This window comes from Crinia signifera, chromosome 5 (genome assembly GCF_055691185.1).
Source record: "Crinia signifera chromosome 5, ASM5569118v1, whole genome shotgun sequence".
Classification (NCBI taxonomy): domain Eukaryota; kingdom Metazoa; phylum Chordata; class Amphibia; order Anura; family Myobatrachidae; genus Crinia; species Crinia signifera.
Window position 1 is genome coordinate 324,055,018 of NC_139221.1, and position 113,199 is coordinate 324,168,216.

The 113,199-nt window shown below is 49.3% G+C and overlaps 2 protein-coding genes across 5 annotated transcripts; one reads left to right on the top strand and one right to left on the bottom strand.

Moving 5' to 3' along the window:
• Positions 1-261: 261 nt before the first annotated feature.
• On the bottom strand, positions 262-45,360 carry TOP1MT (DNA topoisomerase I mitochondrial). 3 transcript variants are annotated; one of them, XR_014444041.1, is made up of 22 exons: positions 45,035-45,360; positions 41,563-41,636; positions 40,494-40,593; positions 39,030-39,085; positions 30,555-30,614; positions 29,038-29,136; positions 28,721-28,784; positions 21,138-22,114; positions 18,747-18,862; positions 17,162-17,283; positions 16,591-16,713; positions 9,184-9,371; positions 6,079-6,223; positions 5,706-5,849; positions 5,180-5,365; positions 4,869-4,937; positions 4,489-4,603; positions 4,023-4,150; positions 2,651-2,745; positions 1,433-1,582; positions 598-1,052; positions 262-510 (listed from the first exon to the last, which is right to left on the bottom strand). XR_014444041.1 is itself a non-coding variant. In XM_083144922.1 (21 exons), exons 2-21 carry the CDS (start codon positions 41,595-41,597, stop codon positions 950-952), a joined length of 3,075 nt encoding a protein of 1,024 aa, XP_083001048.1. In that variant the 5' UTR covers positions 41,598-41,636; positions 45,035-45,360; the 3' UTR covers positions 262-949. The 3 variants fall into 3 exon arrangements, 2 of the variants coding, with proteins under 2 accessions (XP_083001048.1, XP_083001049.1); XM_083144922.1 differs by having other exon boundaries at positions 262-1,052; XM_083144923.1 differs by lacking the exons at positions 21,138-22,114; positions 28,721-28,784; positions 29,038-29,136; ... (3 more) ...; positions 41,563-41,636; positions 45,035-45,360 and adding an exon at positions 19,738-19,908 and having other exon boundaries at positions 262-1,052.
• Positions 45,361-48,725: 3,365 nt separating this feature from the next.
• RHPN1 (rhophilin Rho GTPase binding protein 1) lies at positions 48,726-102,917 on the top strand. Of its 2 annotated transcripts, none has more exons than XM_083144925.1 (16): positions 48,726-48,879; positions 50,973-51,062; positions 64,728-64,843; positions 78,420-78,548; positions 78,776-78,851; positions 86,081-86,158; positions 86,631-86,755; positions 87,001-87,167; positions 87,911-88,098; positions 88,903-89,059; positions 93,604-93,723; positions 96,008-96,202; positions 96,409-96,485; positions 96,968-97,114; positions 99,167-99,325; positions 102,480-102,917. In XM_083144925.1, the coding sequence occupies exons 2-16, from the start codon at positions 50,991-50,993 to the stop codon at positions 102,693-102,695; spliced, it is 2,022 nt and encodes a 673-aa protein (XP_083001051.1). In that variant the 5' UTR covers positions 48,726-48,879; positions 50,973-50,990; the 3' UTR covers positions 102,696-102,917. The 2 variants fall into 2 exon arrangements, with proteins under 2 accessions (XP_083001051.1, XP_083001050.1); XM_083144924.1 differs by having other exon boundaries at positions 48,748-48,917.
• The last annotated feature ends 10,282 nt before the right edge of the window (positions 102,918-113,199 follow it).

The window sequence follows — 113,199 nt, forward strand, 5'->3', positions numbered from 1 at the left end:
AGAATGTTGACCCAAATGCTGCAAAAACCATAATATAACCTAAGAAAGACTACAGGGATCTGTGCGGCTCTGCCCCACATATACGTGAATGGTGGATACTTCCAGGTAATAGAGAATTAGTGCGAGTAGTGGTTTTACATTTGGTTCCAATGATGCAAGAAAAATGTGTAGACTGTAAACTAGGGGCTTGCAGCAGTGTCATCAGGTCACGGCGAGAATCTGAGAATACAAGAAAATGATTCAAGATATCACAAGGGAGAATACACAAATAAATAGGTTTTATTTCAATTTAGATTCCGGATTCAGAAAAATAAACAAAATAAAGTGCAGGTGTCACCATTACGACGAGACAGTCCAAAAAGGAACCACAAAAACTCTTTAAGCTCCCCATAAACCATTATAAAGTCGCCGGAACATATCTGTTTTCTCACAGGTACAATCGTCATTACTTCTGAAAGAAAATCATCCACCTCCTTGTGACCCAACACCCGTGTCACACCGCCTTGTGGCCTAAAACCCGTGTCGCATGACCTCGTGGCCTAACATCTGTGTCACACCACCTCGTGGCCCAACACCAGTGTCACACCACCTTGTGACCCAACACCCGTGTCACAACGCCTTGTGGCCCAACACCCGTGTCGCACATCTTTATGTATAAACAGAAATCAGTCTGCGCGGACGCTCTCTGCATTGCACATCCGACTGATGTGAGGGTTATCGCAGATCATGCACTTCCCGGCACTGAGCAATCTCCTCGGATTATGTGATCAACATTACCCAACAGCAATGCAACCACCCTGCAGACGCAGGATCTAACCCGATAACTGGAAGACATTCCTGGGTGTAGACTTCATGTGCTTGGACCCATTTCTGGACCTTGGGGAACAAGGTTTGTGGAAGACATCTATCATCTCAGACCGAGGTCCTCTTATTTTTAGCGCAAACATGTTTAGAATTCAAAGTCCTCATTAGTCATATCAATAGCCCAGGCGAACTTCTCTCGCTGAGTCTTGTTGTAAATCTTCTCAATCGGCACGCCGTACTTCTTACACCTGTAACACAGTGATAGACTGGTGGTGAACAGTGAGACGCCATGTTTCCCCGGGTACACAGACATGTGTGGGCAGGGGAAACAGCTGCACTCTCCTATAAATGTCCTGGACATTTTGGATTTAATCACCAAGAACCTCAATTCTCTATCATATGATCTAAACAGCTCTAAATACCCCAAATCTCCAACTTCCTTCATTCTCCCTGAAAGAAATGTAAATTCAGTACAAAACTACGGAGTTGTAAATGACACATTTCAGCAAAACATCAATAAACAGAAGAGTGAACACAGACATCATTAATCAGGATATTACTGAAAGGGATCCTAAAGTCTGGTGGTGTTATGGGCACAGGAAGGAGGACAGTAACGTGATGTATTTACCAGGCCACGGTGATCCTGGGGTCCAGGTAATTCAGTTTGGACGTGCCCAGAGCGATCTGCTTGTTCTCCTCTTTGTCAGTGGCTTGTAGCTTCAGCTTCATGAGCTGTTCCTCCAGCCTCTCGCATTGCTTCTTCTTCTTCTCCAGCTCTCTGTACACACAAAGACTTGGCTCAGCCGCTGGACAGGAACCATTTAAGGGCCCCGTATCCCAAACACAGGTAAGACAATGATATCCCAGAGACCCGGCAGGCTGACGGGGTAATGAAGCTGCATGGAATCTAGTCCTCGAGATAGCAGGTAAACTAACTTCTAGATCTGTGCTTTGTTGTGTAGTAAAGCGTGGCGGGGTGTCTGAAGGCCAAACCAGGGGATCCGGAGTTTACCAATCTGGACATACAGTAGCAGGATTGGAAACAAAAAAGCCCGGAATTGGCCCCCCTACATAGCAGGTTACCTGCATATGCACACAGACTACAGTAGGGTGGGTGGGAGGTGCAAGAGTGTAGAAGGACACATCTGTCACTATCACAATGCCCAGACACGTGAGCCGGCACACTGAGCTCAATGTGACGTCTCAGAACATACCCAGAGCATGTACAGTACACGCACTAGATCACATGACAATCTCCCAAATCATTCTGACAATGGATCAAATCAGCCTTTGAAAGCAGATGAAGCGCGGGTCAGATGGAACCACATAGGCCGAGATCTGACCATGTCTGGGGGGCTTTAGCACTAAACAATATGGCGGACTATAGCCCTGCCTGGGAGCGCTGGGTTCAGACGGCTTATGACTATACACACTGTAGCCAGCAGGGGTCACTGTCCTCTCCACTATACAACTCATTCATAAGTAAGCTTATTAGTAAAACCTTTATCTCGTATATAATTTGTTATTGAATACCCCCCCCACATCCCCCCTTTTTACAGTAACCTGCTTGGAATGTACCCCTTTCATTGCCTCTACTAAATACAGGATCCGCCTCTGTACCCTGTATAGTTCACCTGTGTTCTGCTGATACATCGAATGTCACGGCATATTCTAGATATGACCTGTTAGAGACATACACTCCTGTAGTTACAGGGGCTGCTACACTGCAATACAGGATTGCAGTGTCACCTGTCTCCACTATCGGTAGTACAATCATTACCGCAGCCGGGATGCACAAACCGCTCAGTACATAGAGGAACATTGCAGACATAACACAAATCCCTACTTCCTAGTCCGGTCAATGCCCTTTGCTTTGTGATCGGCTTTTGCTTTCTTCAGCTCCTTCTTGGCTTCCTTCACTTGCTCTTCCTTCGCATCAATCTACAGAACAAATCACAGGTACCAGATCAGCAGGAGGCACAGGTACCCACCTGTGTGCCCAGATAACAGGTTGTAAATATACAGTATGTACCCGGCACAGGCACCAGATCAGCAGGAGGCACAGGTACCAGGTTGTAAATATACAGTATGTACCCGGCACCCGATCAGCAGGAGGCACAGGTACCCACCCGTGTCCCCAGGTAACAGGTTGTAAATATACAGTATGTACCCCGGCACAGGCATCCGATCAGCAGGAGGCACACAAACAGGTTACCATCCAAGTACCAAGGTAACAGAGGAGAGATGGATCGATAGATATATATATATATATATATATTACACACACACACACACACACACACACAGTGTACCAGATACAGATACACGATTAGCAGCTCCTACCAGGGGCAAATCTGCCAGTCCATGTGCCCAGGTAACAGGGTCACCAGCCAATCAGCATGGAGTGACAGGTACCAGGGGCTCTATACACCACATGTACCAGGTATAGGTACAGGACAAGCAGCTCACAGCGGAAGCACATGTACCAGTCTGTGCGCTCAGGAAATGGGACCCCCCCCCCACACAGTACAGGTGTGTCCACGTACATATATCCTCCGTGCGCTACAAATCACGTTACACAACATCTGAGCTCCATGTGAGTCGGTAGCACTGAGCACATCGGCGTGTAACTTTTTCTTTGAAAGAGTATTATTTGCAAAAGAAGTGGAACCACAAGCAGCTTCTGCCGATTAAAATGTGACACGCCTATATTCTGTGTGCGACTGCTACGCTGTTGTACTGTTTAGCATTCCTTTGTGAATAAGGAGCACTATAGCTGAAAGATGTTGGGTGGAAAGATGCTCAGCGCTACGAGTCACGCCAATACATGGGGCAACTAGAAGGGCTGTTTAACGGGCAAAGCAGCTAGATGTATGTGGACACATCTGTACTGGCACAGTGTGCTCTCTTCCCCTAGGCCAGGCATTCCCAACCACAGTCCTCAAGGCACACCAACAGTGCAGGTTTTGTAGATATCCAGGCTTGAGCACAGGTGACTTAATTAGTATCTGAGGGATTCTTAAACCATCTGTGCTGAAGCATGGATATCACTAAAACCTGCACTGTTGGTGTGCCTTGAGGACCGTGGTTGGGAATGCCTGCCCTAGGCACTCAGTGAAGCATACATTAGGGGCACACAATTTGAAACTATTTGTGATAGAAAGTACTGAACAAAATGACAACATCCAATAACAGAAAACGCCTAACGCTGACCTCACCTTTGCCTGTAGATTCTGCATGGACTTTTCAAAGGTCTTTGGAGGCGCCCTCTGGTGGTTACAAAGAAGTGCAACAGCTCGGTTTGCACGGTTGTAAGACAGAATTTTTGCTGCCACGTTATCGTCCTCTGTGTGAAAATGGGGACAGTACCGTGGTTTTAGATGCATGTCACGGTGTTACTTAAATATGGAACAAGCGTGACTGGGACCAGTCGCATACAGCCAGTTCTCGAAATAGTCGTCATATGGTCAACCGACGTTACTATGGCTGGTGTGTAGGGATCAAAAATACACCAAGGCCCCCGACACATTCACCTTGGAACAACGACTGATCACCCTCTAGCGAATGCATGCCGTAATGCCCAGGTATCGGGGATCATTGATAGAATGCTGCAGAGGATTCCAGAAAAGCCAAGGGGAAGGCAATAGACCATTCCTGGATCTAGAACAATGTGAACACACTCACCATTGGTCAGCTCCTTCAGCTGCAGTTGCAGGGTAATGGAGGCATTGTATGTTCGGAACACCTTGGCAGACAGCCCGTCCATTAGGTCCTGGAGGTGCTTGTTGAGAATAGTGGTCTGAATGAGAGAAGAAGCTTCATCAGTTGTCTGATAATCCTGCTGTTTACCTGAGGCCCACAACCATCAGGCCACACCTACCCTTAACAGCGATCGGGCCACACCCACCCTTACCTGCGACCAGGCCACACCCACCTCTACCCTTATAGACGTCCCCTTGACTCTCACATCCTATGTTTCACACAAAGGTCGCAGAGGAACGGAGACACTGGATACAGCAGACCCCAGGTAATGTCCCCCTCCAGCTATATCTGTATGTACTCACACTCAGCCTGTCAAACAGATCATCCTCTGGATCTTTATTTTCCATAAACAGCTTCAGGTTCTTGAACACCTGAAACAATAATAGGAATTACCTGGCATCAGTCACAGACGTTACAATGAGCCTCTCCTGGACATAAAGACAACAGCTGTAAGTACAGTAATATCACCTACAGGGATACAATACAGGATGGGTTACATATATGCAGAACACACCTAGGGGCACAAGCCCACTAGACTCAGGAAGAGATAAGGTGCCCCTGCACAGCACAAGCACAATACATGCCCCCATCATCAAGTACCCATCATTATTACCTCCTTCTCCACAGGGAGTTTGTTGTAATATCTGATTGAGTCTTTTCCCAGGAAATCAAACTCCACCACGTACTTCTGCCCATCCAGTTCCGAAAACAGCTTAATGTGTTCCACTCGGAGAGAACAGCAGCCCACCGTGTCCGCGGTCTCACCCTCCTCCTTCTCATTGCCCGCTCGCAACGCCAACTGTCAGGAGGAAGCAACAGCAATGCTATATAAATGGGTCATTTAACGCTCTAGAACAATGGCTCCCAACCTTGGTACTCTTGACCCCCCCCAACACTTCACGTTTTCCAGGTCACCCTGCAGGTGCACTCGTTATTTAGACTTTAAAAAAAATCCACAGGTAGATAATTATTTCACATGTGATTCTGTGTGGGGATCTGGAAAACATGCACTGATGAGGGTACTTGAAGACCAGGGTTGGGAACCACTGCACTAGAACATTGGTTCTCAAACATGGTTTGTCACATTCACCTCTGGCTACTGGAAAGAGATCTTTATGTAAGACGCAGCTGCTCTATACCTTATCGATGAAGTAAAGTGCCACGGCTCTTTGTCTCTTCTTCATTTCTCGGGATTTCCAATCTATTCGATATTGAGTCCGGATCTGATCTACCACACCCTTCAGCCGCCTCGCTGTCTCATACTTCTGCCAGTCCTTCTCCCCCTAGACAGCAGACAAGATAAACATGTGCTGCACTCAACAGGACATCTTACCAAAGTCACCGATGATCGTCACATACATATAACCAACATCGGACACTACTGTAGAATAATATTATTAAATTCATGCTTATATAATGTATATGGTTCTAGTAACAAAACGGCAGCACTGGAAACGAACTGCGCAAACTACTACAACACCCCCAATACCAGAAATACAGCAAGTTCCTCACCTTCAGTTTAGAACTTGGGTTCAGCATAATGTACTTGATTGAGCTCTGGATATTTTCTGTCCAGGAAGCCAGCCAGGTGACTGTGTTGTCACATCGCACTTCCTTCCACTTGCGGCCAGCAGGGGGCTCCGGAACCTTGGAGTCTCTGGTGTAGTAGGTGTTATGGGTTATTCATAGTTGATGAGGTTGCAAACACCATCCAGTACAAATAGGAAGGCATTGAGATGCAGCAGAGTTTGAGAAGATAGGGCAGGCCTGGCGAACCTGTCGCTCTCCAGCTGAGAAACTACAAGTCCCAGCATGCCCTGTCACAGCTTTGCTAGTATGGAATAGTAGAACTGTGGCAAAGCATGCTGGGATGTGTAGTTTTATAATATCTGAAGAGCCATAGGCTGGCCAGGCCTATGCTAGGGCAACTGTAAACTTAAGGTCTAGCAGACTTTGAAATGATTACAGGAAGATTGGTTGCTTTGGGCAACGGCTGCATTTTATCTCTCTCCAAGTCACGATTAATCCCCCCCCCCCCAATAAGGCTGGTCTAGAACATTAGGGACTGGGTGAGAGGTGATCATAGAACACTAAAGACAAATAGGGAGGCCCTTCACCAATCATATAGCGCTAAAGTGAAAATTACTTTCCTGATAGTATTTTTAAGTTTTCAGGTCTTGTTCTTTTAATGATATCTGTAACAAGGAAACAAACACCTTCCCCCTCGTGTAATACTGTTATATCACAGGGATGTGTTGCTCAGGCCTCTAGGACTGTAGCAATATACAGATTTTAAATAAGCAAATATGTTTTTCCGGGGGAACCCCCCTTTCTGGGTACTCACACAGGTTCTGTGAGTGCAAGCGTGTCTCAAGATCTTTTCCACTTTCCACGCAGAGTATGGGACAATACAGATTTCCACTCTGATAGAATTAAAAGTGATCCTTTATTACAGGGGTGGCCAACCAATCAGAGGCAGAGAGCCAAAAAGTACAGTATGTTCTGGTAAGACAAAGAGCCGACACCATGAAAAATGGCCTAGATCCCAAAAGGCTATGCCCAATTTTTAAATGGGTTTTGGCCTAGCTGGCACAAGGCCATATCTCATTTATGTTTTCACACCTTTGGAATGACGTTTGTAGAATGACCTTGTGGGTCAGGCAAGGCACAGGTGGGAGCAGTGGGTCAGGCAAGGCACAGGTGGGAGCAGTGGGTCAGGCAAGGCACAGGTGGGAGCAGTGGGTCAGGCAAGGCACAGGTGGAAGCAGACGGTCAGGCAAGGCATAGGTGGGAGCAGACGGTCAGGCAAGGCATAGGTGGGAGCAGACGGTCAGGCAGGGCACAGGGGTACATACATTGTGACAGTTGATAAGGGAGGGGTACATACTGTATGGGGACAACTAGTCAGGCAGGGCACACATATGGAAGCCATTAGACATGGCATAGGTGTACATGCATGGGGCACTTGGTCAACCAACTGCACAAAGACGTTAGAAGTAGTTGGTTAGGCAGGGCATGGGGCATTTGGTCATGAATGGTACAGGGCGTATTAGTTGATCAAGTAGGTGTACATTGCTGAACGGATGAGGGCAGAAAGTGAAGAAGGGCACATGGATGTGAGCATATGGACCCAATAATGTCTATAAAACATGTTGCTATGTATTGCTCATCTACCCACACTGCTGGAGGCCGCAGCATGAAAAACCCAGCCAGCCAATGCCACACAAGCAGTTTACCTGGCGGTCACAGCTGGCGTCCTCATAACTCCCTCGAGCACAGCAGCACCTTACCGACCGCACTTCCACCCACATTATAGACATCAGTTGCCCAAGTGCTCTATGGACGTGATCACGATCAGTGCGTCCCCTGCGCCATAGCGCGATGCTGTGACGCCACAGCGCTGGTGGTGGGCTGGAGAAGATTGTCTCTACTGTTTCTCTCTGCGCGGCGCGCGCACCATATACCACGTACGCCGGCAAGTAGCCTGCTTCCAAGTGCGGTCGCCAGGGCCTCCATGGTCCTTGCGACTGCCGATATATGCGCCGGGTCACTGCTTATGTGTCCCCGCGGTACTGTGTGCGCCGGAGCCGCCGATCAATGGGAGGAGAGCCGCATGCGGCTCGCGAGCCGCGGGTTGGCCAACCCTGCTTTATTACAATATGTTAAAAAATGTGCAGTTATATAGTGCAATATCTGTACTCATCTGTTAGGTTCAGGAAGTCCAACAGTCAAGGTGTATGATCAGCTAAAAAACGGGGCCCCGTTTTCAGCGTTACTGCGGTCTTCCTTCCTTCCCACCAGATAAGGTCCAAGAAATTGCTGTGGGTTGAGTCCACCAACGCGTTTCGATCGTATCGTGATCTTTTTCAAGGTGACTCCAACCCAGCTACTAGTGGGGTTTAAATAGCCCTCCTAATTACATCATTACGTTCCAGTTTGTAGAATTAATTTCTATGTATAATTCAGACTCAACCCACAGCAATTTCTTGGACCTTATCTGGTGGGAAGGAAGGAAGACTGCAGTAATGCTGAAAACGGGGCCCCGTTTTTTAGCTGATCATACACCTTGACTGTTGGACTTCCTGAACCTAACAGATGAGTACAGATATTGTACTATATAACTGCACATTTAACATATTGTAATAAAGGATCACTTTTAATTCTATCAGAGTGGAAATCTGTATTGTCCCATACTCTGCGTGGAAAGTGGAAAAGATCTTGAGACACGCTTGCACTCACAGAACCTGTGTGAGTACCCAGAAAGGGGGGTTCCCCCGGAAAAACATATGTGCTTATTTAAAATCTGTATATTGCTACAGTCCTAGAGGCTTGAGCAACACATCCCTATGATATAACAGTATTACACAAGGGGGAAGGTGTTTGTGTTTCCTTGTTACAGATATCATTAAAAGAACAAGACCTGAAAACGTAGAAATACTATCAGGAAAGTAATTTTCACTTTAGCGCTATATGATTGGTGAAGGGCCTCCCTATTTGTCTTTATCTTCACTACCAGAGGGGTGGTGTTTCCCTCTTGGCCTCTTTCACCATACATTTCAGCGGCTTGCGCTGTAGGAACCCCATTCACCCTTTAAATTTTGATCATAGAACACTCACTGACTGCAGTTAATGATCACGTCCTCCGGCTCAATCCTCATTTTCAGCATGCCCATCTTTGGGTGATCACCGCGCCCCCGGAAGAGGCCTGGCGGCTCAGTCTTAAAGTTTCCGATCTTTTCCCGATGGCCGTCCAGCATGCAGTAACCATACTCCTCCTGAATCTTACTTGCCTCTTCCTTCAGTTTCTACACAGATATAACAGAACACATGACGGCTACTGCTGATAATCCACCGCAGAGAAAGATCCGGTAATACATGCCAAGTGTCATGTAGCCTAGCCATGCAGTGATGCCCTCGGTAGCTAGCGCATATTACCCTGTACATCACTGCAGTGATGCCCGCTGTACGCCCTCGGTAGCCATATTACTATTTACATCCCTGCAGTGATGCCCCCTGTACGTCCTCTATAGCTAGCGCACATCATCCTGTACAGCCCTGCAGTGATGCCCCTAGTACATCCTCTATAGCTAGCACACATCACCCTGTACATCCCTGCAGTGATGCCCCTAGTACATCCTCTATAGCTAGCGCACATCACCCTGTACATCCCTGCAGTGATGCCCGCTGTACGCCCTCGGTAGCCATATTACCATTTACATCCCTGCAGTGATGCCCCCTGTACATCCTCTATAGCTAGCGCACATCACCCTGTACATCCCTGCAGTGATGCCCCTAGTACATCCTCTATAGCTAGCACACATCACCCTGTACAGCCCTGCAGTGATGCCCCCTGTACATCCTTTATAGCGAGCGCACATCACCCTGTACATCCCTGCAGTGATGCACCTAGTACATCCTCTATAGCTAGCACACATCACCATATACAGCCCTGCAGTGATGCCCCCTGTACATCCTCTATAGCTAGCGCACATCACCCTGAGCGCACATCACCCTGTACAGCCCTGCAGTGATGCCCCCTGTACGTCCTCTATAGCTAGCGCACATCACCCAGTACAGCCCTACAGTGATGCCCCCTGTACATCTATAGCTAGCGCACATCACCCTGTACAGCCCTGCAGTGATGCCCCCTGTACATCCTCTATAGCTAGCACACATCACCCTGTACATTCCTGCAGTGATGCCCCCTGTACATCCTCTATAGCTAGCACACATCACCCTGTACATCCCTGCTGTGATGTCCCCTGTACATCCTCTATAGCTAGCGCACATCACCCTGTACAGCCCTGCAGTGATGCCCCCCTGTACTTCCTCTATAGCTAGCGCACATCACCATATACAGCCCTGCAGTGATGCCCCCTGTACGTCCTCTATAGCTAGCGCACATCACCCAGTACAGCCCTACAGTGATGCCCCTGTACATCGTCTATAGCTAGCGCACATCACCCTGTACAGCCCTGCAGTGATGCCCCTAGTACATCCTCTATAGCTAGCGCACATCACCCAGTACAGCCCTACAGTGATGCCCCTGTACATCCTCTATAGCTAGCGCACATCACCCGGTACAGCCCTACAGTGATGCTCCTAATACGTCCTCTATAGCTAGCACACATCTCCCTGTACAGCCCTGCAGTGATGCCCCTGTACATCCTCTATAGCTAGCACACATCACCCTGTACAGCCCTGCAGTGATGCCCCCTGTACATCCTCTATAGCTAGCGCACATCACCATATACAGCCCTGCAGTGATGCCCCCGGTACATCCCCTATAGCTAGCGCACATCACCCTGTACAGCCCTGCAGTGATGCCCCCTGTACATCCTCTATAGCTAGCACACATCACCCTGTACAGCCCTGCAGTGATGCCCCCTGTACATCCTCTATAGCTAGCGCACATCACCCTGTACAGCCCTGCAGTGATGCCCCCTGTACTTCCTCTATAGCTAGCGCACATCACCATATACAGCCCTGCAGTGATGCCCCCTGTACGTCCTCTATAGCTAGCGCACATCACCCAGTACAGCCCTACAGTGATGCCCCTGTACATCGTCTATAGCTAGCGCACATCACCCTGTACAGCCCTGCAGTGATGCCCCCTGTACATCCTCTATAGCTAGCGCACATCACCCTGTACAGCCCTGCAGTAATGCCCCCTGTACCTCCTCCATAGCTAGCGCACATCACCCTGTACAGCCCTGCAGTGATGCCCCCCTGTACATCCTCTATAGCTAGCGCACATCACCCTGTACAGCCCTGCAGTGATGCCCCCCTGTACATCCTCTATAGCTAGCGCACATCACCCTGTACATCCCTGCAGTGATGCCCCCTGTACATCCTCTATAGCTAGCGCACATCACCATATACAGCCCTGCAGTGATGCCCCCTGTACATCCTCTATAGCTAGCGCACATCACCCAGTACATCCCTGCAGTGATGCCCCCTGTACATCCTCTATAGCTAGCGCACATCACCCTGTACATCCCTGCAGTGATGCCCCCTGTACATCCTCTATAGCTAGCGCACATCACCCTGTACATCCCTGCAGTGATGCCCCCTGTACATCCTCTATAGCTAGCGCACATCACCCTGTACATCCCTGCAGTGATGCCCCCTGTACATCCTCTATAGCTAGCGCACATCACCCTGTACATCCCTGCAGTGATGCCCCCTGTACATCCTCTATAGCTAGCGCACATCACCCTGTACATCCCTGCAGTGATGCCCCCTGTACATCCTCTATAGCTAGCGCACATCACCCTGTACATCCCTGCAGTGATGCCCCCTGTACATCCTCTATAGCTAGCGCACATCACCCTGTACATCCCTGCAGTGATGCCCCCTGTACGTCCTCTATAGCTAGCGCACATCACCCTGTACATCCCTAGAGTGATGCCCCCTGTACGTCCTCTATAGCTAGCGCACATCACCCTGTACAGCCCTGCAGTGATGCCCCCTGTACATCCTCTATAGCTAGCACACATCACCCTGTACATCCCTGCAGTGATGCCCCCTGTACATCCTCTATAGCTAGCGCACATCACCCTGTACATCCCTGCAGTGATGCCCCCTGTACATCCTCTATAGCTAGCACACATCACCCTGTACATCCCTGCAGTGAGGCCCCCTGTACGTCCTCTATAGCTAGCGCACATCACCCTGTACAGCCCTGCAGTGATGCCCCTAGTACATCCTCTATAGCTAGCACACATCACCCTGTACATCCTCTATAGCTAGCGCACATCACCATATACAGCCCTGCAGTGATGCCCCCTGTACGTCCTCTATAGCTAGCGCACATCACCCAGTACAGCCCTACAGTGATGCCCCTGTACATCGTCTATAGCTAGCGCACATCACCCTGTACAGCCCTGCAGTGATGCCCCCTGTACATCCTCTATAGCTAGCGCACATCACCCGGTACAGCACTACAGTGATGCTCCTAATACATCCTCTATAGCTAGCACACATCACCCTGTACAGCCTTGCAGTGATGCCCCCTGTACATCCTCTATAGCTAGCGCACATCACCCTGTACATCCCTGCAGTGATGCCCCCTGTACATCCTCTATAGCTAGCGCACATCACCCTGTACATCCCTGCAGTGATGCCCCTAGTACATCCTCTATAGCTAGCACACATCACCCTGTACATCCCTGCAGTGAGGCCCCCTGTACGTCCTCTATAGCTAGCGCACATCACCCTGTACAGCCCTGCAGTGATGCCCCTAGTACATCCTCTATAGCTAGCACACATCACCCTGTACATCCTCTATAGCTAGCGCACATCACCCTGTACATCCCTGCAGTGATGCCCCCTGTACTTCCTCTATAGCTAGCGCACATCACCCTGTACATCCCTGCAGTGATGCCCCCTGTACATCCCCTATAGCTAGCGCACATAACCCTGTACACATCACTGCAGTGATGTCCCCTGTAGACAGAACACAAAGCAAGGTCCTCTCTGAGCGCAGGAAGCTCAAGGGGCAGATGTACATCACCCTGTACATCCCTGCAGCGATGCACCCTGTACATTTCCTGAAGAGGGAGCGGTAGGTGTACCAGGACCGGCGAGGCCAGTCTGACGCTACCAGGAGAACCGTGTTCTCCTCCCTCCGAATGCGTTGCAGGATTCAAGGCAACAACGGGTAGGGTGGAAAGAGGTAGACAAACTGGTACGGCCAGGGTGATGTCAGAATCCACCCCCACCGGATCGTGAGTTCAAGCACAGTAAAGGGGCAACTGGTGATTGTGTCGGGACACCATCAGGTCTATTTTGGGTGACCCCCAACGACGCACAGGTTTCTGGAAAACCTGAGGATGGAGACACCACTCGCCGGGATGCACATCTCGCCAGCTTAGGAAAGCGGACTCCCAATTTTCCATACCTGGTATGAACGCAGCCGATATGGCTTGATCGTGTGTTTGGACACAAAGCAGAATTCGACAAAGAAGAAGCCTCCTGTGGTGTCCAAAGGGCCTGGAACTGATGGTCTAACAAGGCAGCTCCCCATCCCCAGAGACTGGCGTCCATGGTGAGGAGCGTCAAATACCAAATGCCGAACCTCTTGCCATCTCGGGAGGATGGAGGAGCTGAGCCACCACAGCAAGAGACGTTCCCGAGGAGAAAGAATCACTCGGTGGTGAAGGCTCAGATGAGAGCCGGACCACTAACTGAGTAGACAGAGTTGAAATGGATGAGAGTGGAAGCGACCATATTGCACCTCCTCGAATGCGGCCACCATCTTCCCCAGAAGAGGTCCACCGTCAACCTTTTGGTTTGAAGAACAGACCTGTCTAAAAGCTAAAGGGAGTGTATTTTGCCTTCCGGCAAAAACACTTGCATCTGGACTGTATCTATGATCATCCCCAGGAACATCAACCGCTGTGTGGGTTGAAGGTGAGATTTTGGGAAGTTCAGGATCCACCCATGTTTTGTAAGAGTGGAATGCGTCAGCCGGGAGTTGTCTAACAGAACCTCCTGAGAGGAAGCCTTCAAAAGAGATAAGGTATTATCGTGACCCCCTTGGTCTGTAGCAACTCCATCATGACCTTGGTGAAGATCCTGCGGGCAGAGGAGAGGCCAAATGACAATGCCTGGAATTGCCAATGAAGATCCCGAAGCACAGGTATGCTTGATGCGGGGTCCAAATGGGAACGTCCCCGATATCAAGGGACATCATGAACTCTTTCTGTTCCAGACCGGCAATCACAGATTGCAGGGATTCCATCTTGAACTTTACCAGTTTCAGGTAAGGGTTTAGGTCTTTGGAGTATGGGATGTGCCAAGCTGTCCGGCTTTGGCACTAGGAAAAGACTTGCGTAGAATCCCTGGGACCGGCACCACCACCCCTGCATTCCTGAGATTCTCCATGGCAGCCTTCAAGAGATTACCTTTTTTCTGGAGAAACTGGCAAACTGTTTGTGAAGAACCGGTGAGGTGGAGGTAACCGAAAAAGGATTTTGTAGCCGACCGCTATCAAATACTTGACCCAGGTATCTTGGCAAGACTGCCCCCACACATCTTTGAAGTCCTGTAGACGTGCGCCCACCCTGGGATCCCCCAGATGGGATAGAAGGCTGTCATGCAGAGGGATTGGCGGAGGCTTTAGTCTCATGGTGGGAAGAGGAAGCACCTCTTCCACATCCTCTGGAACCTCTGTGTGTCTGAAAGAAGGGTGCCGGAAAGGTCCAACGAGGGACAGGAGGAGGAGCTGCCGTGGGTAGAAAATTGGGTAGAATGATTTTTCCCCTGGAGCTTGGGAGATCCATTTATCAAGTTCAGGCCCGAACAAGACTTCTCCATTAAACGGGAGTGCCTCCACTGCCCTCTTGGACCTGTAGGGCTATCTGCATCAGGATTAGTGTGCAAATCTGTTAACCTGACCCTCTCTCTAGCAAGTTGGAGAGGTGTTAGGCTATACTCACAGCTACCCAGGCCGGCCGGTGGCGGTATGGCTGGGTGAGGATTGAAACACGTGCCAGTGTCTGTTGCATCTCCAGAGACTGAAGTCTCTGCAGCCGGGGACCAGGGCACAAACCGTACGCAGACATGACCGGGCCCCCCCCCCCCCCGGCAGCTCCAACAGCGGGGTCAGGCAGTGGCAGACGCTGCCTGTCCCATCCTCTTACCTGCTGATTGGAGGTCTATTAACAAAACGTTTCTTCTTAAATGCCTTGCCCCAAGAGAGAAATCTAAGACTGCCAGGGAGCTGGCCACACGGTCTTTTAATTTAAAGTGCCCATGCTCCCTGCAGTTGCCCTTCTGTTCTCCTGTAACTTCAGTGACACCTAGTGGATGAAGGAGAAAGAGTGAAGTTGCCCATGGCAACCAATTCTCTAATACCTAGAATGTTAGAATGCACATAAATATTGCTTCAAAGCGGATTAGTTGCCATGGGCAATTTCTCCACTGGCTAATTTTTCCGTCTTTTCACTGCTTTTACATATCCCCACAAGAAACACCAGCATGTGTCCCCTATATATGCCCTGTACAGACACTGCTGGGTGGCATTAGGTTTCCCATGCACTGCATTCCCATACACTGTGCTATTACAGACACTGCTGATGGCCGGCGTTATGTTCCCCATGCACTGCATTCCCATACACTGTGTTATTACAGACACTGCTGATGGCCGGCGTTATGTTCCCCATGCACTGCATTCCCATACACTGTGCTATTACAGACACTGCTGATGGCCGGCGTTATGTTCCCCATGCACTGCATTCCCATACACTGTGCTATTACAGACACTGCTGATGGCCGGCGTTATGTTCCCCATGCACTGCATTCCCATACACTGTGCTATTACAGACACTGCTGATGGCCGGCGTTAGGTTCCCCATGCACTGCATTCCCATACACTGTGCTATTACAGACACTGCTGATGGCCGGCGTTATGTTCCCCATGCACTGCATTCCCATACACTGTGCTATTACAGACACTGCTGATGGCCGGCGTTATGTTCCCCATGCACTGCATTCCCATACACTGTGCTATTACAGACAAGGCTGATGGCCGGCGTTATGTTCCCCATGCACTGCATTCCCATACACTGTGTTATTACAGACACTGCTGATGGCCGGCGTTATGTTCCTCATGCACTGCATTCCCATACACTGTGTTATTACAGACACTGCTGATGGCCGGCGTTATGTTCCCCATGCACTGCATTCCCATACACTGTGCTATTACAGACACTGCTGGTGGCCGGCGTTATGTTCCCCATGCACTGCATTCCCATACACTGTGCTATTACAGACACTGCTGATGGCCGGCGTTATGTTCCCCATGCACTGCATTCCCATACACTGTGCTATTACAGACACTGCTGATGGCCGGCGTTATGTTCCCCATGCACTGCATTCCCATACACTGTGCTATTACAGACACTGCTGATGGCCGGCGTTATGTTCCCCATGCACTGCATTCCCATACACTGTGCTATTACAGACACGGTACATCAAGTTGCTACAGGCAAAATCACATTGGACACGGGAGCACCTCACCTGCTTCTCTTCCTTGGGCAAAGCCTTGCGAGCCTCGTTCTTCTCAAAAAAATACTTGTGTATCTCGGAGAAGTCACACTTGTACAGGTGCTTTATGGTCTTACTCTCTTCTTTGGTCATTTGCTGGAAGGAACAGCAGGAAGTGGGATCATTAGCCCTATGTGCATGACACAGATTACACCACATGTAATATTACAGGCTGACTGCAACACCTGACCAACATCGCAGGGTATCGGCGCTGGTCACATCTCTCCTGGGGATATTGGGCATTAACTCATTGGAAGGGACAGTCACAAGGGCGCGTGCTTCAGGACAGGAAGGTGCTATACAGAAATACACCCTACTGAAGGGCGCGTGTTCATAAGGGGCACCTATCGTTCCAATTATAGCCCCTAGAGCAAATATATCCGCTTATAAAATATTACCTCATGGACTTGGTGTATTTGTAACGTTATATAATAGACACAAGGGAGATGAGTGGTTTAGGAATAATGATGCAGGATCTTGTCTGTGTGATAACACCAGAGTACATATATACAGTATACACCACACACACCGGCTCCGCACTTACCGATTTCCAGTCTGTGAAGAAATTCTTCTGGAACGCTTCCTTGCTGGTGTATTCATGATCTAACATCTTGCCATAGAAAGTGGCCACTTCTTCTGCTGCCAGGCTGAGCTTCAGTGGTTGTCCTAAACATAAAGCACAGGCCCTCAGTCACCCACAGAGAGGACAGTTCCCTCACCCTGCTTCCAGCCCATCACCCACCTTCCAGCTCTACACCCGCACAGAGCTCAGTCCCCTCGGGTGCCGGACGGCTCCCCGACAGTAGGGATTCCGACAGTCATTACTCCAACGTCGGAATCCCGACTGCTCCCTTGTGGGGGTCCATGACCCCCATAGAGGGAGAATAAAATAGGTCAGTCCCCCTCACCTTCCTTCCAGCCTGTCACCAGCACAGAGCCCAGTCCCCCTCACCTTCCTTCCAGCCTGTCACCCGCACACAGCGCAGTCCCCCTCACCTTCCTTCCAGCCTGTCACCCGCACACAGCGCAGTCCCCCTCACCTTCCTTCCAGCCTGTCACCTGCACAGAGCCCAGTCCCCCTCACCTTCCTCCCAGCCTGTCCCCCGCACCTTCCTTCCAGCCTGTCACCCGCACACAGCGCAGTCCCCCTCACCTTCCTTCCAGCCTGTCACCCGCACACAGCTCAGTCCCCCTCACCTTCCTTCCAGCCTGTCACCTGCACAGAGCCCAGTCCCCCTCACCTTCCTCCCAGCCTGTCCCCCGCACCTTCCTTCCAGCCTGTCACCCGCACACAGCTCAGTCCCCCGCACCTTCCTTCCAGCCTGTCACCCGCACACAGCGCAGTCCCCCTCACCTTCCTTCCAGCCTGTCACCTGTACACAGCTCAGTCCCCTCACCTTCTTTCCAGCCTGTCACCCGCACAGTACTCAGTCCCATCCAGCCTCTAACCTGCAGAGCTCCTCATTCCCCCCACAAATATATCAGTAAAAGAATCTGATAATGCATAACTAAAGCAGATTAATGAGTAGTATCCTGTACCCTACATTTATGGAATGTTTTAAAACAGTAAGCCTGGGCCATGTAGTCCCATATAGGTACAAACCACAGCACATAGGTGAGTGTTGTGGACCACTGTGTGTCAGGGCCGCCTCTAGATTATGTCCATTGTGTCGATTTTCTGTATATTCCTGTGTCCGTACAGCTGGTTACACAGACGGCGAACAGCAGATGCGCCCTCATATACTATTGCTGCAGCGGTACCAGTTTTCCTTAACGTGGCAAATCCCATGCAGCTCAGCTTGTGCCAAGTGTATACTGAGCCAAAAAGTGATAAAGTGGAGAGTAATAAAGAGTGCTAAAGGTACTAGCCAAGCGGCTCCTAACTGTTTGAGAAATGCAAGTTCGGAGCAGATTGGCTGCTACTTTATCACTCTCTAGGACTCTCCACTTTGTCACTTGTTAAAGCTGAATACATTTGGCCCACTAAGCAGTCAGGTGCAGCGGTCTGACGCATCCATATGCGACAGATGCATTTCCAGGTGAGCGCAGAGTTGCATGAATGTTGCTAGGTGTATGAGGATAGATCTGTGACTGAACTGTACCAGTGACTGACAGCAATGGGTCCTCACCATCATAATAGAAGCGCACGTTATCTGGAAGTCGCTCGTATGGAGGAGCGAAAAACGGGCCTCGGTGTTCCAGGAATTTCCATTTGACACCATCTTCATAGTGGTCTTCTTCCCACCTGTAGAACAAAAGCACTGAGTGACTGCACAATGTACACATGAGGCCTTATTCTAGTTCACTCTAATTCCTTCTCAAATGGACAAAACCATGTGCACTGCAGGTGGGGCAGATGTAACATGTGCAGAGAGAATTAGATTTGGGTGGGGTTTTACTTCAAAGGGAGATCTATATTGCAGTGTAAAAATAAAGCAGTCAGTATTTACCCTGCACAGAAACAAAATAACTCACCCAAATCTAATTCTCTCTGCACATGTTACATCTGCCCCACCTGCAGTGCACATGGTTTTGTCCATTGAGAAGGAATTTTCCTCTAAGAGTGAACTAGAATAAGGCCCATGGTCCCAGAGTTTTCAGAAAGAACTATAATTATTTCCTCTCACCGCTCGGTCTAATGTGAACCCTGTAGTTCCAACTAGCACAATAGGTCCCTGTTTTATCCCCTAATGCACAGGTTCTCAAACTCAGTCCCCAGGACCTCAAACATAGCAGGTTTTCCAGGTCTCTTCAAAGAATGGCACGGGAAATAATAAGCTCCATCTGTGGATCCTGTAAAATGTCCGTGAGTAAGGAGTACACCTGTGCTCCTACCTTTACGGGGACTGCGTTTGAGAACCATTGCCCTCATGCACTTTCCCAAACTCTGCCTATACAGTCCAGGTTTTATGGCTATCCATGCTTGAGCACAGGTGGTCATTTACTCCTCTGCCAATTTGATTAAGCATAAGCATATCCTGAACACCTGGACTGTAATGGAAGAGACTGGGAAACTCTGCCCTAATGAGCTGCCAGAAAGATCTGACACAGTCCAGGGTTCAGCTAGCTGGCAGCATTTATAAAGCAATCATACAGAATGTCATCACAGCCAGGGCTTACCAGTGTCGGGCACAAACACTGCTGGCCATTGCTCTGGGTACAGCGATGGACAGGACTCGAGCGCTGCAAATCCTCAGTCTCCAGAGCAGCGTGCAGCCATACATAACCTTCACACACACCACTCACACAGCAAAACCTCCTCATCTCTGCTGGAGCAGCGTGTGCCACTCAATAATGACCTTCCCCCTTATCCAGCCGGCTTCCTGAAAGCCTACCAATCAGCTCGCAGCAGGAAGCATGCTGGGAACTGTAGTTCTAAGACATGGAGAAGAAAAACATGTGATCACTCAGCTGACTGCAAGGCAGAGAGCCAGCCTCAGTATTACTAGTGACTTCCAACGATACAATAAACCAGAAATCTTGTATACATAATATCAGATCTAACCCAGGCAGCTCCCCCACTGTAGAGACTCATTCACATGTGATCAGACAGAAAAATCAATAACACTGCCTACAGTCTGAGACAGACTTGCAGCTTATTCTGTGTAGTGTTTTCCAGCCGGATAGCATCAAGTAGTAGCCGGGTGGGGGCCTGCGATATTAATGTGTTTAAAAATCCTGGCCTTACATTGATTTAAAAATGGAATGCTAAGCAGCTCCATGATGCTGCTCTGGCACCACACAGGTTTTTGGGTTTTTAGAAAAGCTCCCAGAGTATAATATACACACAGACTGGAAATGTGATCACTGCTGCTCAGTCAGATGCAGTTCCTGGTCACCCGGGAGGTGCACTCATTACTCACTGACACCTTTTAAAAGATCCACAGGTGGAGCTATTTATTTTACTTTTGATTCTGTTAGGAGAATTGCAAAACATGCACTCCGTGGGGGCCTGAGGACCGAGTTTTAGAACCTGTGCTTTAATGCATCACCTGTCTTCTGACAGGGTTAGAAACAAGGCTCACATAACCAGACACTGTCTCCGATGCAGAAGGTTTACGTGGCCTTCTCCACTTCATCCACACCCCCATGAGAAGACCAATAGATGAGGCTGACCTACTGCTCGCCCAGACATTGCACACCGTTCTATCAAGTGTCCCACCACTCACATTTCCAATGTTTAAGTACTGTACATAGTGTTTGGCCTGTCAACCCCATTATAACCCCGCCCCGCTAGCACACACCTATCTGCAGAGCAGGGAAGCACTGGGCAGGAGAGACTCTCTCCCTGCTCTGAATCCCTTGCTGCAGCGGCGAGCGGGACACTTGAAAACGGTCTTACAAATTAGTTGTTCCTCACATTCAATATGTATCATACTTCTATGGGACATATACAGAACAGGCCTAGATCTCACACATTGCAGAAGTTGTCCCATTAGCAGGCTTGTATCCCTATACTAATCAGAACGCAGCCACCTGTAAGAGCCGCCATCTACATCACAGCCACATTACACACTTACCACTTCCACTTGGAGTCGGCTTCTTTTTGTTTGTCCTCTTTTATTTTCTTGGCTTTGGCTTCTGACTCATTCTTATTCTTCCTCTTTTTAGAGCCGCTCGTTTTGTCCTTTATGACGTTGCCCTTCCCTTCTTTTTTGCCATTCTCAGGATTCTCCTTGCTCACCGGGCCAGGCTTGGGCTTCTTATGGCCGGCCTCCGATTCCTCCTCCTGGTCCTCCAATTCCCGCTTTGCCCCTTTGTTGCTCTCCTTTTTATGCTCCTCTCTAGTTTTTTTAGTGTCTTTATCCGTCTTTTTACCTTTACTATCTCTATTCTGCTTGGCCTTCTCCTCTGCGTTATCATGGGACTTACCCTTGGCTTTGTCCTTTGCCCTTTGCTTGCGGTCGTCATGGGGTGCAATTTGAAACAGATCTAGGTCCACCAACGTTACTGTATTTCCCTTTAAATCATTGCCGAGCCCTTTAACCAGCAGGGGGACATCTACGGGCTCTTCTTTTATGTGAACTTTGTTGTTTGTTTGACCTTTTTCCGAATGGTTCTTGTACTTGTCCTCACCGATACCTGGGCCTTTGTCCTTAGACTTTGTGTGGTCTTTGGGTCTCTTCTCTGCTTCACCTTTATGTTTGCTGCTTGTGGTGGGTTTCCTTTCCGAGGCTGCTTCTCCTGTCTTGGTGGCTGAGCCCACTACTTGCTTCTCCTTGGAAGACTCTTTGTGTTCACTATGATGACTTTTCCCTCGTTGTTTGTCCTTCTCATGGTCAGTCTTTTTCTCTCTCTTGTCATGACTCCCTTTTATCTTGGTCTCAGTGTCATCTTCCTGCAATTCCTTGTGTTTGTGAGAACTGCCCTTCTCCTTGGCTTTTGGCAGCTGTCCCACATCCTTCTTCGAAGATTTAGTCGTCACATCCTTGTCTTTGGCGTCCCCGACATGGTCACCACTACTTATGGAGGCCTTAGCAGGCTGCTCCTCACACTTCTGTCCAGGAATTTTGAGGAAGAAAAGAGATTGTCAGGAAATTCAATTATAACCAATGAAATAGTTTTGTTTTTTAAAATAATAGTTTATTAAGTCTTGCAAAAATACAAAACAACAGAATCAGTGGGTAAAGAAAGACAATAAAAGGTCAAAATATATCCAGTCAGCACACAATTTGTAATAAAATCAACTAGACCAGGGGTGCTCAAACTATTTTGCTCTGGGACCCCATCAGACAATAAAAATTATTACAGGACCCCAGGAAATTACTACTGAATGGCCGCCACATGTGTGGTCAGTGAAGTGAACTGACCACTATTGTGACAGGGAGGCAGGGGGTAATGAGGGGGGAATGAAAAATGGTGACAGGGGGATGGAAGAGGGAAGCAGTGAGTTATACCCTGTCCCCCCCACAGACACATTAGCCTGATGGTCAGCAACATAGAGTTGTGACCCCATGCTGAGGTGGTCAGGACCCACAGTTTGAGAACCGCTGAACTAGACCATAACTGATTGAGCAAGACTTACATTTTTCTTTTATGCCAATGGTGGTCACTGGGACAGTGGGGTGGAGCTTCAGCTACAGGCACCAAGGAGATTAACAATCTTTGAGTGCAGCCCAGGCTCCTCCTCCACGCCCCTACAGGCTTCAGTTGTTTATTGGTGCCTCAAGGCACAGGTACTAAGGGACAGGTACTAAGGGACAGGACTCCGTGCCCCGTCAGAAAACATTTTTATTTTTACACTTTTACTGTTACTTGGAGACAGCTTGCTCCTAGCAACGCTGCTCCCCTGTGGCTGGCAGCGGTGCGCTGACTTTCATAGCCAGACCCGCTGCTCTCCTCATGACACAGAGGAACGCCGCGCTCCAACCACAAGGTAAGCGGGTCCTCCGGTAAGGGGGGCTTTGCGCCGTTCGCGGCGCATACTGCTAGCGGTTAAGTCGCCTGGGCAGGTGCAGCCCGGGTGACCCTGGCAGTGGCACCCAGTTATCTCTGCGTGGCCACTAGACCACCAGGGCGTCGTACTGTGGAGCGCCATTTTGGCGCAGGGCACTTCTGGTTCCAGGGGAGGCGGGGTCTTGATCCACAGCTCCCCGCCTCCACTCTCACAGTGGCGCAGTCACTGTTTCCCGCCGGAGCTGAGCTTCCCCACACGCGATTACGCGGGACTTCACTGTGGGAGAAGCGCACCAGAATTCCTGCTCCTCTACATGCTACAGGACCAGGTTTTTCAGCTGCCCTCTGTACCGCAGTATTTTACTGTCAGTCAGAGAGTTTAGTGTCTTATCTTTTCATCCATCTGCATACCTTTACTGTTGTCAGAGGGTGTTATTGTGCACTGTGGCCAATTCTTAGCATTAGTGTGTATTGGGCTTATCTGTGTTAAAATGTCACAGAAAAATCCCTAAACTAAGCCTGTCAGGGAATCACCTAAACTGCATTTTTACACATGCACCAATTGTAAGGAGAATTACTCCTTCATACAAGACCAGGCTGTTTTGTGTGAACGCTGTTCTGCACAGGGCTCCCTGGGGGGCCCCTCAGCCCCAACACAAGGGGAACCTAGTTGGGCATCCCCTCTCATCAGCTATGAAAGAATAATGTAGGGTACACACACCAGGACGACCCGCTCACGATGCACATCGTGAGCGGGTCGTCAGTGTCTCGTCCGACCCGCTCACGGTGACGCGGGGGGGGGCACGACCCACTCACGATGTGCACCGTGCGTGGGTCCGATCCGATGGCGACTCGCACCCGGCTGTATGGTCGTCATTGAGATCCTACCTGCAGCAGGTAGGATCTCAATAATGACTGACCGACCCGCGGGACCGCGCATCGGATCGGTATCGGTCCACACCAGGACAGAAAAGGGCCCAATCACCACACAATCTACATCCAAATGGTCGGAATTGGATCTAGATTGAGGGGATCGGGCCCTAGTCGTCCTGGTGTGTACCCAGCATTAGCTACTCAGTTGGCTGCAACCAGGGAGTCTGCTGCGCAGCCATTGCCGGCACAGCCTGCTGCTGTTGCATCTGAGCCTGCCTGGGTGCAGGGTTTTTCCACCTCTATTCAGGATTTAGTCCAGGTGTCGGCTTCATTGCAGTCGGTGTTGAGGGCCCCACCGCCTAAATGCAGAGCACAGGCTCCTTTAGTCACTCATCACTCAGATTCTGGTGACGACTTGGACGACCAGGTGCTTGTCGACACGGATGATGATGTTGACACGGACGAACCTGATAAGGAGGAAAGGATGACCCAGTCCAGACTGGACTCCTTAGTCAAGGCTGTTAGGATGTCCCTTAATATTCAGGACACCCACTCCACAACACCTGACACTCTTCTTTTTAAAAAAAAAAGAAAAAGGAGCTGGCCATTTTTCCCTCCAATTCAGACTTAGCGGAGGTTTTGTCAGAGGCATGGCAACACCCTAACAAAAAGTTTTTGGTGTCCAAACGTCTTATTTCTTTCTTTCCGTTTGCTCAGGCAGACCGTAAGAAATGGGAGGAGCCACCACAGGTTGACGCTCACGTAGCCCGCCTGGTTAGGGCTACTACCCTTCCTATCCCTACAGTGGCGTCTCTTAAGGATCCCACTGACCGGAAGATCGAACACTGCCTTACAGCTGTATTTTCCAATGCAGGAGTGTCAGCAAGACCTGCCATGGCTTCGGCATGGGTGGCTAAGGCAATCGCCTCATGGGCGGACACTCTGCAGGAGCAGATCACTTCATGTACCCGTCGCTCAGAACTACTGTCGACGGTGGATCTTATCAGAGAAGGGGGCCACATATTTAGAAGAGGCCGCAGTGGACGCAGCCGCCCTATCCTCTAAAATATCAGCCTCTTCAGTTGCTGACCGTAGGGATCTTTGGTTGCATACATGGAACGCAGACTCTGATTCAAAGAAGGCCTTAGAGGCATTGCCATTCTCAGGGAATGTGCTGTTCTGCCCTGAGCTGGACAAGATTGTAGCCACAATCGCAATGTCCAAGACAGCATTTTTACACTCGGCTCCTACAAAGCCTAGGTCCCAGTCTTTTCGGCCATTTCGACCACAGGGCAGACCTATAGGTCAGTCCTCCTCGAGGGTTCGTCTTTTACCATATCTAGACGACCTCCTGATATTGGCCCAGTCGACAGACACTCCAGACACATTTGAATCTGACAGTATCTCTTTTACAGAACGATGGCTGGATCATAAACTGGAAAAAGTCCACAACAACCCCATTACAGCGGATGGTGCATCTAGGAGCCTTAATAGACATGAGAACCCAGAGGGTTTACCTGCCAGAGGACAAACGAGTAGCCCCCAGAGACCTTCTAAAGGCCTTCCTAAAGCAACGCAGGGTCTCGGTTCACCTATGCATGAAGGTCCTAGGCAAGATGGTCTCCTGCTTCGACATGGTGGAATTTACACAATTCTATTCCAGACCACTTCAGAAGGAAATGCTGCATCACTGGAACTGCTCCCAAGCATGCTTAAAGTCACAGACCTTTGTTCTATCCAGACAGACCCGTCTGTCACTCACTTGGTGGCTCATTGCTCAGAACCTTCAGAAGGGATGCCAGTTCGTCATCCCACAATAGATCATCTTGACAACAGACGCCAGCCTCCGAGGTTGGGGAGCAGTACTGGCAGAACACTCCTTCCAAGGACGGTAGTCAAAGGAAGAAGCAGTGCTTCCAATAAATATATTGGAGCTAAGGGCCATCCTGCGAGCTCTGCAAACCGCAGGTCCTCTGGTTCACTCCAGACCTGTGAAGATACAATCAGACAACGCCACAGCGGTGGCATGTCAATCACCAGGGGGGGAACCAGGAGCTCGGCCACCATGAGGGAGGTATCCTCAATCCTGCAGTGGGCAGAACGTCACCTGATGGCCTTGTCTGCAGTTCACATCCCAGGAGTCCAGAACTGGGAGGCCGACTTTTTAAGCTGTCAGGACATCCAGTCGGGAGAATGGGCTCTCCATGAAGAAGTGTTCCAGGAACTAATCACCAGATGGGGGCTCCCGCAAATAGACCTAATGGCCTCAAGCGTAAACAAGAAACTGCCCTGTTATGGGGCTTGCTCCAGGGATCCACAAGCCTACTTGGTGGACGCACTCTCAGCCCCATGGCCATTCTCCCTGGTCTACATATTGCCTCCAGTAGCTCTTCTTCCAAGAGTCATCAGACGCCTCAAGCAGGAGAGGACCACAGCAATCCTCCTGGCTCCAGACTGGCCTCGAAAAGCCTGGTATACAGACCTTCAGGAGATGTCTCTGCAGCCTCCTTGGCGGCTGCCAGCTCATCCAGACTTGTTACTACAAGGGCCATGCCTTCACTCGAATCTACACAAGCTAGCTTTGACGGCGTGGCTCTTGAAACTGAGGTTTTGAGAGCAAAAGGTTTTTCTCTACCAGTCATAAAGACCATGATAGCGGCAAGAAAACCGGCCTCATCCAGGATCTATTACCGAATCTGGAATGCCTTCTTCACCTGGTGTGCAGAGAAAAATCTTCCTCCTCGAGAGTTTCGTTTTTCCAGAATCCTAGCCTTTTTACAGACAGGTCTGGATTTGGGCCTAAAGTTGTCCTCTCTAAAGGTCCAAGTTTCAGCCCTTTCAATTCTTTTTCAAAGGAAGCTGGCAATACCAATCTTTTTACAAGGTGTCCTTCACATACAGCCTCCTTTTATACCTCCAATTCAGCCTTGGGATCTGACATTGGTCATCGGTGGTCATCGGCGCTCCAACGCTCGCCGTTTGAGCCCCTGGCATCCTCAGACCTCAGATGGCTAACGTGGAAAACAGCCTCTCTTGGCCATATCCTCAGCTAGGCGAGTCTCAGATCTATCAGTCTTGTCCAATATTTCACCATATCTGGTGTTCCACTCAGACAGGGCAGTTTTGCGAACTCGAAGAGTTCCTGCCAAAAGTTGTTTCCAGGTTTCACATAAACCAGGATATTGTTGTTCCTGCATTTTCACCGTTGGGGGATTCTCCAGAGTTACGTTCTCTAGATGTTGTGAGAACTTTGAAGGTTTACGTTTCTAGAACTCAAACCATCCGTAAGACAGAAGCCTTGTTTGTCTTATATGATGCAAACAAGAGAGGATGGCCTGCAACAAAGCAAACGCTGGCTCGCTGGTTGCGGTTAACTATCAAGCAGGCTTATATGTCTTCCAATAAGCCAGTCCCATCATCTCTTCGGGCCCACTCAACACGTTCGGTAGGGGCCAGTTGGGCGGCTCACCAGGGAGCTTCTGCAGAACAGTTGTGCCGCGCGGCCACCTGGTCTTCTCCACATACCTTTCTAAAATTTTACCAATTCGACACGTTCGCCATGGCAGATTCTGCTTTTGGGCGCCGTGTCCTCAGTGCAGCTCAGGTGCGTTCCCACCCATAAAGGGACAGCTTTGGGACGTCCCACTGTCCCAGTGACCACCATTGGCATGAAAGAAAAAAGGGGATTTTGGTCCTACCTGTAAAATCCTTTTTTTCTGAATCCATGGTGGATACTGGGCGCCGCCCTCACACATTGATCTACATTGAGGGTGACAGTGTACACTTATACTTCCTTCTGGTTGCTTGGTTTCTTTCCTTTTCTCTTCCTGTACCTTGTGGATAAGCTGTTGAACAAACTGAAGCCTGTAGGGGCGTGGAGGAGGAGCCTGGGCTGCACTCAAAGAATTCTATTCTCCTTGGTGCCTTTAGCTGAAGCTCCACCCACACCCCACTGTCCCAGTGTCCACCATGGATTCAGAAAAAAGGATTTTACAGGTAGGACCAAAATCCCCTTTTATCAGATGCAAGGTGGGGAAAGTAGCTCAAGGAAATGAAGGAGGGGGTTACGGGGGGGGGGGGGGGGGGGGTTAAATACATGAATACAGCCTCAATATGTTGTACAGTATAGAGAAGACAAAAAAAGATACCTCATTGAAATATAAAAATATTCCGAAATATGGAATAATGCATTATCCAAAATGCTTCTGGTCCCGAGCATTTTGGATAAGGGATCCTGTACATCATCTGTCACTGGTCAGTTATTCAGCCATTTATCTTTCTAGCAAATGATTGACAGTTACATTTACCTCGGAGCATGGTTGCTGCAGATTCTGTAACTGAGCTAGCATGGGAGTATACCAAGCACAATGCATAGTATGCCTGTGTGGACAGGTGGCCATTCAACTGACATGTTTGGCCTATCTAGCGTTTGGTGCCCACATAAATGGTGATCACCGAGGTAATGACCACATCAACACTACCATTAGCTGGTCTACATAATGCGCGCAGGACCAGGCTGTTCCTGCACCTTACGAGCAGCAGTACCTATCGTACTCGCCTTTCTTACCTGTGCCTCCACAAATTCCTAGCAGTCCCCATCTTTAATGCACAAGAGAAAAGCTTTCACTCTTAGCTAAGTACCGGTGACACTGAAAGAGTGAAGTAGATAACCCTCCCCCCACCAACCCCCTAATAGTCCACAACAGGAAGCGTTCCTCTGGATAGCTGCGGTTAACACAACCCCCCTGCCCCCCCCCCGCGCTCTTCGCTATAACAATGTTACACAGACAACATAATTACTAATCGGTATACAACGAGAAGTGATGTTACACACCGCTTGTGGCTTGGTCACATTCTCTTCGACATCAGTAGCAATGACTGGACTGGAGGACACTGGCCTAGACACAGAAGAACAGGTGTTAATAATGAAGCAAACTTGGACAAGTGGCCAAATAAAGTATCAGTGACACACAGACATGTATGCCGGGTGTGCTCCACTAACACACCGGCAAGTAATAAGCAATCCCTTTACAGATACAATACAGATCATACATCGGTCTTCACTAATTATATTACCATCAAAGCAATACTCTCCTAGATAATAAACATTAAACGTTATGCAACCCAAACTGCATTCGCATAAGAACGCACCGACCACCTTCCTCCGGGCTGGGACACTTCCTAATGCAGTCCGATTTATCGCACAATTCATTGCTGTTCTCATCCAAACTGGAGGCCGCTGCTGGAAGCCTGGAACGACAGCTTAACTATTAATATTTGAACTAATAAATGGAAGAACAGGAAACATGGATGCATGCTTGAATCTAAAATCTAAACCGTTAGGAGGAAAGTGTCTTGGTGGACAGAGGATAACAAGTAGCTGAGTGAGAGGTTCTGCATATAGTGAGCTTATATCTCTTTACTTATCACAAAATATCTCCCATAGCGACCTCTCCGCTCTGCACAAGATCTGCGTCTCTTTTCTACACGGATCACCAGCTCCCATTCACTATTACAGGACTTTCATTGGGCTGCTCTCACCCTATGGAATGCCTTTCCACGCACAATAAGACTCTCCACTAGCCTCCAAACTTTCAAGCGTTCCCTGAAAACTCACCTCTTCAGACAAGCCTATCATATTTATATACTGCACACATAACCCTCTGAGGCACTTATGTATTATATAGCTTCCCTTCTGGACTTGTAACTTGGTGGGACTGCTATGCTATTACTGGTGCCTGTTCTTGTGTTTCCCTCCTATGTCCCTATAGATTGTAAGCTTGTAGCAGGGCCCTCCTACCTCCAAGTCTGTCTGTTGTTACCCAGTTTGTTTATCTCTGTTAACAATTGTAAAGCGCTACGGAATCTGCTGCGCTATATAAGAAACTAACGGAATATTTTTTACGCAAATCGGTCATTCGACATGTCCACCGCCTTCCCCCACTGCCTCAGAGAAGACAGACGTTCGAGATCATATTTGACTTTGAGCGTTTTACAGGTGCTCAGTGTCAGATGCTAGAGGTCAAATATGATCTCTAGTCTCTGTTTCCTCCGAGGCTCCGAGACCCCTTGGCAACGACCATTCACCATTGACCCCTTGGTTCTATGCAGCAGCTGGATTGTATGACAGATCGTGTGCACATTGTGTGTCCAAAAACCACCAATACTGGGAATTGAAGGGAATTCTCGACACAATTGTGATTAAAAAAAGCATTATAGGCTGCGCCATAGCCTCTCATTTGCTGAACATAAACATGACTGGAGCAGGAAACCTTTAGAATACAAGACCAAATAACCTGCTTCTTCCCATAAAACACAGACTGTCCTACAATTTCAGAAAATAATTTTCTGATAAATCGGGACACACAAAGACCCTATAACGATTCCTGTAACAGACCCCTTACAGGTTTCATTTATCCGTCTTTTCTATTACAGCACTTTTACATAATGAAAGAAGAAGGAGAGATGGTCGTTTCCATTGTACAGTAAATTGGGAAACAAAGTAAGAAAAGCAATTTAGGGGTCACTAGTTTTACAGACCAGCAGCATAAAGACTCATATTTATAGATTAAGGAGTCTGCCTTTATAATAATGGGATACAAGCTCTCAATATAAAACAATGTAAGTGATTTATTTCTATGGACACAAGCACGGATACATGTACATACTTTCCTTTTTTTCGGTCTTGTTCCTCCATATTTTCTGGTTCTCCAACACCCTCTGAGGCACTGGGGAGGAAAGTTGAACAGAACGTAGACTTTAAAAAAAAAAAAAAAACCTGTAAATTATACATCAAAAATACAGTTAAAAGAGGGGCCACCAGGTTGGAAAAGGGGATTTTGGTCCTACCTGTAAAATCCTTTTTTCTGAATCCATGGTGGACACTGGGACAGTGGGGTGTGGGTGGAGCTTCAGCTACAGGCACCAAGGAGAATAGAATTCTTTGAGTGCAGTCCAGGCTCCTCCTCCTCCTCCATGCCCCTACAGGCTTCAGTTTGTTCAACAGCTTACCCGCAAGGTACAGGAAGAGGAAGAGAAAAGGAAAGAAACCAAGCAACCAGAAGGAAGTAGAAGTTTCAGGAAGGTGTATACCGTCACCCTTAATGTAGATCAGTGTGTGAGGGCGGGCGCCCAGTGTCCACCATGGATTCAGAAAAAAGGATTTTACAGGTAGGACCAAAATCCCCTTTTTTCTTTCATGCCAATCAATGGTGGTCACTGGGACAGTGGGACGTCCCAAAGCTGTCCCTTTACGGGTGGGAACGCACCTGAGCTGCACTGAGGACACGGCGCCCAAAAGCAGAATCTGCCATGGCGAACGTGACGAATTGGTAAAATTTTAGAAAGGTATGTGGAGAAGACCAGGTGGCCGCGCGGCACAACTGTTCTGCAGAAGCTCCCTGGTGAGCCGCCCAACTGGCCCCTACCGATCGTGTGGAGTGGGCCCGAATAGATGATGGGACTGGCTTATTGGAAGACACACAAGCCGGCTTGATAGTTAACCGCAACCAGCGAGCCAGCGTTTGCTTTGTTGCGGGCCAACCTCTCTTGTTTGCATCATATAAAACAAATAAGGCTTCTGTCTTACGGATGGTTTGAGTTCTAGAAACGTAAACCTTCAAAGTTCTCACAACATCTAGAGAACGTAACTCTGGAGAATCCTCCCATGGAGAAAACGCAGGAACAACAATATCCTGGTTTATGTGAAACCTGGAAACAACTTTTGGCAGGAACTCTTTTCGAGTTCGCAAGACTGCCCTATCCGAGTGGAACACCAGATACGGTGAAATATTGGACAAGGCCGATAGGTCCGAGACTCGCCTAGCTGATGATATGGCCAAGTGAAAAACTGTCTTCCACATTATCCATCTGAGGATTCCAGGGGCTCGAACGGCGAGTGCTGGAGTGCTGAAAGAACCAATGTCAGATCCCAAGGCTGAATTGGTGGTATAAAAAGGAAGCTGTATGTGAAGGACACCTTGTAAAAAGGTTTGTATTGCAATCCTTTTCGCTAGAGCTGAAACTTGGACCTTTAGAGAGGACAACTTTAGGCCCAAATCCAGGCCTGTTTGTAAAAAGGCTAGGATCCTTGATAAACTAAACTCTCCCGTTTTTCCCGGCACACCAGATGAAGAAGGCATTCCAGATTCGATAGATTAGGCCAGTTTTCTTGCCGCGATCATGGTCTTTATGACTGGTAGAGAAAAACCTTTTGCTCTCAAAACTTCCGTTTCAAGAGCCACGCCATCAAAGCTAGCCTGTGTAGACTCGAGTGAAGGCATGGCCCTTGTAGTAGCAAGTCCGGACGTGCTGGCAGCCGCCAAGGGGGCTGCAGAGACATCTCCTGAAGGTCTGTGTACCAGGCTTGTCGAGGCCAGTCTGGAGCTAGGAGGATTGCTGTGTGTCACGTTTCGTGAAGCACCAGCTGGAGTGTAACAGAGGCTGGGTGCTTTGATGTAGGGCTGTTGCATTAACCACATAAGGGAGTGAAGCAATTGAATAAAGTAAACCTTATTTAATGAAGATACTGCAGTACAGAATATGAATGATGACAATAAAACTGTAGTTTCTGATAAATGATAGTCAATAATATACAAAACTTTATGGAAGAGCTTTGGAGATGATTGGTAATTGAATAATTGAATAACTGCAAGATTGGATGATTGAGCGATTGGAAGAAAGATTGGATGATTGGTTAAAGAATTGGATGAGGATTGGATGATTGGTTGAAGAATTGGATGATTGGAAGTAGTGGATGATGGGATGAGGATTGGATGATGAAGTCCGAAGGAATCTGTGCTGAGTAGGATCGTAGCTGCAGAACCAGGGATGACCACAGAGATTAATCGTCAGGAATGAGGGAGAAGATATTACCCCTTTGGGGGGTTAACCTTGTCCTATCCGTATAGGCGGCAGCGGGTTCCGTGATGATATGGTACAGGCAGTGAAACGATCAGCAGGAGACTTGAAAGAGACTTCACCAAAGGCGCAAGAACTGTAGCAGCAACTACAGACAGCCAGGGAGGATCAATGATGCATGCGGGTAGACATCATTGTACTGACTGCCGGTCTAGCCCGGCAAGTCAGTATTTGAAGGGTGAGCTGTGCAGTGATTGGTTGCCACTTGACCTTACTGAAAGGAGCCGCGCCGCATAAGCTGAAGGATCCCAAAAAATGTCCGCCGCCAGTGATGGCGACGGAAAACAGCCGGTGGTGATTGTGCGTGGAGGCGCTGCAGCCGGCGTGTCCAGCCAGGCCTGACCTGACACGGATCCATCATGGCGGCTCATGTCTCACGCTACCCAGAGCCCGCCTGGCACAGGAGCACACACCACCGCTGTCACCCGGAGATGACAGCGCGACAGCATGCACTCCACCAGCATGGGATCCAGCAGCGGAGGTGAGCACCAGGGCAGGAGATGACCTGTCAGAGGTCTTGGGGCTAGGGACAGCACAGAGGAATCGGGTAGCAGACATGGTGGTCGTGACAGCACCCCCAGGACACTCCTTGGGCTTGGTTGGAAATTTCCTATGAAAATCTCGCATCATTTTAGGAGCATGTACCTCAGAAGCATTGGTCCAGGACCTCTCCTCAGGCCCATATCCTTTCCAGTCGATTAAGTACTGTAGTCGTTTGTACCTGATACGAGAGTCCAGAATGCGGGCCACTTCATATTCTACGCCCCTATGAGTAAAAACTTTGGGAGATTTAGGAAGAGCAGCATGACACTTGTTTAAGCAATGAGTTATGAAATGAATTTGGGACCCTTAAATAATGTGGTAATTTTAACTTATACGCAACTGGATTGATGATCTGTGTGATCAGAAAAGGACCGATAAAACGAGGTGCAAATTTAATCGAAGGTACACGAAGACTAAGGTTGCGAGTGGACAGCCATACCTTGTCACCCACCCTCAAAGTGGGAACAGCTCTTCTCCTTCTGTCAGCAAATTTCTTATATTTCTGTGAAGCTTTGGTCAATGATTTCCTGACTTTCCTCCAATGCTGGCGAAGCTGCTGGAGAGTTAACGCTACCGCTGGCACAGATGTTGAAGGTAGCCGCTGGAAGTCAGGGACCCTAGGATGGAAGCCATAATTAATAAAGAAAGGTGTAGAAGAAGATGAATGGTACTGGTTGTTATGACCAAATTCAGCCCATGGCAACACCTCGACCCAGTCATCCTGAGAGGAGGAAACATGCAAACGTAAAAAAGTCTCTACATCCTGATTGACTCTCTCCATCTGGCCGTTAGATTGTGGATGGTAGGCTGTACTGAAATTAAGTTAGATCTTGAGAACTTTGCATAATGCTCGCCAGAATTTTGCGGCGAACTGTACCCCTCGATCCGAGACTATTTCCTCAGGTAGCCCGTTGGTTCTGAAGATCTCTTTGATAAAAAGGTTCGCTAACTTCGGAGCGGAAGGCAATCCCCGAAGCCGTATGAAATGAGCCATTTTAGAAAATCGGTCAATGACGACCCATATGGTGGTATATCCATCAGATGATGTAAGGTCGGTAATAAAGTCCATTGACAAGTGAGTCCACGGCCGCTGTGGAATGGAAAGTGACATCAGTGGACCTACTGGAGGATTTATGTTGGGCACAATGAGGACAAGAAGCAATATATTCCTGAACATCTTTCTTTAGAGCAGGCCACCAGGAGAAAGGAACTCATAGGTCTTCGAGAAAGGAACTCATAGGTCTTCGAGAAAGGAACTCATAGGTCTTCGAGAAAGGAACTCATAGGTCTTCGAGAAAGGAACTCATAGGTCTTCGAGAAAGGAACTCATAGGTCTTCGAGAAAGGAACTTATAGGTCTTCGAGAAAGGAACTCATAGGTCTTCGAGAAAGGAACTCATAGGTCTTCGAGAAAGGAACTCATAGGTCTTCGAGAAAGGAACTCATAGGTCTTCTGAATCCCTGGATGACCGGAGAACTTGGAATCATGAGCCCAACGCAGAATTTGCTTCCTTGAGCTAGGTTTAATAAAGGTTTAACCTGGAGGGACTGACACTTGTACAGTTGTTGCAGCGAAAGCGAGAGGATCAATAATTGGACTTCCTTCATAGGATTTAGACTCCTCCTCAGTCTCCCATGACTGAGACAGAGCATCCGCCTTGCGATTTTTTGCTCCAGGAGAAAAAGACAAATTTAAAATTAAATCTAGAAAAGAACAACGCCCATCTGGCCTGTCGAGGATTGAGACATTAAGCATTTTTCAAATAAAGCAAATTTTTATGATCAGTAATAATATTAATAACATGAACTGCCCCCTCGAGTAGATACCGCCACTCCTCCAAGGCCATTTTGATAGCCAACAGTTCTTGGTCCCCTATAGCGTAGTTCTGTTCCGCCGGGGAAAATTTCTTAGAGAACCACATGGATGCAACTGTCCGTCAGTATTAGTCTGGGAAAGCACAGCCCCTACACCAATGGCAGAGGCGTCGACTTCTAGAGTAAAGGGTAAACTGACATCTGGTTGAGCCAGAACTGGTGCTGAAATGAACTTTTCTTTGAGCAGTGTAAAGGAGTTAGAAGCCTCGGGATCCCAATTGGAGGGCTTGGCACCTTTGCGGGTAAGAGCAGTTATTGGAGCTACAATAGTAGAAAAGCCTTTGATGAACTTTCTATAGTAGTTCTCAAATCCGAGGAATCTTTGGACCCATCGGAGGGTGTGAGGACAAGGCCACGACTGGATTGCTTCCACTTTGGTTGGATCCATTTCCAGACTGGAGCCAGATACAATGTACCCTAAGAAGGGTATGGAGGGGACCTCAAAAATGCACTTTTACAATTTGCAGAAAAGGAGATTCTTTCTGAGGCGAGAGAGCACTTCTCTGACAACTTCTCAATGTTTCTGAAGACTATTGGCAAATATCAGGATATTGTCAAGGTAGACCACAACATGTTTGCACAGAAGATCACGAAAAAGTTCATTCACGTAAGACTGAAAAACCGCTGGTGCATTACTCAGACCGAAAGGCAGAACAAGGTATTCATAATGTCCATCTCTGGTATTAAAAGCAGTCTTCCACTTGTCTCCCTCACGAATGCGAATGAGATTGTAGGCTCCGCGGAGATCTAAATTTGAAAAGATGGTCGCCCCTTTGATTCTGTCAAAAAGTTCTGTGATGAGTGGCAATGGATAACGGTTTTTGATGGTAATTTCGTTTAATCCTCGATAATCGATGCAAGGCCGTAACACTCCATCCTATTTCTTAACAAAAAAGCCAGCTCCAGCAGGAGAAGAGGGACGGATAAACCCTTTGGCTAGGTTTTCCTCTATATACTCGGACATAGCCTGTGTCTCAGGCAAGGACAAAGGGTAAGTGCGACCCCATGGAGGGTTCTTTCCTGGTATTAGATCGATTGAACAGTCCCATGGACGATGAGGAGGTAATTTATCAGTAGCTTTTTTGCAGAAAACATCAGAGAAGTCTTGATATGGGGTAGGTAACCCTTCTGGAATTTTTTTGACGACAGAAGGGAGTGAAGCAATTGAATAAAGTAAACCTTATTTAATAAAGATACTGCGATACAGAATATGAATGATGATAATAAAACTGTAGTTTCTGATAAATGATAAAGTCAATAATATACAAAACTTTATGGAAGAGCTTTGGAGATGATTGGTTATTGAATAACTGCAAGATTGGATGATTGAGCAATTGGAAGAAAGATTGGATAATTGGTTAAAGAATTGGATGAGGATTGGATGATTGGTTGAAGAATTGGATGAGGATTGGATGATTGGTTGAAGAATTGGATGAGGATTGGATGATTGGAAGAAGTGGATGATGGGATGAGGATTGGATGATGAAGTCCGAAGGAATCTGTGCTGAGTAGGATCGTAGCTGCAGAACCAGGGATGACCACAGAGATTAATCGTCAGGAATGAGGGAGAAGATATTACCCCTTTGGGGGGTTAACCTTGTCCTATCCGTATAGGCGGCAGCGGGTTCCGTGATGATATGGTACAGGCAGTGAAACGATCAGCAGGAGACTTGAAAGAGACTTCACCAAAGGCGCAAGAACTGTAGCAGCAACTACAGACAGCCAGGGAGGATCAATGATGCATGCGGGTAGACATCATAGTACTGACTGCCGGTCTAGCCCGGCAAGTCAGTATTTGAAGGGTGAGCTGTGCGGTGATTGGTTGCCACTTGACCTTACTGAAAGGAGCCGCGCAGCATAGGCTGAAGGATCCCAAAAGATGTCCGCCGCCAGCGATGGCGACGGAAACCAGCCGATGGTGATTGTGCGTGGAGGCGCTGCAGCCGGCAGGTCCAGCCAGGCCTGACCTGACACGGATCCATCATGGCGGCTCATGTCTCACGCTACCCAGAGCCCGCCTGGCACAGGAGCACACACCACCGCTGTCAACAGGAGATGACAGCGTGACAGCATGCACTCCACCAGCATGGGAACCAGCAGTGGAGGTGAGCGCCAGGGCAGGAGACGTACATGAGTCTAATGGAACTTTAGCGTTCCCTCTCAGCCGCTTTTGCAGGGTGCCGCACCCTGCCCATTTTTAAAACCTCAAAATGCACCCTGCCCTTTTTGTGTGTGGCACTGTGCGCCCTAACGCTGCCCCCCCCCCCCCCCCCCGCGCTGACATGCCGCTAAGAACTTTCGGTGTGCCATCATGTGTAATGGGTATTACAGTGTATGCCATCATGTGTAATGGGCATTATGGTGTGTGGTATAATGTGTAACAGGTTTTACAGTGTGTGCCTTAATGTGTAATGGTCATTACGACAGAATATGTCATGGGCATTTTTCATTTCTAATGTAAGAAATTTCTAATATAAAATGTGCCCTTCCGATTGAAAAACGTGCCCTGCCCAGTGGTCAGCACCCTGCCCTAAAGAAATCCATAACTTGGCTGGATTGGTCTGTGAAAGTTGGGGTTTCTGGGAGGGAACTGGCAGCACCCACCGTGAGTTACAGGAGTACCAAGGGTGTGTCAGGGAGGTGTACCAAAAGCTCTATGTGTATGGGTAAGGGAAGCCAGTTTCTGATGGACCTCCTGCATCTAGCATGTGCTAATGATGGGTGGGACGGCCAGTGAATGGGTGTTGCGGATTCCCACTACCAGAAGCGCCTACAACCCCATTCGCAGAATGGTATCTTACATTAGAATAATTTGGGCATTTGCTGAAGCCCGATTTACTACAACTTACAGCCACTCAGAATCAGCTCTTAAATTGGGGAGCAGTTGGGAGCCAGAGGTGAAGACTCCAGAGGGAACGCTTCCCATTAGTGCGCTACACTTCTCCAGTTACCATCACAGTGCCATGTTCTACTTATTGTATACGATATTCAGGAGAATGAATCAGACGTTAACACAGCAACAGAAAGTGGAGCTGGAAGGAGGGGACACAGCGAGTACAGGTCCTATACACATTCTGTAAGGTTTGAAAGAACAGGACCAGTCAAAATTTCAGTCCTGATGTGTCCGCTGTCCCTGCATCAAGCTCAAGCTAAATGTTTTTAGAGCTTAACTACTGGAACTCATATCATCCCCAGATGGCGGTGGCCTGGCAAGCCCTGCTCTCGTCTACTGGAAGGAGATACGAAGTGTGAAAAGGGATCCATCCAGAGCCCACCACTTCTTATGGCCCTCGCTGCTTGCATACCGCAAACAAGTGCATGACTGCGCAGTGAAAGTAGGTGTTAGGGAAGGGCTGGGCAACACCGGCCCTCCAGATGTTGATGAACTACACATCCCAGTATGCATTGCATCAGTTTCAGCATGGCCACATAGCAAAACTAATGCAAAGCATCCTGGGATGTGTAGTTCATTAACATCTGGAGGGCCGGTGTTGCCCAGCCCTGTGTTAGGGGGTCACAGGATGAAGTTTCTGTCCTGCAACCTGAGCAATACCAATCCACCACAGCAATTTACTGCAATACATAATTAGACAGATAGCTTTACGTGGGGCCTTTGGATGTTGGTAACGAATAGGCACTTTAGTGACATCACAGTACTATTAAGACAATGAAATCAAAAGGGTATTTTCATGGCGGACGAGCGACTGTCTTTGCAGATTCCCAGGATTGCCAGGTGGTACATACACAGACCTTTAAAAGGTGAAAAGCCGCTCCATACAATGAGGTAAGAGGGATTACTGATCTTACCAGGTAGTCGCCGCATGGTCTTTTACCAGCTTCTCTGTGGAAGTGGAATTATTCATCTTTAACGAAAAAAAAAAAAAAAAAGTTGTGCCATAAATACAACCAATAAGGTAATATAAAATAAAGTTTGGTACTTTTTTAGTTTCACGGCGGCGCTTCCCAGCAGATCGTATGCAAATCGCATCTGATGTTTGCATACGATTTGATCTGCGATGCGATTTAGCACACCCCCACTATCCACGTCAGCCCGAAGCGTAGCAAGCGCAGCGAGCCCCGCCAGGGGACACAGTACGCATCCTCCCGACCTGTTCATACCCCCACTATCCACATCGGCATGGAGTTGATTATATAAAGTATGGCGAGCCCCGCGAGGAGACGGGTAAAACGACCCCAAAGCATGGCGAGCGGACGCGGAAAACGAGGCCGAAGCATGGCGAGCCCCGCGAAAAACAAGCACGAAGCATGGCGATGTGGAATACACATCAAGTAATCAGTGTTCCTCGCGGGGTTTGCTGCGCTTTGGGCTCGTTTTCCGCATCCGCTCGCCATGCTTTGGGGTAGTTTTACTCGTCACCTCGCAGGGCTCGCCACACTTTATAAAATCAACTCCATGCCGATGTTGATAGTGGGTGTATGAACAGGTCGGGAGGACGTGTACTGCATCCGATCGCCACGCTTCGGGCTGATGTGGATAGTGTGGATGTGCTAAATCACATCGCGGATCAAATCGTATGCAAATCGCATCCGATATTTGCATACGATTCAAACTGCTGGGAAGTGCCGCCATGAAACTAAACAAGTACCGAATGTTTAAATGAATGATCATTATGAGAACACATGGAATGAATTAAGCCTGGTTTAATCTCCCCGAGGATTGGAGTATTTACCTGATCCGTGTGCACTCCATATTTCTAACGCCGTGTGTACGTCCCTCAATGGGATGGGGAGGTCGTGCATCTCAATTCTTAAGCAGCTCATAAGATACACCCTCCCGACCAACCGTTGCAGGACCGTTTCAAGACTTTTACATTGGCTAACGCTTCTGTATACTAACCTATTAATAACTGCATATTAGTGCACCCAGCTTAACAATAAATGTTAATGTGCCAGGAAGCGGTCCAGCAAAACAAGTTAGATATAAAGCTGTGGGCTAACCTGTGAACTAGAAGATCATGTGACACAAAAACAGTGTCTATTCCAAGGAAATTACACCTGGGTTATTGCCATCTGAAAGTAGCGTTAGTCAATGGTGACAAACTCCAGAATGACTCCCAAAGATGGAAGAACCGCAACCCATAGCTCCGATATGTACTGTACATCTCATAAATAACTGGAACTGTCAACATTGCATATTCCAGATAAAGTCCCAGGTCATGTTGCTACATAAAGTGGATTCTATGTTCCTCTGTGGGCTAGAATGATGACCGTTAGGAAATTTACTGTTCTTTGCAATATTTATAACCTTACCTCCACACAACCATTCTGAAGATGGAGATGAGATTTAGTTTCAGTGCTTAGATCTTCCTTTAAATGTTCTTCCCTTTTATCTCCATTGAACTTTCTACTCCTAAATACACAAGATAAGATTCAGGCTGCAGACACTCAGAAGATGCAATGACTGTGCAGACAATAACTCCATACGGTGAGGCTGCTGGTTACTTACAGACACAGCACCACCTACAGGCTATAGGGACTATTACATCAATCTGATTATAATCAGCTGACAGATCTCCCTTGTAATAAACAGTGGAATACAGGGAGACAACATAAATAGAGACTCATGTCTCCGGTATGGGTGTATGCAACCCCTATGGCGAGCAGTGACGATTGCTTGCAGGTCAGTATTGACCTGAACCCCTGCACTCGCCATTTCCAGCAAGGTGGAAACGGCGAGTGTGGCCGTAAAAAAGGCGAGGGTTACCACTATATGCAGCAGGCTCACTGCATTAGTGGCGAGCTACCGGGCCCGACGCATAGCAAGTGCAGCGAGTCATGCGAAGGGGATGCGGTGCACCGATACGGTGTATAATGTCGACATTCGAGATAAAAAAAAAAGAAAACATATCGCCCTTTTGAATGTCAGCTGCAGGCTAACTGAAAGCATCCCTGGAATATTATGACGACATGACCCCCCCCCCCACTCCCTACCCCCGATATTGGCAGTATTTATGTTTCTGCACATACAGGGTTCCAAAAGGAGCCTGTGCCTGTGATGCGCTCAGCCTGGTGCCCTGGACACGTGCAGCTAGTGATGTTGGGGTGATTGGGGTGTGTAGCCCACAGCCTGCAATGGTCTACTGTCATCTCAGAATGGCAGTAGCCCCGGGACCTGATGCTATGCTGCCCAATAGTGATACATCGGGCAGTATCACATCCTCGTAGAGACATATAGGGGATGTAGCTGCCAGCGGGCAAGAGGGATCACAGCAGGCATCATTCCTGCTGTGGTTGGGTGTTTCCGGAGAATCGGCCCCTGAATCTCTAGCAGTACAATGCGAGTGATCAGTAGTTGTATTCTCAGTGCCAGCTTCCTTACCTGTGGGGGTCACTGTGTAAGGTTGTGGATACCATGCTGCCACGTATTGGGTCTTATATCAATTTCACGGATCACTTTAATTACAGGATACAGAAAGTTAGTAACAGAAACTTTAAGACATCGGGGAAGGGTTTGCAAGATGTCAGTAGTCAGTAAGTCTCACTTTGTAAACATATCCCAGCTGGCTGTTCCAGGAGCACTGACAGATCACGGCCCCCAGTCACACCAAATTACCATTGTACAATTCAGCAGTGGAAGAGCTTAATTGTGACAATTTCCACTAAGATGATGGGGCTGCAGCACACACACAGCTATTATGTCCTGTAAACCCCCCCCCCCCTTACCTGACACCCCTCTTTCCAGCTCCCTCCCAAAAACCTACCAGCCCCACCTCTCCCTCCCATACACCTGTCACCCCCTTTACCAGACCCCTGCAGCACGCCTGTCACTCACCTCCTAGCTCCCTTCCACACACTGGTCACCCCCTTTAACAGCACCCTCCCAAACATCTGTCACCCCTCTCACCCCCAACCCCTTCCCCCTCTCAGCCAAACCGCCTCACCCCCAACTCCTTCCCCCTCTCAGCCAAACCGCCTCACCCCCAACCCCTTCCCTCGGTCAGCCAAACCGTCTCACCCCCAACTCCTTCCCCCTCTCAGCCAAACCGCCTCTCCCCCAACTCCTTCCCCCTCTCAGCCAAACCGCCTCTCCCCCAACTCCTTCCCCCTCTCAGCCAAACCGCCTCTCCCCCAACTCCTTCCCCCTCTCAGCCAAACCGCCTCACCCCCAACTCCTTCCCCATCAGCCAAACCGCCTCACCCCCAACCCCTTCCCCCTCTCAGCCAAACCGCCTCACCCCCAACTCCTTCCCCCTCTCAGCCAAACCGCCTCACCCCCAACTCCTTCCCCCTCTCAGCCAAACCGCCTCTCCCCCAACTCCTTCCCCCTGTCAGCCAAACCGCCTCACCCCCAACCCCTTCCCTGTCAGCCAAACCGCCTCTCCCCCAACCCCTTCCCCCTCTCAGCCAAACCGCCTCTCCCCCAACTCCTTCCCCGTCAGCCAAACCACCTCACCCCCAACCCCTTCCCCCTGTCAGCCAAACCGCATCACCCCCAACCCCTTCCCCCTGTCAGCCAAACCGCCTCTCCCCCAACTCCTTCCCCCTGTCAGCCAAACCGCCTCTCCCCCAACTCCTTCCCCGTCAGCCAAACCACCTCACCCCCAACTCCTTCCCCGTCAGCCAACCCCCCCCCACCAACTCCTTCCCCCTGTCAGCCAAACCACCTCACCCCCAACTCCTTCCCGCTGTCAGCCAAACCAACTCACCCCCAACTCCTTCCCCCTGTCAGCCAAACCACCTCACCCCCAACTCCTTCCCTCTGTCAGCCAAACCGCCTCACCCCCAACTCCTTCCTCCTGTCAGCCAAACCGCCTCACCCTTAACTCCTTCCCCCTGTCAGCCAAACCGCCTCACCCCCAACTCCTTCCCCCTCTCAGCCAAACCGCCTCACCCCCAACCCCTTCCCTCTGTCAGCCAAACCGCCTCACCCCCAACTCCTTCCCCCTCTCAGCCAAACCGCCTCTCCCCCAACTCCTTCCCCCTCTCAGCCAAACCGCCTCTCCCCCAACTCCTTCCCCCTCTCAGCCAAACCGCCTCTCCCCCAACTCCTTCCCCCTCTCAGCCAAACCGCCTCACCCCCAACTCCTTCCCCGTCAGCCAAACCGCCTCACCCCCAACCCCTTCCCCCTCTCAGCCAAACCGCCTCACCCCCAACTCCTTCCCCCTCTCAGCCAAACCGCCTCTCCCCCAACTCCTTCCCCCTCTCAGCCAAACCGCCTCTCCCCCAACCCCTTCCCCCTGTCAGCCAAACCGCCTCACCCCCAACCCCTTCCCCCTGTCAGCCAAACCGCCTCTCCCCCAACCCCTTCCCCCTGTCAGCCAAACCGCCTCTCCCCCAACTCCTTCCCCGTCAGCCAAACCACCTCACCCCCAACTCCTTCCCCGTCAGCCAACCCCCCCCACCAACTCCTTCCCCCTGTCAGCCAAACCACCTCACCCCCAACTCCTTCCCTCTGTCAGCCAAACCACCTCACCCCCAACTCCTTCCCCCTGTCAGCCAAACCACCTCATCCCCAACTCCTTCCCCCTGTCAGCCAAACCACCTCTCCCCCAACCCCTTCCCCCTGTCAGCCAAACCACCTCTCCCCCAACCCCTTCCCCCTGTCGGCCAAACCACCTCTCCCCCAACCCCTTCCCCCTGTCAGCCAAACCACCTCTCCCCCAACTCCTTCCCCCTGTCAGCCAAACCACCTCTCCCCCAACTCCTTCCCCCTGTCAGCCAAACCACCTCACCCCCAACTCCTTCCCCGTCAGCCAACCCCCCCCCACCAACTCCTTCCCCCTGTCAGCCAAACCGCCTCACCCCCAACTCCTTCCCCCTGTCAGCCAAACCACCTCACCCCCAACTCCTTCCCCGTCAGCCAACCCCCCCCCCACCAACTCCTTCCCCCTGTCAGCCAAACCACCTCTCCCCCAACTCCTTCCCTCTGTCAGCCAAACCACCTCACCCCCAACTCCTTCCTCCTGTCAGCCAAACCGCCTCACCCCCAACTCCTTCCCCCTGTCAGCCAAACCGCCTCACCCCCAACTCCTTCCCCCTGTCAACCAAACCACCTCTCCCCCAACTTCTTCCCCCTGTCAGCCAAACCACCTCACCCCCAACTCCTTCCCCGTCAGCCAACCCCCCCCACCAACTCCTTCCCCCTGTCAGCCAAATCGCCTCACCCCCAACTCCTTCCCCCTGTCAGCCAAACCGCCTCACCCCCAACTCCTTCCCCGTCAGCCAAACCACCTCACCCCCAACTCCTTCCCCCTGTCAGCCAAACCGCCTCACCCCCAACTCCTTCCCCCTGTCAGCCAAACCGCCTCTCCCCCAACTCCTTCCCCCTGTCAGCCAAACCACCTCACCCCCAACTCCTTCCCTCTGTCAGCCAAACCACCTCTCCCCCAACCCCTTCCCCCTGTCAGCCAAACCACCTCACCCCCAACTCCTTCCCCCTGTCAGCCAAACCGCCTCACCCCCAACTCCTTCCCCCTGTCAGCCAAACCGCCTCTCCCCCAACTCCTTCCCCCTGTCAGCCAAACCACCTCACCCCCAACTCCTTCCCTCTGTCAGCCAAACCTCCTCACCCCCAACTCCTTCCCCCTGTCAGCCAAACCGCCTCACCCCCAACTCCTTCCCCCTGTCAGCCAAACCGCCTCACCCCCAACCCCTTCCCCCCGTCAGCCAAACCGCCTCACCCCCAACTCCTTCCCCCCCGTCAGCCAAACCGCCTCTTCCCCAACTCCTTCCCCGTCAGCCAAACCGCCTCACCCCCAACTCCTTCCCCCTGTCAGCCAAACCACCTCACCCCCAACTCCTTCCCTCAGTTATCCCCTTACTCCCGGGTCACCCCCCTCTCGCACAGTACCTCAGATTCCCGGCTCACGGTTTGCGGGCCCGGTCAGTCGGTGTCACACCCGCGGGTGATGATTCGGCTCACGCTACACCACACGTGGAGACAGGAGGCCACACAGACGCCGCCTCCGCGGGCCGGGACACGCGCCGTCACTACGTGTCGACGTCACGCGTTCCCACACCTCACGCACACTTCCGGTCCTGACGTGACGTCACCGACCGGTCCCCAGTACACCATCATGTGACTTTGCTGAGCTCACACGGATCGCAGAATTTGTTATCTCCTCCTGTAATTGGACTAGCATAGCATGCTTTGCCTTGTAGTTCACCAGCAGCTGGAGGGTTGTAGCAGCTGTTCAATCTATTACATGCTCCTTATATATACCCCCTATACATACCTCCCAACTTTTCATGTTAAGAAATAGGGACACTCGCGCGGCGAAGCCGCGCGAGCGCCCGAAAAGGGGGCGTGGCGTATGCAAATGAGGGCGCGGCTTATGCTAATTAGCCGCGACCTCATTTTCATACGAGAATAGACGCTGTGCGCATGCGCACAGCGTCTATTCTACTACATTGGGGGGTCTCCCAACTGCCACCCCCCCGCAGCGGGACAATGCCTGCCGCGGGTGGGACGTCGGGACAGGACCCGAAAATCGGGACTGTCCCGACGGAATCGTGACAGTTGGGAGGTATGCAGGCTATATATACCCAGTCACATACTGTACATCCCCAATTAACCCCTCACATCACCCATATTACCTGTTCTAAGACACCACAATTACCCCCTCACATAAACCCCCAATTAGCCACTCTCGTAGAACTGCATTGGGTCGACCACTGAATGCCGACATAGCTTAGGTCGACATGTGAAATAAGCTGACGTGGCTAAGGTCTACAGGGTTGGAAGGTCAACACAAGCATTATGTTGACAATGGCTAGGTCGAGCGTCAAAAGGGCGACATTAGTTTTTCATGTTTTTTTTTTTTTTGTCCGGATAAACCTAAATTGCGTGTAAGAATAAAGTAGAAAATATTTACCCTGCACAGAAAATAAAAAACTCCCCCAAATCGACAGGTGGGATTGGGCAGGGTCACGCTCCTGGGATTGTTCACCGCGCGCAGGAAGAGAGAGGACAGGCTGCACAGACTCTCTCCCCAGCTCAGCGCTGCAGCATGCAGTGCAGGGGAAGCCTGTCCTCTCTCACTAACTGCCCATCTCCCTGCAATAGGGGAGGGGGGGGAGTCCGGGACCCAAGCCCCTTCATCAGACCTGGGCAAAAAGTACCAGCATCCCCCCCCCCTTCCCATCTTAGCGCCACTGCCCAAATCTAACTCTCTAACTCTCTCTGCAAACTTGCATCTGCCCCACCAGCAGTGCAGCATGGTTTTGTTGGTTTTGTCCATCTGCAAAAATTGCAGCCTTGCTAACAGGTCTGAATTAGACCCCAAGTTCCCTGGTTGCAAATGATTCAAGAAGATAACTAGGGGCCTAATTCAGACATGATAACTGGGCTACTACTTTTCGGAGCCCAGCGATCAGTTACCCTCCGTACCGCCAGAGTAAAAACCTGCACCAGTGATGACATCAGAGCAGGGTTGCCCACTTTACATGTCCTCTCTGGGAGAAAATTCTCTGCAACATTTATGGGGTGGGGCCAAATCTTGATGTCATCAAGCCGCACCCGCATCACAGTAAATGCCACCAGCTCTTTGGGAAGGTGGAGGAGCTAAAATGACGCAATTTGCATAACTTGACTTACCGGAGATTCCCGGCCATTACCGGAGGGTAGGCAACCATGATGTAAACAGGAGGCCGCAGCAGTCATGGGCCGCAGTATAACTGAGCACACTATAACAATAAATATTTAGTATCCCTGGATGTCTGCAAGAGGGACCGCTGCAGATACCTGGATACCCTGGATTACATTTGGAAACCCCCCTCTAAAAATCTTGCGTTTGCCGCTGCATCCCATTACAATGGAAAATGAATCACACATTCTTCGTACGTTGCTAGTAGCGACTGAGCCTCAATATCCCCTGACTGACCGTGCAAGCTACTGCCTCCCCCAGTAGGCTGTCCTGCTCTGGAAAATCTAAATAGGGCAGGGTTGCCTATCCTCCCGGAATGGCAGGGAGGGTCCTGGAAATCGGGTCCCCCTCCCGGCCCCCCAGAAAGGGGGTAAGCGTCCCGGAATGTGGCCAGTCTCCCGCGACCCCCCCCCCCTGGCAGGTGGGTGGAAATTACACGAATCTCATTGCACGGCGGGGGGGGGCATGGCCACAAGGACGCAACAGTGCTGACCACGCCCCCACTCTGGATGCTCCACTGGCTGCTCCTTTCCTGCCCCATTAGTGGCCCCGCCCCCTCTGCCTCATTGAACTGGCTCCTCTCCCGGAGGTGGCAGCCAGAATGTAGGCAGCCCTGATGTAGGGATGACCATGGGCCATCAGTGAGTAATAACCATCGATGGTCCGGCATCTAATGGAAGTAGCTCCACCATCAATGGATGGTCGTTGAGGAGGTCCGACGTTGGGCAATAGTTGCTTTACATGGTTGAACCAATGGATAAAAGCAATGGACTATCAATGATTAACCCCTCACTGGCCATCCCTATGGCATGTAGGGACAGTTACATAACTAATAATTGGTCTATAACTATATGAGGGGGTACGCTGGGCTGCTGCAAGCTTTGACCTCCACACACACATAGGGGGTTATTCTGGTTAAGTCGCTCGGATGCGAATTTGCATCCTTGCGAGTGAACTAGATCCGCCTTGCAGATGGTGGTCTGCTGCCCCACGCCATCCCCCCCCCACCCGAAAGGATGGGTGTGTGCACTCAGCGAACAATTTGTTCCCCGTGGGTGCAGGCACCCAGTGCATACACATGCACAAAGCGCAAACATCGGCCCCGTGCGAATGCACGCAGGCCAACGAACGGAGCAGAATAAGGTTCATGGCCCCATCCAGCTAGCAGCTAAGGAAACGGGCTTTAGTGAATTTCCTGCGTATGGGTCATTGGGTCGACTCCATTTAGGTTGACATGCATTGTTGTGTTGACCACTAAAGGTAGAAAGGGCTTAGGTCGATACTTAAAATAGGCTGACATGACTAAGGTTGACACGGTTAGAAGGTCGACATGGGGAAGGTCAAAAGGCCGACATGAGTTTTTCGCATTTTTTTGCTGCATTTAGCACACTATTATAATCTCCCACCACGCCATAGTAGATGGCAGGATATGAAATACCTCCTGTCGGCACGTCGGCTCAAAAAAGAAAAGGTAAAAAACTTATGCTGACCGTTCAACTATCGACTTTCCCATTGTCGACCTAATGCTTGTATTGACCTCCCAACCCTGTCGACCTTAGCCAGATTGACCTAGTTCATGTGTCAACCTTAGCCCTGTTTACCTTAAGTGGTCGACCCAATGCATGCAGACCTAAATAGGGTCGACCTAGTGACCGTATCCCGAGTTTCCCACGTTGTCTTGTGGACGCAGTTCAATACCAGCGCCACCAGATGTCGACTCGGTATAACATCATTCTCATTCACCCCTGGTCTCATTACGCATGCGCAGCTCCTGGCTCCTCCCCCACCTCGGCGTTCCAATCCTCAAGGTTGCCAGGGAGACCGGGTCCTCTGTAAACCTCGGCGCTGTCTCCTCAGCCCCGCCCCTACGAGGCAGCGATTGGTCCTTGCTCGGTCAGTAGTCTCCATCGATTGGTGAAAAGGAGTGTGAGACGTCACTCAGCAGCTGGTGACCCGCCCCACTCGGTGTGAGTCTCCGTTATCTGCCTCCGGGAGGGACACATGTGGCGGCGACTGGAGGAACGGAGCGACCGGGGATCCCTGGGCACAGGTGAGGGCCGGTGGCTGTCACCTGTACGTTGGGGATGTGTATGTATGAAGTACTACACTATAGGGGGTACACAGGGGATGTACTACACTATAGGTGGTATACAGGGGATGTATGACACTATAGGGGGAATACAGGGGATGTATGACACTATAGGGGGTGTACAAGGGATGTACTACACTATAGGGGGTATACAGGGGGATGTACTACACTATAGGGGGTATATAGGGGATGTACTACACTATAGGGGGTGTACAAGGAATGTACTACACTATAGGGGGTATACAAGGGATGTACTACACTATAGGGGGTATACAAGGGATGTACTAAACTATAGGGGGTATACAGGGGATGTACTACACTATAGGGGGTGTACAAGGGATGTACTACACTATAGGGGGTATACAAGGGATGTACTGCACTATAGGAGGTATATAGGGGATGTATTACACTATAGGGGGTATACAGGGGATGTACTACCCTATAGGGGGTATACAGGGGATGTACTACCATATAGGGGGTATACAGGGGATGTACTACACTATAGGGGGTATACAGGGGATGTACTACACTATAGGGGGTATACAGGGGATGTACTACACTATAGGGGGTATACAGGGGATGGACTACACTATAGGGGATATACAGGGGATGTACTACACTATAGGGGGTATACAGGGGATGTACTACACTATATAGTGGGTATACAGGGGATGTACTCCACTATAGGGGGTACACAGGGGATGTACTCCACTATAGGGGGTACACAGGGGATGTACTCCACTATAGGAGGTATACAAGGGATGTACTCCACTATAGGGGGTATACAAGGGATGTACTCCACTATAGGGGGTATACAAGGGATGTACTCCACTATAGGGGGTATACAAGGGATGTACTACACTATAGGGGGTATACAGGGGATGTACTACACTATAGGGGGTATACAGGGGATGTACTACACTATAGGGGGTATACAGGGGATGTACTACACTATAGGGGGTATACAGGGGATGTACTACACTATAGGGGGTATACAGGGGATGTACTACACTATAGGGGGTATACAGGGGATGTACTACACTATAGGGGGTATTCGAAGGATGTACTACACTATAGGGGGTATACAGGGGATGTACTACACTATAGGGGGTATATAGGGGATGTATTACACTATAGGGGGTATACAGGGGATGTACTACACTATAGGGGGTGTACAAGGGATGTACTACACTATAGGGGGTATACAAGGGATGTACTACACTATAGGGGGTATACAGGGGATGTACTACACTATAGGGGATGTACTACACTATAGGGGGTATACAGGGGATGTATTACACTATAGGGGTATACAAGGGATATACTACACTATAAGGGATATATAGGGGATGTGTGTGCGTGTGTGTATATATTATGGGGGTGGTCTATGAGTAACTACACTAAGTGTATACCGTATAAGGATATATGTGAAGTGTAACACTATAGGGCAGTGGTTCCCAAACTGTGTGCCGTGGCTCCCTGTGGTGCCTCGGGACACTTGCAGGGGTGCCTTGGATTGGTGGTCCAGTGCCAATTGAAATTGTTTATGGTCAATGTAAAAGGCAAAAACATTGCTGGTGGGCTGCCAATAATAAAATATGTGGACAAACAGAAGCTAATCCTGTCCCTCACCCATAAATAAACCGATGTATGACATACAAATCAATTTACAGAATAAAAAACTTTTGGCCTAGGGGGTGCCGTAAAAAAAATTGTGATGCTCTAGGGTGCCGTGATTTAAAAAAGTTTGGGAACCACTGCTATAGTAGATATGTGTGTGTATATAAAAGACAATATAGGAGATCTATGTGATGCACTATAGGGGTATATGTGAGGGGCAGTATAGGGATCTATGCAATGAGTTACACTATAGGGGGTAAATAAGGGTTATATGTGATGTTCTAAGCTATAGTGGTGTATATTTGGTGGCCAGTATAAGGGATATACAATGTACTACATCATATGTTCCCAAACTCAGTCCTCCCGGTGTTATCCATCCTCTAGTATAGGTGACTCAGTAGTTCAGTTTGATTTACCATCCGTGTCGCCCGCAGGATCACCACCAGGGGAAGATGATCATGGAGTCTGTTCCTGCAGACAGTGATGAGCCGCCGCACCACGAGACAGACGACAGCATCCGGAAGGTGAGCGGGTTACATGTCCCTTATATGCCACCAGTATCTGTTCTGTCAGTGCAGCCATGTTTTCTGCAGAGCCCTGTCTAATATTCCCACCTGTTGTATAGTGGAGTGCGCCCCAGGTTAGGTCCCGCGTCTACCCCTCCCTGTGTTCTGCAGTGTCCAGGCCTCATGTACTGCAGGCTTCTGGTGTGTGACAGGGAAGGTGCCTGGTATATTAGGGGCACATGAAGGGAAGGGCATGTGGGAGGGTGCTCCAGCCTAGCAGGAACCTGGGTGCAGATTGATGCCTGTAGGGGTCACACACACATTACCGCATTGATAGGTGACACCCAACAGACAGAATAAACAAAGTGGTTTTGTGCTGATCTGGTCTCTCTGTGGCTTCTTCGTACATGGACACAGAAAGCTGCTGACATCCACTTTGACGCATCAGACACTAATTGAATAACCCTGTTAAAGTATTAGGTAGATTTTCATTTTGTTAAAAGGATTTCGCCTGTAAGATCCGCTATAAGTACCATCACCATGTTCAAGGGAAGTAGAAAAAAATCAATAATCCTCGAATGTGAAACTCTCAGATAACAGCGTGACATCACACTGCTATAATGCACCCCCTCTCCCACCCTACACATGCCGTTACTGATAGGGTAAGTGCACATCATTGGGGCAGTAATGGGATCTGATAGAAGTTAACACGTTGATTAAGTAGGATTTCAGTTTTTGTAACAGTTTGCAAAGCAAGTGTGTCAGTCTGTCAGTCATACTTTGTGTAGTCAGTCTCCCCCTCACATGGCAAACCCAGGGCAGATGAGGGGGTTGGTGCCTGCTGGGCATACCTAGGTATTTATAGACAGTGTAATGTGTATTATTCCGTATACGGTCGTTAGGTTGACGCATAAAAGGTCGACATGTGCCGACAGGTGATATTTCGTGCCCTACCATCCACTAGGGCGTGGAGGAATTGATTAAGTGTAAGGATACACATGACCTAATCTGTATGAATGTTTCTAAGTTGTGACAAGATGCAGAAAACTCATCATTTGGAATGTGTTAGGCTGCATTCGCCTCGGCCAGACCTCCACATAGGAACAGGCGCTAGTCCTTTCTGTCTGCTGGGACTGTCGCATCCTGAGGAGGCGAGATCACACCAACCTGCACAGCCTACCACGGCCACTATTGCTGTGGACGGACTCCTGGTAACCCGAGATCAGAGTCCACGATACAGAATGCTTCAGCTCTTATCGCTCTCCCCAGTGTCCCCCCCCGGAGAGGTAATGGGGTGCATAAAAGGACTTTTACGCTATAATTATTAAGCAAATGGTGACTTTTTTATTTCCTGTCTCTTGTGAGGATGGAGATCATGTATATAACCTACTAGTAAGCCCGCTCGAAGGAAAAGTTTTGAAAGCTAGTCTGCTACCTTCTGTGTTTGTGCATGTGTGAGAAAGAGATGTAGTTTCACTCTCTGCCAGTAGATGGCGGTGTTTCGGAGACTCACGGACACTATACATATATATATATAGATGATCAGTGCGGGCTCTGTAAATGGAGGGAATTATTGTTCTCCCACCGTCATGCATTCTGTGGCTGGGCCACATTGTAGATGTTCCGTATTCGTCGGTTCCTGGGGTGTAGAGTTGTATCCGTTAGGTGCGGCCCAGGAATGATAATTATGCGACTGCTATAACCTAATTACTGTTGTGCTTTACACCCAAAGCCAATTGTATCTTTATTCCAGTGTTCTGTCATTTGGTTCATTATATGTCATGAAGGGCCCCGGTTAGCGTCTGGCATTCTCCAAAACATAGGGCCTAATTCAGGACTGATTTGTTCTCAAAATGGGCAAAACTGGTAAATGTGTCAGTGAGTACACCTGTGCACCTGCCGGATGAACCTGGGAAATGTGTCAGTGAGAAATGAGCACAACTGTGCTCCTGACGGGTGGCCTGGGAAATGTGTCGATGAGTAATGAGTACACCTGTGCACCTGCGATATGTGTCAGTGAGTAGCCTGCCGGGTGACCTGGGAAATGTGTCGGTGAGTAATGAGTACACCTGTGCAGCTGCACCTGGGATTTGTGTCAGTGAGTAGCCTGCCGGGTGACCTGGGAAATGTGTCAGTGAGTATGAGTACAAATGTGCACCTGTCGGGTGACCTGGGAAATGTGTGGGTGAGTAATGAGTACACCTGTGCACCTGCACCTGGGATATGTGTCAGTGAGTATGAGTACACCTGTGCACCTGTCGGGTGACCTGGGAAATGTGTGGGTGAGTAATGAGCACAACTGTGTGACTGCTGGATGACCTGGGAAATGTGTCAGTGAGTAATGAGTGCACCTGGGAATCACTGCCATTTAACTGCATGCTGTGCTGCTTTGCCGCAGCTCTTGTTGGGGGTCTCATGGAGAACAAATCTGTGGTTACTGTTGTCATTGTACAGTACTCCTTGTTGTACCCCATCTGTGTCTATTACTTGCCTCTCCAATACCCCATCCGTGTCTAATACCAAGTTTACACTGCCAAGCAAATTACCAGGTCAAGCATGTCGACCCGGTAATTTGACTTTCAACCCGGGTGAACGGCACAACCCAGGTTTAAATTCCCGGGTCTCCAACCCTGCTTTTTCACCCAGGTTGGAGACCCGGTTATGCTGATCCTGGTTGACCTGTTCACACTGCTAAAGGACCCGTGTCAATAGCCAAATTTCACCCGGTAATTTTCCTAGCATTGAGAATGAGGTCTGGCGCTGCCGTCCCCCGCATTAAAATGCGGGGTAAAAGCCGTGTTGTTCACACTGGTAGTGTGAATGTGGTATAATAGGTTACCTCTCTGTGCATAGCACTTACCTCTCTGTGCATAGCACTTACCTCTCTGTGCATAGCACTTACCTCTCTGTGCATAGCACTTACCTCTCTGTGTACCCCCCACTTTGTGTCCTTCTCCGCTCCATCATTCTGCAAAGTTTATCTCCCTCTGATGAGTATGTACTCCCTTCCCCCCATCTGCCCTGGACCCCCCACCACACACTCCTCTTTCCAGGATCTCAGTCCCTCACTTGTGTCTCCCAGCTGGCCCATCTCTTCTTTCTGATTCTGTGTTTTATGTCCATGATTTAATACCAGCCCCCGCCGCTAATCTCTGTATAATGAGCGCATTGCGTCCAGGTCTGTATTGATTTATTTACAGAGTAAAAGTGTGAATGATAAATTTACTGTTATTACTGTATTTTACATTCAGCCTAAATACTGGACCAGGCGAGCAAAAAGGCTGAGTTATTCCATGTATGGATGTGCTGGACCATAATACACAGGAGCCCCTGTACTGTGCCACCTGTATGTTCTGTACCATGGGCCTAATGCATGTTGTACGCATGTGTGATCCATAGGCTGCGGAGTGGCGACGAATGGAATGAAATAGCAATTTAATATTAAGAGCTATCTTTCCTGTCTTTTTTTTTAAACAGGCCATACCCAAAGTTATACTTCTCACATTGCCATATTAATGTAAACGTGTGTCCCTTGTGAAAATCTTTGGTACTTGTTTCCTAGCAGGGTGCCCACTAAGCAAATTGCGGTACTTATGTATTATCTGGGCTCCCATGTTAAATGCACCCCATTTTTTCATACCCCTACTATCCAACTACGCATGGAGTTGATTTTATATAGTGTGGCGAGCCACCGTGCCTGAAGCGTGGCGAGCCCCGCGAGGGGACCCGGTCTCATAAGAAAAACGGGAGCCCAGATATTACATAAGTACCCAAATTGCGTAGAAGGCTATTCTGCGTAGGAAAATCGCATCTCATCGTTTAGTGCCGTGCGATGCGATTAGATTTTTTTATTTTTTTTTCATGTAATTTATTCACTGCTCTGTATGCCCCAGGGGATCGCACCTCCCGCAAAATTGCATGCGATTTTATAAGGTGTGCAATGCCATGACATTACCTATACAATAATATCATTGTATGACATACAAAGAGGTTTTATGCACCCCCCACTATCCACGCCACCCCGAAGCGTGGCGAGTGGCGGCGAAACGCATCCTCCTACCTTTTCATACTCCCACTATCCACACAGCGAGCCACCGAGTATGAAGCGTGGCGAGCATACGCGGAATACATGTAAAGTAATCCGCGTCCCCTCGCGGGGCTCACTGCGCTCGCCACACTATATAAAATCAACTGCATGCCGACGTGGATAATGGGTGTATGAAAACGTCGGTGGACGCGTTCTGCCGCCCCTTGTGGGACCCGCTGCGCTCCCCACACTTCGGGGTGGCGTGGATAGTGGGGGGTTCGTAAAAAATCATTGTATGTCATACAATGATATTATTGTATAGCTAATGTAATGGCATCGCACACCCTATAGAATCGCAGGCGATTTTGCGGGTGGTGCAATGCAATCCCCTGGGGCATACCGAGCAGTGAATACATTACATTTAAAAATCGCATCGCGCGGCAATAAAATGGCCCATGCGATGCGATTTCACTAAGCCGCTCATCCTATAATGATTCCCCAGTGTGTGCAGTCTGTGCGTAGCCCAGGACTTACTCAGCGGCTGTGATAGAATCAGGCTGATCGGGGGCGGAGCTGACGTCACATGACTTCCCCTCACACACCTGGGCACGCCCCTCACCATATAATGATTCCCCAGTGTGTGCAGTCTGTGCGTAGCCCAGGACTTACTCAGCGGCTACCATAGAATCAGGCTGATTGGGGGCGGAACTGATGTCACATGACTTCCCCTCACACACCTGGGCACGCCCCTCACCATATAATGATTCCCCAGTGTGTGCAGTCTGTGTGTAGCCCTGGACTTACTCAGCGGCTGTGATAGAATCAGGCTGATCGGGGGTGGAGTTGACGTCACATGACTTCCCCTCACACACCTGGGCACGCCCCTCCCCATATAATGATTCCCCAGTGTGGGCAGTCTGTGTGTAGCCCTGGACTTACTCAGCGGCTGTGATAGAATCAGGCTGATCGGGGGCGGAGCTGACGTCACATGACTTCCCCCTTACACACCTAGGCACACCGCTCACTATATAATGATTCCCCAGTGTGTGCAGTTTGTGTGATGATGTCACATGACTTCCCCTCACACACCTGGGCACGCCCCTCACCATATAATGATTCCCCAGTGTGCGCAGTCTGTGTGTGGCCCAAGACTTACTCAGCGGCTGTGATAGAATGGTACTCTTTACCTAGCACGGCGCCCACGATCTTGATCGTGGGCATCGTGAGGTAAAAAATCGCGTCGGTCGCGTCGTATGCGGGCTAAAGATGCCCGGACGCGACGCGACCGACGCGATGTCCACGATTTCCCCATTGAAAACCATGTTAAACATGGACATCGCGTCGGTCGCGTCGCGGCCGGCCATAAATGTGCACACGATGGCCGCGACGCAATGCCCACGATTTGCCATAGGAATCAATGTTAAAAGGCCCGATGGACACGATTTTCATGTTAAATGGCTGAATGGACCCGATTTTACCATAGGAAACAATGTTAAATGGGCCTTAGAGCCCAAATAGTTACCCTGAACTCTGAAATGGCCCCCCCAATTGTTTACGCCACCCCACGATCAACGTCAACCCGAAGCGTGGCGAGCGCAGCGAGCCCGCGAGGGGCGGCGGTACGCGTCCTCCGACCTTTTCATACCCCCACTATCCACGTCGGCGTGGAGTTGAGAATAGAATAGTGTGGCGAGCGGACGCGGATACCTTCACAGCTATACGCGTCCCCTCGCGGGCTTCACAGGTGTCCATGGCGACGCGGACACCTGTGAAGCCCGCGAAGGGACGCGTTTACCTGTGAAGGTATCCGCGTCCCCTCGCGGGGCTCGCTGCGCTCGCCACGCTTCGGGCTCGGTGGCTCGCTGCGCTCGCCACACTATTCTATTCTCAACTCCACGCCGACGTGGATAGTGGGGGTATGAAAAGGTCGGAGGACGCGTACCGCCGCCCCTCGCGGGCTCGCTGCGCTCGCCACGCTTCGGGTTGACGTTGATCGTGGGGTGGCGTAAACAATTGGGGGGGCCATTTCAGAGTTCAGGGTAACTATTTGGGCTCTAAGGCCCATTTAACATTGTTTCCTATGGCCACATCGGGTCCATTGAGGCATTTAACAGTAAAATCGCGTCGGTCGGGCCATTTAACATTGATTGCTATGGGAAATCGGGAGCATCGCGTCGCGGGCATCGCGGGTACATTTATGGCCGGCCGCGACGCGACCGACGCGATTTCCATGTTTAACATGGGTTTCAATGGGAAATCGCGGGCGTCGGTCGCGTCGCGGCCAGACATAAATGTACCCGCGATGGGCGCCGTGATAGGTAAAGAGTACCGATAGAATCAGGCTGATTGGGGGTGGAGTTGACGTCACATGACTTCCCCTCACACCTGGGCACGCCGCTCACCATATAATGATTCCCCAGTGTGTGCAGTTTGTGTGATGATGTCACATGACTTCCCCTCAACCACCTGGATTTTCCCTGACACTCCCATAAAACGGCCGGGTACCACCATCCCCCCTGTCAATCAATTTGCTTGCAGCCATAGAGCAGGATTTTATCACAGGATGGCCTCACGGAAGCGTTCTGCGAGACATACTCCTGTGCAGTCTATAGATAATTGTCTGGCCTGTGAATTTTCAGCCGTGTAATCGGGTCTGAATAACCCCCCCCCATAGACTGCTGTGTTCCCTGCCAGGCGATAGTCATCAGATTTATGACTTTGTTTGTATATGATCCAGAACAAAGCCATTGTCTCCCTCTATCTCTGCAGCACTGACAGCGTACCATGGTGGCGGGGGGTGGGGGGGTGGGGGGGGGGTGCGCCAGACAGTTTGCCTAAAGTCAAAACTTAGACACTCTGGGTCCTGACGGCCGTCGGCTATTCTCCCTTTAGGAGGGAGAATAGAATAGGTGGCGAGCGTAGCTAGCCACCATGCCCGCAGCGTGGCGAGCGTAGCGTGCCCACAAGGGGCTTTGTTGCACTTTCCCCGCTGTCTGAGTCCGGCCAGTCGGGATCCCGACGTCGGGCTAGTGACTGTTGGGACCATATATCACACCCGGTGGCGGGTATTACTCCTGCCAGGCCATGATGGTGCAGCAGCTAGCACTGTCCCCTCTGTACATAGTCTACCGATGAGGTCACTCATTCCTGATACCTCGCATTGTGGGGGCTTCCCCTACCCTGGGTTCTATGAGTTTTGATGTCACTCCAGTGTCTCTGTGGACGCACCACGTTCCCACGCGTCTGTTACCTCAGTCTATTATTATGTGTATTTGGACAGCTATGATGGGTATATACATTGGCGCATCCATATTGCAGCCTACTGCCCATCCATTGATGCCAGGCTTCCAGTAAGAACTCAGAGGGGGCTGCCAAGCTGACGTTCTCCCTTTGAAGTGACAGTTTTGTTTTCAGTTCACAACGACCCCTCTGTCTCTGTTCCCCTCCTACCAGGGAGCACACAATCCCCAAATCTCCGTCCCCTTTCATTCCACACAAAGCCCCCAGCCCACGCCATTCACTTCTGCAGAACTCTCCCAGCCTGCCCAGGGATTTCTTTGTGTTGTGAGCGAGTTTTCTGGGAATTGAAATAGTGACACACACACACACACACACACACACACTATTGGATTACAGACAAACACACACAGTGTGAGATTACTGGATGACACCGAGTGGCGGCGGTATGCGTCTTCCGACCTTTTCATACTCCCACTATCCACGTCGGCGTGGAGTTGATTTTAGATAGTGTGGCGAGCGCACGCCACGCTTGCTGCATTTGCCACGCTTCGGGCGCGGTGGCTCGCTGAGCTCGCCACACTACCTAAAATCAACTCCACGCCGACGTGGATAGTGGGAGTATGAAAAGGTCGGAGGACGTGGGCTCGCTGCGCTCGCCACGCTTCGGCGTTGATAGTGGCGTTGGCGTTGAGAATGGGGGTGCATTTCACATTGTAAGCACCCACCAGGGTGCTTGTACAATTAAAAGTCGCATTGCATGCCGCTATATTGCATATGATGCGATGCTGTACAATGGAAATCAGGGGCGCTGTGCTGGGAAACAAGTACCCTTTTTTTTTTTTAAATAACTGTTCTAGCTTTGATCCCATGGCTAGATATATATTACAATAAACTGTGGTGAAACAGGAACCACTCAGGGACTCCTTATAATCCAACAGGCCAGTAATACTGAGCGGTTTACATGCTGTATTATAGGGATGTGATGTAATATGCTCCTGTATCCCTGTGTTATACCAGCTGGTTACACTGATTACCTGTACAGGTGATGGGCTCTAGGTACAGTATATAGGCTGGTTCTCCCTCTGTATTATAGTGATGTGATGTTATATGCTCCTGTATCCCTGTGTTATACCAGCTGGTTACACTGGTTACCTGTACAAGTGATGGGTACTAGGTACAGTATATAGGCTGGTTCCTCCTCTGTATTATAGGGATGTGATGTTATATGCTCCTGTATCCCTGTGTTATACCAGCTGGTTACACTGATTACCTGTACAGGTGATGGGTTCTAGGTACAGTATATAGACTGGTTCCCCCTCTGTATTATAGGGATGTGATGTTATATGCTCCTGTATCCCTGTGTTATACCAGCTGGTTACACTGATTACCTGTACAGGTGATGGGCTCTAGGTGCAGTATATTGGCTGGTCCCCCCTCTGTATTATAGGGATGTGATGTTATATGCTCCTGTATTCCTGTGTTATACCAGCTGCTTACACTGATTACCTGTACAGGTGATTGGTTCTAGGTACAGTATATAGGCTGGTTCTCCCCCTGTATTATAGGGCTGTGATGTTATATGCTCCTGTATCCCTGTGTTATACCAGCTGGTTACACTGATTACCTGTACAGGTGATGGGATCTAGGTGCAGTATATAGGCTGGTTCTCCCTCTGTATTATAGGGCTGTGATGTTATATGCTCCTGTATCCCTGTGTTATACCAGCTGGTTACACTGATTACCTGTACAGGTGATGGGTTCTAGGTACTGTATATAGGCTGGTTCTCCCTCTGTATTATAGGGATGTGGTGTTATATGCTCCTGTATCCCTGTGTTATACCAGCTGGTTACACTGATTACATGTACAGGTGATGGGTTCTAGGTGCAGTATATAGGCTGGTTCTCCCTCTGTATTATAGTGATGTGATGTTATATGCTCCTGTATCCGTGTGTTATACCAGCTGGTTACACTGATTACCTGTACAGGTGATGGGTTCTAGGTACAGTATATAGGCTGGTTCTCCCACTGTATTATAGGGATGTGATGTTATATGCTCCTGTATCCCTGTGTTATACCAGCTGATTACCTGTACAGGTGATGGGCTCTAGGTACAGTATATAGGCTGGTTCTCCCTCTGTATTCTAGGGATGTGATGTTATATGCTCCTGTATTCCTGTGTTATACCAGCTGGTTACACTGATTACCTGTACAGGTGATGGGTTCTAGGTGCAGTATATAGGCTGGTTCTCCCCTGTATTATAGGGCTGTGATGTTATATGCTCCTGTATTCCTGTGTTATACCAGCTGGTTACACTGATTACCTGTACAGGTGATGGGTTCTAGGTGCAGTATATAGGCTGGTTCTCCCCTGTATTATAGGGCTGTGATGTTATATGCTCCTGTATTCCTGTGTTATACCAGCTGGTTACACTGATTACCTGTACAGGTGATGGGATCTAGGTACAGTATATAGGCTGGTTCTCCCTCTGTATTATAGGGCTGTGATGTTATATGCTCCTGTATCCCTGTGTTATACCAGCTGGTTACACTGATTACCTGTACAGGTGATGGGTTCTAGGTACTGTATATAGGCTGGTTCTCCCTCTGTATTATAGGGATGTGGTGTTATATGCTCCTGTATCCCTGTGTTATACCAGCTGGTTACACTGATTACCTGTACAGGTGATGGGTTCTAGGTGCAGTATATAGGCTGGTTCTCCCTCTGTATTATAGGGATGTGATGTTATATGCTCCTGTATCTCTGTGTTATACCAGCTGGTTACACTGATTACCTGTACAGGTGATGGGTTCTAGGTACAGTATATAGGCTGGTTCTCCCTCTGTATTATAGGGATGTGATGTAATACGCTCCTGTATCCCTGTGTTATACCAGCTGGTTACACTGATTACCTGTACAGGTGATGGGTTCTAGGTACAGTATATAGGCTGGTTCTCCCTCTGTATTATAGGGATGTGATGTTATATGCTCCTGTATCCCTGTGTTATACCAGCTGGTTACACTGATTACCTGTACAGGTGATGGGCTCTAGGTACAGTATATAGGCTGGTTCTCCCTCTGTATTATAGGGATGTGGTGTTATATGCTCCTGTATCCCTGTGTTATACCAGCTGGTTACACTGATTACATGTACAGGCGATGGGCTCTAGGTACAGTATATAGGCTGGTTCTCCCTCTGTATTATAGGGATGTGATGTTATATGCTCCTGTATCCCTGTGTTATACCAGCTGGTTACACTGATTACCTGTACAGGTGATGGGTTCTAGGTACTGTATATAGGCTGGTTCTCCCTCTGTATTATAGGGATGTGATGTTATACGCTCCTGTATCCCTGTGTTATACCAGCTGGTTACACTGATTACCTGTACAGGTGATGGGCTCTAGGTGCAGTATATAGGCTGGTTCTCCCTCTGTATTATAGGGATGTGATGTTATACGCTCCTGTACCCCTGTGTTATACCAGCTGGTTACACTGATTACCTGTACAGGTGATAGGCTCTGGGTACAGTATATAGGCTGGTTCCCCCTCTGTATTATAGGGATGTGATGTTATATATTCCTGTATCCCCGTGTTATACCAGCTGGTTACACTGATTACCTGTACAGGTGATGGGTTCTAGGTGCAGTATATAGGCTGGTTCTCCCTCTGTATTATAGGGATGTGATGTTATATGCTCCTGTATCCCTGTGTTATACCAGCTGGTTACACTGATTACCTGTACAGGTGATGGGCTCTAGGTACAGTATATAGGCTGGTTCTCCCCCTGTATTATAAGGATGTGATGTGATACGCTCCTGTATCCCTGTGTTATACCAGCTGGTTACACGGATTACCTGTACAGGTGATGGGTTCTAGGTACAGTATATATTCTGGTTCGCCCTCTGTATTATAGGGATGTGATGTTATATGCTCCTGTATCCCTGTGTTATACCAGCTGGTTACACTGATTACCTGTACAGGTGATGGGCTCTAGGTACAGTATATAGGCTGGTTCTCCCTCTGTATTATAGGGATGTGATGTTATACGCTCCTGTATCCCTGTGTTATACCAGCTGGTTATGCTGATTACCTGTACAGGTGATGGGTTCTAGGTACAGTATATAGGCTGGTTCTCCCTCTGTATTATAGGGATGTGGTGTTATATGCTCCTGTATCCCTGTGTTATACCAACTGGTTACACTGATTACCTGTACAGGTGATGGGCTCTAGGTACAGTATATAGGCTGGTTCTCCCTCTGTATTATAGGGATGTGGTGTTATATGCTCCTGTATCCCTGTGTTATACCAGCTGGTTACACTGATTACCTGTACAGGTGATTGGTTCTAGGTACAGTATATAGGCTGGTTCTCCCTCTGTATTATAGGGATGTGATGTTATATGCTCCTGTATCCCTGTGTTATACCAGCTGGTTACACTGATTACCTGTACAGGTGATGGGCTCTAGGTACTGTATATAGGCTGGTTCTCCCTCTGTATTATAGGGATGTGATGTTCTATGCTCCTGTATCCCTGTGTTATACTAGCTGGTTACACTGATTACCTGTACAGGTGATGGGCTCTAGGTACAGTATATAGGCTGGTTCTCCCTCTGTATTATAGGGATGTGATGTTATACGCTCCTGTACCCCTGTGTTACATCAGCTAGTTACACTGATTACCTGTACAGGCGATGGGCTCTAGGTACAGTATATAGGCTGGTTCTCCCTCTGTGTTATAGGGATGTGATGTAATATGCTCCTGTATCCCTGTGTTATACCAGCTGGTTACACTGATTACCTGTACAGGCGATGGGCTCTAGGTACAGTATATAGGCTGGTTCTCCCTCTGTATTATAGGGATGGGATGTTATATGCTCCTGTATCCCTGTGTTATACCAGCTGGTTACACTGATTACCTGTACAGGCAATGGGCTCTAGGTACAGTATATAGGCTGGTTCTCCCTCTGTATTATAGGGATGTGATGTTATATGCTCCTGTATCCCTGTGTTATACCAGCTGGTTACACTGATTACCTGTACAGGTGATGGGTTCTAGGTACTGTATATAGGCTGGTTCTCCCTCTGTATTATAGGGATGTGATGTTATACGCTCCTGTATCCCTGTGTTATACCAGCTGGTTACACTGATTACCTGTACAGGTGATGGGCTCTAGGTGCAGTATATAGGCTGGTTCTCCCTCTGTATTATAGGGATGTGATGTTATACGCTCCTGTACCCCTGTGTTATACCAGCTGGTTACACTGATTACCTGTACAGGTGATAGGCTCTGGGTACAGTATATAGGCTGGTTCTCCCTCTGTATTATAGGGATGTGATGTTATATGCTCCTGTATCCCTGTGTTATACCAGCTGGTTACACTGATTACCTGTACAGGTGATGGGTTCTAGGTACAGTATATAGGCTGGTTCTCCCTCTGTATTATAGGGATGTGATGTTATACGCTCCTGTATCCCTGTGTTATACCAGCTGGTTACACTGATTACCTGTACAGGTGATGGGCTCTAGGTACAGTATATAGGCTGGTTCCCCCTCTGTATTATAGGGATGTGATGTTATACGCTCCTGTATCCCTGTGTTATACCAGCTGGTTACACTGATTACCTGTACAGGTGATGGGCTCTAGGTACAGTATATAGGCTGGTTCCCCCTCTGTATTATAGGGATGTGATGTTATACGCTCCTGTATCCGTGTGTTATACCAGCTGATTACACTGATTACCTGTACAGGTGATGGGCTCTAGGTACAGTATATAGGCTGGTTCTCCCTCTGTATTATAGGGCTGTGATGTTATATGCTCCTGTATCCCTGTGTTATACCAGCTGGTTACACTGATTACCTGTACAGGTGATGGGCTCTAGGTACAGTATATATACTGGTTCTCCCTCTGTATTATAGGGATGTGATGTTATATACAGGTGATGGGTTCTAGGTACAGTGTATATGCTGGTTCCCCCTCTGTATTATAGGGCTGTGATGTTATATGCTCCTGTATCCGTGTTATACCAGCTGGTTACACTGATTACCTGTACAGGTGATGGGCTCTAGGTACAGTATATAGGCTGGTTCTCCCTCTGTATTATAGGGATGTGATGTAATATGCTCCTGTATCCCTGTGTTATACCAGCTGGTTACACTGATTACCTGTACAGGTGATGGGCTCTAGGTACAGTATATAGACTGGTTCTCCCCCTGTATTATAGGGATGTGATGTTATATGATCCTGTATTCCTGTGTTATACCAGCTGGTTACACTGATTACCTGTACAGGTGATGGGCTCTAGGTACAGTATATATACTGGTTCTCCCTCTGTATTATAGGGATGTGATGTTATATACATGTGATTGGTTCTAGGCACAGTATAAATACAGGTCTATTCTCTCTCTGTTACAGGGATGTGATCCGCTCGCCCAGACGCAGCGCAGTAAGTTGCAGCACCGACGAGCTCGCATCAATCAGCAGATCAACAAGGAGATGAGGATGCGGGCGGGAGCGGAGAACCTCTTCCGGTCAGTACTGGGCAGATTAATACCGCTATAGCCTGACACATGGCCCCGCAGCTGGCACTGCTGCTAATGGGGGATTTAGTGTAGAGACCACCTCAATGAGGAGGGTGAAGCACCCCACCCCCCACCCCCCACCCCTGCTTGTCACCATGTCGTATGTTACTCCTAGCTGTCATTGTGACCAATATGTTGCTCTTCTGATACGTGGCAGCAATTTCCTCCCCCCCCCCCCCCCCTTTCATTTGTATTTATTACAGCAATGTATTATTGAAATGACACTTACTGGGGTGTTCAGTGAGCCGGGAGCCGGATCTGGTTTTGTACTTTTTTCTGTTGTGCGTCATCCTGCTTGAATTAAAGCCCTATAAAATCGTCTGTCTGTAGTAGGTATACGGTCAATAGGTCTACCCAAAAGGTCGACATGAGTTTTTTCACAATTTTTTTCTATATGAAATACGATTTTTGAATGTGAGATTTCTTTTTTTTTTTTTTTGGTCAAGGCAAAACCTGCAATTTTAATTGCAAATTTCACACTACTACATTTGCAATTATTGGCATTTGTGCGATTTCGGCTTTTTTTGCCCCAAAAATCATACACCCTATTAAATTTCGACATGCATTTTGTAATTATTTTTTTTTTTTTAATGTGTTCGGTAAAGCATGCTCAGCAGAGTGAGAGTCTTGGCCCGAGGCGTGACGAGCGAAGCGGTTCACTAATTAAGGGTCCACGTGCTCTAGTGTAAAAATGGACACCAGAAAATGTGAAAACTCAGGTCGACCTTTTCGTGTGTTGACCATTCCCGTGTCTACCTTTTTCTTCCAACCCCCCCCCATCCCCCCATATATACAGCAACCAGTGGAAGAAATAAATCCGTTTCTCTCTGTTCATACCAGGATTTAGTCTCAGGGCAGCGGCTCAGGAGGAGGCAGCTACGTGGGGGAGGGGGGGGGGGTGTAATTAGTAGATATGGGAGTTTTTGTCTTTGCCATTACAAAGAAAACAGTCCTAGAACCCAAGTTGTTTGCAGTAATTATCTCCTATGGAGGCTGCTCCCCCCCCCCCCCCCCCCCCCCCCCCCCCCATGCTGGCTGTGCACTTTCCCAATTGTTTCACCAGGATGACGCGGTTTGGATCTGGTGATTTATAGACCTGGAATATGTGGAGTAGCTGGGGCGAGTGCCGGATGGGGCCCCGGGGGCGGGGGCTCCGGGGCTCTCTGGAGATGAATCTGTTTATCACTCATTACTGAGAGCGTTTCTCAGCGGTAACAATACTCCCTGATCTAATGATTCAGACCTGAGCGCTCAGCTGCAGATTGGCGGATGACTGCGAGTAGACAGTCGCTGTCCAGACAGAGACACAACACCCCTCGCATTTCTGCCAGAGAATTGGGAAAATTTGTAATGCGCTTTCCTGTCTCATGTCCATACACCACTCACTCGCCATCACATGTTTTCCCCAGTCTGTGTAAGTAAAGGCCCCCGTACACTAGAGCGATGTTCATGCAATTGCATGTATATGACAAGAGGGGCGATGCAGTGCGCGTTCCCGTTCGCATTGCCCCTCCTTGGTCGCAACTTCCACCGGAGAAATCGGACTCCACCTGCCGGGTCATCTCCGCACCGCTGCTGCGTATTAGGGTTAGGGAGCACCGCTCCTCCCTTCCTCCCTCCCCTCTGACACAGTGGTAGCCTGAGATGGAAGAAGCACTTTGTGAGGCTGCTGCTGACTCTGGCCACAATGGGCCCTGTCCACCAATGCGCCCTGTCCACCAATGCGCCCTGTCCCCCAATGATTTTTATACTTTTATGCAATCAGTCGGCCACCCACAGTCCACGGGTGTGGGGAACAAGCTCGGGCCATGGTTCCCCTGGAGGGGGGGGACCCCATTATTGGGGGGGTCCCCACTCCCCCAGGGAACAAGCCCGGGCTGACAAGGGTGCTCATGTTTTGGCCGAGGGACGGCTGTGGCATAACACCGCTGGCTGTTTGGGCCTGGTGCTGGTTTCTGAAATACAGGGGGCCCCTACTCCTTTTATTCCCTGCATTTTGGGAACTAGGACTGGACCTAGAGCCTGGTGCGCACCCTAAAATCCGCGTTCGTTCGGTAAGCGAAAGGATTGCAAATTTGCATGTTAGTGATCAGCTCTGAATCAGGCCCTAGATTCTGTCTCTGCATAATGAGCAGACAGTTGTTTGGCAGAGAGGTTATAGAAGGGGCGTACGTATATTCTATTGCTGGACACGGGGAGTGACAGGGACTCAGAAATACCCCATCAATGAATCATTAAGTGACAGTAGCGATCTAAGCACAAACAGCCAGGGAACAATGACTTCAAAGCTTAAAGACCACCCGATATCCAGCCTGAGACCACTGTGACCTGTTGTCTGACCTATATATCTACTGATTACTCCTAGTTACTGATCAGTTTTGTATCTGAATCAATTAATTTCTTCCCTGGTTACAAAACAAGACCCAAAAAGGGTCAGGGGTGGGTCAGGGAAGCAAGATATGGCAGAATTGCATAACACAGAGAGGGGGGTAGAGGACACGGGGTTTAAGAAAAAAATGTGGTCAGATCCTAGAGGTGTATGCTGGGCACACCCTGGGCATAGGGGGCATGTGCAGGGTCTTGCGCTGGATAGATTCGTATGAGAACGTTAGATGACACCTCCTGGGTCTGTGGGAAGAGCTGTCAGGCTTAAACCAAGAGAAGGATGAAGTTCAAGTAATTCTAATTGTACAACCAAACCCAGACCAGCGCCTGGCACCCCAGCTAGTATATATGTAACGGTGCCCATACACTGAGGCCATTTGGTCTGATTTTGGCCGATTGCGACCAATCGGCCCGTTAAATCTAACCAAATTGTCCCTCCCTGACATGCCGTCGGGTCTGATGTGCGGTCTCATGCGCATTGGACCCGACCAGGTGGTCGGACCGTCTGGCCGTCTGACCCCCGTTCCTCCTGGCGGCGAGAAGCAGGGACGCATGCGATCCATCAAAACAGATCGCATGTGTCCCTGCCGCCGGGAAAGTCCCGGCTGCTCGCAGGCTGTCGGGTGTCCGTACACTGCTGCGAGACATTGCAGCAGTGTATGGGCACCTTAAGACTAAAGGTGCCCACACACTAGAAAGATCTGCGGTCTTAAGGTGCCCATACACTGAGGCAATTTCGGCCAATTGGGACCAATCGACCCGTTAAATCGGACCAAATCTCCTCTCCCAGACATGCAGTCGGGTCCGATGCCGGGACCGATTATCGGATGATCGGCAAAAAAATCGTGGTACTCTTTACTTAGTAGGGCGCCCGTCGCGGTCATTGCGGGTACATTTATGTCTGGCCGCGTCGCGACCGACGCGATGCCCGCGATTTCCCATTGAAACCCATGTTAAACATGGAAATCGTGTCGGTCGCGTCGCGGCCGGCCATAAATGTACCCGCGATGCCCGCGACGCGATGCTCCCGATTTACCATAGGAATCAATGTTAAAAGGCGCGATGGACCCGATTTTACTGTTAAATGGCTCAATGGACCCGATTTGGCCATAGAAATCAATGTTAAATGGGCCACAGAGCCCATTAACCCTTAAATGTCCCCCCAAATTTTTAACGCCACCCCACGATCCACGCCAACCCGAAGCGTGGCGAGCGCAGCGAGCCCGCGAGGGGCGGCGGTACGCGTCCTCCGACCTTTTCATGCCCTACTATCCACTAGGGCGTGGAGTGAGAATAGAATAGTGTGGCGAGCGCAGCGAGCCACCGAGCCCGAAGCGTGGCGAGCGCAGCGAGCCCCGCGAGGGGACGCGGATACCTTCACAGTTATACGCGTCCCCTCGCGGGCTTCACAGGTGTCCGTGGCGACGCCGACACCTGTGAAGCCCGCGAGGGGACGCGTCTACCTGTGAAGGTATCCGCGGGGCTCGCTGTGCTCGCCACGCTTCGGGCTCGGTGGCTCTCTGCGCTCGCCACACTATTCTATTCTCACTCCACGCCCTAGTGGATAGTAGGGCATGAACAGGTCGGAGGACGCGTACCGCCGCCCCTCGCGGGCTCGCTGCGCTCGCCACGCTTCGGGTTGGCGTGGATCGTGGGGTGGCGTTAAAAATTGGGGGGGACATTGAAGGGTTAATTGTGCCTATTTGGGCTCTGTGGCCCATTTAACATTGATTCCTATGGCCAAATCGGGTCCATTGAGGCATTTAACAGTAAAATCGCGGTCAATCAGCCTTTTTAACATTGTTCCCTATGGAAAAATCGCGGTCATCGCGGGCATCACGATTTACCCGCGATGACCGCGATTTTTACCCCCGACGCCCGCGATTTCAATCGCTGGCGCCCTTCTAGGTAAAGAGTACCAAAATCGTTCTAGTGTGTGGGCACCTTAACTACTCCTCACCTCTATAAGGTGAAGTACCTCCAATGACCATGAGAGGCCACTTGATAGACCAAAAGACTCCTTTGGCCTGTATTCCATCCCAGATGTCATTTTCGCCAGGCGAAAAAACAGTAGTTTTCAGAAATTTTTTGGGGTGAATTTGATTCGCCTATTCAATTCCCAGTGCTGATTCTCCATCTGTGAGAAAAATCCAGCATTGTCGAAAACCACATGTATCGTGAAATTACGGCAAATTCACATGGTTTTGGCGAATTAGCGGCTGATTTTGCCAATGCTGATTGAAAATGTACTCAGGTGATTGAATGCTGAATAGGGAAATCTCTACTTTTTTTTTTTTGCCTGGGATTGAATACCCCCTAGTGTGCTAAACGATGTCCTTACAGAAAGTGAAAGCAAATTTTGCAGGGACACTCATCTGTTTCAAACTTGTTGGATATGGAGAGGGGGAGCTGTCAAGACACAGATTGGAGGTAGGAGCAGACAGGGACTGGGAGCGGGGTGGAGAGTTTGTGGGTTAAACTGTCACAGCTCAAAGTGAAAGTACATGGCAGAAGCAGTCATTTTGACAGACTTTTAATGAGTCCCTGCACAGATCCGAGCCTGTACTTCGGCGTACCTCTCCTGTAGATACTCCAGGCCTCCAGACACTGATTATACAGCACCACGCCTGATCCAGGTAACACACATTTTGCATTGGGGGGACACAGTCTACAGATTTACTATAAATACACCCAGGTCGCCTCCGCTTTGTTCCCCTCCTAATCCCGTCCGGATGGCAGGACTTTGGGGAGGGAGTTTTCGGTTACCTGCGGACAGGTCTCTGACGATGGCTGTTATTTCATATCTGCCCATAAAACATTCAGAGAGCACAATGTCTGTCAGCGCCGGCTCTGCACACAGATAACGCGCACACAAAGGCTCCGGGACGTGACTCCGCTGTGCCCAGGGGCTATTGTGTGGCCGGAGGAGCTGTGTCCGAGGACGGGGGAGGCTTTGTGTTCTGTCAATGTATCACTCACACAAAGAAGGAGCGTGTGAGCAGTATCAGGAGTCTCCGGTGTGATAAGCAGACCTGGCCTAATCTCTGGCTGGTGTATGTACAACTGGCCCACGGAGATATCCCGCAGGCATTATACAGTCTGCGCCACCCGCCATAAATACGCCATGTTATCGCCAAATGTGTCTAGTAAAAGGTTCTCCTATATCCCCTCCATTCCAGATGCTCAGTCCTGGAGAGCGGGGTATACATGTGATTATACATGTAGTTCTGGGCCTTGATTCGTGGATACACATTATTATATATGAGCTCAGATCATTCTACAAACAGAAGTAATGTTCTAGGGCCAGATTCCGTACAGCACAAGTCATTTTGAAGGAAATTGACTAAGATTTAATGGGAACGACCATTCTCGGGTGGGAATCGCACATCGACAAACTTACAGAGCACAAATTCATCCGATTTTTTTTTTTTTTTTTTTTTGCTGGTTTGCGAATGAAAAGCGAGGTAGAAAGTAGGAATCGCTAGACCATCAGCAAGACTTTACATAGGCACCAGGACACATCAGCAAATTTATGTTCGTATGAGCAAAGTCGGCTTAATGTATAAATCCCAAATACAAAACCTTTTTCTATTCAAATTTGCAAACGCATCTGTGTGATGCATCTGTATTGTAATGTACAGAAAGTGTTCAAAAGTAGAGAAACAGCGTGGGGTCCCCTCTCGTAAGTATAATTAGTACCGGGGTCTTTGGGCCTTATTCTAGTTCACTCTTTCTGACAAAATCCTTTTTAGATGGACAAAACCATTTGCACTGCAGGTGGGGCAGATGTTACTTGTGCAGAGAGAATTAGATTTGGTTGGGGTTTTGCTTTAAAGTGAGATCTATATTGCAGTGTAAAAATAAAGCAGCCAGTATTTACCCTGCACAGAAACAAAATAACTCACCCAAATCTAAATCTCTCTCAGGGCCGGCGCTACCCACTCAGCAGCTCCTGCAAAGCAGGGAGGCGCCATGCAGAAAAGGCGCTGTCTGCCTCCCTGCTCTGCTAAAGCTGCCTCAGCCCTCACTGTCACTGCCTCCTGCACACTGCCCGCAGCGCCTGTCTGACAGCGGGCGGCAGTATGGCGAAGCTGACCAGCTCCCTGCACCACGCACACACTGTCCTCCTCCTGCGACCTGCCCCCTCTTCCTCACGGACACTTGCGCTGAGGCATGTAGCGCTGTTTGTGAATGCCTGGATGACTTGTCATGCCTGGATCTGCTTCCTACCCATTGCTCCCTGTCAGCTGTCAATCAAATGATGAACAGGCAGCAGCTCCGCCTCCCCTTCCTTCCCTCTTCTCAGTGTGCTGTGCCACTGCCAGTCCTCAACACTCTGCCCCCTCTATCTCCTCCCCTCTTCTTCCATCTCCTCCTTCTCTCCCCTCCTTTCCCCCTCAGTCACGAGAGGGGTGTAATGGCATCCTCAGCGCCCTGCCTACGCAGATAGAAGAGGAGGGACTGCACAAGAGTTAACAGCAAAAGAACAGGGAGTCTTATTATACATATTTATAACCAATTTTTTTATAATTGTAGATTTTTTATATTAATTTAGACACTTTTTAAATAATGGGCTGGGTTATGTGAGTAAAGGTGGTCATACACGCTGCAATAGCAGCGTGCGATGCGCGCTCCTGTGGGCATCGATCGCACCGTATAAAAAGTACGTGCTGCACATACTTTTTGTACTGCTTTCGGATCACATCGCACACACATTGCATGTATGCCGTGCGATGCGATCTAGCCCATAACATATGCGATTCTCGCAGCGTGTATGGGCACCTTTAGTGCCTGCAACATTTTGCGGACACAGCACTGAGATGGTGTATGCATACATGTACATGCACCCGAGATCCTCTATAGGATCGCATGTTGCATACGCTCCCACAATCGGGCTGCAGATTGTTGCAATGGCAATGTGAAAGGGCGCAAAATGTATGGTTTGCAGGAGGGCGCCGGACACCCTAGCACCGGCCCTGATCTCTCTGCACATGTTACATCTGTCCCACCTGCAAAGAAAGAGTGAACTAGAATAAGGCCCTTTGTGCCTATGCTAGTTCCAGAAATTAGGGGGAATTATGTAGGGTTCCCCCGACAGCATTGAGCAGGGTATCTCGGCAGAACGAGCCCGACTTCACTAGCTGTCAGACTCGTTCTGCTGAGAACGTCTGGGAAGTGACGAGCTGCCAGCTACAGCTCGCCTCATCCCGGCCGCAACTCGCAGCCACGCCCCCTTCTGGCTCCCCGGCAGGCGGGACATTGAATCCCACCTGCATGTTCTCGGTCGAGCTGACAGAGAACGGGACAGGGTCACGGCGGTCGAGCAAGCTCGACTGCCGTGACCCCCACATTGAATACCCCCCTAAGGCTGCTATGGGTTATTACAGCAGTGCAATTCCTAACCAGATCCCTCTCCACCAAAGATGCCTCCATGGGCATAAAGTGGCTGCCGCCTGCGGGTCCAAATGCCGACCATCGAATGATTTAGAACGTACACGCAAAACTAAGACTCTCTCTGGTGTCTTGGCTTTGTGTACTCCCTGTATGGGAACAGGGATGGCAGCTGACATCCGGTGATGTGAGCTGGCCGCCCCCGGCAGCTGTGTCACTGCCTAATTTCCATGGCAATGTCCATTAAAAGCTGGGCGTTCCCATGGGCGCCGCCCCACGCCCCCTTTCCGCACTGGTGGGTGCGAATGGGACAGCGCCGTGCCCACTCGCACCCAGCACATGCACAGAAATGCGCATGTGCATTAGCAAAACATCACAAATGCGCAGGGGAGCGAGTGATCCAGAATAAGGCCCTCATTGTAGAGAGCCGTAATGGTGGAGATTTCTACCTTTCTAATAAAGCGCCAGCTCTACATAAGCCCCTTTTGTGTGTAGAAAATCTGTCATCATTTTATAATGCAACGAACAAGTTAATTTTCTGCACATAGTGATCACTGTAACTTCCACAGCATAATAATATAAATAGGTGTTCTCCTGCGGTGCTGAGAGTAGTCACTGATTCTGGATACAGGTAAATCTCCTCGGTCAGCAGTCTGCGCTCCCTTACCCATAGTCCTCCTGTCTGTGCTGGCGTACAGGATGCTGTTCCCAGCTGATAGGTCAGAATGGTTTTCCTGTTTTGGAACAAAACTGTGTTATCTTTTTCTCTGTTTCGGCTGATTTTATACCGCAATGTTTTATATTTTTTTGTACTTCATTTGTCATTTTCTGTTTATCCCAGAAAACCCTGTGTATATACTGTACAACTGTGAGGAGCTGGTGTGTGTATACAGTACTGTACAACTGTGAGGAGCTGGTGTGTGTATACAGTACTGTACAATGGTGAGAAGCAGGTGTGTGTATACAGTACTGTACAACGGCGAAGAGCTGGTGTGTGTATACAGTACTGTACAATGTTGAGAAGGTGTGTGTGTGTGTGTATACAGTACTGTACAACGGCGAAGAGCTGGTGTGTGTGTGTATACAGTACTGTACAAAGGCGAAGAGCTGGTGTGTGTATACAGTACTGTACAATGGCGAAGAGCTGGTGTGTGTATACAGTACTGTACAACGGCGAAGAGCTGGTGTGTGTATACAGTACTGTACAACAGTGAGGAGCTGGTGTGTATACAGTACTGTACAATGGTGAGGAGCTGGTGTGTATACAGTACTGTACAACGGTGAGGAGTGTATGTATAGAGTACTGTACAACGGCGAGGAGTGTATGTATAGAGTACTGTACAACGGCGAGGAGTGTGTGTATACAGTACTGTACAACGGCGAGGAGTGTGTGTATACAGTACTGTACAACGGTGGGGAGTGTGTGTGTATATACAGTACTGTTAAACGGTGAAGAGTGTGTGTGTGTATACAGTACTGTACAACAGTGAGGAGGGTGTGTGTATGTATATACAGTACTGTGTAATGGCAAAGAGTGTGTGTGTATATACAGTACTGTACAACGATGAGGAGCGACAATAATAAAAAAACAAAAAACAAATTTATAATAGGGGTATGCTATAGACCACCAAATATAAACGAAAGGGAAGAGTCTCTTCTTTTAAACCAAATCAAACAAGCATCAAGTTTATTACACAAACGGTGGAAACTCCAACTCGTGATGAGGCACTCTTGGACTTAGTTTTAACAAATAACACAGACTTCGTTTCAAACACAAAAGTAATTGAACAATTAGGGAACAGTGATCACAATATGGTTTCACTGGAAATCAACTTCAGTAAATTACATCAAAAAGGATCTGCAAAAATACTAAACTTCAGAAAAGCGAACTTTGAATTATTCAGGGAAGCCCTAACAGGAATTGGGTGGAAAACGGTTATGGAGGGAAAAAATGCAGAGGAAATGTGGGATACTCTAAAAAAGGTGCTTGATTCACTAACTATTGAATACATTCCTAAAGTAACTAAAGGTAAATTCAACAATAAAAAGCCACCATGGTTGGACAAAGCAGTAAGGTCAGCTATCAACAATAAAACCAGAGCCTTTAAATTCTATAAAAATAACTTGAATGAGGAGGCGTTCGCAAAATACAAAGAATCAAACAAAACTTGTAAAGGGGTAATCAAAGCAGCTAAAATATTATATGAAGAGTGCATAGCCACTGAAAGCAAAACCAACCCAAAGAAGTTTTATAAACACATAAATAGTAAACGTTTAATTAAGGAAAACATAGGCCCACTAACTGATACTAGTGGAAAAAGTGTTACTGAGGACAAGGGAAAAGCAAAACTGTTAAATGAGTTCTTCTCATCAGTATTTACTAAGGGAGAGCAGACTGTGGAACGAACATTTACCACAAACGGGACAAATAAGCCAGATCTCATTGTGGATTTCACGCCGAAGGAAATAATACTGAGGCTAAGCAAACTCAAAACAAATAAATCACCAGGGCCAGATGGGATTCATCCGAGGGTATTAATGGAATTAAGGGATGAACTAGCTACCCCCCTACATTATATCTTTAGCAAGTCACTATCGTCAGGTATAGTACCAAAAGATTGGAGAATAGCAGAGGTAGTGCCAATATTCAAAAAAGGAAGATCCCGCTAATTACAGACCCGTTAGTTTAACATCAATTGTGGGTAAACTATTTGAAGGATTTTTAAGGGATGGTATCCAGAAATATTTAGATCATCACAGTCTACTCAATGCTAACCAACATGGGTTCGTGAAAAATCGTTCATGCCAAACTAATCTACTAGGGTTCTATGAAGAGGTTAGTAAAAACCTCGATAATGGAAATGCTGTAGATGTGATTTTCCTAGATTTCGCTAAAGCATTTGATACTGTCCCACACAAGAGATTGATTAATAAAATGGAGAACCTAGGATTGGGTGAAAATATCTGCAGATGGGTAGGGAATTGGCTATGTAATAGAGAACAAAGAGTGGTTGTGAATGGTGCCGTATCAGATATGATACCGGTACTAAGTGGAGTGCCCCAGGGTTCGGTTTTGGGGCCCATTTTGTTTAACATTTTTATTAACGATATTGGGATAGGGTTACTCAGCAATGTATCCATCTTTGCGGACGATACAAAACTTAGCAAAGTCATCAAATCATCAGAAGATGTCACCATGCTTCAAAATGATCTTGCAAAAAAAAAAAAATGGAAGATGAGGTTCAATGTAGATAAATGTAAGGTTATGCACCTTGGGAGACACAACCAGTGTGCAAGTTACAACCTTAGCGGAGAGGAACTGGGTAATTCCATACTTGAAAAGGATCTAGGAGTCCAAATAGACAGCAAACTAGGATGTAGTGCCCATTGTAATGTAGCTACAAAAAAGGCCAACAAAATTCTGGCATGTATTAAGAGGGGAATGGAAACTAGGGACTCAAGGGTAATTATGCCACTATATAAAGCATTGGTGAGACCTCACCTAGAGTACGGAGTACAGTTCTGGGCCCCACACTATAAAAAGGACATCATAGAATTAGAAAAAGTCCAAAGGCGAGCAACAAAGCTTATTAGGGGAATGGAGAATTTAAGCTACGGGGAGAGATTAAGCAATTTGGGACTATTTACATTAGAAAAGAGACGTTTAAGGGGGGACATGCTCAACATGTACAAGTATATCAAGGGCCAATATAAGGAACTGTCACGCACCCTCTTTTCTACTAGAAAGGAATCTAGGACGCGAGGGCATGAGTATAGATTAGAAGAAAAAAGATTTCATTCAGCTAGTAGAAAGAATTTCTTTACGGTCAGAACAGTCAAACTCTGGAACTCTCTTCCCAGAGAGGTGGTAACGGCTGTCTCATTAAATGCGTTCAAGGCAAAGTTGGACAAACATTTACTGGAGAAAAACATCCATGGGTACAAATAAGAAATATAATTTGTCTGTAAAATACCAGAACCTACCAAATCAGCAATGGATATCTATACCAGGTTGAACTAGATGGATGCAAGTCTTTTTTCAGCCTTACCTACTATGTAACTATGTAACTATGTGTGTGTGTGTATATGCAGTACTGTACAACTGTGAGGAGAGGGTGTTAGCACATTGTATGATGCACTGTCCTATGTCATACATGCACATGGGATGCAGTTAAGATGCCGGCGGACAAAATGCTGGCACCATAATCCTGACTATCGGCCACTTTACCGGCCCAAGGATCCCAACATCCATGGGGATGTGGACGGCCGGCTTTGTGATCCTAAATATGTGGGTTGTTGTAGCGGGAGTCCTGGTGGTGTATAGAGGGGGAGGAGCTGTTGCATGGTGGTGTATAGAGGGGGAGGAGCTATTGCATGGTGGTGTATAGAGGGGGAGGAGCTATTGCATGGTGGTATATAGAGGGGAGGAACTATATCATGGTTGTGTATAGAGAGGGAGGAGCTATTGTATGGCAGTGTATAGAGGGGAGGAGCTATTGTATAACGGTGTATTCAGGGGAAGGAGCTATTACTGGGGTAGCCAACCCTAGTCCTCGAGAGCTACCAACAGTGCATGTTTTGCAGGTCTCCTCACAGAATCACAAGTGAGCTAATTAGCTCCATCTGTGGATCTTTGAAAATGTGTCGGTGATTAATGAGTGCAGCTGTGCAGCAGCTAGGTTGTCTGGAAAATGTGAACTGTTGGTAGCTCTCGAGGGCTAGGGTTGGCTACCACTGAGCTATTGCATGGTGGTGCATAAAGGGGGAGGAGCTATTTCAGGGTGGTGCATAGAGGGGTTGGTGCTATTGCATAGTTGTGTTGTTGTTGGCGGGGGGCATTGCATGGTAGTGTATAGAGGGGGAGGGGTTATTGCATGTGTATAGAGGGGAGAAGCTATTATATGGTGATGTATAGATGGGGAGGGGCTATTACATGGTGGTGTATAGAGGGGCAGGGGCTATTACATGGTGATGTATAGATGGGGAGGAACTATTGTATGGTGATGTATAGAATGGGAGGGGCTATTGCATAGTTGTGTAGTGTGTGTGGGGGGGGTTGCATGGTGGTGTATAGAGGGGAGGAGCTATTGTATGGTTGTGTATAGAGGGGAGGAGCTATTGTATGGTGGTGTATAGAGGGGGAGGGGCTATTACATGGTGATGTATAGATGGGGAGGGGCTATTGTATGGTGGTGTATAGATGGGGAGGGGCTATTGTATGGTGGTGTATAGAGGGGGAGGGGCTATTGTATGGTGGTGTATAGAGGGGGAGGAGCTATTGTATGGTGGTGTATAGAATGGGAGGGGCTATTATATGGCTGTGTATAGAGGGGGAGGAGCTATTATATGGTTGTGTATAGAGGGGAGGGGCTATTGCATGATGGTGTGCAGGGGATGTGCTACAATAGTACAGACATATGAATTCCTCCGCATTGCCCTCTATACACCAGGTGAACAGCGATTGTTCTCATACTTTCCCTTGTTTCTATGGTGTAAGTCAGAATGTTGCTCTCACAGCTCAGCACATGACTTAATTTCCCAATCACTTCCCTCTATTCCAATATCTCTCCTGTCAGAGTGTGATTCATCTTCTCACAGTGCAGAAGCTTCTCTCCAGCACTGAGATGAGTATGAGTCCAGCGCATAACACTGTCCTGCTCCGAGCACTGTTATATAAGATTACTGCCTCTTTATTACATATGTATTTCACCTGCTGTTCTAACCAGCCCCTCTGACTTTGTCCTTACAGGGCCACTACCAACCACAAAGTCAAGGAGACCGTGGCTCTAGAACTCAGCTACGTCAACTCCAACCTGCAGCTACTGAAAGAGGAACTGGAGGAACTGAACAGCTCGGTGGAGGTCTACCAGAACGAGAGGTAACTGGGGTCTGAATTTATTCCATACTTGGTTCCACACAGTGGGTTGAAGGATGGAGCTGGTCATTAAGAGTCATCACTGGTTCTTAGCGATAAGTCAGTGCTGGAGAACATTATACTGTACATATTACCTTCTGTGACGCCCGGAAGGACTGGGGGTGAGTGGTGAGCCCGGCACCCATGCTGGACACGTGTCTTTCCCCCGTGAAATTACTTTCTGCTTTCAGTGACATCATCAGCGTTCCCATGATCCCGCTTGGCTTGAAAGAGACTAAAGATCTGGACCTGGCTGAACCTCTGAAAGTAAGTTCTAGTGACCTCATGTTACCTAAAGTTTCTTAAATCTGATATGTCCAGAATTGTGCTCCCGGCAGTCGTGCAGTAATTGCACTGCTTCTTGTGTCTTTAGAGGGGTGTCTGAATGCGCAGGGTCCTGCTCTTAGTGCAGTGTCTGTGTGGTCCGGTCTCTTCTCCCTGCTGTAGTACTGTATGCTGCTGCTGATAGTATAGTGTCTGTGTGGTCTGGTCTCCCTGCTGTCGTACTATATGCTGCTGCTGATAGTGTGGTCTGGTCTCTTCTCTTCTCCCTGCTACTCTGCTGTAGTACTGTATGCTGCTGCTGTTAGTATAGTGTGGTCTGGTCTTCCTGCTGTAGTACTGTATGCTGCTGCTATTAGTATAGTGTCTGTGTAGTCTGGTCTCCCTGCTGTAGTACTGTATGCTGCTGCTGTTAGTATAGTGTCTGTGGGGTCTGGTCTCCCTGCTGTAGTACTGTATGCTGCTGCTGTTAGTATCTTGTCTGTGTGGTCTGGTTTCCCTGCTGTAGTATTGTATGCTGCTGCTGTTAGTGTAGTGTCTGTGTGGTCTGGTCTCCCTGCTGTAGTATTGTATGCTGCTGCTGATAGTGTGGTCTGGTCTCTTCTCCCAGCTACCCTGCTGTAGTACTGTATGGTGCTGCTGTTACAGTACTACAGCAGGGAGACCAGACCACACAGACACTACAGTAACAGCAGCACCATACAGTACTACAGCAGGGAGACCAGACCACAAAGACACTACAGTAACAGCAGCAGCATACAGTAGTGCAGCAGGGAGACCAGACCACACAGAAACTACAGTATGCTGCTGCTGTTAGTGTAGTGTCTGTGTGGTCTGGTCTTCCTGTGGTAGTACTGTTTGCTGCTGCTGTCGGTGTAGTGTCTTTGTGGTCTGGTCTCTCTTCTGTAGTACTGTATGCTGCTGCTGTTAGTGTAATGTCTGTGTGGTCTGGTCTGCCTGCTGTAGTACTGTATGCTGCTGCTGTTACTGTAGTGTCTGTGAGGTCTGGTCTCCCTGCTGTAGTACTGTATGCTGCTGCTGTTAGTATCTTGTCTGTGTGGTCTGGTTTCCCTGCTGTAGTATTGTATGCTGCTGCTGTTAGTGTAGTGTCTGTGTGGTCTGGTCTCTCTGCTGTAGTACTGTATGCTGCTGCTGATAGTGCGGTCTGGTCTCCCTGCTGTAGTACTGTATGCTGCTGCTGTTAGTATAGTGTCTGTGTGGTCTGGTCTCCCTGCTGTAGTACTGTATGCTGCTGCTGTTAGTATAGTGTATATGTGATCTGGTTTCCTTGCTGTAGTACTTTATGCTGCTGCTGTTAGTGTAGTGTCTGTGTGGTCTGGTCTCCCTGCTGTAGTACTGTATGATGCTGCTGTTAGCATAGGGTCTGTGTGGTCTGGTCTTCCTGCTGTAGTACTGTATGCTGCTGCTGTTCCTATAGTGTCTGTGTGGTCCGGTCTCTTCTCTCTGCTACTCTTCTGTAGTACTGTATGCTGCTGCGGTTAGTATAGTATCTGTGTGGTCTGGTCTCCCTGCTGTAGTACTGTATGGTGCTGCTGTTACTGTAGTGCAGGGCTGGGCAACACAGGCCCTCCAGATGTTGGTGAACTACACATCCCAAGATGCTTTGCATCAGTTTCAGCATGGCCGCATAGCAAAACTAATGCAAAGCATACTGGGATGTGTAGTTCACTAACATCTGGAGGGCTGGTGTTGCCCAGCCCTGCTGTAGTGTCTGTGTGGTCTGGTCTCCCTGCTGTAGTACTGTATGCTGCTGCTGATAGTGTGGTCTGGTCTCTTCTCCCAGCTACCCTGCTGTAGTACTGTATGGTGCTGCTGTTACTGTAGTGTCTATGTGGTCTGGTCTCCCTGCTGTAGTACTGTATGCTGCTGCTGATAGTATAGTGTCTGTGAGGTCTGGTCTCCCTGGTGTAGTACTGTATAGTGTCTGTTTGGTCTGGTCTCCCTGCTGTAGTACTGTATGCTGCTGTTGTTAGTGTAGTGTCTATGTGGTCTGGTCTCCCTGCTGTAGTACTGTATGCTGCTGCTGTTCATATAGTGTCTGTGTGGTCCGGTCTCTTCTCTCTGCTACTCTGCTGTAGTACTGTATGCTGCTGCGGTTAGTATAGTATCTGTGTGGTCTGGTCTCCCTGCTGTAGTACTGTATGGTGCTGCTGTTACTGTAGTGCAGGGCTGGGCAACACAGGCCCTCCAGATGTTGGTGAACTACACATCCCAAGATGCTTTGCATCAGTTTCAGCATGGCCGCATAGCAAAACTAATGCAAAGCATACTGGGATGTGTAGTTCACTAACATCTGGAGGGCTGGTGTTGCCCAGCCCTGCTGTAGTGTCTGTGTGGTCTGGTCTCCCTGCTGTAGTACTGTATGCTGCTGCTGATAGTGTGGTCTGGTCTCTTCTCCCAGCTACCCTGCTGTAGTACTGTATGGTGCTGCTGTTACTGTAGTGTCTATGTGGTCTGGTCTCCCTGCTGTAGTACTGTATGCTGCTGCTGCTGATAGTATAGTGTCTGTGAGGTCTGGTCTCCCTGGTGTAGTACTGTATAGTGTCTGTGTGGTCTGGTCTCCCTGCTGTAGTACTGTATGCTGCTGCTGATAGTGTGGTCTGGTCTCTTCTCCCTGCTACTCTGCTGTAGTACTGTATGCTGCTGCTGTTAGTATAGTGTATGTGTGGTCTGGTCTCCCTGCTGTAGTACTGTATGCTGCTGCTGTTAGTATAGTGTATGTGTGGTCTGGTCTCCCTGCTGTAGTACTGTATGCTGCTGCGGTTAGTATAGTGTCTGTGTGGACTGGTCTCCCTGCTGTAGTACTGTATGCTGCTGCTGTTAGGATCTTGTCTGTGTGGTCTGGTTTCCCTGCTGTAGTATTGTATGCTGCTGCTGTTAGTGTAGTGTCTGTGTGGTCTGGTCTCCCTGCTGTAGTATTGTATGCTGCTGCTGATAGTGTGGTCTGGTCTCTTCTCCCAGCTACCCTGCTGTAGTACTGTATGGTGCTGCTGTTACAGTACTACAGCAGGGAGACCAGACCACACAGACACTACAGTAACAGCAGCACCATACAGTACTACAGCAGGGAGACCAGACCACAAAGACACTACAGTAACAGCAGCAGCATACAGTAGTACAGCAGGGAGACCAGACCACACAGAAACTACAGTATGCTGCTGCTGTTAGTGTAGTGTCTGTGTGGTCTGGTCTTCCTGTGGGTAGTACTGTTTGCTGCTGCTGTCAGTGTAGTGTCTTTGTGGTCTGGTCTCTCTTCTGTAGTACTGTATGCTGCTGCTGTTAGTGTAATGCCTGTGTGGTCTGGTCTGCCTGCTGTAGTACTGTATGCTGCTGCTGTTACTGTAGTGTCTGTGAGGTCTGGTCTCCCTGCTGTAGTACTGTATGCTGCTGCTGTTAGTATAGTGTCTGTGTGGTCTGGTCTCCCTGCTGTAGTACTGTATGCTGCTGCTGTTAGTATAGTGTATATGTGATCTGGTTTCCTTGCTGTAGTACTTTATGCTGCTGCTGTTAGTGTAGTGTCTGTGTGGTCTGGTCTCCCTGCTGTAGTACTGTATGCTGCTGCTGTTAGCATAGGGTCTGTGTGGTCTGGTCTTCCTGCTGTAGTACTGTATGCTGCTGCTGTTCATATAGTGTCTGTGTGGTCCGGTCTCTTCTCTCTGCTGTAGTACTGTATGCTGCTGCGGTTAGTATAGTATCTGTGTGGTCTGGTCTCCCTGCTGTAGTAGTGTATGGTGCTGCTGTTACTGTAGTGCAGGGCTGGGCAACACCGGCCCTCCAGATGTTGGTGAACTACACATCCCAAGATGCTTTGCATCAGTTTCAGCATGGCCGCATAGCAAAACTAATGCAAAGCATACTGGGATGTGTAGTTCACTAACATCTGGAGGGCTGGTGTTGCCCAGCCCTGCTGTAGTGTCTGTGTGGTCTGGTCTCCCTGCTGTAGTACTGTATGCTGCTGCTGATAGTGTGGTCTGGTCTCTTCTCCCAGCTACCCTGCTGTAGTACTGTATGGTGCTGCTGTTACTGTAGTGTCTATGTGGTCTGGTCTCCCTGGTGTAGTACTGTATAGTGTCTGTTTGGTCTGGTCTCCCTGCTGTAGTACTGTATCTTGCTGTTGTTAGTCTAGTGTCTGTGAGGTCTGGTCTCCCTGCTGTAGTACTGTATAGTGTCTGTGAGGTCTGGTCTCCCTGCTGTAGTACTGTATGCTGCTGCTGTTAGTATAGTGTCTGTGTGGTCTGGTCTCCCTGCTGTAGTACTGTATGCTGCTGCTGTTAGTATAGTGTCTGTGTGGTCTGGTCTCCCTGCTGTAGTACTGTATGCTGCTGCTGTTAGTGTGGTCTGATTTCCCTGCTGTAGTACTGTATGCTGCTGCTGTTAGTGTGGTCTGGTCTCCCTGCTGTAGTACTGTATGCTGCTGCTGTTAGTGTGGTCTGGTTTCCCTGCTGTAGTACTGTATGCTGCTGCTGTTAGTGTGGTCTGGTCTCCCTGCTGTAGTACTGTATGCTGCTGCTGTTAGTGTGGTCTGGTCTCCCTGCTGTAGTACTGTATGCTGCTGCTGTTAGTATAGTGTCTGTGTGGTCTGGTCTCCCTGCTGTTGTACTGTATGCAGCTGCTGTTAGTATAGTGTCTGTGTGGTCTGGTCTCCCTGCTGTAGTACTGTATGCTGCTGCTGTTGTTAGTGTAGTGTCTGTGTGGTCTGGTCTCCCTGCTGTAGTACTGTATGCTGCTGCTGTTAGTGTGGTCTGGTTTCCCTGCTGTAGTACTGTATGCTGCTGCTGTTAGTGTGGTCTGGTTTCCCTGCTGTAGTACTGTATGCTGCTGCTGTTAGTGTGGTCTGGTCTCCTCGCTGTAGTACTGTATGCTGCTGCTGTTAGTGTAGTGTCTGTGTGGTCTGGTTTCCCTGCTGTAGTACTGTATGCTGCTGCTGTTAGTGTGGTCTGGTTTCCCTGCTGTAGTACTGTATGCTGCTGCTGTTAGTGTGGTCTGGTCTCCTTGCTGTAGTACTGTATGCTGCTGCTGTTAGTGTGGTCTGGTCTCCCTGCTGTAGTACTGTATGCTGCTGCTGTTAGTGTAGTGTCTGTGTGGTCTGGTTTCCCTGCTGTAGTACTGTATGCTGCTGCTGTTAGTGTGGTCTGGTCTCCTCGCTGTAGTACTGTATGCTGTTGCTGTTAGTGTGGTCTGGTCTCCTCGCTGTAGTACTGTATGCTGCTGCTGTTAGTGTGGTCTGGTGTCCCTGCTGTAGTACTGTATGCTGCTGCTGTTAGTGTAGTCTGGTCTCCCTGCTGTAGTACTGTATGCTGCTGCTGTTAGTGTAGTCTGGTCTCCCTGCTGTAGTACTGTATGCTGCTGCTGTTAGTATAGTGTCTGTGTGGTCTGGTCCCCCTGCTGTAGTACTGTATGCTGCTGCTGTTAGTATAGTGTCTGTGTGGTCTGGTCTCCCTGCTGTAGTACTGTATGCTGCTGTTGTTAGTGTAGTGTCTGTGTGGTCTGGTCTCCCTGCTGTAGTACTGTATGCTGCTGCTGTTAGTGTGGTCTGGTCTCCCTGCTGTAGTACTGTATGCTGCTGCTGTTAGTGTGGTCTGGTCTCCCTGCTGTAGTACTGTATGCTGCTGCTGTTAGTGTGGTCTGGTCTCCTCGCTGTAGTACTGTATGCTGCTGCTGTTAGTGTGGTCTGGTTTCCCTGCTGTAGTACTGTATGCTGCTGCTGTTAGTATAGTGTCTGTGTGGTCTGGTCTCCCTGCTGTAGTACTGTATGCTTCTGCTGTTAGTGTGGTCTAGTCTCCCTGCTGTAGTACTGGATGCTGCTGCTGTTAGTGTGGTCTGGTCTCCTCGCTGTAGTACTGTATGCTGCTGCTGTTAGTGTGGTCTGGTCTCCTCGCTGTAGTACTGTATGCTGCTGCTGTTAGTATAGTGTCTGTGTGGTCTGGTCTCCTCACTGTAGTACTGTATGCTGCTGCTGTTAGTATAGTGTCTGTGTGGTCTGGTCTCCTCGCTGTAGTACTGTATGCTGCTGCTGTTAGTATAGTGTATGTGTGGTCTGGTCTCCCTGCTGTAGTACTGTATGCTGCTGCTGTTAGTATAGTGTCTGTGTGGTCTGGTCCCCCTGCTGTAGTACTGTATGCTGCTGCTGTTAGTATAGTGTCTGTGTGGTCTGGTCTCCCTGCTGTAGTACTGTATGCTGCTGTTGTTAGTGTAGTGTCTGTGTGGTCTGGTCTCCCTGCTGTAGTACTGTATGCTGCTGCTGTTAGTGTGGTCTGGTCTCCCTGCTGTAGTACTGTATGCTGCTGCTGTTAGTGTGGTCTGGTCTCCTTGCTGTAGTACTGCATGCTGCTGCTGTTAGTGTGGTCTGGTTTCCCTGCTGTAGTACTGTATGCTGCTGCTGTTAGTATAGTGTCTGTGTGGTCTGGTCTCCCTGCTGTAGTACTGTATGCTTCTGCTGTTAGTGTGGTCTAGTCTCCCTGCTGTAGTACTGTATGCTGCTACTGTTAGTGTGGTCTAGTCTCCCTGCTGTAGTACTGGATGCTGCTGCTGTTAGTGTGGTCTGGTCTCCTCGCTGTAGTACTGTATGCTGCTGCTGTTAGTGTGGTCTGGTCTCCTCGCTGTAGTACTGTATGCTGCTGCTGTTAGTATAGTGTCTGTGTGGTCTGGTCTCCTCGCTGTAGTACTGTATGCTGCTGCTGTTAGTATAGTGTCTGTGTGGTCTGGTCTCCTCGCTGTAGTACTGTATGCTGCTGCTGTTAGTATAGTGTATGTGTGGTCTGGTCTCCCTGCTGTAGTACTGTATGCTGCTGCTGTTAGTATAGTATCTGTGTGGTCTGGTCTCCTCGCTGTAGTACTGTATGCTGCTGCTGTTAGTATAGTGTCTGTGTGGTCTGGTCTCCTCGCTGTAGTACTGTATGCTGCTGCTGTTAGTGTAGTGTCTGTGTGGTCTGGTCTCCTCGCTGTAGTACTGTATGCTGCTGCTGTTAGTGTGGTCTGGTCTCCTCGCTGTAGTACTGTATGCTGCTGCTGTTAGTGTGGTCTGGTCTCCTCGCTGTAGTACTGTATGCTGCTGCTGTTAGTGTGGTCTGGTCTCCTCGCTGTAGTACTGTATGCTGCTGCTGTTGGGGTTTGGGATGGAAGAGGCATGTGATCAGTAGATGCTCCTATGGATGACCGCTGATGACGCAGATACTTCTGTCACCTCTGTCCAGGATTTCATTGCCATCCACTATGGAGAAGACGGCAGCCTCTATGAGAAGGAGATAAATGAGCTGATGAACCTGCGACAGGTCAGTATCTTCTATACGAATTAGCTGCATATCCCCAAGGAGTTATTATTGGCATCCCGGTCCTACGAGACCTGTGGAAGTCTAGTGTCCTAGCCGCATGCTGTGAATGTGGGGTAATGCAGACCCGATTACACAGCCGCAGATTCACCGTAGCCAGCGTTTAGTTAAGAGTGAAATCCCGCCTATTGAAGTAATGTCCCGCCGTGCGAAAAGATGTGTATGTCTGCCGATCTATTCACGTTCGTGCACAATATGTCGAAACCCTGTGGCAAGCCGCCCAGCATCTAATGATTTTTCTACTGGTCACAAGTCAGCGCAGCCTCAGAGCAGCCAGAGACGTACTCACTGCTGTGATGAATATACAGTAGGCCTATTCGGCCTGTTACTGATGTCCCACCCTCCCCTAAAACACTAAGGCCCACCTAGCTATCAGATCTGAATACCTCCTATGTGTCGACTGCTGTCTCTCCAGGCCATGAGGACCCCCAGTCGCAGTGAGGCCGGCCTGGAGCTCCTGATGGAGTATTACAACCAGCTCTACTTCCTGGACAACCGCTTCATCCCCACTAACCGGACGCTGGGCGTCTACTTCCACTGGTCAGTATGTTTCCAGCTTCTGCCCAGTTCTTTGTCTGGGATTCATTCTGATTTTATTAACGTGAAGGATGAGCGGAAATTAGAAAATGTTTTTACCTTCCGGTAACTCTCTTGGCTCCGGCCGTTCTGTAAGTTGGGAGAACCCTCCAGTACATTGAGGCAATGTCCAACACTTGTTAGTTTGGGGTAAAGTATTTTGATAAGGGCTCTTAACAATGTGAGGTCTCAAAGCGTTTGATTTTCAGGTACGATTCTCTGACTGGGGTTCCGTCCTGCCAGAGGGCTCTGGCGTTTGAGAAGGGAAGTGTGTTGTTTAATATGGGAGCCCTACACACCCAGATTGGGGCAAGACAGGATCGTCTGACGGTACAAGGAGTGGAGACGGCCATCGATGCCTTTCAGAAGGCCGCGGGTGGGTATAACAGGATTGTTTATAACCGCTAATGCACAAAAAGGTTCTAACTACCCCTACAATGCTGTTGCGATCAGGACAGACTGCGTCAGAAATGTAATGGTGGTTCCCGGGTGGTGACTTCTAGTGCATGCAAAAAATGGTTCATTCAGTGGGTGTGTTATGGGAGTGTCATAGGCGTGGCAATGCAGCTGGGTGCAAGTTTCCAGCAAATGGCGTTACAGCATGCATGACTGCTATGAGTGGGTGTCTCAGACCTCGCGCATTTGACCATGCGGATTCACATCTGGATCATGTACAGATATTTGCAGACGGGTGACTGATGCAGTGTTTGCTTTTACATGCAGCTTAGAATCGGCCCCATTCTGACTTTCTGCGGCTTTGTTCACCGGTCGTAGGTTACTGTATTATTTCATCATGGTCTGTGTTCTGGGTTTATCCTCCTTTATTCTTGCATCATTCTAGTCTGTTATGTGTAATGTTATTGATCTATTGATCGCTTGCAGACCAGATGCACAGGAATTTGTATATACAATTTAGGTTCTTATTTCTATTGCACTCAGTACAGCGTTCACCAGCACGACAGAGAGCGACCGTGCATTTGTTGGTAAAATGATCATATACCGTATAGGTCTATAGAAATCTAACAGCAATGTCCGACAGAAATGGCGCTCTATCTATCTGGTATTTTGCTCTATTCGGAATATTCTCATTAACGTGCGACTCTCTTATGTTCTCCGCAGGGTGCTTCAGTTACTTAAAGGAGAACTTCTCCAATGCCCCAAGCCTGGACATGAGTGCGGCCTCTCTGAATATGCTGGTGCGGCTGATGATCGCGCAGGTCCAGGAGTGCATCTTTGAGAAATTTGTCCTGGAGAACCCCCAGAATAACTTCTTCTCCCAACTTCAGTTGGCTCAGGAAGCTGCCAGAGTAAGTGCTCTTTCCTGGGACTTATAAGTAGGTTTCTGCTCTGGAGCTCCCCTGACTGTGCCCTCCCCCGCTCAGCATGGTCTCCTCTTTCTGTGACCTCCCCTGCTCAGGCGATCTTCCCTGTCTGTGCCCTCCCCCGCTGAACAGGAGCTCCCCTGTCTGTGCCCTCCCCCGCTGAACAGGATCTCCCCTGTCTGTGTCCTCCTCTGCTCAGCAGGATCTCCCCTGTCTGTGCCCTCCCCTGCTCGGCAGGATCTCCCCTGTCTGTGCCCTCCCCTGCTCGGCAGGATCTTCCCTGTCTGTGCCTCCCCTGCTCATCAGGATCTCCCCTGTCTGTGCCTCCTCTGCTCATCAGGATCTCCCCTGTCTGTGCCCTCCCCCGCTCGGCAGGATCTCCCCTGTCTGTGCCCTCCCCTGCTCAGCAGGATCTTCCCTGTCTGTGCCCTCCTCTGCTCAGCAGGATCTCCCCTGTCTGTACCCTCCTCTGCTCATCAGGAGCTCCCCTGTCTGTGCCTCCTCTGCTCATCAGGATCTCCCCTGTCTGTGCCCTCCCCCGCTCGGCAGGATCTCCCCTGTCTGTGCCCTCCCCTGCTCAGCAGGATCTTCCCTGTCTGTGCCCTCCTCTGCTCAGCAGGATCTCCTGTCTCTGCCCTCCTCTGCTCATCAGGAGCTCCCCTGTCTGTGCCCTCCCCCGCTGAGCAGGAGCTCCCCTGTCTGTGCCCTCCCTTGCTCGGCAGGATCTCTTCTGTCTGTGCTGACCTCTGTGACCTGTGACTTGTTTTGTTTTTGTTTCCACCACCCCAGGTTGAAGATGTATATACGCTGGTATACAGAACCATGATGCATCCACCTGTTAAAGACTATGTCCCCTTCTCTTGGACCACCATGGTCCGGGTAAAAGCTGAACATTTCAAGGCACTGTCCCACTACCACGCTGCTAATGCTCTGTGTGACTTCTCCAGTGAGTAGCTGCTTTCCTTGTGGTCCCATAGAGGGGTCTAGTCACCTGTTGTCTTATAAACCAAATGCTCTACAAGAACCTGTCTCCTCCCAAATTGTAGAACCAGAGACACTCAGCCTGGCTGTTGGGGTGCGGTCAGGATTTTGGGGAGCTATTGTGTATATGTTATTATACTTTATATTGGTAAAATGTTAAACATGCCATGTGCCGTTCGGTGGCAGCAGCGTGTGTGCCCGGTGTGGGTCACACATACTTTACGTATTCTTACACCATTATCCTGATCATTTACTTGCCCAATTCATATCCACTTGTGTGCTTTAAAAAAAAAATGTCTTTAAAAGGTGAAACCACTTCCTGTCCCGACTTCTCTGGTGCAAACTCTGTGCCGGTTTGCTCGAATCGAATTGCTAGGTCTATGTGAGAACATAAACAGAAATCCACATTAAGTCACATTATTGTGACCACCTCCTACAATTGACATCCGCTGCGCCTAGCCTGTGAAGTAAGTCCCGCGGCGCCCTGGCTTGGGGGGTGATAGGCCGTTTGCACGCAGATGTTGTGGGTGAAAATGGGCGATATCATCCAAGTTGCAAAAAAAGGGAGACTTATCGGCTTTAGGCCACCTGTGGCGGTATTTCTGAAACAGCGCAGTTTGTGAGTTGTCCGCATGCTGCTGTATTGACGGTGTATCGTGACTGGACAAATGGCAGCATTAAGAACTGACGTGGAATCTGTGAAGCACCACATGCCATTGAGGTGAGAGGTGAATGCCGGCCACAAAGGTGCGTGAGGGCCGTCCGATGCACTACAGTGGAGCTGCTCACCGTCATAATGAAATTGGGGTCTAAGACAACAGTTCAGTTACCCCTGCTGTGCATGAGGCTCCGAAGCTAATGGATGGTCACTGCACCTATGGTAACGAGGGTGCATAAGGGTTCAGTTCACACTTTGGACGAGGAGTTGCCGTCTATGATGAGGCACTTTTGCTTCTTCATCGAATGAATGGACAATTGCATGTGAGACAAAAAATACCGGAAAACACCCACTGGTGGCGGCAGGGTAATGGGCGGGGGAACGGTTCCACGGCATTGTCTTCCTTGTGAAAGGTGCTCTCAGAGGATCTGGTTATGAGACCATTCTTGCAGATCACGTACACCCATACATATTGATAGTTTTCCCTGGGGTGGATGGAGTCTTCCAGCGAGACAATGAGACACGTCATATGGCTAGAAATGTCCAATAGTGGTTGGATCACCTTCCCTGGCCCCCAAATTCCTTGGACTTGAACCCAGTTTTGGACCTGTGGTACCACCTGGATCGATATACAGGATCCGCTCTGTGGATCCTCCGCCACGCACCCTTCAGCCACTGTGGGATGCTCTGCAGTCAGCAGGAATCCATGGTCACAGTAATGTGACCTGATTGACTATCTCTAATTTAATCTCCCCATTTGCGCAGTCATTTCATATAGAAGGACAGGACCCGCACATTACGTGGTGCACCACTTTACCCGATACTGTGTCCTTACACAGAAGTGCCAGACCCTGACCACATTGTGGCTCCGTCCCGGGCTAATCCCGAGTCAGGGCCCTTTACACTGCACACAGGTGCAGTCTCTCTTCTGTCGGCACTTGGTGTCGACATCATCTCCAAGCACCGGGAAATCCTGCTCTCCTCATGCTATAAACTGCACCATTCCGGTGTCCTGCCCTGGTCGCTATCCGGTCTGGGTTGCTGGGTTATTTGCGACCCTTTCAGGCTGAGCGCTGACCAAAGTTGACCCGGCAATAACCCGTGTTATTGTGGCAGTCTGTTAAGGGGTATTTGTAAGGATCACTATACAGTATATATGGAAGTCCGCCGTGTTACAGGAGCTGGTCCTCTCCGCTCTGAGCTGGATTCACAGAGCAGCCGTTTTATTCCATTGGCTCCCCCACGTACAGGGATCACTGTTAATTATTGATGGTGCTCAGTAACTATTGTCTGCGGCATTGTGATCAGTGACAGATTCTTCAGATGGAGACAGGAAACGGCTGCAGCCCCAATTATAAAATATGAATAAAACATGAACCAGTCAGACTTATTGTTCCATATTGTATCCACAAGTGGCCAATGCAGGGGAACGGCACCGCAATGGGAAGCGGAGATGGGGTGTCCTCTGTTACTCAGGACACCGCTTACATGGGGTATATAGCAGATTTCCAGATTTCCACATGGCACCAGCAGGGGGGCCGACCTGTGTGATATTGGGGGAGGAAGGAAATTATCCAGCTGTCCTGGACTTTATAATATGTGTGTTCTCCAGTGACAGCCAATGGATGGTGTAATCACCATCCCAGTGCCCAGGTCTGGCTAACATGTGGCTCTCCGGCTGTGGTGAAAATACCCAGTATGCTTTTTCGGCTGTTCAGTGGGAAGATGTGCTGAGACACAGTAGCCCAGAGAGCCACGCTGCTGTGGTGATTCTAGCCCAGTCTGGTCTGTATTGATATAGACCAAACTGTGCTAGAGACACAAAAGCAGACCGCTACATGTTCCGGGAGGAAAGAGGAGCTGCATGTATTTTGAAAAGTGCAAGGTACTAGGATGAACACTAATTTCCTCAGTCCATGCGGGCGCTGCCATTTCATGTTGCAACCTCAGAGCTGCACATCTTATCGAACATTTCTCTGCTGATACTCTCCTATTGTGTTCCAGTCAGGAGAAAGAAAAATCACTTGCATGGACAAACCCAATGTGATTGTCCCACACCCTGCTGTAGAAGATCTAAACACCCAGCGAGGAACCTGCGCTTTACGACCAGTAGATCCGCTGTACTGTACTGGGGTGGATCCGTCAGTGCCGGCTACACGGACAGTTCTCTCCCTGCCCCTATATAGATTTCTGCTAATACATTATACTGTATGTCTCCCATGCAGTCCTTGTACTGTATCCCGGGTGCTGACACACAAAGCTTCCTGCGCACTCAGCACCGAAAGGGTTAAAGAGGCAGACACTTGGAGCATCATCTATTCACGGGGCGAGCAATTGTGGCCGCTGCGATTTAATCCTCCTGTCGTCCCCCAGCTGTAACACTGGCCCGGGGCAAGAGCCCAGTAATAAAGCCCATTCCTCAGCAGCCTGATCCCAGCTCTGTGCATCCTGCGCCGCAGTGTAAATCCCCAGATTATCCTGCGCAATCTCTTTATGCGAATTCCTTCCATGATGATTGTTGTGCGTATTATGTAATGGTGACAATACAAATCTATGAGGGGCTCTGGGGGTGCGAGGGAAAGATAAGGCTTAGTAACTGTATTTTCAGGGTTTTGGGGCATTTAGTAAACTACTAATCACAGTAGAAGCACATTAGAGCCAGTTACACCAGTAGTGTATTACAGATACATAATGTAGCGGCACGGACGGTGTAATGGTTAGCTTTACTCCCTGGTACTGGTACCAGTTCTGCACTGACCTCCCCGGTACTGGTGCCAGTTCTGCACTGACCTCTCCGGTACTGGCGCCAGTTCTGCACTGACCTCTCCGGTACTGGCACCAGTTCTGCACTGACCTCTCCGGTACTGGCACCAGTTCTGCACTGACCTCTCCGGTACTGGCACCAGTTCTGCACTGACCTCTCCGGTACTGGCACCAGTTCTGCACTGACCTCTCCGGTACTGGCACCAGTTCTGCACTGACCTCTCCGGTACTGGCACCAGTTCTGCACTGACCTCCCCGGTACCGTCGCCAGTTCTGCGCTGACCTCCCCGGTACCGTCGCCAGTTCTGCGCTGACCTCTCCGGTACTGTCACCAGTTCGGCACTGACCTCTCCGGTACTGTCACCAGTTCGGCACTGACCTCCCACGTGACGGGCGCCAGTTCTGCACTGACCTCCCCGGGACTGGCATACTAATTGGATTTATCGGAATGGCGCCTTCGGGTGATCATGCACGTGTAGCGTGTTTTGGGGGATTCAGTATTAAATCCCGGCGGTCGGGATCCCGACGCTGGAATACCGACCGCCGAAATCCCAACAGGGGGGGGGACGTGGATCGCCCCCCCTTGCGGGCGCTTTTGTTTAAGTTGTACTAATGCAAAAACTCAATAATAATGATTGAATCAAAAAAACAATTCTATCTGATGACCCTGGGAGAACCCACCTCCCTCATTTTAGGTTGTAGTTATTTAGCACTCTGGTAATGCTGTGTGGTGGGGAACGTGCTAAAGACCTAGCACCCAGACATATAGGGCTATTTCACACGCTCCAGCTCCTGCGGGGCGGAGAAACCCCGCACGGCCAAGAAGCCGCACCGCATTCACAAGTTTTCAATGGTGGGGATGGCGACAGCCCGGCAGCCGTCCCTTCCAGTGGCCGTCCCGTGTGAATGGACACAATTGTGTCCATTATTAACTACTGTGTGCGGCACGGCTTTTGGCCGTGTGGGGTGTCACCGCCCGGCAGGTGCCAGAGCGTGTGAAATAGCCCATACATTGTGTAGTGACTGCTATGTTATTGTGACTGTGTGCTGCTCATGGCATATAGAATAATATCAGGTTTCACTTCCAGCCTCCCCCGAACAGGAGTTGATTGAGCATGAGAAGGCAATGTTGCAGTTCCACACCACACCACCAGAGGGCCTCAACATCAGCTTCTTGCTACAAGACCAAGAGGAACGAAGGAAACTAGGTAAGGGTTCCCTACCCGGAGATCTCATCCAGACGGCTTATCCCACAGAGGTTCGTCTGTTCCAATCTGAGCACTGACTGTGTTCATGTATATAAATCTGTGTGTGTACATACATGTAGGTAAGAGATCCGGGGACCGGGTATAGTAGCCCGTGTGTCACATGCAGGTCAGGGACTGGGTATAATAACCCCTGTGTCACATGCAGGTCAGGGACCGGGTGTAATAGCCTCTGTGTCACACGCAGGTAAGGGGCCGGGTATAATAACCCCTGTGTCACGCGCAGGTAAGGGACCGGGTATCGTAACCCCTGTGTCACATGCAGGTAAGGGACCGGGTATAATAGCCCCTGTGTCACACGCAGGTAAGGGGCCGTATAATAACCCCAGTGTCACACGCAGGTAAGCGGCCGGGTATAATAGCCCCTGTGTCACACGCAGGTAAGGGGCCGTATAATAACCCCAGTGTCACACGCAGGTAAGCGGCCGGGTATAATAGCCCCTGTGTCACACGCAGGTAAGGGACTGGGTATAATAACCCCTGTGTCACACGCAGGTAAGGGGCCGGGTATAATAGCCCCTGTGTCACACGCAGGTAAGGGACCGGGTATAATAACCCCAGTGTCACACGCTGGTAAGGGACCGGGTATAATAACCCCAGTGTCACACGCTGGTAAGGGACCGGGTATAATAACCCCAGTGTCACACGCTGGTAAGGGGCCGGGTATAATAACCCCAGTGTCACACGCAGGTCAGGTACCGGGTATAATAACCCCTGTGTCACACGCAGGTAAGGGGCTGGGTATAATAACCCCAGTGTCACGCGCAGGTAAGGGGCCGGGTATAATATACCCTGTGTCACGCGCAGGTAAGGGGCCGGGTATAATATCCCCTGTGTCACGCGCAGGTAAGAGACCCAGGGACCGGGTATAATAACCCCAGTGTCACACGTAATTAAGGGGCCGGGTACAATAACCCCCGTGTCACACGCAGGTAAGGGGCCGGGTATAATAACCCCAGTGTCACATGCAGGTAAGGGACCGGGTATAATATCCCCTGTGTCACGCGCAGGTAAGGGACTGGGTATAATAACCCCTGTGTCACACGCAGGTAAGGGGCCGGGTATAATAACCCCAGTGTCACATGCAGGTAAGGGACCGGGTATAATATCCCCTGTGTCACGCGCAGGTAAGGGGCCGGGTATAATATCCCCTGTGTCACGCGCAGGTAAGGGGCCGGGTACAATAACCCCTGTGTCACACACAGGTAAGAGACCCAGGGACCGGGTATAATAACCCCAGTGTCACACGTAATTAAGGGGCCGGGTACAATAACCCCCGTGTCACACGCGGGTAAGGGGACGGGTATAATAACCCCCGTGTCACACGCGGGTAAGGGGCCGGGTATAATAACCTCCGTGTCACGCGCAGGTAAGGGGCCGGGTATAATAACCCCCGTGTCACGCGCAGGTAAGGGGCCGGGTATAATAACCCCCGTGTCACGCGCAGGTAAGGGGCCGGGTATAATAACCCCCGTGTCACGCGCAGGTAAGGGGCCGGGTACAATAACCCCCGTGTCACGCGCAGGTAAGGGGCCGGGTACAATAACCCCCGTGTCACGCGCAGGTAAGGGGCCGGGTACAATAACCCCCGTGTCACGCGCAGGTAAGGGGCCGGGTACAATAACCCCCGTGTCACGCGCAGGTAAGGGGCCGGGTACAATAACCCCCGTGTCACGCGCAGGTAAGGGGCCGGGTACAATAACCCCCGTGTCACGCGCAGGTAAGGGGCCGGGTACAATAACCCCCGTGTCACGCGCAGGTAAGGGGCCGGGTACAATAACCCCTGTGTCACGCGCAGGTAAGGGGCCGGGTACAATAACCCCTGTGTCACGCGCAGGTAAGGGGCCGGATACAATAACCCCCGTGTCACGCGCAGGTAAGGGGCCGGGTACAATAACCCCCGTGTCACGCGCAGGTAAGGGGCCGGGTACAATAACCCCCGTGTCACGCGCAGGTAAGGGGCCAGGTATAATAACCCCTGTGTCACACGCAGGTAAGGGGCCGGGTATAATAACCCCCGTGTCACGCGCAGGTAAGGGGCCGGGGATAATAACCCCCGTGTCACGCGCAGGTAAGGGGCCAGGTATAATAACCCCCGTGTCACACGCAGGTAAGGGGCCGGGTATAATAACCCCCGTGTCACACGCAGGTAAGGGGCCGGGTATAATAACCCCCGTGTCACACGCAGGTAAGGGGCCGGGTATAATAACCCCCGTGTCACACGCAGGTAAGGCCCACCTGAAGACTGCAGTGATGAAGCATGAAGAAGCCATGCGGATCCACGGCCTATGTAAGATTCTCCGGAAGATGGACATCCTGCAGGAAGTCCTAGCCATGGCGCACAAGCGATCTCTCAGTAACTACTCCGACATTGACCACGAGGAGGATTTTTTCGAGACTGGCGACGCCCCCGACATTCAGCGTAAGAATAGTTTATTACAGAGAGTCTGATTATTATACGGCTCCTGCTGACCGGGGACCGCCCTGTAGCAGATCACATCCAGCTGTGATGTCATTACTATCAGGTGTGATGTATGCATGCATGCTGATATACTCTGTACTGCCCTACATAATATGTGTGCGATATATACATATATGTCTGGTAATAAATACAGTTTCCTTTTCCAGCAAGAACCCAGCAGAAGCCGGAGATAAAGATCCCAGTTTTCTCTAAGGTGAAAGTGACGGACATATTCCTGCGCTTAGTGAGTACCTGAGACCAGGATCCTGTGTTATATGCTGCAGCATTAATGCACCGTACAGTAGATTGGTCAGATGAGGCCACCGTACTGATCCCGCTCTGCTCACATTGTACTTCGTAGTCACATATACAACCTTATACAGAGATGTGTTCCGGGTGCACACACAGAGTGACATAGAAACCCCTCAATTCAGCCTCTACGGTCACACTTCAGGCCAGGTTTCTGGGTTAGCTTTCCCCACCAAACAGGGGAGTCTGGAAATGATTATTGTACCCCCAGATAATGACAAATGGCTCACGTATTGGTACTGAGGGGCCGTACACATGCGTGGTCATTAGATAACTCAGTCCTTTAACTTAATCTGAATCGGGCCCATGGTTCGGGGTAATAGGCGTCTGTATATGGCTGTAGTAGAGTATAATAATAGAAAGTCTTCTGCTGATGGACCTACCCGTGGTCACTTACGATGTGTGGTTGTCTTGCAGGGTCCGCTCTCTGTGTTCTCAGCAAAGCACAGGTGGCGGCCGGCACAGAAGGTCCACCTGGCCCGGGGGGACGATGGCTTTGGCTTCACACTGAGAGGGGACTCTCCGGTGCTGATCGCAGGGGTGGTGCCTGGAGGCTGCGCGGATGTACGTATAATGACAGAGATATAACCTTGTCTGTATCTGGCAGCAACGTACGGTTATTTGTCTTACTGAGGGACTAATACCACAGGTCGCTGGGAGAGGTTACAACACCCCCTGTGGGTAATAACCGTGGCTATATACTGTAGGGGTCCCGCCCCTGTTACCTGGCGCTCCAGAGCTGCAGCGCTGATTCACCATAGCCATAGGGTAATTAGGGTGTCTCATACCCCCAGTGTACCTATAGATGGGTTTTATTGAGACCTATAGACGTCCTCATCGGTCAAAGCCGAGATCCGACTCTCGTCCACACCGAACATTGCCGATCTCTGAGACGGGAACCCCCTATACGGTCCGATCTCTGAGACAGGAACCCCCTATACGGCCCGATCTCTGAGACGGGAACCCCCTATACGGCCCGATCTCTGAGACGGAAACCCCCTATACGGTCCGATCTCTGAGACTGGAACCCCCTATACGGTCCGATCTCTGAGACGGGAACCCCCTATACGGTCCGATTTCTGAGACGGGAACCCCCTATACGGTCCGATCTCTGAGACGGGAACCCCCTATACGGTCCGATCTCTGAGACGGGAACCCCCTATACGGTCCGATCCCTGAGACGGGAACCCCCTATACGGTCCGATCCCTGAGGCGGGAACCCCCGATACGGTCCGATCCCTGAGACGGGAACCCCCTATACGGTCCGATCCCTGAGACGGGAACCCCCTATACGGTCTGATCTCTGAGACGGAAACCCCCTATACGGTCCGATCTCTGAGACGGGAACCCCCTATACGGTCCGATCTCTGAGACGGGAACCCTCTATACGGTCCGATCTCTGAGACGGGAACCCCCTATACGGTCGATCTCTGAGACGGGAACCCCCTATACGGTCCGATCTCTGAGACGGGAACCCCCTATACGGTCCGATCTCTGAGACGGGAACCCCCTATACGGTCCGATCTCTGAGACGGGAACCCCCTATACGGTCCGATCTCTGAGACGGGAACCCCTATACGGTCCGATCTCTGAGACGGGAACCCCCTATACGGTCCGATCTCTGAGACGGGAACCCCCTATACGGTCCGATCTCTGAGACGGGAACCCCCTATACGGTCCGATCTCTGAGACGGGAACCCCCTATACGGTCCAATCTCTGAGACGGGAACCCCCTATACGGTCCAATCTCTGAGACGGGAACCCCCTATACGGTCCAATCTCTGAGACGGGAACCCCCTATACGGTCCGATCTCTGAGACGGGAACCCCCTATACGGTCCGATCTCTGAGACGGGAACCCCCTATACGGTCCGATCTCTGAGACGGGAACCCCCTATACGGTCCGATCTCTGAGACGGGAACCCCCTATACGGTCCGATCTCTGAGACGGGAACCCCCTATACGGTCCGATCTCTGAGACGGGAACCCCCTATACGGTCCGATCTCTGAGACGGGAACCCCCTATACGGTCCGATCTCTGAGACGGGAACCCCCTATATGGTGTATATTGAGGAGCGACTCTTATCTACACCGAACATTGCCAATCTCTAAGTCGAGAACCTCCTAAACCCCCTATACGGTCCGATCTATGAGACGGGGACCCCCGTGTAGAGGAAATGTCATTTTAGCTAGAACATTCCTTTTGTAAATGAAATGTAAAGTAAATCCCACCAGCAGAATCGCCTTATGCATTGTAGTCAGCAGGGGGGGTTCGGCAATGTACCTGGGGGAATAGGGCGTCCTGTGGGTGCTCCAAGGAAGTGGGTATCCTGTGGCTGCCCCGGAGGAAGTGGGTATCCTGTGGCTGCCCCGGAGGAAGAGTGTGTCCTGTGGCTGCCCCGGAGGAAGAGGGCATTATGTGGACGCAGTGTGTCCCTGCAGCTGCTTATTAATGTTCCAGGAATATCTGTTCTACAGATCTGAACATGATCTGTGTATATAGTCCCTTCAGTCCTACGTGTGCGTGTATATGTGTACGTGTGTATATGTGTACGTGTATGAATACATACCATGATACAGCGCCCCTATAACACTTCTGTCGCCCCCCTTGCTGCAGTGCGCCGGTGTGAAGGAGGGCGCCTACATTGTGGCTGTGAATGGGGAGGACTGCAAATGGGCCAAGCACTCTGACGTGGTGCGGTTACTGAAGGACGCGGGGACAGAAGGCGTGGATATAGAGATGGTGACGTTCCAGAGCGTGGACATACACAACATGGTGAGCGATGCGCCTCTAGCTAGCGTCTGCACACGTATGTATGTATGTATGTATGTATGTATGTATGACAGCTGCATTACTAATACAAGACTTCATGCAGATCCCAGCTTATTACTCCCTTATGTACTGTTCTGTGGCTACACAGGTTAGTGCTGTTGTGGAACTACAAGTCCCATGTGAAGGTGCCTGTTGTCATGAATAATACACAGTACACGGCTCTGTACCCCACGTCTCTGTACCCCCACTTATACCTTTCCTGTGCTGTAAGAGGAGCGATTACTGACCGGTATGATCCAGGGACATCCGCTACCCACATATACCGACCAGTGTGATTCCATAGACACCTGATTCCCACATATACTGAGTGGTGTGATCCAGGGACACCCGATACCCACATATACCGACCAGTGTGATCCAGGGACACCCGATACCCCCACATATACTGACCGGTGTGATCCCAGGGACGCCTGATCCCCACATATACTGACTGGTGTGATCCCATAGACGCCTGATCCCCACATCTACTGACTGGTGTGATCCAGGGACACCCGACACCCACATCTACTGATCCAGGGACACCCGATACCCACATATACCGACCAGTGTGATCCAGGGACACCCGATACCCACATATACCGACCAGTGTGATTCCATAGACGCCTGATTCCCACATATACTGAGTGGTGTGATCCCATAGACGCCTGATTCCCACATATACTGAGTGGTGTGATCCAGGGACACCCGATACCCACATATACTGACCGGTGTGATCCAGGGACACCCGATACCCACATATACCGACCGGTGTGATCCAGGGACACCCGATACCCACATATACCGACCGGTGTTATCCAGAGACAACTGATCCCCACATATACAGTACTGACCGGTGTGATCCAGGGACACACATATACCGACTGGTGTGATCCCAGGGACGCCTGATCCCCACATATACTGACCGGTGTGATCCCAGGGACGCCTGATCCCCACATATACTGACTGGTGTGATCCCATAGATGCCTGATCCCCCACATATACTGACTGGTGTGATCCAGGGACACCCGACACCCACATATACCGACCAGTGTGATCCAGGGACACCCGATACCCACATATACCGACCAGTGTGATTCCATAGACGCCTGATCCCCACATATACTGAGTGGTGTGATCCCATAGACGCCTGATTCCCACATATACTGAGTGGTGTGATCCAGGGACACCCGATACCCACATATACCGACCAGTGTGATCCCAGAGACACCTGATTCCCACATATACTGAGTGGTGTGATCCCATAGACACCTGATTCCCACATATACTGAGTGGTGTGATCCAGGGACACCCGATACCCACATATACCGACCAGTGTGATCCCATAGACGCCTGATTCCCACATATACTGAGTGGTGTGATCCCATAGACGCCTGATTTCCACATATACTGAGTGGTGTGATCCAGGGACACCCGATACCCACATATACTGACCGGTGTGATCCAGGGACACCCGATACCCACATATACCGACCGGTGTGATCCAGGGACACCCGATACCCACATATACTGACCGGTGTTATCCAGAGACAACTGATCCCCACATATACTGACCAGTGTGATCCAGGGACACCCGATACACACATATACCGACTGGTGTGATCCCAGAGATGCCTGATCCCCACATATACTGACCGGTGTGATCCCAGGGACGCCTGATCCCCACATATACTGACTGGTGTGATCCCATAGACGCCTGATCCCCACATATACCGACTCTGGTGTGACCCCAGAGACGCCCGATCCCCACATATACTGACTGGTGTGATCCAGGGACACCCGACACCCACATATACCGACCAGTGTGATCCAGGGACACCCGATACCCACATATACCGACCAGTGTGATCCAGGGACACCCGATACCCACATATACTGATTGGTGTGATCCCAGAGACACCTGATCCCCACATATACTGACTGGTGTGATCCCAGAGACGCCTGATCCCCACATATACTGACTGCTGTCCATGTGTACGGTATGTAGCAGCTGATGGGATGACTGCTGTCCGTGTATATGGTATGTAGCAGCTGATGGGGGATGACTGCTGTCCGTCTATATGGTATGTAGCAGCTGATGGGATGACTGCTGTCCATGTGTACGGTATGTAGCAGCTGATGGGGGATGACTGCTGTCCGTGTATATGGTATGTAGCAGCTGGTGGGATGACTGCTGTCCATGTGTACGGTATGTAGCAGCTGATGGGGGATGACTGCTGTCCGTGTATATGGTATGTAGCAGCTGATGGGATGACTTCTGTCTGTGTGTACGGTATGTAGCAGCTGATGGGATGACTGCTGTCCATGTGTACGGTATGTAGCAGCTGATGGGATGACTGCTGTCCGTGTGTACGGTATGTAGCAGCCGATGGGATGACTGCTGTCCGTGTGTACGGTATGTAGCAGCCGATGGGATGACTGCTGTCCGTGCGTACGGTATGTAGCAGCTGATGGGATGACTGCTGTCCGTGTGTACGGTATGTAGCAGCTGATGGGATGACTGCTGTCCGTGTGTACGGTATGTAGCAGCTGATGGGATGACTGCTGTCTGTGTGTATGGTATGTAGCAGCTGATGGGATGACTTCTGTCTGTATGTACGGTATGTAGCAGCTGATGGGATGACTGCTGTCCGTGTGTACGGTATGTAGCAGCTGATGGGATGACTGTTGTCTGTGTGTATGGTATGTAGCAGCTGATGGGATGACTGCTGTCTGTGTGTATGGTATGTAGCAGCTGATGGGATGACTTCTGTCTGTGTGTACGGTATGTAGCAGCTGATGGGATGACTGCTGTCCGTGTGTACAGTATGTAGCAGCTGATGGGATGACTGTTGTCTGTGTGTATGGTATGTAGCAGCTGATGGGATGACTGCTGTCCGTGTGTATGGTATGTAGCAGCTGATGGGGTGACTGCTGTCTGTGTGTATGGTATGTAGCAGCTGATGGGATGACTGCTGTCCGTGTGTATGGTATGTAGCAGCTGATGGGGTGACTGCTGTCTGTGTGTATGGTAGCAATGTGTAACAATGAACGCTCGTTCTGTCTGTCTGACTGCTGCTGCTGTCACTAATTATAGCCGTTCCCTTCCATCTGGTGATAGGTGCTGGACAAGAAGTCGTCTATGCTGACATCCAGCGAGATCCTCAGAGGCAATAAGGAGAACGGCAGGAAGACCATCGTCATCAGTAAACACTCCAGCACCCTCTTCCTCTGGAACAAGAAAACTAACGGCGGGAAGCGGAACCCGAACATCCCGAATATCAGCGCTCTGCAGCTGCCGTTCAGCGCTGTGCAGAGCAACGAGTCTATGTACTGAATCCAGACTGTATCCCCGTAATGTGTGCGGGACCAGTGACTGGAATAAGCCCCCGATTCCCCACACCCGCGCTCACTGTCATCCAGCATTTTCTCTGTATATAGATGTAAAAGATAATTTATAAATTGCTCGGTGGCGTGAATGGGCGCGAGGACCGGAGCCAAGATTATTTTGTGGTAACTGAATGAATTGTTTAGAAAATAAAATCGATTGTTACTAGTACAGTCCTGTCGTCCTATCACATCGCAAGCTCCCTTGCTGAGTGGGCGGAGCCAGGGTAACAGATATTGTTACCTAGCAACCACAACATTGCTGTAACTGGGACATAAGCAGCAGCCACCGGTTCTGGGAAGGCAGAATTCAAATCTCCCCTTCAGTAGCCCCAAATATTATTAAACCCCGCCCGAACAATTTGTCATTTTAGCCCCTCCCCCTCCCTGAAGAGCCGTGAATGCCGGAATTTGACCAGCAGAGGGGGGGGGGGGGGGGGTGCGGAGCTGATGTGGGGGACCAGTGCTAATTGCGGTAGTCTTACCCACCAGGGGGCCGGGAGGGGGACCTGATTTTCTTGACCCTCCTGGTTATTCTAGAAGGGGGTAGGTATATATGCTCCTTTTTGTGTGCTAAAAGATGTCATAACAGAAAGTGAAAGCTATTTTTGCAGGGACACTGATCTGTTTCAAACTTGGATAGAGGGAGCTGTGAAGACAGAGATTGGAGGTAGGAGCAGATAGGGGGCCCGATGCACTAAGCTTCAAAAGTGATAAAATAGAGAGTGATAAACAACCGACCAATCAGCTCCTGCCTGACATTTTTCAAACCGCCTGTGACATGGCAGGTAGGAGCTGATTGGTTGGTTGTTTATCACTCTCCATTTTATCACTTTTGAAGCTTAGTACATCTGGCCCAGGGACTGGGGGAGGCTTTGTGGGCTAAAAACTGTTACAGCTCAAAGTGAAAGTACAGTACATTTTGACGGGCTTTTAACTATTAGTAAATTAAAATAACTGGAAATCTGAGTAAAACCAGAGTATCCCACATACACATAAGAACCAGTAGGTGGCAGCAGTAGCCCATGGATGAGACCTCATGCTCCCGAATCAGCATTGTAAGCTGGAGGCGTTTTGGCATTAAGGTTGTGTATCCATGCCCTTATTGCTGTCCCTATGGCCATAGGGCTGTGTCCCCCCCCCCCGATTCCTAGCCCTAAAGCCCCCCAGTGCCTAGCACTAACCCCAGTGATTGTGTTTGGTGTATACGCTGCTGTCTGGCGTTACTGATGTCTGCATCGCTATATCTGTGAAGTTCGCCAGCTCTGTATGTGACATTGCGGCAGATGTATTAAGCCTTAACAAGAGATAAATACAAGGGTGATAACAAGAGATAAACGTCCAGCCAATCACCTCCTTACTGACTTTTTCAAACACAGCCTGTAACATGGCAGTTAGCAGGTGATTGGCTGGACGTTTATCTCTCTTTATCACCCTGGCATTTATCTCTTGTTAAGGCTTAATACATCTGCCCCATTATGCCTATAATCCCACCATGAATTGTGCATCATAAGTAATGTGACTCCTGCTTTGCACACAAGAGCTTGCATTCTATTGGTGGATGTCTAACAAGTTGAACAGCACTAAATAGATGTGGTCTTCTCTTTATAACTTGCACATGTTTTACACTAGAGGGCAGTATTGCTGCAGGTGAGACCCACAAGCTGCGTACTATACCTACAACCCTGTGTTATACGGGCTTCTGCCGACTCTGCACAATTACAGTGTATCAGGGAAGCTGAAATAATATTTATAATGCAATTTTCTATCACCATATACATTACATTGGTAGATATGTAACCTAGGTGAAACCTGTTTAACTGCAATGGAACTACGTAACCCAGCAGAAGAGGCACTCTGGGAGTTGCAGTTCCACATCACACGGAGAGGTACAAGACGCAGATGTTACCGTGAATATTAGGATACATCTGTCCTGGATGTGATTATTTCCTTCTGGGTTTATTGGAATATAATCTACATTCTAGGTCCATTCACTTCAGCAAAACAGTTTGGCTGTCATTCTGCAGTCAGTATAGCTGTGTATACATCAGGTATATAGAGCATTCCTTTGTGCCCAGCATGCATTGATGTGTTATACAGAGCTTCTCATGGTCATTAACGGGCTCTAACATGGGCCAACAGTGGCCCCTTACTAGGCCGCAGCCGTCCGTGAGGAGGCCGACACGTAATTGACAACCATCTCTGCGCGTTCTTCTCTCACCCTGCAGCACCCTCTGCCGGGTGCCATCGGCGCACTTGATGCTGGGCAGGTGCTGTGCACACGGGAGGGTACTAGGCTGCTATATATACACCGTAATATAACACTATAACCCCCAATATAATCTTGCGGAGCATCTTGACGTAGGACCGAAGGGTTATGTAGGATGTAGGTAAGTGTATGTTCTTAATTGGTTGGTTGCTATGGGCAACCTCACCTGTTTTAATTTTTTTAGAAAATGTGTAAATTTATCCCCCTTGAATTTCAGGGAGAACAATAAGCTGTTGCCGCTAATCCACAGTTTATTGTTCCGTTTCTCCCATTCTCCATGATCCAGAACAGGCTCCCCGGGCCCTGCTAGGCCTTATAACCTGTAGTTACTCTAGAACCCCCCCCCCCCCAGGTTCTCAGGGAATATGGTTTATCAGACATGAGCCCGCTGCCCTCTCTCTCCCTGCCAGGCCTGTAGGTTGTATGCGCCGTTCTGCTTTTTCCACACACAATATTAATATCACGCGGCAGGTACCCGACGCTCGTCCTGTCTAGACACCTTGGCCCAAAAATCACTTGGCTGAGCCGCCCAATATAACAAGACGCTAATCATAAAACTGTGTTCTCTGGAACAAACCAGTCATCCATTATTTAAGTGATTATTGTAAATGCAATAGCCGTGGGACGTCTCTGGGCGCTTGGCACTGCTGGCATGGAAAGGGTTAATGGTCTTACTGATGCCCAGGGGTCGTAGATGGGCAAACGGAACTGGGCATGTGGACATGCAGTGAGCAGATGGGTCCTGGTCACTATAGGGATATGACTATAGAGAACGTCCAATCAGATGCAGCGATGGTCATTCCACGCTGACGGCCAAAGATCGTTATCCCGGATACAGGTGACCTGCAGTTCCCGGTGCTAGATCCAGAAGGAGGAACAGAAGAGATTATTGGTTATTGCTGGTCCCCCGGATTCCGTTGCAATATCCTGAAGTATTTTGTATGTTGGTGATGATTTAGATATTGTCACATTGGTGCTGAGCTTGTGGGGAATACGCTGTATTGTACGATATTGGGGGGAAATTTACTAAGATCTGTATTCTACTTCACATGGGATGTTGCTATTGGCAACCAATCAGATACTGTCTAAAATCTTCTAGAGGGTGCTAAATAAAGAAGAAGTATCTGATTAGTTGCCCATAGCAACATCACATGGGAAGTAGAATACACATTTTAGTAAATTTCCCCCATTCAATCTTGTGTCAGTAATAAGTGAGCTAATTAAATATATACTGGTCCCCATTCCTCCTCTTCATTCTCCTTTTTCTCATTTCCCCATTCCTCCTTTTCCCCTTCTCCCTATTTCACTCCTCCTCATCCCTTCTTCTCTTCTCCCAATTCCTTTCCTCCACTTCATATTCTCACTATTCCTCCTCTTGAACTCAGTCCCTCCTCCTCTTCTTCCCATTCCTAACCTCCTAATTCCATTCCTCTTCTCCTTCTGCCCATTCCTCTCCTCCTCTTCTCTTTCTGCCCATTCCTCTCCTCCTCTTCTCCTTTTGCCCATTCCTCTCCTTCTGCCCATTCTTCTCTTCCTCCTTTTCTCTTTCTGCCTATTCCTCTCCTATTCTCCTTCTGCCCATTCCTCTTATCCTTCTACCCATTCCTCTCCTCTTTTCCTTCTGCCCATTCCTCTCCTTCTGCCCATTCCTCTCATCCTTTTCTCTTTCTGCCTATTCCTCTCCTTCTATTCTCCTTCTACCCATTCCTCTTCTCCTTCTGCCCGTTCCTCTCTTCCTCTTCTCCTTCTACCCATTCCTCTTCTCCTTCTGCCCATTCCTCTCCTTCTGCCCATTCCTCTCATCCTTTTCTCTTTCCGCCTATTCCTCTCCTTCTATTCTCCTTCTGCCCATTCCTCTTCTCCTTCTGCCCGTTCCTCTCTTCCTCTTCTCCTTCTGCCCGTTCCTCTCTTCCTCCTCTCCTCCTTCTGCCCCCCCCCCCCCCCATTTGTCATTCTCTGCCCCACTGAAGCTTACAGTCTAAATTCCCTAGAACCCACTCACTGCAGCCAAGTAATCTACGAACTTGTCATTAGACTATGGGAGGAAACCAGAGCACCCAGTGGAGAGCCACACAAACACAGAGAGCACATACAAACTCCCCTCTAGGAACCTGTAGCCTGGCCTATTCTCTGTGCTGCTTCCTCTGGTATTGTTTAATTTGTAAAAACTCCATAAAAACTGACTGGCCCCATAAACCTTCTCTGCTTATAGCCAGTAAGTGTGGGGCGAGGGAGCGTCTAATATTGGCTCTAGAATCCGCTCATTAGGGAGTGTGAAGGATCTCCCTCATAATTATGAATATTTGATCATTACATGATAATTAACACGAAACAGGATGAAGAAACGATTCCGCGCACAGGGATCATGCTGCAGGTAACGTGTGGGATTGCAGTAGAGTTCTATATCCCAACCACTGTCTTCACCCCCCCCCCCCCCCAAAAAAAAATAATGTAACCCATTATCAACCTATTTCCCAGAGCATCTGCTTTTCCCACTTATTCCCCATTTGAATTCATTGCAGTCGGCATCAGTTATTCGGTTCAGCCCAGGCTAATTTATTGGCCATTTTGACAGGTACTCAGTGTACACATAAAAAGGGACTAAATCTGCTTTATATGTCCAGTTGCCTGTGCAGCAGTGAAGGAGTTAAACCGTCACGCGCAGTTCCCCAGAGATGCTGTAGGTGGCAGTGTTGGTGTGTGCACTGGGCTGGCAGTGAGGGTCTCTGCTCCCCTCCCTGTAGTTTATAGTGGAAGTAACTTTGTTTCACTGCCAACATGTGCTTGGTCATCAGTTTTACAGGAGCCTCTGGGAGCTGGAAGTCTCAGGGCTGCTGTGAGAGTCCAGATCCGAGGCTCACGCTGTAATCGGACCGCACAGCCCCTTACGCCTCTGCGCTTTCCTCTCCGTAATGGGGCTGTGGTCCTGCTGAATATAGGGGGGATTACTCCCAGGTACAGTTCTCTATGTACGTTATATCATCACCTCCGAATCTCACAAGTTTGCGCCTCATAACTACTTATTAAAATTAAATGATTCTAGTTGATGTGCCCGGGTGTAACCCCGAAAAGATTTGCTTGGCGAAACATTTTACCCCATTTCACACCCTTAGGAGTCGATTTTGTAAAAATCAACGCTGAGTGGGTGTCTGCAAATAACTGTCACAGTTTCCAGACCACCCAGCAGGTATAACTGTCACAGTTTCCAGACTACCCAGTAGGTCACATGTTCCAGGTCAACCACTAGGTGCACAGTCAGAGTTCACCAACGGTCACATTTTTCAGCGCATAATGGTGATGCATTGTACATGGCAGGCAGATGTTTTGCCAGATAACTCCGAAACGAACCCACCAATTACAACGCCATATAATTCTGCACATCTACGGACTGAGGGCCAGATTCTCTAACCTTCAAAAGTGATAAAATGGAGAGTGATAAACAGCCAGCCAATCAGCTCCTGCCTGAGATTTTTCAAACACAGTCTGTGACATGGCAGGTAGGAGCTGATTGGCTGGCTGAGAGCTTTCATTTGGTATATAATGTGCCCTGCTAAGACAACATCATCATTCGATGTGAAAAAGGTTGACATGGATTTTTTACAGTTTTTCACACTTTTTCTATCCAAGTGGGCATATAACAGTGTGCTGAGCGCAGTGAGGCACCGTGCCGAAGCATGGAGATCGCAGATATACACCTACATGTCTATGTCGACCATAGGCTTAGGTCAACCGATTGTCAATGTCAACCATTTTAAGGTGTTGACCTAGTCACTGTCTACCGTTTATACAATAACCCAGTGGTTCCCAAACCTTTTGGAATCACAGCACTGTTTACAGTATAACAATATGTTTCATGGCGCCCCCCTAGGCCAAAAGTTTGTTACTGAGAATTTCAGCAAAAAATATTAATTTACATAAGTTATGAATATATAGGGTTCCGACAGTCGGGATCCCGACAGTCATTAGCCCAGCGTCGGGATCCCGACTGGCCGGACCCATACAGCATGGAGAGTGCAACAAAGCCCCTTGCGGGCTCGCTGCGGGCACAGTGGCTCGATACGCTCTCCACCTATTCTATTCTCCCTCTATGGAGGTCATGGACCCCCACGAGGGCGAATAGCCGGTGGCCGTCGGGAACCCGTCTGTCTGTGTTTTAACAGTGGGGATCCCGACGTCGGGTAAATGACTGTCGGGATCCCGACAGTCGGAACCCCTTCCGGCACCCGTCCAGTTATGTGGTGAGGAACATGATTCACTTCCGTTTCTCCACGTATTTTATCATTTGAAGCCACAAGCACTGATTTTCCCTATTTCATTGGCCAGAAATAATTTGAGTTGGTTCTGGACCACCAACCTGAGGCACCCCTGCAAGTGCTCCGTGGCACCCCAGTGAGTCGTGGCACACAGTTTGGGAACCACTGCCGTAACCCTTATCTCCAGTGAGCTGTAGGGAATACACATCAGTGTCCCATTGATATAATATCTTATATATTTTCAGCACTGGTGGGGTTAAATAAACTTGCCGAATCATTTAGAACCCGGTACACTGATGTTTATTCCATACAACTCATGGGGGGAGAGTTATCAAATTCAGCAGAAAGGGGTCTACAGTATTTGTTAAAAGTCTCATCCGGAACTCACGCTGGAACAGCAGGTGTCAGTCGCTGTATTGTACTAACGGTAAATTAGGAGGTGATTGGCTGGTACTTTAAGATCTATTTACTACACAATGGAGAGAGATAAAGTGGTCTGAGATAAAGTATCAGCCAATCAGCTCCTAACTGCCATGATAAGGCTGTGCTTGAAAAATGGAGCTGATCAATTGGTACTTTATCTCTCACTAGTACATCTGCCCCTAATAAAGCACAAACTCCTTGCTGGCAGTGTCCGTGTTTCGGTGAGGGGAAGGAAACCCCTACAATAGGAGCCTCGGATTGATGATCAGCAGATGCAGAGTGCCAGTGAGGTGCGGAGATTGGGAGCGGTATTTTATAAGGGATTTATTTCATGTGACTTTAGGATCCTCCTCATTTCCTGAGCTGCTTCTGCTCCAAAATACATACATAAGGATGAAGTCTCAGTGGAATCTGATGTAACATTATAATACATCCGGTATAAATATAAAATAAAAAATCAGATTTCTTCACATTTACATAATATCCCCAATAAAAAAACAAAAAACAAAAAAAAACATTTATTGTGCAATGTTTTATTGATTTGTATAAAAACTGAGAAATTAGTTTGATCTCTATGAAAATTAATTATCTAAAAATAATCTTCACATAGAAAATAAGGGTACTGGTCTGTGTATGTTAAGCCCCGTACACACGGTGGGATATATCGCTGGGCGATATATCGCTCAGTGTCCCGTTTGCATCAGTGACCAGAGATGGTCGCTGATGAAAAAGAAACTGCCGGGGGAGCCCGGCAGTGGAAATCAGCTGGTCGCAGGAGCATGTTCCTGCGACCAGTTATCACTACGGGGGAGAAAACGGGAGCGTGCACCCGGCGATATATCGCCGGTGCACACTCCCATCGCAGGCAATATGGTCGCCCAGCGACCATATTTCCTGCAATATTAGACAAAATCGCCCCCGTGTGTACACAGCCTTAGAGTGCAAGCTTCTGAGACCTCAATCCAGTCCTTCCTATTGCATCTGTTATTTGTCACAATGATTGGTACAGCAGCCACTGTCCTCATTACATCCAGATTACTATTACACAAGGGCGCTGAGAGGGTTGCGGGGGGATTGAGGAGGGGCCCATACCTGTAATTTTGTTACTAACCCCCCCCCCCCCCCCCCACTCAGAGTCCTGCTTCTGCGCTGCTGCTCACGGTGCCACTGTGCCGCCCATATACAATTATTACTGTAAAACTCACATAATACAGAACATGAAATGGTTTATTTGATCTCATGGTTATTTCATCCGTTCTCTGCTACTCTGATGCCCCCAGTAATTATTTTATCATACACAAACTACAGATGGGGCCCCTCTCATTGAGGCTGGGGCTTGTGTTCGGATCGCCAGCCACCATCATATTAACCAATTGTTTAACCTTCATTCATCTTTACATCCTCTACCATTACTGTTAGCAAATTGTACTATTTGCAAGGCTGATCTTAATATCTCTCCATTAATTCTTTCTCTTATTGTTACGGTAGCTGAGAAAATGATCCATCGTAAATTATTCAAATATCAGCCCCTTTATCTGTGAACTTCATACAGATCTCTCTGAAGTTACTTTGTTACAAGGTTCCTCAACTATTACTGATATAGAAAGGGGAGAACAACGTGTTATAAAAACGGGAACCTTATATCAAAACACTTCCATGGAAGATTCAGGGGTAAATTTATTGAACTTCAATTTTTGGTTAATTTAGAAATCGATCTTAATTGATGTTGCGCTTCCACATTTACTAACATTTAAAAATGAATATAAAAATGCATGTTAGTAAATGTGCGTTTAGCCGTGTAATCCCAACATTGATTAAAATCAATTCCAATTGATCAACATGGGTCAAAATCAATCTTTAGTAAATATACGGATTTTGGGTCTCAGTCTGTAGAAATACGTCCGCAGAATTAGCATAACACGAAGCTGCACCTGACAATGAATCAGCCCCAGAAGCCCTGTGGAGAGGGGAGCGCAGGGGCTCGGCGCCTTTTGCTTATTAGTTTAATTTCTGATGACGTATATTTCAGGATGTTACTGGTGCCGCTTTATGTAACACAACGCTTACTGTTAGTTTGGGAAACGTCATCTGTCGTCAGACCACACTTAGGTCGACAGTCATTAGGTCGACCCCGGAAGGTCGACTGGCCCCAAGGTCGACAGGGTTAAAGGTCGACATGGGTCAAGGTCGACATGACTTAAGGTCGACATGGGCCAAGGTCGACATGGGCTTAGGTCGACAGTCATTAGGTCGACATGAGTTTTTCACTGTTTTTTGAGCCGACATGTGCCGACAGGCGGTATTTCATGCCCTACCATCCACTAGGGTGTGGTGGGAGAATAAAATAGTGTGCCGAAGCATGGCGAGGTACCGTGCCCGAAGCATTGCGAGCGAAGTGAGCGATGCGAGGGGCTGCGGTTCAACTCCAACTGTGTCCATGTCGACTGTGTCGACATTCGGGTAAAAAAACTGTGAAAACTCATGTCGACCTTGACCCATGTCGACCTTTAACCCTGTCGACCTTGGGGCCCGTCGACCTTCCGGGGTCGACCTAATGACTGTAGACCTAAGTCTGGTCTGACAGATGTACCAATTCCGTTAGTTTACGGGTCCTTTAAATTAGATCCAGGGAGGATTTTATTGTCTTACAGACTCCCATGTATCACCCACAAATCACATACGGTGAGTATATCGGAATATTACCAGCAGCTGGACCCCAGCTGAGCGGATAGATGACAGACATCTAATAGCGTTATACTGTGACCCCTCAGCTTCTATGTATATAATCCAACTGCAAATACATATCCATATCTCCAAAGCTGCAGTGTGAGGGCCATTCACAACACAGGTAACCCCTCATTTACATAGGATGCCACCGGCACACTATTTATTTATTTTATTTATTATTTACAGTTTCTTAAATAGCGCAGCAGATTCCGTTACAGCGTCTTATATAGTGCAGCAGATTCCGTTACAGCGTCTTATATAGCGCAGCAGATTCCGTTACAGTGTCTTATATAGCGCAGCAGATTCCGTTACAGCGTCTTATATAGCGCAGCAGAATCCGTTACAGTGTCTTATATAGCGCAGCAGATTCCGTTACAGTGTCTTATATAGCGCAGCAGATTCCCTTACAGCGTCTTATATAGCGCAGCAGATTCCGTTACAGTGTCTTATATAGCGCAGCAGATTCCATTACAGTGTCTTATATAGCGCAGCAGATTCCGTTATAGTGTCTTATATAGCGCAGCAGATTCCGTTATAGTGTCTTATATAGCGCAGCAGATTCCGTTACAGTGTCTTACATAGCGCAGCAGATTCCGTTACAGTGTCTTATATAGCGCAGCAGATTCCGTTACAGCATCTTATATAGCGCAGCAGATTCCGTTACAGTGTCTTATATAGTGCAGCAGATTCCGTTACAGGGTCTTATATAGCGCAGCAGATTCCGTTACAGCATCTTATATAGCGCAGCAGATTCCGTTACAGTGTCTTATATAGCGCAGCAA

Coding starts and splice junctions, on each gene's coding strand:
- RHPN1 (XM_083144924.1), top strand. CDS start 48,831: ATGTGGCGGCGACTGGAGGAACGGAGCGACCGGGGATCCCTGGGCACA. Junction 88,099..88,902: donor TGGCTCAGGAAGCTGCCAGA/GTAAGTGCTCTT, acceptor CCACCACCCCAG/GTTGAAGATGTATATACGCT. Junction 93,724..96,007: donor AGAGGAACGAAGGAAACTAG/GTAAGGGTTCCC, acceptor TGTCACACGCAG/GTAAGGCCCACCTGAAGACT.
- TOP1MT (XM_083144922.1), bottom strand. CDS start 41,597: ATGGTATCCACAACCTTACACAGTGACCCCCACAG. Junction 29,137..30,554: donor CAAGACCGAAAAAAAGGAAA/GTATGTACATGT, acceptor CTGTCGTTCCAG/GCTTCCAGCAGCGGCCTCCA. Junction 5,850..6,078: donor ACCCAAGTTCTAAACTGAAG/GTGAGGAACTTG, acceptor TCTGCTGTCTAG/GGGGAGAAGGACTGGCAGAA.